Raw genomic sequence first — 144,179 nt, forward strand, 5'->3', positions numbered from 1 at the left:
CAGGGGAGATTTTGTAGCCTCGTCTGTTCTTTTGCATACCAGAATAACTTTATAAGACATTCTTGGTTTAGTATTTCAGGAAAGAAAATCATCTCTAGGCTCTGGCAAAATCCTTGCTTCGAATTGATCTTTGCAAAATGCAGGAAGTTGCCTAATTTAATTCTTCAGTATTGCAGAATACTGTCATTTTGTAAGTAAGTATAAATAATGTATGAACTCAAACTGTTAAAGACAGTGCAGTCTGAAGACTCGAGTGCCAGACTAGTACTTCTGCTAACTATTCACAACTTTCCTATGAATCTGCTGGGTGATGTTAAACAAGCTACCTTCCTGTTCTCCTACTTCCTTTGCATTAAAAAATAAAAACAGCATGAGATAACATCTACACACTTTGAGAAGAATTTTGAAGTCCCTGACTATTCGTTTCAAAATTAGCTTGACTAGAGCAGAAGAAAGGGGGACTAATTCTTTACCAAGACTTTACTGAACTTTATAAAAGTTGGCTATACATCTGGCCAAGCTTTATCACCTGTGCAGGTGTCAGACCTGCCCTCACAAGCACAGATGTTCTGAGTGATACAGGAAGAGCTCTATGAGCTCTGAAGGAACATCAAAGAGATGGTGTAGGAAGTTCCAGGTAAAATGCTGGAAATACAACTGGAACAGAAATGAAAGTAATTGAAGAGAACTCTTATCAGAATTTAATTTGAATGTGTCTTATATAGACTAGAATGTATACTTATAAAATTGTACCAGTATGAACACTTGGTAAACTATGCATGCCATTACATTTTAGTGTTGGATAATGACATTTCTGGGAACGTTCAAGGACCTTTAAAAAAAAGTTAGTAGAAATTTCAAAGTTATGAACTGTAATTGCAGGTCATCAGATACTATTGCTTCTATTTGCATAATAAAGCTCCAAATAAAATCTTTTATACAATAAACAAGTGTTACTTAAAAACTTGTCAAACTTCTAAAACCCTCTGGAGATTAATACTCATAAGTTTATAGATATGTTAAATTAATTTGTTTTAAGCTTGTATATTTTTACAGCAACATTGTTCTACAGTGTGGAACTATATCTCCAGCCACTGTTCCCAGTTAGTAGAGAACAATTATATTTAAGCTCAATTTCCTATGGCTTCATCATATGAGTTTTCAGTCCCCTCTAAGACAGCACTTTGAAATGGTCTTCTGAAATTAATTTTGCACAGTTTTTGAAGATTGACTTTCTCATTTTTTAAACACTTACTATCTGTCACGTAAAGAGTAGTTCAGGTGAGCTCTTATCAGTCCTTCCTGCAAAACCATTGATGATTTCACCAAGAAATATTTGCCTGGTAACTCTTCACATTACATTTCCCTTTTTCATGGCAGCTTTATAGTGACAACATAATATTAGTCAACCTTCTCTATCATATTCTATTGATGCATCCACAGTTACATATTTTTGGTTTTCAGGTTTCTGGGTTTAGGGTTAGGTTATTTCTTTTTGTTGCTATTTATTCACAGGTATTTGATCTTGCACATTATATTCTTAAATTTTATCTGTTTCACAGGTTTTTTCTACAACAAATATGTAGACAAGACTTTACTTAGTAGTGGAATATGTCCTGCTTGTTTATTTATAACATCTTCAAAGTTGGTCAGAAGATTTCTCAGGCTTTCAGTGAAAAAAATATGTATTTGGTCTTTAAGGGACAGACTGTGATACATGTTTCCTTGCAAACACTTTTGGAAACAGTGGTTTTATAAACCAAGTAGAATTCCAGAAATTCAGAATGCCAGGGGAAAAATAAAAGAACAACCACCAAAAACAAAACAAAATAAAACCTCCAAACAAACAAACAACAACAACAAAAACCAGAAACAAAACCCCCAGCCATTAATAAAACCCAACCAACCAACAAAAAAACCTCACAAAAAAAAAACAAATCCACAAACAAAAAAACCAAACCAAGACAAAACCTAAACCAAGCCACACATTCCACACACTTCGGTTCCAAGCAGCTAAGAATTCATGACATTTTCACTCTGAGACCAATGACAGTTTGTGTTCTGAAGAACTTGTGAGCAGCATTCAGAGCTGTAGAAATGTATAGATGTGTTCTAAAATGGAAAAAAGGTTTATTTTATGCTACTATATTTTAGATACATTTTCTGAGCATCCAAGAAATCACCATAATCCCCATGTAAAACAGGTATTACTTTGCATCCAATATACAATATCATTCACCCCTATCAGGAACCATCTAGAAAAGAGTATCTTGTTTCCACTTCTCCTTTCCTATACAGGAAAGAGGAATTAAAATCAGGCCCCATTTCCATTTTAAAATACTCTTGCAATATTCTATTAGCCTGTCCAGGCAATAGTTTACCTGATTCCATTTCACATGTTCATCTTTCTGACTTCTTCTGTATGTCATTTTGGGACATTCTAAGGAACATACATTGTTTCCACTATGCTTAAGCATTCTTGCACATAAAGTTCACGTTTACAATGAAAATCAGCATAACTACTGCATCTTCTATACACAAGTTAAAAGAACTTCTTTACACAAGTTAAGTGCGTTTCTGAATTTTCACAGTCACGCTTTGATTTCTTTGCTCATTATTTTTTAGCAATTCACAAAGCAGAGAGGAAATCTTAAGTGCTCTTCACATCATCACTTAGGCATTATGACTTCCTCAATTTCAAATTCAGCATATTATGCAAACATACAGCATAACTCAGAAAGAAAGTCTGCATCTTTGAGGGTGCTTCCATCCTTCCACATAAACTTTGAATTTCCATCAGTACATGAATGTAAAGTAATCAAAACTTTTTCCCAAAATATAAAAGGTTAAATAAAACAAACATGCGGTGAAAAATACCAAATATTTCCTAACTGGGATAACCAACTTGAAGTAGACGTGTTCTGATTAATAGAAATAAATTTGGCTTGCCATGGGAAGATTTTATCAATACCCATAGAAGAACATCCTTTCCTCTATTCCACAAAAGTGAGGTTCCTAAGGTATTTCAGTTCACTGGTCCTTCAAGAAGCAACCGTTGTTGTCTTGGGATTTATGTATTATAACCACTGAATTAGAAGAATAAAACTTTTTATGCTGTCCATGCCTTCCCTTTCTAACCTGGACATCAAAACTCCATTTTGATGCCTATAAAATCATCCACTAACAAAGCAGAAGGAATTTATTCTCCCATGATGGAGATTACTCTGAAAACTGGGTCACTGAACTATTGTTCCATATTTATACCTATTGAGAAGACCATGATAGAAAAATGTCAGGAAGAAGTTTGAGAAGAAAAGAGAGGGAGGTGAAAACCATGTTATTTGATTCCTAACTGACATTACTTCCATATTAAAAGATGCCACAAATGAGCTACTGTAGACTACCCAACAATATTCTTACCACATTCCATTGGAACTTAACAGGGAAAGTTCATGAGTCAATGAAGTTTCAGTGGTTTCCTGGAACACCATATTAAATGAAATGTATAGACCTGGCCACAACTAGCAGCAAGAGTAACTTGTGTGGGTTTCAAGACCCTCCATGGCTCTCATTTGGCAATAACAGTGAATAGTTGTTATCCTTATAGATTTGTGGTACTGTATTTATTAAATTAGGTAATTAACTGAGTACCATCATTATTGGAACATACATAGAGAAGGTCCCAATGGAAAATAACTACTTGAGTTTCAGTGATTATAGTGCTTCAAGTTGTTTTTAAGTGAATTTGCAGCCCTGAAGTTTTTGCCATGACCTTTTTCCCAGCTGTTATGGAATCAACAATTTTAAGCTTTGCAACAGAGAAATGCCTGCATTTTATGCCATCATAGAGCACGGATACATTTACCTCTAACCACATCTGCTGAAAAATCTGAATTAGAGTCCAGAGCTCATATGAAAAGCTCACAATTTTCTTAAACAGTAGTGGGGATTGATACATTTTGTGAAAATGTTTTTCCCGACAGACTGGGAGGTAAGCCATCAAATTGTTTAAGAAATTGCCAAAACAGGTAAATGCTGAGAAACATACTAGATTTACAAAGGTCCTGCATAAGCTGAAGTGGCTACATATGAACAAATGAATTTTAACACTAGGGACCTTGTTCTGGCAACTCCTGGATGTACCAGTGGCAGCATGTCTACATGTATATTCACTACTGTAAGCCCTAAAACCTACCTCAGAGAACAGTACTTGTTGTTTGCCATTTCTTTTACTGTTCCATTTCTGGGAAGACAGTAAGACAAAGGTGGAAAGTGTAGAAAATCTCACTCTAACAAATAAACAGAAAAATAAAGAAAGGATTTTCTTTATAGCAACAGGAGAAAATGTATGTGCATGCCTGCAGTTATCAGAATTGAAACACTTCTTTCAGCATCTAGGAGCACTTTAATCAGATCTTCAGCACAAAGCAACAGCAAGCATGGAAACAGTTCATGTTCTTCTTCAATGTGAAGATTTTTGCTACAGTCTTTTCTTGTCACATCAGCTGGTAAAAGGATTTGGGCTTTTAACTCAATAGGAATGCCATATGGGTCACAAGCTTTCATTTTCTCACTGCTTGAAATATCTTCATTCCAGTAAAGGAAGTTTCCTGGAGGCTATCATGAATAGAAACATGGACAGATTAGCCTCTCATATGCATAACCACACTTTGATAGAAATAGGACAAAGTGTGTGCATCTAAAGTGTGCTGAACAGACTTAAATCTGCATCTAGAACATTTAACATCGTTAGCAACTTCATTGTTGAAAAAACAAATTGCTAAACAAAATCAGAATAAACTTGTGAAAGGAAAAAAAATCCAGAATAGCAAATTATAGAAATAAGAATAAATTGAAATTATATCTTCAGATATGGTAAAAATTTTAACAATTTGTTTCTCACCTGTCAAAGAGAATGGAGACTTGCATGCACTGACAACATCATCCTTTTGGTGAGACTTATAGGAATGCTGCCGTGATACCCTACCACTAAGTGTCTCAGGAAAGGAGGCAGCTGCAAATTGATACATTAAATTCACCTGCCAAAGTGCTGATTTGGTATATAAAAATGTCAAGACCTTGCACTACAGCCAAACAAATTCACGCTAGATTGGTGACGTTTAAATTTCCAATTGTAAGTAATTGCAACATATTTTCCCATGCTTTTTATTTTTTTTCTTAAAATAGTAAACACGCACATGATTTGTAAAGGTTGTAAAACAGCTTAATAGACTATCCCAAATTTTTTCCCCAAATCATGTTCTTTGTAGAGTGATTTAGTGTGAGTTCTGGATTTGATTAGGTCAGAAAGGGTATTACCACTGGGTTAGATAAAATATGCATAAGTGAGCCCTTGGTTTGCACTACCTCCTTATACCAGACAGTCTCTGACAGAATCATTACTCCTTTCAATATTTTCTAGTCAGCCTCTGAGCTCTCCAGCAGAGGCAACCTTTAAAACAAAAAACAGTAGAGTAATGCAACAGCTGGTGCTTATCTCTGTCAGAACGGTTCTCTAGGCAGTGTTTCAGCACTGGTTTTTGCCTCTCTTTATAGAGAGAGTAGGCACCACCCCTGAACATGATGGGATTAAGGGGGACCTGGAGACCAGAGAATTCAGGTGCCACAGAAAATGTGACTCTACATGTGCAAAGAGAAAAATATTAGCTAGCAAGGCTGTGAAAGAGATTTAAATTATAAGAAAATAAAGCAAAGTGTGGCTAAATACAGGTCAGAATGAAGACAGAGTTGCCATATGTGAACATATGTTTTATTTTTAATTAAATAATGTAATGGCCTTTAGGAATTTCTAGTAAACTTTCTAAGGAAAAAAACCTCAAACAAATGAACAAGCCAACCAAACTAAAAAACAGACAATAAAAGGCCTCATAGTAAAGGGTATCCTGAGCAACCCTTGCAGAACAATGATGCTAATAATTTTCTTTGGGATTTTTTCTCCTCCAACCTGAGCACCTTTTTCTCCAGCATGTGGAAATGATATGTCAAAGGTCTAACAAATATTTGAAATGTTATTTGGGAAGGAGGAATACTGAAATGGAACATATATCCAGTTAAAAATTCTTACTGAAATAAAACTAACTGTTTTTAATTGTTATAGTTTTTTTTCATTATTATGACATCCACATCTTAGAGCTGGCAGAGCCCTGCAGATATTAAGTTCCATGTGAACAATAAAGATAAAGAGAGGACTGGGAATCTAGATATGTCAAGCATTGCTAATTGTTTTTTATCTTAAAATAAGCAGTATTCAAAAAAACAAAAGAGGGATGGGATAGGTTCTGTGTGTGTGTGTGTAGGTTTGTGCGTGTGTGTAAACATATTCAATCTCTGGTCACTGCTTCTACAAATCTAGAGCTGTAGCTCCTTATTCACCTAACCTGAACATATGGTAACCATAGCAAATGTAAAAATATAGAATGGATAATCCAAGTGAACCTTAGGATGGGTTTCCACCATAAAATCTAGACTGAAACCTAAGAAGCAAGAGACTCTTAAGGAAGTCAAAAGGTGTCACATGTGCTGTCAATAAACTGCTTTTTACTTACCAGCCAGTCTCAGGGGGTGATAGAGGTGAAAGGGTTTCAGAAAGAAGAACCATGAATAAGTGTATAGGCACAAAAAAAGAAAAAACAAAACGTATGGTGGAGCAAAGAAAATAAATCTACAGTTTAAAATAACTCCCAAAGAAAACAGACAGATGGAGAAAACTAAGAAAAACATAAATATGATCTTCAAGAAAAAAACAAACCTTTTTAAAGTGAAAGATATTTGTATGTTGGCTTGTTTTTTTTTAAAGTCAGGTTCAAGGCTGCCTGTTCTTTTCAGAAGGTTATTGTGGTTATAGTATGCCAATTTCCCTACCAAATGCTACCCAAATTAGTGACGCATTTAAGCTGAGTTACAAATTCAGGACTAGGATCAGACTAGGAACCCACTTATATCTGGGAGCTGGGAAGAGAGTCTAAATAAGAAAAATAGACATTATGAAAACTTTTATTAAGAAATGGCTGTGAAATTGTCTTTATAAATATTAAAAAAAAGGGTAGGCGTACTTCAAATTATTATATCATTTCAAATAGCTTTTACACGATTTTTAAATAGCAACACTATTTTACAAAAATTGACAAAGAAAATTCATGCTGAAGTTTTTTTTTATTTAATATTTAATGTATATTATTTAGAGGGGAAAAAACTATATAAATGGAGGAAGGAAATAGAGGAAAATGTAAGAAAGTTACCAAAGTCCAAAATATAGAGTCCAAATATAGAGTAAACTTCCAGAATGTAGATCTATGATGTTTCCAGCTTTGTGGACATAATGACTAAAATACAGCAATATATGATATGTAGTTTCTTATACATAAAATAATCTGCCATCTTTCTTCACTTTATTTTGCAATCATGGAGTGCACTTGTGGATACAATATTGCTGCTAGCAAGAATTTTTCTTTCTTCTTTCTAAGCCCATGAGATGCTTTTCTCTCTCACGAGGATATTTGCAGAAGTTCTGTAAACTATGAGCACCTGCGACCTTGTAGAACTATATTTATGGTACAGAAGAAAAGTATTTTGACAATGGATGCTTAGGATTTCTAGCCAATCACCCCAGGGGTGGCTGATCCTTTGTCCAATTAGACTATGAAGAAAAAAATCTATAAAAGAGTTTGTGAAATAATTAAATAAATCAATCTTGCTGCACAATTCCTGCCTGCTGGATCTTGTCTCCTCCCTGTGGCTGTGGGATACAGTAATAAGCACTCAGTCTTAAAGTTCCAAAAATTTGTTATGTCTAGTTATAACTGCTGTGAGACATAAAAGACTTTGAAAGTCACAGTCAGTCAGAAAACTGGCCACTGATGAAAGTATGTCTTAAAACTCTTTCTTGACAGTTTAGAAGGTTTGAGAAGAAATCAAGAGAATTAATGATTTTTAATTTTACCATACCTGTAAGTATCTGTCATTAGTAAAATATCTTACTTTATGATAGCATAGCCATATATTTAAAACAATATGTAGTGGTCAAACAATAATATAGAATATATAACTCTCATAGAGTTATACCTATAGCATGATCTATAAGTAATGCAAATTTTATATTGTGAACACTACATCAGGAAAGCTTTTTACAAAAAAAACATAAACTTACACTAGTTTCAAATACTGAGAAACAGTATGACAAAAATTATCTTTACCAGCATTTTAATTTTGGCTCCTTTTCACATCAGCAATTAAGTAATTACATTGATAAGTGTAGAAGACTACAGTAACACAAGAGCTGGAGTGGGAGGCAGGCCTCAATGGAGACTAATTAGCACCAACCCCTGAGACACCAGCACATTTTCAGCACCTCTAGTGCTTCTCTGCGACAAAACACAAACACTTTTTAGACTTCACTTTGATCTCATGGTCCCCCATCACTGTGGATGCAGACAGAGATATCTAGCTGCACTCCCACAGATGAGAAATGCTTTCAAAGAGAGGCATACATCCCACCCAGGCACAGACTGACGTCACCTCCTCCTTCCCTCAGCTTTATCCAGAGAGCTACAAGTTCAGAAGGGGCTGCCTCTCATGTTTAGCTGTCTAAAAGTCTGACATTCCGTCTAATATAGCAATACTTGACACAAGAGAGACGACATTGGAGGTCTCATTCACTCTTTTTCTCTCTCTCCCTTCCTTCCTGTTCTCTTGCTGGCACAGAAGGGAAGCTATTTGGCTGACATAACAGGCGTGTGTACTTCACCCTTACCACTTCCTCAAATTAACTGAACCCAAGACAGTAGAAATATTTCCAAATATGTTTCATACTATATATTCATTATGAGCCACAGTTTCTGACTGGGGCAATATTTCCAGGTGCCACACCATCCCACAGGATGTGAATACAATTTTCTTGGCAGTAGTCCTTATTTCTACTGTGTTACATTGTGTCTAGATATAGAATTAGATTCGTGTGGGTATGCATAAGACAAATACAAGAGGAATACAGCAACAGGGGAACAAAAATGTTTATATCTTTATCATAAAATATAGAATTACTGGTTATAAGTTCTACTACAGTCTCCTGAATGAAGTGCTGTGGCATCTGCTTTATCTTAAAGAGAGAGGAAAAACTATCAGATAGAATAGAATGACGAGTTAGCCTGACATCCAGTTGATTGCTCACCTGAGAAATGGTATTTGCAGGTATACAAAAAGCTACATATATATAATTTTTCTTTTATTTTTATTTTTTCTCCTAGTGTACTACTTTAAAACAATTCATTTTCTCTATATATTAGGACAGCGCTGAAACAACTACTTAATACCCTTGCAATCAGAAGTTTTGTTTTAAATTTTGTTTTAAAAATTTTACAAAATGAATTACATTAAAGGACAAAAATTTTGCTACAACTTCATTACTAAAAAAAAAATTTAAAAGGGAAGATAGTCACTAGGTGCCTTTATTGCACTGTGTATACACATAAGTTTGACTGGAACGATGATTATTTAATTTTTACAATATATATATTACAATATTTTATTGCAGGTGTTATAATGTGCCAGATACATAGAAAAGTATCAAAAAGTCATCAGAATGTCACAAACTCCAGGAAATGGCATGGGGGATAGGAGAGGAAAAAAAACCATGCACCAGAAAAAAAAAAGAAAAGAAAATATTTCAGTTTTTCGGTAAGGTGGAAGTCTTAAGGTGAGGATTAAAAGTTCAGATGATTCTCTGAAGAAAATGCTTATCTTTTGTTAATATAAATATGCATGGAACATGTCTCAAACTGAAGGGTGGCATACCTTATATACTGTACATCTGCATGCAAGTATAAATGAAGAATTATATGTGTATACATATATATGGAGAGAGAGAGAGAAATCAATAGATCTTCCTAATATTTATATTTTCTCACACTGAAGATTTTTTTCAGAACAGCATTTATAATTAATACTGTTTATAGCTACTAAATACATGCTTGTAACAGATAAAATGATAGTTTTAAAACAGTACTAGTGAAATGAAAAGGACAGACAGACTGATGAAATAAATAATTTTAAGTCTTACCCTATTATGTTCTTTCTATTTATATATTTTACCGTAAACACTGAAAGGTGTGTGGTAAGCTTCAAATGCTCACAACTATTTGCCTTTTCTTTTGGCCAGGCAGTAGTAGCAGTGCTGATGATAAAAGCTGGTATATCTAGTCTTGTTAGAGAGATTCTGTTTTCTTTGAAATAGGAACTTTCCAGGCACTGATACTTTAGACGCAAGCCGACATCTATTAGCAGATAGCACTGAGAAGCTGCAGGCTAGGTAGGAGCAGAGTAATGACTCCTGTGATTGGCACTGCTAATGACTTTTTCCCTGAGTTCTTGTTCTGGCTAGTATTTACTATTTTGCTCTGTCTTCTCTGGCCTTTTGCACATTACACTGTACCAGTGAACAAAAAAAAAGTTCGAATTGCAGGACACTACTTTTGATATGACAAATTTCTCTAAAATTGCTTTATGAATCCATGAAATTCCTGTTCCTAATAAGCCTGCCAACCACACAAAGAATGTCTTGGTGTTGGACTACAGGTAATACAGGAAGACTAAACTCCATAGGAAAACAAAGAACTTAATTATTTTTTCATTTGCTTTTAATAAGCAAGCACTTAGGTGAAATAAAAAGTCTAGAGATATTAGTACCTCTCTAGCAATAAAGGTACACAGTTAGTTTAAATTGTCCTTGAATATTACAGAGCTCCATCTGAAATTACTACAGCTATGTATATTGAAGGTGGAGTGTCATTTAAAGTGGCTCTTCATTTTATCTACTTCTAGCAATGCATAGGTGTTCAGTCTAATCTTGTTATCTAAGCAATTTGCAGAGTCAGTAGAAGTTAAACACTTATAGAGGGAGAGTCCTGTGTAGGTGCCTAAAAGGGGATAGGGATAAATTACCAGCTAGAGATGCCTCACTTTTTTGAATGACAAAAGCAAGAAATAAATTAAATGGCTTGATCAGATGCCAAATCTTAGACAACTAAAGTGAATCTCATACTGAATACCTACACTAAACAGGAAAAAATAAGTTGAAGAATCAATGTTGCTATGACCAAATTTCCTATAAGTTAGTGAGAGTATTTTCCTCTTCCACATCCTTAAAAGATGAAAATATGAACATCACTTTTATAATACTGTGCACCTTATGTTTCAGCCATTGCTTCTTATCACAATGATAAGGTTACATAGGGTGTCTGTTTTGAGAATTATCTTTTTTTTCTACTGAAAAAGTAGGATTTTTCCTTAGCTGTGCAAAGTCCTTTGTTATTCACTGATCTTACTCACACATTAGGCAGGAATTTGCAAAAGCCCAGCATTACATTTCAGAACTGCAGAGAGACACCTGCAGTCTCTGAAGATTTAAAGACTCTTTGAAAACATGGTCTGGTGACTCCTTTCCAGAGCCCACTGGGGTCACTGTAAATTTTTGCATGTACTTCAAAAGTCTCTGGATCAAATCACACCCATTCCACCTCTCATATACATAACTATGCTAATGTCAAAAAAAAGTTTTGTAATATCTGATTCAAAGGAAAATTTAAATTGACCACACAGAGATACCAATGCCCCCAGACCATCTGCTTTAACCGAGAATATATGAGATCCACCATGTTTCTATACTGAAACTGGCTTTGTTATTCCATGCTAGAAAGAAATGTATGTTTAACATTCTGCAGATGTCTATGCAATGCTTATCTGCAGCCAGAATGAATAATTCTAAAAGGCTGATGTTTGAACACATACTACAGCACAGCAGAATTAAAGGTGAAAGTTCAAGTGCTGCAATTTCAAACTATTGATCAATGGTAATTTTTGGCACCCTTGGGTTAGTGATGCTGGCATATGGCAAGCAAGCAAACCACGAAGGTTAAGCATGAATCATCAGTACAAATGTAGCTCACCTTCTTCAGTTTTCTTAGATTTAAAAAACTTTTGCTGTTAGGTGCTCTTTCTCCTGTGTGCTTCTGTGCACCGCAGCAAGGCATATCTTAGAGACCATGTCTTCTGAGCACATCAAATTAGAGAGAATGTTGAGAAAGAAGGCTGCTTGTCTGTTCTCTACTGATTTGTTGGATAACCCAAAAAATATTTATTTACATGTTTCCACTACAGTTTTATTACATCAGTGATGGCTCAAATTTTCTTCCATTTATCCTTACAATTTCAAAATTTTCATTAAAAGATCCCTTTATCCTACAGGTTTTTTGCTTATTTCACTAGAAGTTATGGAAAGAATACTGTTTCATTATCTGCTTGCTTACCAGACCTTGTTTAACTAAACATAATTTGTTTAATACTCATTGAACAAGGATATTAAGCATGTTATACTAAATGGTGCTGCTATGTCATTATTATTCAGCATTGATCTATTCACTAGGATGACATTTAGGAACACTCCTTTCTGCAAATTCCTATCTTTTTGAACAGCATATAAGATCTGGTTTGTGTTCATTTGTAAGAATTTCAAGCATAATTCTACTGTTTCCAAAAGCAAAAATATTAGGAGGAAAAAAATATTTTGCTTTCTTTCAGTACCTCTGCAGTGTTATTACAAGTGCTATTTTTATTCACTTTGTCCTCTAATGATCTATATATGTTGTGAGACAGTTGATCTGTATGAAGAACAGGTATACCGTCCATTTTGTAAGAACACAGCCTGTAAAAAAGTATTGCCAAAGCTATTAACAGTCCATAAGCTTTGTACTTAAGTTACACAGTTCCAGGAAAGTGATTTTCCAGACTTTCTCACCTGCAACTTTGTTTTATTTGGTTTACCTGTAACTGTAGTTTCTCTAAATGAGCAGGTGTCTATGGCTCATTTGTTTTACTTTTGTTTATCTTTGTATTGCAGAATTGTATAATCATAATATAATTTTTATGCAGATAGCAGTAGAAAGCAGTTATTTCATGTATAGTGAGATATTTATGACTCTTACATGATATTCTAGTGCAGAGAAAAATAGACCTGGATACCAGGAGCCTTAAGAAGGGGAGACACAGGATGGAGAACTGAGAAATGCAGACACAGGATGGTAAGAGATGGGCACAGTCTGGCACCAGAGACTACACAATTACAAACAACTCAGCCCTGGTCAATTAAAGAAATGCAGACCTGGAACTGCACAGAACTGCATTTAAGAGGTACAAGCAGAACACAAGACTGATGTCAAATATACTGGAAGTCACTACTCATAGCAAATCTGGGTGTAACCTGGAGCTTCAGATTAAAGAAGGAAGAGTAATGGGTGAAAGTGTGCAGACAAACATACATAAATGACCCCTAGTGAGTCCTAGAGGCAGGAAGGAACCACCAACAAGAACACCACATTCCTCCTGCTGATGAAAGACTCTGGATGCCAATGACTTACTTTAAAACCCCACAGCTAGAATTAAACCTTCAACCTCACACCCAGAGAAGGGTGAGCTCATCAGGAAAAGATTCAAAAACTAAATGTATGTATAAAAATTTGAAGTACATTATTAGTATTTCTTTATTCAATAACACTTCAGTCTGGACTAAGAATGATTAGATTCTGAAGATTTCCATTATATGAACAATAAATTATTTTAATTGTTTAAATATATATCAGGTGTGCTGCCTCTCCTATAAATTTGGAGCATAAAAGCTTGTGGCTAAACAATTCCCTGACTAAAGCTGAAGATATTATCTTACTACTTACCATTAACAAAAAAATACTAGGACATACGTACATCAGTTATATGATTTGGTTACTAGGAAGTTCATTTCACCTTGGATGAATCACCTCAGTGATTATTTGATCATTTTTTCACTTGTTTTACAATCACCACTCTTTAGAGAAAAGATATGCTGCCACAACATAAACATCCAAACCCAATTTGAGAGAAAAATATCTTTAAACATATACTGAGTGGCTTTTTTTCAGAGTTGCAAATGAAAACGGGAAGTTTTCATTTTACCTAAACAAGAGACATGTATAGCTTATAATTACAAAGTAACAGAAGTGAGTTTAATATGTGTCTAAGAGAACTTTTGAGCTGCAATTTGTATTTCATCTGGAAGTTTTAGGGCAGATTTGGGGGTTTTGTTCTGGTTCTTTTTTAAAGAATTTTATGTGACATCAGCAAAAGCAGTTATTGACTAAATAAACAAACAAATCCTGGGATAAAAAAACCCACTATGAATGGGAAATTAAAACAGGAATGTTTTTCCTTTACAAAGCTCCCCTAGGGAGTAGAGGGAGGGAGGGGAAAAAGGTAAGAAAAAAGGGAAAAGTAAGTCTCTTTTCAAGTACCAAAACAGATATGTCTTACACAGTTTTTGGATTTTAAATAAAATGTTACCAATGTTAGCAATAAGTGGGTTTTTACTGGATAAAAGTTACACTTCATGTAAGGGGGTAAGTGTGGATGTAGGAAAGTCAAAACCCAAATTTTAAAATTTTGCTAAGAACCAATGCATTCATCATAATTACATGACTGTTGAAGTATGTGCTATCTCAAGTGCAGTGCTTTAGTGTTCTTTTCTATATCACGATATTGGGATTTCTCATATGCATACTTTAATTCTGAATTTCCTTAATTCACAAGTTCTGTTTGAGTATAACCACCACAGCTCTGTGTATTTACCTAATGAATATGATGACATAGCACTGAGGTGGTACAGCTCTATTGGAAATACTAAAATAAAATATATTAAAAAAAGTACAAAAAATTTCAAAAAACTGAAAAGACTTTATCCTTTCCTTTACGGAATTCCAAAGAGATACACCTAACATAGCACATTCAATAACCTTTACCGTAGGCATATAGGAGAAGTAAATTGGAAGTTATTTTTAATCTCTGTGGAGCTATTTAGAATAATTTTCTCCCAGCTCTTGGGAGAAAGTTCCTAGCAATTTCGTTTTTCTGCTTTAACCCTTTTGCCTTTTGAAGGCAGAATTTACTTTTCTTTTTCCTTTCATTAAAATCTTTATCCCTCAGGGATTCAGCACCACAATTTTCCTGTCTTTGATTGCCTTCACTACAGAATTGTAAAACTCTTTAAGTAGAGGACATGGATAGAGGAAATTTCGTCTCTTCCTACATCACTACAGAAGTGTACAATGAGGATGACATTAAATCCGGAAGGGTCTTCTGCCAAAAGAGGGTCGCATCCTTGAAAGCTAGAGTCATATACACTTCCTCCCTTCTGCTGTCATTCAGTTACTTAATTCATGCAATGTAAAACAAAATCATCTGTGGCTGTTCCACTCCCGCAAGGCTAAATGTTAGCATATACTGGTAAAAAAAAAAAAAGTAAATTAAATAAAGAAAACAAGACATTAATCCCTACATGTCCCTACTGTGGACATATGTTCTAGCTCAAAATTGTGCCACTAAAGAAGATGTAGACAATTATGTGCAAGCAGCAGTTTAAGGATCTAGGTGGAATCCTCTTGTAGCTACCTTAACTGATGCAAGTTCATATCTCCTACTCTGCTGATTTTGGTTTGAGAATTCTACTTTTACACCTGGGTAACGACTTGAGGTCCTGCTCACTGCAACACATAAATCCTTAAATTTTTACACACAATGATACCTGAACAGAATTCTAGTTGCTTGAAACACTTTTTCAAAAACTTTACAATGCCGTAGCAGAATCATGAAAATAGTGGATAAGAGACCGACAAAAGCTAAAATTAACTGCTGCTTAGACTCAATTCATGAAAGTCTGCTTTCCTATTTTTCTTTGTGATCTTCCCCATAAATACAACGAAATAGATTAAACACATAAAGAGTTAGCAAAGATAACAGCAATCATGTCACATTGTATAGGATGACTGTTGAACCATATGTTTTATTGCAACTGATATAAAACCTCTTCTATTGTCCTGCAGTGAACCAAACAGTTTTGTCAAAAAAACCCATTTCCAGTGTTTTTCATCCTTTCACTACGAAACAGACTAAAGTCAACTCTCTCTTCCATCTCTGTACAAAGCAATCAATAGAGAGAGCACAGCTTCCACTCTTCCTACATATTTGGAAGCATATATATATCATAACTGTCAAATTCTTTGGAAATTAAAGCAGCCACTGAATAAGCACAGACTATAATCTGGAATATGTTCAACCCATTCCTCTTTAAAGCAACCTGGAAGATTGTGGTTTCAAAAGGGGAAAAAAAAAAAAGGAGAAAAAGAGAAAGACAGGGAGGAAAGAAAGAAAAAAAATCAGTATCCCTGTTTTTCTTTCCTGTGAACCAAAAGGTCCCTTAGGAGTACAATGGGAGTATTTTTGACTGCTGTACTTTACAATCATCCAGAAACTAAAGGTTTTATAATATAAGATGTCTGCCTAGCCTTAGTTGATGAATGGCTATAATTTTCCATTGGACATCCTGAATCATCCAACTTGCCACAGCAAGGAAGCTCTCTAACTCTGAATTGAAGCTATAATTCTAAAATGTAAGACTCCACTGTGGAAGGGTAACACATTGGTCACGAATCTTTGACATTGAAGCACCATTGAGGAAAAAACAAACAAACAAACAAACAAACCCCAAATGTTATCTATTTACAGAGAAAAGGATTCTGAGTGAGCTTAGTCATTTTAATGCTGAGCACAAAACCTTAACTGGGGTCCAAAAGAAGATTTACAAGAGGACAAAGTGGGACACAGTAGTAGGCAGTATCACAGATCTCAAATATAAAAGCATTATCAAGGATAGACAACCCTAAATAGGTCAGATATTTTGACCTATATTAATAACATGGAAGTAGGTTTCTTTGGCTTAAAACCCAGGTAAAAAAATTTCTACTCTTTTTCTTCCCTAGAAGTAAGAATTTGAAAGAAACTGGCTGAAATAAAGGGATCATTGGTTATTAAATTGATATCATCATAATTCTGACTTCTCAGGATGAAAAGGTAATTAATATTTCATGTATTAAACATTGTAAAACTCTAGCATCAGCAAAACAAAATAATGTGAAAAAATATCATTCCAATGTGAAACTTGTTTTAGAGATCACAGGGGGGCATACAGTTGTAACTTAGTAACGAGACTAATGTCTGACAGACAAGAATAATGGGAATATTTTGTAAGATGGTAAAGAAAGGTGAGGACTAGTGGTGCACTAAAGGTGACAAGTGCAAATGTGTAATCAACATAATCTTCTGAGAGAAGGGAAGTATGGTATAGTTAGGTCACTAGACTATGTTATTGAAGATCTGAGGTTTTTGCTGGAGCAAGCAAACTAAATCTTCTATGCCTTGACAGCTGCTGAAGGCCCTGTGGGTGTGAAATAGTCAGGACAAATACCAAAATTTTCAGTGCTTTAGTTCCTACCTCTACAGTAAAAAATGCTGCTTCCGTTACCTCTTCTCGAAGCTCTCAGTGGCCTGTGACCACGTCTGTCTCTGAGATTCATGCTCATGTTTGTCACTGGATGGACCTACAAACAAGAATGTGGCAGCCACATCCCTTAGCCTGGTCAGAAGCCTTCAGTTCACGGGGCAGTGGGCTGGGCTCCAGCAGAATTGTTCTGAGCCAGAGCAGTTGGAGATATTTCCTATGAAATTGAATGGGAAATCCTAAGTCCACTCAAATCAGTGACAGGGATGCTATCACATGGGTTGAACCAGGATTTCACTATTCATGTGTAGCAACCTCAAACATTTTCCATCAATTTAAGAATCTTGAAATCCACACAGCATTAATAAAGAATAAAACAATCCTGATTTAAGTGGATGAGTTATTTTTCCCAAGTATTAGGACAGTAGTCTTTTTTGACTACCAGCCAGCTGGTCAGCTTTATTGATTCACAAAATAAATGCCATCTTCAGCTTGGTGAGTAGTGAATGCCCCAAGATCCTGGCAAGTGAGTCACATTTGGCAGAATTTCATACTCACTTGTCAAGCCCAAATCAGGGAAGTGAGAAACCAAACACCAAGCCTGCTTTTTCCCAAGTACCAACCAGACTTTCAGAAGACATAAGGTGTTATTATAAATTATGAGCCCTTATCTAGCATGTTCAAAATACAGTTGCAACTAGAGATATGTGGTTGGACTGGCAAATACTCATTCAGTTTCCATTTGAGGGCAGTAAGAAAACCCTATTTTCCTAATTGTCAATAAACTCATGGCCAACTCTATAAATAAGCTCCAAATGGATTTTGTGGGATGATTCGATTTCCATTAGATTCTGTCTTCAAGTATTAGTGATGTCCGATTTCCTTACTTTTACTTCCAGCAAATGGCATCTGCTAAGAAACATAGACTTGTGTGAATGCTGCACTTTAAATGAAAAATTAACTGAAGGTGAAACCCTAACAGCAGTTTTCAGCTTTTAGGTGACATTCAGAGCTGCATTCCAGCAAGGATCATTTTAGCTTCACTGCTGTAACAAGGACTAAACCTGTTTCCTGAAAGTAGCACTACAAAGCATTTTTAATAATAACTTGACCCTTTATCTTCTGTAAATTTACCAGGGTGTAATTGGATTAGCCTAGAAAAGCCCAAGCACTATTCCTGTCTATTGGAAAGATAGAGGATTAAAAAACAGACTAACAATTCTCAAAGTGGATCTGTGCAATTTCTGCTGCAACCCATAAAGCATAATAAGTGATTATTTAAGGAAAGAAGAGCATTGAAAATCTACACGGAAGACACACTAAAAATGATCTTCAACATTGTCTTCTATTAATTGCATTTAAAAAAATTGTTATATTAAATGGAGAAAAGGTATTTCCATCACCTTTAATTACATGTCTTTAACTTCAAAGATGATATGCAGTATACAATCTAACTTATTACAAAATAAAACCAGTATGTGCAATATTGAGCAGTTTCTCATTATATACTGGTTTACATGTAAAAAATTAAAATATGGATTCTGAAATATGTTAAACTTCCAGTGAAGTACTTTAATGGCTTAATTACCATAACTACAGAAGATCCCTGCATGCATTACTGTCAAGCTAATTTATTTGTATATTTTATATTAGGCAAATCCAGAACAAATAGTTAGCATGTTCAAGATCCAGACACAGTATTTTCACATCTCTTGTGGATTACCATTTGGATAAAACTGTGGTTTTACACTGAAAGAGGTTATGCAAAAATTTGAATAATACTTTCACCTTATGTTTCAGGTTGAACAGAACAGCATGATTACCTTTTACCTCTCATGTCTGAAAATAATGCTGCGAAGAACATCTATAAATTATTCTCTTTCTTTTTTTTTTTTTTTTTTTTTTTGTTTCCACTATAAACAGCATTATTTGGTGCATTTCAATGGTAACATAGATCCTACACAAATGCGGTTCCAGAGCCTTAATAGCTTGAATTCCTGAAATGGGTAATGGTATCGCAAGGAAGAAATATCAGCAATAAGTCAGATCAGTCTCCCCTGGTTGGAAACAGTTTACATATATCAAAGGATATAGAAACTGAAGAAAGTCTGAGGAGTTTTCACTGACTACTTATTTGTACATAGGTATGTACACAAACACATATGGAAATTTTCTGACAGAAAAACTGTTTTTCTGTTTATGAAGCTTAGGTTTTGCTTAATTTAGGAAAAAAATCAATTGCTGTGTCCAAAATATTTCATTCAGAGTTTTAAATTAATCAATTCATTGTATATGAGTAGGGGATGAAGATCATATTAAAGAAAATTTAAATTCAGTTCCATCTTTCATATATTTGCACTTTTATGAGAGAACTGGATCTCAGTAGGTGGGTTAAGTCCGTGTTCAAATATTTACACTAAAATTTGTACCAAAGATTCTGTAATCACTGTTGTTTTGTTTGTTTGTTCTCAAGAAAGGAAATGGCAAAAACATAGATAATTTGAAAGTGGCTTTGTACATAGCAGTGTAAGATATTTTGTGCTTGCTAAGGTGCATGAAACAGAATATGAGCCCTTCATTCTTGCTATTTAGATCAATTTTTATATATCTGTTTTCTGTGGGAAGCAGAAGAAAAAGGAACGTGGAATACATTTTCAACAAATTTCTCTATCTTGAGACAGTCAAAGTGCTGAAACAAAAAGTGAAGCAAGGAAATAAACCAGAAAATCTATAGAATTATGAAAAAAAAAATATGATTGTCACTGGCAAGACCTATTTAAGTACTCTAAAAGCTGAAAGTAACTATTTTCATTCTGAAAATTAGGCAAGTTAACATAGTTAGCTGTCAAAATGATACATTTTGCACAACAGTCTAAATTTTGAAGTTCAGAAGACACATGGTACTTCTATTGTTTATGTGCATAAGGATATCTCCCAGTCATAGAATAGAAACTTCTAAAGTGCAGACAGAATCTGACATATGACTATTAAAGACTTGAATAATTCAAGGCAAATTATTAATTTTCTCTGTTTTCTTCTCTATCTCGAGTTCTTTTACTCAGAGTTTGAATTGAGACGCAGGAGATAGAGAATTCTGGTTCGGACTTAGTTGTTTATTATATCTTATCAGTAACACAGCTGCACAGAGTGTGCCTCTTTGTTGGCAGGGTGGAAAATGGCTATGAGTTTTAATTTTCAAAGCTTTTTAAAGTCTAAACTAACCAATTATGAGATATGTTTTTACTTACAACCCAATTACTAACTTTCCATGTTCTGCAGTGCGGAACTTTTGACCCAGTGACAGAGCATTCAGATTTGTGAAGAAGAAGGAGAAAGAAGAAGACAAAAATCCACACCCAAAATCCTGCATGTTGTAACCTATTCCTACCTATATGTTCTAAACCTAATTTTCTACATTTCTACATATTTCAACCAGTGACGTAACTTTTAATTACAGAGCAACAACCTCAGTGCTATCACACAATTTAGGAAGCTTTTCCAAGGGTTTTGGATTGAATACAGTGTACTTCTGAGGATCACTGCCTCTCAGCACTGAAAGGCTGAAATTCTCAGAACCCAGAGTTCCAACAGGAAATTAATATTTTAAGCCTAACATTGGAAAGATAAGGTTTGTGTTAGACATATGATCAAATATTTCATCATATCTTATAAAGTACATTTCAGTAGGTTGGGATCAAGCTGCCACACAGGTGCTTGGAGGACAGCATTCACAGGTATAATTTTCAGTTATGAAACTCTATCTCTTGAAATTCGATGTAGATAGCAAGAAACTCAACTCCTCCAGTGGCCAGGTAAGAAATGTATAGTCATTTAGGTTTGTGGTTTTGAGTTTTATTTTGGTTGGTTGGTTGGGTTTTGTTTTTATAGGATTTTGGGGGTTTTTAATTGCCATCTCTTTTACATATATTTCTAGGTCTTAGTTTTTTCCTGTACAAGGTGTGTATGTGTTTTATGTAGTAAGATCTCAGAGTCACAGAATTTTTAAATTTTTTTCCTTTTTTTTCTCAGTGCTAAGGTATGATGCATGTCGCATATGCAGAAACTAGATGAACATAACTGGATCAAAACATGAGTCACTGCATCAATAGCTTGCTTCCAGGCATTACAGCAGTATCTTGGAAATTTAATTGCATTCAATCAACCCTACCAACAGTCAAAACATATTTTCAGTCTAAACTGTGTTACTGTGATACTGCACAGTTACAAGAGTCTTGAAGACAGACTAAAAATGAGAAATTTGAAGACTGCTTTTTTATATTTTATTGACAAGTCTACAGCAGTCTATACAAAAACCTGTTATGCCCTGTGTTGTGTGCACAAAAACAAACCCTGCCATACTTATCTGTGACATTCCAGATTCATGCTGCTGTAGCATGAGAACAATATTTGACTCTTTAAGGAGCCAGAGTAGGGCAGATGATCTTATTTCAGAATAAGTTACCCTACTTACAGTTTTTTCATACTTACACATAGTGGTTTTTAACCTGCTCTTTGTTTTGGGTCTGCCCAAGGCAGAGACAGTTTTCCCCCCAGCGGCCCTCGCAGCGCTTTGCATGGGTGGCTTGCAAGGCGCTGGTAACACACCAGGAGCTCTGGCTACAGCTGGGCAGCGCTGGCATGGGATCAGCCCTGTCTCTCCAGTGTTCCCTGCTCACCAGTAGGAGGGGGTGGTCAGAATCCTGGGAGGGGACATAACCAGGTAAACTGAGCCAAAATGACCAAAGGGATACTCCATATTATACGATGTCTGCTCAGGTATAAAGGTAAGAGAAAGGAGGAGGAAAGGGGGCTGCAATCATTATTTACAACTTTTACCTTCTGGAGTAACCACTTGTTGTAAAGTCAAGCTTCCCAGCAAGTGGCCGGACATCACTTGCTGATGGGAAGTATAGAATAAATCTTTTGACTTTTTTCCTTTGCTTTTGCTTCACTTTTGCTTTTGTAAGCTGCCTTTATTTACATCTGCAAGGGTTTTTTTCCATCTCATTTTCTCACACCCCACCCTGCATCCTGCTGAGGGAAGTGATAGAATGGACATCTGGCATCTAGCCAAGGTTAACCCACCACAGTCTTAAAAATCTGTTAACATTTGATAACAATGGGATCTTCCCAGTTGCAAATTCTATCTCACAAGCTTTTGAAGATACTACTTCCTGTTAGTGAAAGCAATGAAACCTTAAATACATTCAGCTGAGGATATTTCTTACTGTTATCTGTTAAATGTTTACTTTTGTTTCAATGCAATTTGAGTAAAATTGTAAAGATTCACTGTAGCTGAAGTGAAATGATCAATATTTTTAGCCTTAAAAAGAAATTCAAAATCTCACTGTCCTAGCTAACGGTAAAAAGACAAGTTTATAGAAAAATAAAATTAGATACAAAACAAATTCTGAAAAATATTTTTGCAAAGAAAATTCCAAAACCAAGTCTAATAATTTATTTTTATATCAAACCTGACTTTTGTGTGAATATGTTTTAATCAAGTTGGCAAAAAGATATTGTGAAATCAAATGAATGCTTAATTTCAGAGGTTATACCTAAGTGATAATCATAGAGAATGTCAAGATTTTCTGCGTATATATTCAAAGCTTCAAGGACCATGGGACTGAAAAATGAGACCAATAAAATCTAGATAAAAATAAAAACTTCATGGGGTAAAAAGAACTCCTTTCTCAGTGTTTTTTTGGAGGATAATATACTCACTAGGTAGTAATGTGCATCTATCAGCATGCTGATCTATCTATGTGCTGATACCTATCAGCATTTTTTCACAAAGAATGAAGTAAGAGAATGATTAAATTGTTAATGCACAAAAGTATTTAATGCATATAAATGTTTAATTTTCATATTGATACATTAATAATATAATATAAGTGTAATAATACTACTATATTAATTATTTCTTTAAAATTATTTCTTTAGCTGTTTTACTGGTTGACCCTACTGTTTACTATGAAAAGGTTAATTGTTACAGATGTAGCTCTCTTCTACTTAGTCCTGGATTCTCTCTTCCTCTCTCTTGCAACAAAATGTTTTGATATATCAAATTGTATCTTACAAACAGATTTAATAATCTGATCAAAACATATTCCCAATTTAAACTCATGATAGCAGAGCACTGTGCATACATGATCAGCTGTATTCCTCACTATTTAGTCTGTGAGTGCATATACCTATCATATTGACATAACTATTCACAGTCAACGGCTGTGAATATGCAAGCAACACTAAACTGAATAATTTAGATTTCAGTTTTCTGAAATACAGAGAAAAAAAAGATGTGAAAACTTAAAATCATAGGATAATAGGAGCAGACATCTGATAGAATATCTGTTCTATAAATTAGATGCTATATGGTATGATAAAAATTTGGGATTTTCTGTTTCCACATCATATTGGAAAATTTATGGTATTTACAGTGATGAGGTATTTCCATTTATTTTTATTATGTGCCTATTCCTTAGTGCTATTCATTTTTCAGTGTAAATTAGACTAAACTACATAGCTCCCTAGGTTATACTAGGCATCAGAAACCTAGTCATGAAAAATCCATTTGCAATGCATTGAACTCTGCAGTAGAAATTGTATGCTGTCGTCACATTCTTTCTCAGCTGCTCTGTTAGCACAGCACAGAGAAGAAAAATTTATTTTAAAGCTTTTATTTCAGTTTTAGATGTCTTTCCTTTAAATTCAGAAGACTTTCTGCAGACCTGAGAGTGGTAGAAACCAAGCGTGGCCCAGCTTCAGGATCTAGTGCCAATAAATATCAGTGATACACTGGTGGCCACACTGGCCAGTGTTGTCTTACAAGAGGGAATGTCCTTGTTAATAGTGGGATGGATCAAACTGAGAACATGAGAAATTCCTATGTGGAATACAGGAAAAGTAAAAAGAAAATGCATGTAAAAGAGCAAAAGAAAATGTATGAAGAGCAGAAGAGGGCCTTTTGTACAGTCTTCAAGTTTTTTTTTTTCTAAATTATCACAGCAAACTCCATTTGTAAAAGTATCATGGTGCTACATATATGACTACATGAGTACTGAAGCCCTTATCCTTTGGAAATATCAGCTGAAAGACCACTCCATGTAGGCTAGCCAATATTGAAATTAAGTTGATGTAAATTTTTGTTTGTTCACATCACAGAATCAGAACACAGTTCAGGATATTTGGTGATCTCTGATCCAAGAACAACCAAGAAAAGATAGCAGGCAGCAATCAAGGGCTGTAATATCACACAGACCTGTCACAAGCTTGGATGGTCCTTGTCTCTGCTATCTATGACACAGATTACTGCTGTTTCACCATTGCTTTTGGGAGACTACACTCACTCAAGTGTAACTTAGGAACAAACTCTGTAGCTTTCCTTTTGAAGCCAGTAGGGTTTCTTGGGTTTTGCACATTACCTTTCCTGAAAAATCACTTTTTTATAAATGATCCTATTACTTTAAGAGTCTCCATTTACAGTCTGAATTTTCATTTTGTCAGTTATCCCATCCCATTTCAATGGTGAAATTTGTGGGCCTCACAGCTATTTTAATGTGATGCCTTTCATGCCATAATTGATGCTTTCAGAGGAATCTCAAACCCTCAACAGACATCAGCTAAAATGTTAAGAGTGCCTCAAAGTCCCTCTGGTACTATATTTTATAACTATGAAAGAAATGTCATTATTGTAAATTCTCAGCCTTTGTCTGAAAATCTTGTAGCAGTTCCCTTGAGCATCAGTTCAGTTAATTAATTCAAACAATTTCCCCTCTAATCTTTAAAACATTTTCATATTTAAGACAATAAATGGAACACTTAAGGGGCCCATTCGTTGTTGGTCATTAATATGCCATGGAATTAAAGGAATTATCGCTGGCCTTCGGTGACATGAATAATTTTCATATGGTTTGGACCCATACAAGGTTAAAATTATGACCTCTCAATGCTCTGAGCAAATGAATATAATGAAATCCTTTGAATAGAACTTGCTACTCCTTTGCCTTTCTTGGAACCTAATTTGATACTTGACCACATGATTTATGCCAATTTTGGAATAATATTATTTAATGATAACTTTAAAATTAGCAATTAATTTAGCAATGGATTGATTACATTTCTCTTGAACCAGTTCATAAGGTTAATGCAATAGGAGTCTGATGGGTCTGATCACATTGACAGTAATTGGTTATTATGTTACATGTTAAGATAAGGAGTCAGCAGTTGAGAATCTCCATGGGATTTGCAGGAGACAGAGCTGTATGTTTGCAAACCTCTTTTCCTCCCTTCAAACACTTGTTTTAAATTCATAACAGAATTATTTTTGACCTTCAGGGTGATGTTTCATAAGGCTTATTTCTAATGTACAATACCAGATTATAACAATGCAGCAAAATAATTCTCTCATAGGAAGATCAACAAAGCCACTACATTTCCCTTAGTGTTTGAATGAAGTATTTCAGTGCAACTGTCAAAACATGCTGTCACCATAGAAAACTATCAGTTTCTTGACACTATCTGATGTTCAGTTTAAAAAGCTTCTACTAAAGTCCAAAATATATATTAATAACTTTTGTCATTATTTAATAGAAATTTTTTCTCTGATTTTGAATTTTATTATTCATAGTTCTAAAATCATGAATAAATAACTTGTGACCAATAAGTTGCACTGATCCACTTCTATCAAAGTCTAAACTAAAGGAAACAGGATGAATTAAGTATTTGTGTGCTTATTATCTCATTTATGAATAACATACCTATTGATAATTTTATGTTAAGTGACAGAACATAGTTTAACCTATGTTTTCCAGATTACAAAATATTGAGAGGATAATAGATAAGGATAATACAGTTGAATCAAATATATTAACCAAGACTCTTTTCATTTAGTTTCCATTTGAAGCGAAATCATTAGAAAGCTTTTACAGTTTATGAATTGATTTACCACACTCATTGAGATTTTTAGGGAACTCTAACAGCTTACAAGTATGCATGAAAGAAAACTGTATGCAGAGTACACATTCATATCTTTATTGTTATATGAGTCTAATTTATCACATCTAAACTTTTATAATTCCAAAGAAAAAATTAAGAATTCCACTTTCAAATTTTTGAAATACTCAACATAACCTGTTCGAGTTATTGCAAGATGGAAAAATATGGAAATCCTGGTTCAAAGACTGTGGAAATTAAAAGATATTTCTGAAAAAGAATGACACCAAATACATGGTCATGAGGGACAAGCCACTAAGAAAAGTCCGCAGTCAGGTCAACAGAAATTAAGGGAAAGGATATATGAGAATATTACATGTCATATATCTCAAAGTACATCTTCTGAAGGTCATGTTTTCATGAATTAGATTAGGCACTGTCAATTACTTCTGTTTCTGAGGCATAGCATCAGTCACATTCTGTTAGACAATGTGCCACAAAATGACTTGACATGATGCACAGGAATACACAGCACTTCAACCAGGAAATTTAGAAAGAGTATTTGAGCATTTTCCACTTGTCTGAGTGACCAAACACCTAAACATGTCTGCCAGTCCTTACTTAAGGTTGGTCTCAAGTCTTCCAATGTTGAGAGTACAGGAAATTTGGCCTGATTTTTACTGTCAGAGATATGTGAGGAAAGTTTTATGCTATCTGCTTTGGAAGAGTGTTTTTCTGTAAGCCACAGCCAGGCCCCATTCTACTAGCATCCAATTGCACCACAAAATTGCAAATATATTTAATATTAGTGGCTTAGGTACCTATTTGGATTTTTTCCCTTCTCCTTTTCTATTGAAGTTCTTCTGTAACTGAATACTGAGTACTGGTGAGCACGTGTAGAAGTGTGTAGGGGAATTTTAACTTCCCTGGAATAGATATTGCATCATAGTTGAAGGCAAAAGCCACAGTTCAATTCTTCCAGAAATATTCCCAAGAGGATCTGAACTTCACTGCTTGCTTCTACCTGGCATAAAATGAACAAATGTAATATTGCTGTGAAACACTGAGGAAGAAGAAATCATTCATCATGAAAAAATTCAAACTGGAATGGGATCACGTACCAATTTAAAGTACATTTCTCAGGCATGTATTTCGAATCATAAACAAAAAAGATGACTTGCTTATCCTGAACATGACTTATTACCCAAGAAGAAATGCAAATTAAGAAGTTCTATTATATAATATATATAGTTCATAAACTATATAGACAAATTTTCGTACTATTTTTATCACTAAAACCAATGAGAAAAATATTTAAGCACTTTAAAGAAATTAACCACTATTTGAAGTAAAATTACACTCATATTTTGACACTTATTTATTGATGTCTGACAGCATGACAAGACACTTCCAGTCTCTTGATTTCATGTTTGAAAATCCTAGCAGCACTGAGCAAAAAGAAAACAGATTAAAAGGGCTGTCTTAAGGAAAAAAGAGGCTTCAATAACCTACCTTAAAGTATGCTATTGCTTTTCCTTAGATCAGGATTTTATTCTAAGAGCATAGATCTCTCACTATGCTCCAGAATATTAATACTCTTGTGAAAGTAAATGTATTCTCATCCTTAGATCTTGTAATCCCTACAGTATTACATTTTATTTCCTGGCTTATGGCACATGCTTTTCTGTAAAGGCATAAAGTAGAATTTGCAACCTCAGATGATATTTGCTGATCCAGAGGGTTGCAGCCAAAATATGGCAAAAAAGGGAACGACTGCTTCTTCTCAGCAGTATTTCAAAGGAATCTGCCATCATTAACTCTCTGAGACAACAGATAACTGATAATCACAAATATTTTCCTTTCTCTTCCTCTGCCTCTCCTCTTATCTACTGGATATTAATTTTGGGGAATTTTAAAACTGTAGGATTTCTAAGACCGATGTGAATGTTAGTGTCCCTGAGTTATCCTAGACTTTCAAATGACACTGAATGTAGAAAATCTGGGCTAAATACCATAAAAATACCAAAATGACCAGACTATTAATCAGAAGACATCCTTTCAAAGGGAGAGTCAAAATCCTTATTAAAGGATCATTTATTTTGCACTGGACAATATGCACAAGAATACAGAAAAAATTCTGAGCTGGGATAATAGAGGCCCTATTGTAGTGCTCTCAACTCAAGTACCAATACATCAATGATGAACAAATTCCGCCAATTTTTAAAAGGATAAATTGCATCTTCAGAGCTACTCCCAGGATGTATTTGAGGTTATATATTTTCATGCTGTAAATTAGAGTCAATACATTCGGGCAATCCATTAGCTTTTTATCTATTTTTTTTCATTAGTGTATGAAGAGAACCATCAACTTTTGTACTCACCAACCCAGTTTCTTTCACTCTGTTTTGTTTGCTGTCTTTACCAGTTCCTGTGAAGCTTTCTGCATAACAAGCACTCAGTCATACACAATCTTCCTGTATTCCCATGACATTTCAAAATTAACCTTCTGCAAGACCCTTGTCTAATTTTAAAGAAGATTGTCAGCTTCTGTTGAGGTAAAATGGAGAAGAGTAAAATGCATGTTTATTCACCTATATTGAAAACCAACGCCATAATTCCATAGGAAGACATAACAGACAGCAAACTGATAGGGATAAGAGAAATAGGAGGAACTTATGCACTGAAGTGCTGTTTCAGCTCATCAGGAGATATATGGCTCAGCCTGGCTAAGTGTTTAGCCATGGACACCAGAAGCAGCTATCTGTCCTACAGCAGTTGAAATGTTAGGTCAGTAATGCTGCTATAACATCAGTCAGTAGAGCACAGAGGAGATGAGAAAAAGGCAAGATCACTTCTGAAGAGAAGATCAGAGTCATCAAAGGGATTTTGGCTCTGAAATCAAATGCAGTCCTCACCTGTCTTGCCTGTATGACCCCATAACTGCATAGCTGTCCTTTCTCCAGTTCCTTTTTAACTGTGCTCCAACAAAGCAAGCTGTTCTATAGCTGAGTACTCATACAGGTGAGAGATGAGGCCACTTCAAATCTTTTGGATTGACCCTGTTTGGAGCAGTGGGCTGAAACCGTCTTCTGCTTTCCTAGAGAACCAGACAGCTACTGGGATGCCCAGGATATCCCTGGATTAATTTTCTGTTTCTTTACTGTTAATTTTCTGGGTTTTATTTAAATTTTTTTTAAAAAGTAATTGAAATGGGAGTGAAGCCAGACTCATATGTTTACACTAGCCACCCTTGTCCCTGTCACTGTGATTTTTGAATGACACAGAAAGCTTTATGATATCTTTCAAGTAGAAAAGCAAGCTATGTTGTGACATAACTGTGAATAAAAACCTGAGATACATACTTTATTACTGTCTAATTACTAATTCTGTTTGAAGAAATCCTCTTGTGGGCTTTTTATTAGTTAGTGTTGCTTCGCAAGGGAACCCACATTGCTTTTCAGTGAAAACCCCCACTGTGCCTCATGTTATTATTACTTTGTCAACAGTACCAAAGATTTCTTGCATAATACAAACAAAGGAGGAAGGAACTATTATTTACAATCCACAACTCTGAATGTGCTTTTACAGGACAATAGAAAAGTAATTTTTGGCCTGAGGTCTTTCTTCCATAAGTGTCAACCTCTACTGTCCAACTGAGGAGATTTTGTTTCTAGCAATAGTTCCAAACATCTTTTTACAGTGAAACTGTTTACTCAAGTTATTTGTAAGAAATTGAGCATTTCTCCTTTAGTAAGCATGTGCACTCTCTCATGGTCTCCATTTATGTTTTATTACTTTGACTATTGTTGAATAGTTCTTTAATTTGCCCAGTATTCCTGATAGTAACTAGCAAATACCCAGGTCTAAATGATAAAGGAGAAAGAATACTTGTCCTCATACTTGAAACTTCAGCAACACTCTCCCTTTTTCTTCTGCATCTCGCTGATACTTAATTTCTGGCATTTCATCAATTTCCTACTTATTATTAAGTGTTTGCTTCATGCATAGATTTTGCTATCACAAAAAAAAAACAAAACCTCTATACAGGAGCTTTGCACCTGGATTACAGCTATTTTTTCAACATTAGAATCATAACTAATATTATTTAATACCATTGCTAGTTTTCTTTACTATACTTCTACTTCAGTGTGCTTTAGCATCTAAAGTCTCTAAGCACAATACCTGTTTACCAAATTACCTACATGCTCATTTACATTGTGTGCTAGATACTGCATTCATACTTTCTTTTCACTTGTATTGCCCCTAGCACAAAAGGGCTTTTTTGATCTAGAAATGGTTTTTAGTCATATCAGGGATTTTTGTGTGTCCTTCACTCACATTGCAAATATTTTCTTTCAGACATCCAGCAGTATTACTGTGATATTATTTTGCTAATATGCAGTATATTATTCCATTTCCTTAATCTAAGACTCAGATATCTAGCTGCAATGAAGTCACTAAAGTTACTTAGTTCCCTCATTCCTTCACGTCCTTCCTTTAAAGATTCATCTTGTGGTCAATTTTCTCCTGATTCCACTGTGCACTTTTTAAATTTGTTTCACCACTTTTTTTATAGAACAAAATGGGGCTTGTGAATATCAAAGTTTAATTACGGTATATTTATTTCTTTGTTCTTTTTCCTATCTCTTTGTTTTGACATTTTACTGCCTTACATAATTTTCCACCTCTGTATTATTTTATGTAGTGGTTCATTGTATCTCTCTGCTAGGACTTTCCCTTTAGAGAAAAGATTCCTCTCAGACATCTCTACAATGTCATTAGGATTCTTTTGTCTTAGTGATTACATCTGCCATTCCAGATTCTGTAGCTTTTCTTACAATATAGAAAGCACTTTACATTAATTCTTGTGTTTTCTTCTGCATCCATAAATAGAAAATACATATACACTTCTTATGAAACTGTCTTGCATTTTTCAATAGCAAACTTAAATCGCTCCAGTGTTTTTCTGCATATTAGAAAGTGAGTAGGATAACAGTTTGGCAAGTCAAGATCTCCTGTAGTTTTAATCTACAACTCACTGTTAGATCATGTAGACATTATTCATGGAACAAAACTTGAAGGGGACTCCTGCTTGTCTGGATGCATATCTTGATGGAGAAGTTGTGGGTTGCCATTAAGATATTCATATCCCACCATATATCTCTGCAAGAGATTCAATTCTCTAATCCCTAACTATAACATTAAGTAGCTTAGTCACAGAAATACACAGAAAAACATGAATTTTTTACCATCCCACCTACTGGAATATACTGTCCGCAGTAAATTCCCCCCTTCACTTCCCATTGACCAGCATTTATGGATTTCTCTTCAGGCTGCACTATTTTGTGAATTCCCCTTTCAGAGAAATACCTCCTTTAAGGCACCCTGAAGGTACTTTTTGCAGAAAAGCACATTGCAGTCCAACATCACAACACTTCTGGGAATTTACCCCTCAATCACTCTTCTTGATGTACTGGATGATGAGCCATGCCATAATTTCTATCCAGGCACAAACTCTCTGGAAGAGAGAAAAGGCTAAAATTATCCTTCCTGTAGAGAATATTATGAACATGCATGTCAGAGGGTCACATTTCATAGAATATTCTCATTATCTGTACTACGCAAACCCACTGTATCTGTATAACACTGAAGCAAAACAGTGTGAGTTCTTAAGGAGATAAGTGATGTCAAACTTTATCCTTCCCTTGAGAAAATAAATAACACTACTTCTTTGTTTGCCTAAGGTAATTTTGGATAAACCAGAGAAATGAAGAGAAGGATTGGAGAATTTAGTGATAAAGGAATGCAAAATGCTTACTACTTTTTTATTTATTAATATTATTGTTGTTATTGTTATTTATTATTGCTTTCATCCATTTATTTATTTATTTAAAATTATTTGGCTGAACATTTATATTTTATGATAGTATGGTTCAGTCTTCAAAGAAGCATTTTTACTTGCTGATTCCTCTAAGGCTACTCATTTATTCAAGTTAAAATGAGAACAGCTCAAAATATTTCTATCATCTAAGTAACTGCAAAAGGAGTTTGCACTTTCAAAAGGATTAACGACCAGTTCTCCAGTAATATTTATTTACTTTTCTTCAGGGAGTCTTTAAAATTGACCGTTCTCTCATAAAACAAAATAATAGATATGAGAAATAACAAGCTTTATGGTGGCATGAAAACAATGCATTCAACATTCTGTGAACATATTTGTTTCTTGCAGTGTTGTAATTCCATCAATTTACTTTTTAACAGGGAACAGGATCCATTAGATTTGGAGGAAAAGGGGGAAAATGGAGGGCGAATGATCACTACCGGAGTATGTCTGTACTTGTGAATCAGGCTGCATAATATACATTTGTAAATATAATTTTAGATACAGTTCTATTACACGTAAAGAGCCTCTGACATAGCTGAGAGAAGAGCTCAGGATTACATGGGAAATGTAGCTCTCGGCAAAATACAAAGTGAAATGCTAACAGCACGTAGAGTAAGGTGAGATAACTCTGGTCTGAGATACATGCTGCAATTTAATTTATGTGATGATTCATCTTTAAAGAATAAGGGTGATGGCCAGCTCTAGAACCTCAGTCTTTACAGTAACTATAAATCAGTGTATGTACAGAGATACTGACACACTTCCTTTGATGCTCAACTGAAAATAAATTTAATATCCTATATATGGCAAAGCAGAACACCAGTAGAGATTGGCTTTTTACCTAGAACTGTTGCAAGGGAAGTCTGTCATCTATAATGAAACTATTGTATTGAAAATCAAGCACTGAAGACTTCTGGATAAGTGGATCTGAAGAGTACTTTGAAGTGATTTGAGAGGACAGTGTCACATTTTTATGGTTTAACCATTCTCTACATGTGCAATTGTAATACAGTTAAATTTCTTCTACCATCCTGATCAAATTAAATGGCAGAAAACTATTTCAGCTGGTGGGGGGGTCCGTGGCTCTGACCCAGGAAGAGGTGACTGGTCCGGAGAGATGGTCCCGGAAGGGATCGCCTTCCCGAGGCCCAGTGTCTTCCTCTCAGCTGCTGGCAAAGGAGGGCCCTTGCAGAGGCTATCAGCTCTTTAGTGATTGTCAGCTCGTGATTTCAGCTCAGCTCTGCAGGGCATCCTCCAGGCCAAACCAGACCAGAGAGAGACGAGAGGCCCGTGTGGCTGGTTCCGCACAGAGGTAGCTTTATTGTTGGTTCCCTCCGGCGAAGGGGAAAATCCAGGGACGAGCTCTCCCCCTCCCACAGAGCTAGGTGGCTTTTATAGGGATACAGGGGATCAGCGGGGGACCAATGGGTTACAGAGGGTCTGGGACAGACCAATGGGTTACAGAGGGTCTGGGACGGACCAATGGGTTACAGAAAGATCTGCATAGTGTCTCTCAAAGGATTGTGGGTCCACTTTTCCTCGCCGTGACCCAAGAAGCGGCTGCCCCTTTCAGGGAGTCCTGCTGGGCGATTGCAAAATCTCTTGTCTCAGCAGGGATCCCTCCAGGGCAAGGGCTGGGCATATCCCACAGAAAACCATGGTCTATATCTGTTTTTCTGAGGACCAGGAACAAGTAACTATTTTGCACTTATTTTTCAACTTTAAAGAACTGACTCAATCATGATAGATTACTTCAGCCATCAAAATTCTCTAAATTTTTCAGACTTTCTGTCTTAAACCAAGAATTTGGTTTAAGTGTGATGTCCTACTCAATACCAGATAAGAAATAAGATTAAAATTTTATTTGTGAAAGTCTAGTGTGGAGACACAAGTTTTTTGTATAGCACCAGCATACGGGTATAAAAATGTGCAGAACTGTATTTTTATAAGTGCACTGGGTACAAATTACTGCATTTTTGAAACTATAGATAGGACAGTTGCCCATTATCCTGCCCTGGCCATTATGCTACTACACCAGCTCCTGCTATATGTCTTCTCCTTCCTACCCCACCATGGTCTGAGATCTGCCGCTTTCCCACCCCATTCATGCAGCCCTGTGGAGTGGTTGGGGATCTGGGGCTACTGCAACCACCACCACCAGCTCCGAGTCCAGGATGGGTGCCCTGGTCCCGTGTCCACCCCTGCTGGACTGCCCTCAGTCCATCACAACAGGCCTCTGTAGCACAAGGCACAGACCCTCAGCACTCGGGTATGGCAGCCAGCCCTCATGAATTAGAGTCTGGAGTACAAGTCTGATGAGGAGCTCCTGAGGGTGCTGGGGAGGTATAGTCTGGAGAAATGAAGGCTAAGGAGAGATCTTCTTGCTCTCTACAACTGACTGGAGATTGTGGCAAGGTGGGGGTCAGTTTCTTCTCCAAGGCAACTAGCAGTAGAACAAGGCAAAATGGCCTCAATTCTTACAAGGGGAGGTTCAGGTTGGATATTTAAAATAATTTTTAATCTCTTTCCAGTCTCTGCTAAATAGTCTTGTTATGCATCTAGGTTACAAGTCTTTTCCACAGATAATCTGCAGAGGATTTCTTAATACTTGCATTTGTCAGCCAGATGCCAGCTAGTCACTAGATTCTAAGGAAATTTGCTATTGCTGGTAAATCAGTTATCAAATCCTCTTGAGACTTTTGAGCAGAATCCACCCAAAAATATTTAGCTTTTATTATGTTATTTTTGGCAGTCACCTCAGTTTCAGAAAGTTTCTTCTGTAAAGCTCTCAATAAGAATATCTCTGGTAAGGGAACATACATCATACCCAAGGTACCTTTCGAGTAACTACCACCAGTAAGCCAAGGAAATTCATTCTGAAATGTTTCCTTGCACCACAGTGCATAGTACCATGGAAATATTTCCCTGAAGAAAATGGGTACAGCTCCTACATTATGGAACATATTCTTAGAAATATCCCTCTGAAACACCAGAAATAATTGCTCACATTATAAAATGCACAAATCTAGACATTTTAGGTAATTAACATCTGGGAAAAAAAGGCAATGGTGTCAGTGTTTTTTTTCCACTAAAAAAGTAGTTCAATTGAAGCTTCACAGAAGAATCTAAAGTAAAAATATTGGAAGCTGTTTTCATAAACAATTCCTGAATTTAAGTCATAAAGATGGAAATTCAAAATCTTTTTTACATTTATCAAAAAACCTTAAAGGAAGCTAAAGTTAAGATTTCCACACCAGGTTGCTTATAAACCTATGGAGAAAGGTTTTCATGTAAAAGCTGCCAAAGACTTGTGAATTTACCTGTTATTCTGTAATTCTGAGTGTAGTTACGGTTCAATATTTATACTAATTGTAAGTTTGGCTCCAAGTATATAAATTATTCTTCTTCATAAACTTGGTCCTTCTTTTCTGCATATATGTTATAATTGCCTGTCAAGGATATTTTATAGTAAAATAAAGAATACATGCTTCTCCTTATAAGTACCACTTATACTGACTACAAAAGAGTAAAGGCCAATCATAAAACATTCACTCTAAAATATCTGGGATCTGAGTTCCAACTGTCAGAAGTGAAATCAAAAGCAATTCACACATCTTAAATGCTGGACCCAAAAACCTTTACCTCTGCAATTCACAGAAGTCAATAATGTTAGAAAGTTCTCATCAGAGTACATCAGAATGAGTAAAGGTTCACATTCTGCCCTGCATAAGAAGGTGATTGTCCCCTCTTAAGAAATATGAGTGACCCACTTAATTAATCCCGGTTGTACCATGAGGAAGTGGTGATGTTATATACTAGCAAAACATTTATGTTCAGGTCAGGGTCAAGACCCGACAGCTTTGCACTTAATAATATATCTCTGTCCAGATTTTGCTGAGCACAAAAGATAAAGATCTCTATTGCTCCAGCTGAGCGGGTACTTCCCTATGGTAAGAAAGGCAGAGGAGTTTTCTGTGCAATGGCAAAAATATGTCTTCAGCACAAAGTGGCTGAAGTGTGTGATTCCAGCACAGATAACATTCAATTTCAGATTCAGGTTATGAGAATCCCCCCTTTTCACTAAATTATCCAAGAGGAAATATGAGCCTGATTGCATAATCATAATTCAGTTAATTAATGAAGAAAATGTTTACTCAGTCTTTTTTAAAATTTATTTTTATGTTCGTAAGGTGAAGGCATTTTCTGCCCCTGAGCTTTGTACATTGCTACTGTAGCTCATTCTTCTGAAGCTTTCCTAAGCATAGACTATGCTTCTTGTTAGTGTTAACTTCCTGTGATAACAAGAAAAAAATAATATATAGACTAGAGGTGGAGAACAAGTGGTATCAGTAAAAAAGAGTAATATATGCTGGAATGAATATAACATTTACATTCCTCACAATCGTATGAAGCACTCAAGGGTATCATGCTGCTTATGCTTTAGGACACAATGAATCTTTTAAGCTCACTACTGAAAGAGGTTTACAATAAACTGTCCCAGTCAAGCTGGCACATGTTGTGCTTCTAGAGTGAAAAGCAACTTTTAGTGCACCAAATCTGCTGTGTAGTCTCATGAATCCAGTCAAAATATAATACCGAGATTAATTATCCAAACATGTTTTTTCAGTTGTGGTCTAAAATGCTTTCAAAACTTTGCAGAATTTAATGCATTAAGAAGGTCGCGACATGAAATTGCTTCCTAAAACAAAACTGATATAAACAAATTTTTTTCCTTAAGAATTCCTGTGTTTAAACTGTTTATATTTCTGTCTCCAAAGAGAAAGAGAGTTGCAGAGAATCCAAATCAGCAGTGTTTAAAAATATGATTCCCTCTTAGGCACCTGCATTCCCATTGAAATCAATGTGTGGTGTCACAAATGACACAATCATCTGTAAAGCTTATCAACTTGCTCATTTTGCTTAAACAAAATGAATGTTCATTTCTAGTCCTCTTAAATTCTCACTCCTAAATGTGCTTCTCAATTAGAAGGACCTAGTGAGCAAGAAACAAGTAAAAGCAATCAAAGAAAAATGATTGAACCCCATTCCTTTCTTATGCTTCCAATTTCCCATACCTCAAAGAGCCATTTCCCAAGTACATATGTACCAAAGCTTTCATATATGTCCTGGAAAATCTGTCATCACTTGCACTCAAAGAATCATAAGATTACAAAAATTTTGGTTATGAAACCCATGCAAATTCAAAAAGGGAAACACATACGTTTCTCTCTACATAAAAATTTTACATTTTAAACACTCCAAAGAGAACCCTGCAGCATAAGAGTACATCTAATGAAAAAAAAGAAAAAAACCCTACCTAAACCAACCAACCAACCAAAACCAAAAAAAAACCCAACCACACCCCAAAAAAACAACAAAACCCCAACTGGGAAAAAGCCTAATATCAACTGGAAAAAATTTTCCAGATGACTGATGGTGAGGTGTCCTGTGTGCCAAAACTCTGTCCCCTACAAAGCTGCTCCCTGTGCTAAATAGCTGCTATTGTTGGTTTCTTTCAGTTACTTTCCCCAAAAGTGAGTTTCAGCCAGCAGCAAGGAAAAATGTCTATAATTTTTTTTATGAAGCTGATAGCATCTTTAGTACAATTGTACACAGCAGCTGGGGACGAGTGATGCTTTGCCAAGTGCATCTCATGATGTCGTTTCCCTTTTTTTGTGCTGCATTGTTTCCTTTCCATTCTCTCTGCAATAAAAGAGAAAAGAAAAATCACCAAAGTTGAATAGAGAAAACTTGTTCTCATTTTTTGCTTATGCAGCAAGAGAGAATGAGTCCACCACTGAGAAGAGATAGCTGCAGACACAGCCTTCATTAGAAGAGCCTTTTTAGGAAGAATGACGACAGATGACACAAACTTTTTAATACCAAGCCAGGTGAGGATGGTCAGGAGATTATGGCACTGCAATAGACTTCACAGGAAACTATATGCAATAGCAGACTGCAGCCATGACCAGTTTGCTGTCACTTTAGGATATAAATTTCATGAAGTCAAAAACTGAAATAATTTGGTTGTTGATACAGCCAGAAGAGAGGCTCAGGACCAGCTTTTGAACCATCAGTTTTGTCCCTAATATTGTTCTCTTAGCAAAAGCAAGCAATAAATTAAAAATAATAATGAAATAATCCAACCCGCTTTACCTTAAATTTGCTAAAATAGGCTACGTGCATTCATGTTTTTAAAAAGCAAGTTAAGAAGCTTCAGTGAACAGACCACAAAATAGCAATACTACAGTATTTCCTCAAACCAAAAGATGCTTCTGCAAATGTACACTAAGGCACTATGAGCACAAAAGAAATTTAAAGTTCCTTCCTAATAGAATGAATGTATGCTATCTCCATCTTGTTTCAAATCCAAAAAGGACAGATAGGCCTAGAAGTAGTAGAAAAGATAAAATTTGAAACTAAGACATCTTCTAAAATTTCTTTATTTTCTTAATAAAGTTAATACACAGCCCAAGCTCCTGTACTTGACTTTCCATGATACTTGAATTTCTATCTGACCCAGGATTAAACTTGCAATTTTGTATGCCAAATATTTTAAGAAGCATCACTAGAAACGTGTGTTTTGTACTTACAAGAAGCATTGGTTTTGTACTCTGCTCTGTCCAAGAAACTCAGTGGTTAAGAAAATATCTCTTATTCCCTCAGGTTTTAAAGCCACAAAATTTCTTCCTTTGTTTGAGAAAAATTGAATTCATCTTCGCCTTTCAGAGGCTTGTACTATTTACTTCAGCAAGTACGGAAATGATTAGCAAGTATATAAATATTTGTAAGGATGTCTGAGTCCATGCAGGCAGCCAGAAAAGCCACAAAACCACAGCTGAAATGCAAAGAATAAATATATTTAATTACCTCACTAATTGGAGGATCCTGAGACAATACCTGTGCAGAGAAACCCAAATGGGAACACCGGAACTCTCAGACTCAGTAATTTCTTCTCAGGAGCTGTTACAGAGCTGTGTTTTGGATTCAAAATAAGAATGGAATTGATAACACACTGATGTTTCAATTTTTTGCTGAGTTGTGTTTATCCTAAATCAAGAACTTTTTTCTTGTCTCATGCTCTGCCAGTGAGGAGGTACACAATGGAAACTGGGAGAGAGCACAGCTGCAACAGGTGACCCGAACAGACCAAAGGGTTATTCCACACCATAGAAGGTCATGGTCAGTATATAAACTGGGGAGAGCTACCCACAAAGGGCAGCTGATCTGGGTTCAGGAAGGCAGGTCTGGCATCAGTCAGTGGATGGTGAGCAATTCCATTGAGCATCACTGGGTTTTTCCTTTTTCATTTTCATCATTTTATAATTTGCCATTATTGTTGTATTTTACTTTATTTTCAATCATTAAACTATTCTTATCTCAACTTTGATTCCTCTCCCCATTCCATCAGGGTAGGAGGGGAAGAGAGGGTATGGTGAAGGGAGATAAGCTTAAAACAATGACATACCTTGTCATGCAGGGAAACTAAAATTGAGTGGGGTATACCTCTGTAGAGCAAGCAAGTGGAAGACTGGAAGTGGGGGTTTTTCATGTCTGTTCTCTTTAGCACTAATACATGTGTGTATTCACCCAGGTGTGCACAGATACATAGAAAAAGTGTCCTAGTGGTATTCTGATATCATGCAAGTAGATCATTTCACGTTTCACTGGAGACAGAAGAGGGACGTACTAAAAAAACTTTCCATCACACAGAGATTTTCTTTTTTAGTGCGTCAGAAGTACATAGTCATTTTCATGTATTGAGTATTTAAAGTAAGTGATAAAATTATTTCCTTAGGCATACTCAGAAAATATAATCATGATTACACACAAAAGAATGTGATCTTCTATTGACCTCCCATGCGCTTCCCAAGAGGAGCATATTTAATTATTTGAAGGAACCATTATATAGAAATCCTGTGGTTGTACTTAAACATGATTTCCCTTTAAAATACTCTATATTAGTTGTCTTCAAGGTGAGTTCTGACATTCTTCTTTTGTATAATTTTCAGAAATCTAGTACATTTGTTCCAAAAACATGTTAATATCTTTAACCGAAGTCTTCTTCACAGTGTGCTAAATTTCCGCTAAAGCTTTGGGAAGTGTTCAAGTCAAGACATATCTATTTCAGGGAAATATAGCAAGAATATATTCAAACAGGAAACAACAGCTAGCCTAGGAGAAAATTGATTTTTAATGTCCATAATTCATGGACAGAAACTGTGTTATGCAGCGACTGCAGGAAAGGCTTGCATGGATGTTAAATCACTGTAATAGTTGCACATACTGCTGTTCCAAGGGATATAAAAGGTGGTGCTTTAAAATATAGCTTCCTCCTGTTGCAACTCTGTAGTCTAAACAGCTGCCACTTTGACATCCACATTCACTCTCCTTCATGGGCCTCTAAAGATGATGGTAGAATGATCAATGGTCACTATCTCTAAGTATGAAAATGGTGGCTAACAAAGGCTGACCAGTGCCTCCTAGAATATTGGCATATCTACTTGAACAAAATGGAAAATCTGATGTTTCCCACATTATACTCAAAAACTGCCACTTTGTGATATTTGTGAGCCTTACATGAACATAAAGTTATCCAAGCATATTTTCATTCACAGCTTCATATTAAAGATATCTTCAAATTAATTTAGATGTATAGGCAGTAATGAACATTTGATACACTACCTCTGGTTTGCTGCAGTAGTAAAGGGAGGGATACAGAACATTTAGATCATTAGAGCACAAGTCAGTTCTTTCATTTTGGGAATATTCTAGAATTAGCAAATAAATATCATTAAAATAATGTTGTTTTGTTTACGTAGGCTTCATCAAATGCCTCACTATGTGTAAAGTTTAAGAGGTGGATAAGAGACTGTCTCTCTAAATCAGAAGCTATTTGAAGTTTGCCAGGTAATTAACAAAGAAGGGGTGAGGAAACATTCAGTGTTTGAACTTTAACTGGAATGAAATTTGTCATCCACACAATGAGGGATATTTTTCATATTCAAATTCAACCCCTCTATACTCATGCCAGAAGTTTTCCTAAGTATGTACACATGTGGGTTCATGAGACTAGATTAGGGAGGAGAGGGATGAAACAACTGTATCATCTTCAGTAAATCACAATTATTAATTATATATCTCACTAGATTTGAAATTATTCCATAGTTTTCAGTGCTTTTTCTTTTTCTGCTATGAATTAAAACAATTTAATCATAAATTGATAAAATTTCACCTTCTTCACAAGGACAAAAGTAGCTCTAGTATTAAATTCTTAGATAAAAATACTGAATCATGATTAAAAAGTAATTGGTGACTGCAGACATTCCCAGAACACACCAGTCATCAGCAAGTTTGTGTTTCCACAAGCATAACAGTCTTCTATGGTTTTGTAGAATACAATTATATTAATATGGTCAGTATTTTCATAGCACAGAGAAATATTTTCTATAACACTTGTAAATGATACATCTTCATACTGCCTGAAAAATAACCACCATAAATGTTGATGCCCCTTCTATCTCTGAATGCCCATCATCAGTGGTACAGTTGCCAGTACCATGGGCCAAGGCTCCCAGGCTGGTAGATGACAGACTGTAATGCAACTGGTTGGACAAAACACTGTCCCTTTCCCTTCCCTCAGAGCACATTTCAAACACATCACACCATCACTTTTACCATTTTCTACAATTTGAAATGGACACTAAGATCCTTTCTTACAGTATTCTATTGGTAGGATCCCACTGTTAAGTATGATAAAAATAAGCCATGCGAAATAGAAACCTGAACCCTCTCTATACTATCTTGACTAATTGTTCTCTTTTCAACTTCCCCATTTGGTAAAGACAGAGCACCTAGCCATTATCTCCTGGGCTTTTTTCCTATTAATATTCATTTCAAGATATTTTTACTTGGGCAGGAAAACAAATGTGCATAGTGTCATGGTAGTTAATAGCCCTATAAAATAGTCTTATTATTAATAGTGATAATAGAAATTTTTTTTTTTTAGAAAATCATGGTCCTCCAAGTGTTTCCAGTAGCAGGGAAAAGGAAAGCTTAGCCACAGTATTGACCAGGCAGTGATGGCAGCCATAAGTCCAGCATAAGTCAGAAGCAGTGATAATATCTCCAGGGGAATGCACTATCCTGTGAAAGTGGGTACAGTTGCACACAGAGTTACAGGATGGATATTGTCATATTAGCAAAACTGCAGCCATCTGCTCCTGAGTCCTCGTTCTTGTGCCAGCCTAAGTGCCAGAGTTGGGGAGCCTGGGTTATAACAGCAGCAGTTTGAGGAGGACTTTCTATCAGGACTTGCTGGGAGACCTATACCAGGTGCAGTGCTCACTGCTCCTGTAGAAGAGCATCCCTTCGTATACACCCTGAAGCTCTTTTTGATGCAAGAACACTTTGCATTTAATACTTATATTTTAAAATATTACTTAAGTTAAATACTTAAGTAACACAATAACCACTTTCTTCAATGTCCCTTTAGACTAGAGATTTTTTTTTTAATTGAATAAAAGAGTCTAATTTTTAAATTCACCTTTTACCCCCCTTCCTTGAAAAAAAATCCTTAAATCCCCTAATAAATCACTTGCTGTTGCAAAAGCTCCAGCTTTTGCCTGTGACTTGATTGTTCCTGTTCTCATTTTGGAATTTTTTTTTCTTTCTTTGCTTAATGGAGGATGGAAGACTTAATTATTTGAATTAAATTTTATATTCAAGCCTGATATAATTTTATCACTGTCACAGGAGCTCAGGCTAATGTTTAAAGGACTCCTTATAGCCTTATTATGTATTGAATTGTTAAACACATCAATATTTGCACACATCCGTCTCCTTTGAAGAAAAGGAATGCTGCAGGCCTTCCTTCTCACAGTTTATTCACTGTTACAAAAATTGCTGTTTTGGCATGTCAATTTATATTTTCTCTGCAGAATGAGAAATATGAAAATCCAAGATTGTGGTCTGAAATTATGTCATAAGACCATCTGCTATTTGATAACAATTCCTTAATGTTTGGTCTCATACCTTCCCAGCTTTTCATACCTCCCTTCTCTGGCTCAGTACCCATTTCTAACTACATGACAAGCGACCTCCAGATCCAGTACATCTTGATCTTTCAAGCAGAATGAGATTGCTTGGAGAAACATCATTCTCTCAACTACCAACACTCCTGCTTGATTAAAAAGTAGGAAATGTTAGGCATCATAACAGGTTTCCTGTCACTTTTGACTTTTTTCTCCTTTAGCCTGAAATTCAGAACTCTACTTTTGAACTCTGCTGCATATCCACGGTCACTACCAACACTGGATTTTGGCAGCCATTATCCACACTCCACTGACAGTATAGTGATCTTCACCTCTTCTACTGTGACAACTGCTTTATGGAGTCCAGGAATGGTTCCTCATCACTGAAGTTCTCACTGGGTTTCTTTGCTGTGTTTACTGTTTGATTTCTCATGGACCGAATGACAAAATGGCTGTGCAGCACTCAGCTGTAGCTGGTTTATTAAAATGTTGGAGCACTATTATATTCATTTTCCCACCCTGCAGCATCAGGAAGACTCTTTCTTTCAGCATTGTCACTCTATTCCTCTCCATTCCTGCTGTGCCTTTTCTCTATATTCTCTGATCAGTTGATACTTAGTCCATGACTCGATGATTATCTTACACCATCTCCTGGCACTTTATTTTCACAGAGATTAGAAATACTTTTATAAAAACACAGTTGAAGAAAAGAACTCCTTTCTTTGCAAAAACAGAGACAAAAAATCCTTCATTGCTATTATACAGACAGGCTGACACTGTTAGAAAACATTTGAGTTTCAACAGATCTCAAAATAAAATGTATTGTTGTGAAACTTTGCGACAATATTGTAATTATAAAGGCATGTTAGATTTTACTAAGGTGCAATATGCTTCCAAAAAATAATCTCTATCTGTTTTGCATTCACCAATAGAGTTTGCTGAGTATGTTGCTCCTGATGAGCATGACATGTTGGCAAGAGCTGCATCAAGAACACTGTGAGGTATCTACATCCCTAAAGCACACCTGATCGGAGTTCCCCTGTGCCAATGGCACTGCCAACATTGACAAGAATTCATAAGGCACAGCAAAAATCAGGCTTTAGGGAATGCATACACTTACATATGCTAACTTTGTGTCCAAAAAGACTACAGCAAATATACAGTAAGTTTGTATTTATTGGACAAACAGTCTAATGAACAAATTGACTTATGAAGTTACTTATATTGTTATTTTAAAGGGTTAAGAGAACAATTGCTACATATCCACATAGTATTCACTGATGAAATACAGATTCTCATTAATTCATTTAGGAAATATATATAATATTCATCTAAATATTTTATAGTTAAAATTAGATGGTAAATTCTTAAAAGCTTTACTTTTACTTTAAACAGTTACTTGTGACTACCTAGAAATATAAGGCAATGTTCATTACACTAGTTATATAAATCAGTGATTTATAAATTCCAAACATCTTAATATTCACATTTCTTTCCTAGAGTTTTTAATACCTAATATCATAAGTATCTGAAAAATTACTTTTTGCTTACGTAGATGGTAAGGTCTGTTCCCTGAGGATCTAAAGCTGAATTATTCAGTGCTCTCTGACAACACTCAAGACAAATTAAATAAAATCAAAATGAATCCTGATGACTTTCCCCTTATATTCACACTTTGAAATAATAAGCCCTGACAAAAAGGGCATTATCATCTCATATGGCCCAATTAGGGAAACTAAAGGCTTGAGGCTGTATTATTTGCTATGGCAATTTCATATTGAACTACACTGGAATGATCTGCCTGAAGTCTGGCTATATTCCCAGCCTTAAAATTTATGCACAGGGTTTTGATAGTCTGAGAAAAAAAGGACTTTGGTGGAAAAAAAAAAAAAAAGGTGTTCCAGAAATAGTTAAAAATAGTTAATTGCTAAATTGTGGATCAGAGCTGTCACATTTAGCACATAGAATAATGGGACACACAATGTACCCTATTTTCTTACAAGTTTAGTGACAGATCTGGTATAAGGAAGTCCAGGCCTTCCCAAGGTGACAGCTAGCCAGTAATCACCTGGGATTAAATTAGAAATATTTTTGGTTTACCCATTTTTATTCTGATGTTATCTACAATACTTTTTTTAAATCTTTATCTGTACTGGAACTTTATCCAGCTCATTACTTATAAAAAATTTCAAATTTTAAATGGGATAAGTGAAAAATAATGGTTTAGTGTTTCATATCTTATCTGTAGAAAGATATCTGTTACTGGCATTAATTGATCAAAACATAATACTGCAAGGCTTTGACAACAACGTGCTTGTCTCCATAACAGTTCATCAAATACTTGAATGTCAAGTCTTTTGACTGATCTAGTGTTTTCTAAATATTTATCAGTAGAAACCATAAGGTGAGAGACACATCTAACTTTCTCTTTTTATGCTTTAGACAATTTGAATGAAGGCATAACTATTGGTCCTTTTATGAAATATTTTTTTCCATACCTTTAAAATAATAGATGAAAAAGATGAACATTTTCTCATGTCACTCTATTCACCTACTTTACCATTTGTAGTAAAATGTAAAAATAACTTTAATTTTAGAGAATTTGCAATAAAAAGTGAATCTAAACTGGCATTATAAATCCTTATCACAAAAATATCAGATATTCTGATAATGTACATGACACAGATGAATCCTGTAAGTCAGACAGAAAACTTGAAACAATGAAGTGCACTTGGTGTTGTTTTGGATATTATACCTAAAAGGGTAAAAGAAATGTTGCCTTTAATAGTGATTCTTTTTTTTCTTATGTGTTTCTATCTTAAAACCTTCATCTTGTTGAATGCTGACAGCAGATTCTATTATTTGTCACTTATCCTCATACAGCATCTTCATGATATTAAGTAACATATAAAATCATAAGTACACTTTCCTCCACAGAGTCTACAACATAGAAAGGCAAGACAAAAATGAAGAATGAAAATAAAGGATGCATCACAAATGCAGCAGAAAGAATAAAAAAAATTCTTATTCAAATACCTTACAGTCCAGATATGTCCAAGAACTAACACTAAATTTGCTCCATTTCATCTCTAACATATAAGATTACAGAGGCTACCATTTTTCTGGAATTCTGAGTCAAATTTCTATGTATCTGCAGTAAACTAATTGTCAGCATGGAACTAAAATACTCTTAAAACTGCTATCTGCATCAATAAGGAACCCAGTAGGCTAATAAGAAATTTGCATTCTGTGATTTGTGTTTAGTCCTCACTAAAACTCTAAAATGGAGAACAGTCACAAATTTCTCTTGATATGATCAGTTTATAGCATTTTATATCTCATACCATAACTTCAACACTGAGAGCAGTAAAAGACAGCTGTTTAAGGAACTAAAGCCATCTGATATGGAGAAATAGCTAAAATAAACACTTATTTAATAAGTTTGAGTGTTAAAATAGTTAATGAAATCAAACTAAAATAATTGTATAAAGTTAGTTTGAGTTTATAAATAAAGTTGCTCTTTTATTTTTCCTTAAGCAACAATAGTAAATGTTCTAAATGTATCAAGTTAGAAGCTGAGGACTCAAGCTACTCAAGGATAGCTCAGCCTTAATAAAAAGATATATGTGCCTGATGGCATTTTTTGTCTTTCCAGGACATATTTTAGATGGAAAAAAACCTATTAACCAATGCATGTTGAAATCAGGAAAAACTAATTTATAAATTGTTCCTTAGATTGTCTGAATCACTGTGAAGACAAAAAGGAGACATCATTTATTTCCCCCTTCACTATTACACCTTAACATTTTAATTCACCATTAGTATTCTACAGACTTTTGTGTCTATTAACTGTAGCACTGAGTAGTGCTAGTAATAGCACTAGCAGAAATGGCAACCTTCTAGTCCTGTTCACATACTAAGATTTTAATGGTTTGCACTTTATATACACAATGTCAGATGACTCTTGTGCCTTACATCTACATCTGCTAGACAGTCCTATGTCAATTGAGCTGTAAGGAACCAGATATTCTCCAGGCTGATCACACTTAATATGTGAATAATATTACAAACACATCTTCAGTGCACATTTAAGAATTCATTCTGTTTGTGTTTTAAAATGCTCTTCTGCTTCTATTGTACTGCTCTAACTTAGCAACAGGCTGAGGAGAATATCACAAGATTGTCCCTCCACCTCCCACTGGCTTACCACTAAGCACCATTCTGCATAGTGCAAACTCTACAGCCAAACCTCATGCTTTGAAAAATAGACACACCTTGCCAAGCTTTGTCTTTGTTCAATAAGTGATTTGCATAAAAAAACATAGCAGTAAACTCTGAATTTGGCCTCTGTTACTGAACGTTGCCAGCAATGAAATAAATTGATGGGTGAACACCTGTCATACTTAAAAAATGCATGGTCAAAGTCTACATAAGACATCCTAACATTGTTCACTCTAAAGATCCCAAAAACAGAAGACCTGGGAAAGTGGAGAAGGCTGCTTAGAATACAAATTTAATGAAAAATGTAGACAAAAATTGCTTTAAAATAATAACCTCACAGATTGCCTGTAGCCATCTTCATCATCTTATGAGACCCATAAAGGGCAACCTTTGTTTAATAGCAACATCTGACATTTATTGCTATGCCTCAGATAGACAGTGTCCCTTTCAATTTATGAAGTCATAAGAGCACCATATCTCTTTTTGGGAAAACAATGTATGGTAACTGAGTTTGTTTTTCAAATATCAAAACAATGTTTAAGCCACATCCAAGCAGCTGCACAGCAACTGTCACAGGGGATTTTCATGTAACAAAAATACTTTTTCATATAACATATTTGAATTTGACAAGAATAAAGTACTGTCTGCAAAATAAATCCAAATGATAAAAGAATGTAATCGAAGTTTTCATAAAGGCCAAAACCCAATTGCTGTATTGATTCTACTGGTGCTTTATGGAGTCAGTTTTATCTAAGCCATGGAACTCCAGATGGACTCTCATCAGATAGTTCTTTACATGGGATTCCATCAGAGAATTGTTTCAAAGCGATATTTCATCTAATGTTTCAATACAATATTGAAAGTGTCACACATTCAAAAGTTATAAGCAGGCTTACAACTGCCTTAAAAGTCATAAGATTTTATAAAATAGTAACTCTTGTGTTTGATTTACTCTAGGATTTCTGCATTCTTAGGGTTTATTGATATATTCTTTTCAATATTTCCAGGGAAGGAATTTTTCTCTAAATTAATTTATATTTCAAGGGTTCTAAATAGTCTCTTTCTTACATTAAACAAAAACCAAAAACCAATCAAGAATTATATATTAACTTTACATTTAATGTATCAAATAGTGTTTAGCTTTTCAGTTAAAATTTAAAAAAAAACATCAGCAGAAGTGTGGATCCAAAACATTACCCTCTCTCCTGTCTAACATGTACACACCACAGTCCTGGACAGTCTGGATGCTGGATTCCAGGCATGTGATACTTTAAGGAAAGAAACAGCTCTGTCATTATAGAGTGTTTCCTTCTCTTCTTCCTTGAAAAGGTCAGTAATGACAGGTTGTCCTCCAATTGCATAGTCTATTTCCCCTCTTGACCTTTTCAGAGGCAGAATCCATGCAAAACTTCTGAAATACCATGTAAGCTTGAAGAAAGGGTTAGAATAGGTTTGGAAGAGAGTGCTGGTTATCAAAGTCTTTCAAATGAAACATCATTGTGAAACAAAGGCTATTATAAAAACCTTTACAATGAAGTTTACTCTCTTTTAATCCACAGTGGATTTCCTTTTAAATGTTTGAGTCAGATTCTCAATGTGTGTAAGTCATCATAGAACCAGTTAGAGAAGCAAGATTTATTTCAATTTTCCTTTTATTTTTTGTTATATATAATTATTTTGTACAAGTAGACATTTTTAACATTGATTTTTAATGAATGTTAATTATAGGAGGGGAAGCAAGAACACCTCAAAAGGAAGGAAATGGCATATCAGCATATGATTTAACATAAGTAGTGTTAATGAGTAGAAAATAAAAAGTACAAATTAAATCTCAGAGGGGAGTTCTGAAGTTACTGTAACTTTAGACTTTGTCCAAAGGCAAGTAGACCTCCTGAGAATATTTACAAATAACTAAAGGGATCAGAAGTATGGAGAGAGAACTTTTAATTTTAGAGAGCAAAAATGTGCACAGGTTAATCTTTTTTCATCAAAGTCTAAGTTTGCCCTATTGCTTGTAATGTATTCATTAGCAGAGAAGCCAGAAAAGGGTAGACACAGATGAAAAGGAAAAGAATCAAAATGTAATGTAAGGTTGCTACACAGAAACAGAGAACCCTGCCTGTATTATTATGCACATCACATGGCTTGTAAAGGCAAATATTCTTTTTTTTTCCCCTCATGTAAACAGGGACAGAGCAAGGAGCCCTGATTTCCTGTTTAACTCCTGCCCTTTTTATTAATTACAGAGTGGATTTTTTTTTCTGTGTGGCAGGCAGGGTGGAGAGAGAAGTATTCCTAATTTGTAAAGGGATAATAGAATTTAAATCCACTCCAGTGGAGAATATCACCCTCTGCTTCGATAATGTCCTATTTTGGCAAAGACAGCTAGCTATTAGCACCCCAGACAATATGTCATTTGTATGATGGACTTGGCTTCTTTAATAAACTGGAAGGTACATGTTTGGCTAACAATATACAGATTAACTTTATAAAAATATAATTTAAAATAGTGTCATTGAGCCAGAAAAAAGAAGTCAAATTTAACTGCCAGTGGATGCAACTGAACTATCTAAATGTCAGCAACTGTTCAAAACAACATGATTAGTGCATCAAGATTGCATATAAATTATTTCAATATGAATGCAAAACTGATGAGATTATAGACACTCCTAAAGGCAAGGCAGGAATGAAGAAGGCATTGATAAAAAGCTGCAAAGCATTTTTTAAAAATTTCTTATTCCCCAAAAATAAAACAAAGGAAGGAATTAATGAGAACATTAAGACAGGCAGATCTAAAGAAACTTTTTTTTTGTTTCTGCATCCCCAGTTATGGTATAAAGAGGAGAAACATGAACCATAAATTATTGGTCATTTAGAACAACACTTACCAAATGCTACCAAATGCTTCCTATTTTCACCACTGACAACATTGATTTCATTGTTACATAGGCCTATAACTTGCAAAAATTTTCAACTCTTTTAATTTCTTGGAAGACTTCTAGCACAGGAGCTAGTGGCACTCATTGACAGAGCTATAAACTAGCTTGGAAGGGAGTAAGGGACAAAACCAGGCTCACTAGTGATGAGCAAGGTGATGCTGTGCCAAAACTTGAGGCAACAAGGACTAATAGAATCCCTCAATATGCTTCAGGAGGTGTTGGCTACAAATTACCTCACCTGAAATGTTTTTACATTAATGCACACAGCATGAGGAAAAAAACAAGAGGAGCTCGAGGCTTTGGCCAAGTCCCAGAGATCTGACATCAGTGGTGTAAGTGAAAGCTGGTGGGATGAGTCCTGTGACTGGAGTGCGCTGATGAATGGTTACAGGCTCTCCAGGAGGTCAGGCAGGAGAGAAGAGAGGGAGAGGTGGCACTGTGAGTAATAGAAGTGTTAGAATGTATGGAGCTCACAGTTGACAATGGCACACTTGAGAGCCTCTGGATAAAGAATCAAGGGGCAAACAAATAGTGCTGATAGCATCATAGGAGTCTGCTATTGACTTCCTAGCTAGGATAATGACACTAAATGATTCTTTGAGGAATTAAGAGATGTTTCCAAGTCAACTGCCCTTGTCCTTATGGGGGACTTCAACTTGCCAGAAATTAGCTGAGGGCATCACACAGCTGGTACAACCCAGGACAGAAGATTTCTAAGAAACCTGGATGACAACCTTATGGAACAAGTCCTAAGGGAGCTGACTTAGAATTATTCCCACTTTGATCTACTTGTCAACAGAGAGGATCTCATGAGCGGAGTGAAGATTGGTCACTGTCTTGACTACAGCAACCATGAAGCAATTGAGTTTAAATCTCTGTTAACTGGAGGAAGAGTGCCAGCAAAACCTCATCTCTGGGCAGGAGGAGGGAAGACTTCAGGCTTCTTAGGAAACTACTCAGTAAGGTCCTCTGGGAAAATCTTTTTTCAAGTGCTAGGGTCAATCAGCGGTGGTCACTTCTTAAATACCACCTCCCAAGGGCACAGGAGCAATGTCAGAAGTCAAGCAGGCAAGGCAGAATGCCAGCTTGGATGAAGAGGATTCTTTTTTGGAAATAAGGAAAAAAAGGAAGGTGTACGCTCAGTGGAAACAAAGTCAGGTGACATGGGAAGAATACAGAGATGCTGCTTGCCACTGCAGGGAGAAAATTCGTGCAGCCAAGACTCAGCTGGAGTTGAAGCTGGCCAGGATTGTAAAAAGAATTTTTTTAAAAAATATTGATGGCAATAGGCAGTTGGCCTATTACAGGCTGAGGATGGTAACATCACAAACAAAGAGTTGCAGTTCTCCAGCCTGTTCTCAGCTCCATAATAGGAGAGTTATTTCTTAGCAAGTCATCCCTTGGTGAGTCTGAGATGCTTACTTTAAGCTGAAACTATTTATTCTTAATGAGAATAAAGGGCTAGTCTAAAAGTTTAAACTTACAAATTTCAGGTGCCTACATTCAGGTAAATAACTCCCACTGTAATTAATTTTTCTCATGTTTGCAGTGGGCCATGATATCTAGATCAGACAAAATCCTAAGTCTCTTATCTCTCTGGAGAGGAAGTTACAGGAGCAATGTGAAATCTTACTGTGCTCAAAGGGAGCTTGGCTCCTCAGAGTGACCTGAAGGATCAAATCTAAGACCATACACCACTTTTAAGCAGAAAAAAGGTTTGTCAGGCTATTTGAATTCTATATTATATGGATATTGAAAAGCCTTCTGCATTACAGAGACCTCACAACTTTTTGAAACAGCATGTTTATCCTTCATTTTAGTACAAAGAAAATACAAGACAACTTCTATTTATTTTTGTGTGGTTGTTTTTCATTATTTAGCATCGTTGGTACATGGATCTTGATAGTCTGAATATAAATAAGAAGTAAAATCACCAGATGTCTGCAGACACTTATCATATGAAAGTTTATTACATACATTTATAACCTTCCAGTTGTCTCTGCTAAGGAAACAATGCATACTGCCTCAGATTATACTTATTTGTATTCTATAAATTTCTAAAGTATTTTATCTAATTCTTTTTGCAATATAATACTTTTATATTTATTTGTCATGGTCTAGGAATGGTCTTTCCTAATTTAGTGCTCCTACTGAAACTGCACCAGCACTTGCTTCCCCCTCCCACTCCAGCTGGAAGCACAAAAGGCAAAGATCACCGGTTGAGACAAGAACAATTTACTGGAAACAGCAAAGAGATAAGAAAATGAACAGTAGTAGCAACAATATTAATAACAAAAGTGTACAAAGAGAGGGTGATTTACATGAAAAATGCTCACCAAGCCTGGTACAATAAAAAACATCAATGGACAGACCCTCCTGCCACACATTCCCCTGGCCAGAAAGGATCATTGTTTTTTGTCAGAAGTAAGAGTCTTTTTTCCCCACCCTTGGCAATGACATAAAATGGTATTGAATAACACAACGTTTTTGCCATGCACCCTCCCTCTGTTCTTGGCCAGAATCAGGACATTAATACAATATTAGTTTATTATATACTTTAATAATTTTACTGCACAGAGATTTCTTCATTTATTCTACTATTGATAGCTATATAATAATTCTCTGCATGTCATTTATACAGCTTTGTGACAGATCAGGAGGTAAGGGGATATAGGGACAAATGGCAATAGTGAGGGAAAGCAGATAGTGATAAATTCATCTTATATAGATCTCTTAATCATGATTAAATATTCAGAGCCTCTGCCACTTTCTGTGTATCATCTGTCCTATACAGCTCAAAAATTAATCTCATATGCAACTAGAGAATACTCCAATAGTAATTGTTTTTGTTTTTTCTCTTCAGCATTGCTGACATTTTGTGTTGGATGAAAAAGTCTGCTGAGAAATAATGTTGTAACTGTTTGGATAGCATAATAAAAAAGTTTTGCCTTCAATTAACAACTAGAATTTTAGTTTGCTTTCTTGGCCTTACAGTCTCTGATAGGTTTAGTTTTATCTGCTAGTGGTAGCTGTGCTGTGCTTGTAACCAGATAGACAGCAGCACACTAGGAATCAAGTCACTTGGGTGATACAAAGAAAATATGATAACCCTGAAGACAATGGCAGTGCTGCCACAGCACAGTGCTCTCCCTTTCTGAAGGGAAACAAAGCACTGCTCCATAGATGCAGAGAGCACTGCAGTGGGACTCTGCATCTGTCAGTATTCACTTCTCATTTCATGCTAGAATTAGTTTAGAAAGAAAATAACAAGGCATGAGGCAAGATAGCTCATTTTACTAGCCTATGCTAGGTGTTATTTTCTTTTCAGTTGTTTGGTAGATAAAAGACTAATATTTTGATTCCACAGTGGCTCAGAAAAACCATAGAGATTATAAGGAACAGGTTATTCCAAAAAGCAGTTTAATAATTAAACACTAGTTACTGTTTAAGTCCCATCTCATGGAATAGATTTGACATGTTTTCATAAAATTTCAGATAAATAGACATCATCAGGAAAATGTCACAGAATACTTGCTTTTTAGATGACAATTTACTCTCCCACCTCAAAAAAAGTTGTCTGACATATTTTGTTAAAAAAGGTACCATGGTGGAAAAAAATATTCTTTAATTAGTACAATAAATAGAATACTGGCTTCCCTGTGCAATGCAATCAAAGAATGTGGAAAATGCTCATCATAGTTTGACAACTCTTTTTCTTTTAAATGAAATTATTTGCCATTAGAAACATTAGGCAGAAGCTTAGGACATTTTATAGTGACTATCAGTTCTTGTCAGACAATTTTATATTGCAGGGTGAATGAGGGGATAAAAGCTTCCAGGCATACCAACATTATGGAAAATGTGGGAAAAAATTGGACCGCCTGTAACAGAGAGCCAATTAAAGTTAGCCATTGTTCTATGCATACTGTCACACACACTCATTGCTTACGGCACGCTCCTGTTTACACTTTTGTTTCAAAAACTAATTTATATTTAAGTGACACCCTCTTTCTGCTTCTTCTTAGCCATGAAAGCACTAAAGAAAACCTACAAGAGCCAGAAGGGCAAACTTACTGAGTGACGCTTCAGCCTGAGAGCGGGATTTGTTTCAAAATCACAGTTCCAAAAGAAAAGCCAAGTTGATAAAGGCTAACCCTCTTCTGTGTCCCAGAACTCTTTATTTCTGATGCATGGAGAAAATTATCTTAAAATCCTTCCCAGGAGAGGCAGATAGTGTCTTGGAGAAGCTGGAAACACCTCATCCTCCCACTCACAGCTAAGTTGCCAAGACTCTTTAGTGAGCAGGGCACTGTACTGTTTCCTCACTTGCACCCTCTGGATCACATTCTGAAGAGCAATTCATTTCTTCCTTTGCCAGGGGCAGCCAAAGAATCCAAAGGGGAACCCATACCCTGTGCAAGGTGGTGGGGCTGCCAGATGGGTATCCTGCAACTTGAGGGGAGCTTAAAAGGAGAAGTTAACTCTGGAGTGACCTGACTTTCCCATGACCCAATACCAACTACCAATGGCCAGATCCCAGAATTGATCTTCATTCCTTTGGTACCCACCAAATCCATTCTGTCATTCCCCTCACCAGCAGGGAAGTATAGAAAAAATATAAGGCTGGTTGGTCAAGATAAGGACAGGGAGAGATTACTCACCAATTACCATCGTAGGAAAAACAGACTCAATTTGGGGAAGTTAGTTTGTTTTGTTACTAATCAAATCAGAGCGGGATATTTAGAGATAAACCTAAATCTTAAAACACCTGCCCCACTTCTCCGTTCTTCCTGGGCTCAACTTCACAGAAGTAAATTGTTAAAAAAATGTGCAACACTGTGAGCATTACTCTAAACTAACCCTTTTTCTCCCCTCTTCTTCCTTTCTTCCTCTCTTTCTCTCACATTTTTACTCTTTTTCTCCTCTCTCTCTCTCCTTTCCTTTTGTTTTCTTCTCCCTCCTTTCAGTCTTTCCATCTATCCTTCTACTGCCACTGCCAGAGATTGTAGCAAAGGATTCAAGAATCTAGCGCTAAGGTACAAGAAAAAAACATTAAGTTATGGTAACATTCTCTCTCCCTCTTACATTTATATATTATAATTTAGTTTTTCATCACAGGATCATATAATATGTGGTTGCCTTACATATGAATTTACAAAAGCAATAGTAAAAGACAGATATGTACAATACAAATGTCAATGTTTTCATAACCTAGTTGGTGGTGGATGAAATAAATCAGCATAATACTCTTTTACATGTTCAGCATAGGAGAAATTCTGTTCACAATTGAGAAGCTTGTGATTGACAGTGGAAAATGTTTTGAGTCATCTCTTAATAAATATGGGTACAAAATTCAGAAGAGGTCTGGCTTCAGAAAATTTAGTTATCTGGATTTTGTTAATTAAAGGTGTAGTACTAACTTTGTCTTCAGCTCAATCCTAGTACACATATATAGGCAGAATTAGAATTAACATGTAGGGAAAATGGGATTGAACAGTGGAAAAAAGTAGATTAAAGGAAACTTCAATTCTCACAGGAGACAGGAAAATGATAACCTGAGGAAAGACTGCAGTTTACTCTGGAAGATGTATAGTATGTCAGTTCATCACTGTAAATCAAGAGAGACTAGAGGGTGGTTTTGTGTAAAAATAACTATTTGCTATTGAAACTTGAGAAAGAACTGGAATACCAGTAAAACTATTATGTTCTGCAACCTTCATATTACTAAAAAAGACGACTTTTTTTCCTAGAAAAAATACTAAGCTTCTCTTTTAAAATTATGGAAAAGGAAGGGCAGTGGTCTTTTGATTCACCTTTGCAGATAGGTATCTATCCTCAAATTCTCATTTTGCCCAGCCAACTCAGCGGAGTTTCTTCAGCTAAAGATGCCTTTAAAGATAGAAAAGGAACTTGGCAAAGCACATGAAGTGCATAGAGACCAAGAGTAGTAGAGTGGACAGGACTCCTAACATAATTTCACTGACTCCATATAGATTCCCTCTAAAAGTAATTATAGAGTGACCTTTGGCAGTCTTGTACTAAGAAGCAGATACCAAGCTTGTAAAATCATAAGAAAATGAAGGGAAAACTTCATGGCAGTGGCATGTCAGAAATGGTTAAAACTGAAGCAATCTCTTTTGCTTCATTACTGGTTTCAGTCTCCCACTCAAATATGTGGCATAACCAGAACTGAAGGGATTTCCATGACAGTAGCTAAGCATTACATTTCAGAACAGGGTCCCATTTTTATTTATACTTTCATATTTCTGCCTCTGAAGGATGCAGAGAAATACCTGTAAATGTGAACTGTATAACTGTATAATTTGTGTTGTCTTGAGAGTCTAAAACCCACAAAGACTGAAACACTGCCCCATTCATGTTAAGTCCTAAAGTTTTTGCAACCCAATGAAGAAAGTATCTACATAAGGGATAAGGGATCCCACACACCATGCTGTCTTAATTTCACTGTGCTAGTTTTGCACCGGACTAAGGAACATTTTCATCTGGACCATTTTATATAGTCTTTCAAGAGGTAGAAATCTCTAGGAGGATTGAAAGTGTATCAAGAATTTAGCAAAATATTCAATTAATATCTACAGAATGGTTTCACTCAAATCAAAAGGCTATTAAAAATGTAGTGCACACTTAAGCACTTTTGCTTAAATGGGACAGAAAGTAAGCTTATATCTTGGAGATAAGCTCTGAGACACTTTGATTCCTTAACTGGTGCATTTGGAGAAGTAGGATGTTTAAGAAGCGGCAGGCTCATTTAACTTTTCTTTGGAAACAAGAAAAACATACAGCTTACTATTTATATGGTAAAAAATTTAAAACTAATTTTATCTCTGCATCCACAGAAAATTTACAAGCAGTACTGAGGGACCAGTGATTGCACCAGTATTTAGTGCACTATTATTGTTCAAATACAAATCAGGTGTACTCCACTGTTTGAGAAAATGTAAGATAGGAAGAAATAATATTTTTTAGATAATCTTTAACAGGCTTGCTAAAAGACTGCATATCTTTCCATTCCTATTGCAAGTACACCTACCCTTAGCCCAAACTGTTAATACAAGATGTAGCATTTTAATAATGGAAGTAGCTGCATATTCTGGTTGATTATGAAAGAATGTCTGACCTCAGATAAAAATTTAAAAATAATGTTCATATATCAAGATAATTGATATCATATATCAAGATAAATGATATCATATGTCATTGCTCTTTATTTAGGGCTTAGTTTAGTTAATATTCACTCTATTTATTTGTATGCAAGATATAAAATAAAATCACAATTTAATGCACTAATGTAGTTGTATCACAATGGGTGGCAAGCAGCTTGTGGAGATTAAATAACATGCTTTATGCAGCAAGGCTTGGTTTAATTTGTTTGACAGCTGAGGTTTTGTACTCGTAATTGCAGATATTGCAAGTGAAGTCAACAATGTTGTGCTGCAATCCATGTACATGAGACTCAAATCTGATGTGCAGCTTCAAGTCCTTTGGATTCTGAAGATCATATTGGCTTTTTAATCTTCATAAATAAGATTACATTTGGATACAGTAATTAAGAGTTAATGCTACAGAAACAATCACATGCACTTCCTTGAATGGGTTCTTCTCTTTCATTTGGACAATTTTTATTAATATGGATTTGTGCCCAAGTTTAAGCCTGCATGATCTAGTCCCAATAAAATTGTTACAATTGATCTCATCAAAATAAGCAAAAAAAAAAATTATTAATTGAATTATGCAGAAAGTCACTATAGAGGTAGTCTTCCTTAAAAGACTTAAAAGAATTTTTTTACTTGTTGCAGCTGTGTTAGAAATTAATCTTAGGTTACAGGCAAACAATTGCCAATGGTTGAGCTTTCAGTGGGATAAAAAAGGAATGCAGTGAGTTAAATGATGATTCTCATATCATCAAGAACTTAATAATTTATTCTCATAGGAAGCTACTCCAGACAGAATCCCAGACACAAATTTACAGGCATACAGTATGTGTGCTGAGGATCCTAGAAGAAAAAAAAAAGGAGGTAGTAAGCTAAAGTGACAGTGGGGGCACACAATGGAAAACAGATCTGTAGCTATTCCATAGAAAGTTATGAAAGTTCCAGGAAGCAGAAGCTACAAACCTGAGGTGTTTTTTTAGAAGTTTCATTAAAAAGCTGATCACTAAAAACTTGCTCCTTTTCTCAGGTGCCTATTCTTTTAAAACTTAAATTTCTTGAAGATCCCTGCTTGAAAATCACCAATCAGTTGAGGAAGGCAGGCAGGGACATAGTTATTCCTTTAAAAATTACCACTGTCATGGAACAAACATTGTTTTGTTTAATGAAAAAGCAGCTGCAAGGAATACCACTACATAGTGCCCCATTCAGAAGTTAGATAGCATGTAGCTTTAGCTTTTTGTGTTAGTCATAGCATCTGACATCCCAACTGTCTTTTCAGTTCATTAGGCATAAAGAAGATATTAGGAACGTGTCTCTCCCCATCAGCATAGCACTAGTGATAGGAACAGTCAGCTCTAAATGTTTGCTTGTCGCCTGAGCCCAGATATACCCCTGCTGAGAAGAATTTGTGATTCTATTCTTGCTGTATTAGATCAGTAGACATGGCTCATTCACAGTGAAAAACACAAATATTGTAAGGCACAAAATACAGAACATGAACTGGGAAGATTCTTCAGTTGCAAAGAATGAAAGGAAAAAGGAATCAGCAATTAGGTCTTTGGTGGAAGTTAGGAAAACACTGCTGAATTCCTTCCTTTACATGTTCAAAAGTACACTTCCAGATACTCAGGAACTCTATAGACACTCAAGAATACATTCCCCTTTATGGGTAATGTTGATTCATTAAAGATCAGTTATCCTATTTTATGCCTTAAAGGCAGGTGAGATGACTACCTGTAAGAATTTAAAGACTTTTACAATAAGCTATGAAATTTCAATACAAGTAAGAGCAGCTTAAGTTGGGATGGTAAGTAATGCATCAATGCCTAAAACAGATGCTTAAAAATGGATGTGATTCTTCAATATAGACAGTCCAAAATGCTTTAACTCTTCTCAGGCTGCTGAGAGAACACAAAAAAAGGTAGTTGATCATAGAAAGTTCTGTTTAACTATCCTTTGGAGAAAAATATGTAAGAATAATGAAACAAAAAGCTTTTGGATTTTTAGGTATCTCAGTCTGCTCTCAGTAAACAGCGTCCCACAAAAGCAAGTGTCAGAACTACTGAAGAGATTTTGTTCCCCTGAGACTCCTTGAACATAGATGAAGATCCTTTTTGAGTTATATTTTATTGCAATATTCAAGAGCCCGTGACTTAATAAATAGACAGCTATAGTGGGCTGTACTTACAAAAGACCCGTCTGCAGTAAAATTGTGAAATTAGACTAGGAAAACAATAGATCCCGTACATGCCTTGCTAAATCACAACACATGTATTTTGTTTTAATTAGTCTTACTCTCTTGCTGCTGGAATTTTACAGATTGCCATGGCTGACTGAGCTGGAAAGAACCCTCTGAGGGCAAAGCTTTCATTTTTGTTTAGAATTTTCCACTCAAGAATAAGCCTTGAGACAGAAGCTTAGTACAAAGAGACAGAGAGGGGACATAACAGATGAGAAACTTTTTAGGGTTGCTTTATTTTAGTTAAACACTTACTAATTTGCTTCTTTCTTTTTTTTTTTTTTTCTTGAATGTTTGATACAAAATACTGGCTTCTTCCCTGGTTACAAAGTTCAACATTTTTAGTCTTCTTTTCTGTGCCTTTGACATAACTGTCAGTTGCTTCTTTGCCTTGCTGAAGACAAGGCAGCATCCAAGAGTGCTCTCACAAAGTGAAAGCGCACATCTCACTTTTACAAATTTTTTTACAGGCAGACTGCAAACAATCTGCCTAGGCAGCCACCAGCTTTTGGGTGAGCCCAGCAGGCTCCCTCTGGCTCTGGAGCCTGTTGTTGGTGTAGATGCCCAGCCTCAACTTGGTACAACCCTTCAGTTGCTCTAAGACTGTGCTGTGACTGGAGTTTCACAAATCTTGTAGGATACTGATGTCAGATACCTTCAGCACACATTTCATTGTGCAAGGGCCAGTATAAATGCTAACACATCAATATGAGTTAGAGCAAGGTGGCTGCAAAAACTCTATCACACTCAAAATCCTACCTCAACAGTGATCATAATTGGATAATTAGCAGAAAAAATAGATTATACACAGTTTTTATACCAAGAAATTATTAGGAAAATAAGTTATAGAATTGTTATTTCTGTATCAGCAGGACAGAACGTCCTTGAAAGTGTGCATTTTTTACCTTACTATACTTCCTTCTACAGCTTATTATATATTAATCTCATCTAGAGAACAAATTGTTTTTCTGGAAATTAAATGAAATTATAGCTAACCTGTGAAGCACTGCAACAATACCAATTAGTCACCTTTTTTATCTTCACTAGGAAACAAGAAAAAACTTAATGAATGCCTATCTCCTAAAAATTGTGATTTCTACAGCAATTTCATTGTTATGAACAGTAGATATCTCAAAGTTAAGTACCTAGTCTAAGTAAGGCATCTAAACTCTTTTTTATATAACATAGCTTACTATGTTATTAATCATCTTACGACAATCCCTTTGTTCTCTTTTTCTTCTGTTTGACATTAAACTTATTCCTATTCTTATTCACCTCACCAGAGTCAACACCTCTGCCTGTATGCTGATTCTATCTTCAACGTGCCTATTCCTTGTATTACACTAATGTCAAATTATTCTGACATGGTGACCTGTTAATGCAATGATTCAATCTTATTTCCTTGGAAAAGAAAGTGTTTGTTAATGGTCTTGAAGTAGAATCAATTTTGCATAGTTAAATGAGGAAAGAAAAGTGCACCACAGACAGTTAGTTACAAGACTTTAAAAGGAAGTTGCCAATGACAGTAAGTTATAAAGGTAGGCATAAACAGTTTTTGTAATATATTTTCCTTCTGTTGCATCAAATTTACAAATAGCTGTTTGGAGGAATCCTAGATCCCATTGAGGCTTGTGAGAATATCTGTTCTGGAAGGCGAAATAGCCAGGAGCTAGAGAATTTTCAATGGGGAAACAAAAAGACTGAAGTCACTCTGAAAAGTGAAAAAATGGTGTGAACTATTCTTATAGACGGAAAGCATTTCCCAAGGGCTGCCATGGGACACTGGCACTCCAAGAGAATGGTGAATATGAAAACATTCATGCTTCACCTGTTTCCCTTTAGCAGTCAGCCCTTGCAGTGTGGCTTTGGACTGTGGATGAGCAGGATGTGTTCTGTGACCGTCTTAATAGACACCGATAGAAATATTGGTGACTGTGGCTTGCTGCTTGCTCCCATTTTTTTCATGCTAAGAAATGCTTTAAAAATCCTGGGTATATACACCCTTTAGCTCTTCACTTTATAAAGTAAAGTCTTTATAAAAAGTCTTTTTATAGGAAATAATTTGGTATCACTGAGAGGAGGGGAAAGAACTAAACTTTCAATTAAAGTCTCAATCAAACTTTACTGTTTTTGAAGTCATCTAAATTGATTCTTTTATAGTACAGGGCTTTGATGCCATTTTAAATAACTTCATAGAAGAGTGAATTTGAAAAAAGAATCATGATCAGTGTAGCTGAATGCACCTAAGGCATTAGCTGCACTGAGTAAGGATATTCAATGAGTTTTAACAGACCAGAAACCCTACACTGTCTTCCAAGTATTTGCACTTTTAAAAATCTCTCTTGCAATTTTAGGAAGCTGTGGTTTCAGGTCAGATCTCACTATATTACCCTGGTTTATGTTATGTAAGCACAGCTAATGGATGAAAATTCAGCAATTTACCTGTGTGCTTCTCAACTCTGAAAGATTTGTTAACCAGTTAAACAATGCCATAATCTGCATATGTCAAAACACACAGAATGTGCCATCATTCGGTGCCTGGATGCAAAATGTTAAGGTCTATGGGAGGAATTTCCATATTTCAGAGGATTGTGAAAGAGAAGTCACAGCATTTTGATGTTTATCCTCTCAGAACATGGAAACTGTGCAACAATATCTTTCTCTTTTTAGTGAGAAAGACTTCAAAGTTAAGAAATATATGTCTTCCTCATCCCCCCTGTCTTTGAAGGAGTGGCCATTTTTCTGGGGCTTTACTCTCAGTCCATCAAATTTCAGTAGCTGCTTGGAGAGCAGCAAACTATACCACAGACATTCCTGCAAATGGGAAATTTCCTTCTTTGCATAATTTCTGAAGCTTATCTTCTCCCCTTTGAGCTCTCACCTCAAGACCTTTTTCCTGGCCGGTTTACCAAGTGTCCTGCTAGCTGTCTAATACAAGCAGCTACAATAAAAAAATCTAGCAATCTTTTGTTAAAGGAGGAGTGGGAGTTGATGTTGAGCAGCTATTTTTCTCCAGGGCCTGGCAATGCAAAATGCTTAAATGAGACTTGAGGAGGAGGAATTCAAATGATGTTGGTGTGCAAGAATATGCCCAATTAAAATTACAGTATTTGTAGCTTTTTTTCCTACTGTATTTAAGTACAGCAGAACTCCCCCTATCATAAAAAAATCTCACATCAAAAACCCAAAAATTAGAGAATAAATCTAGATTATTGTTACTGTTTTATAGCTTGAAACACACTGTTTTAGTTGTCCGTAATGAGACAGGTGTTTAAGATGTCAAAATTTCCATAAAAGAACCTACAACTGTACCAAGGAAGTCCCTATTAATATTATATCTCATATACAGCTTTACATCCAGACAGCCTAGTGCAACGATATTCACCAGGAGCTCTGAAAGTCAAGTCAAACTTATAAAAATTATAAAATAGTGAAGATCCAAAGTAATTTTTTTTTCATTCAGGAAGCCAAAATGTTCTTTAAAAGCAAGCTTTACTAGAGTAAATGCTTTAAATACAGAGTGTTTGGTTAAAAAATGTAGAAAAAAATCATTTCGGGTAAGTATATCTGAATAAAAAAACTCTATCAAATCTAAAGCAAATTATAATGAAAATGAATCACAGGTTTATTATAAAAAAACATTTTCTGAAGAGGCTTTTCCACCTCATAAATAAATACAACAAAAGAGGGGTTGTTTTGCAAAATGCTGAATTACAGCATTTTAATCTTTCTCCAAGAAAATTTGATTAAAAAAAAAAAAATCTGACCTTTGTTGTAGGAGATTTTAAATGAGTTAATACAATAACTATTATTTTCCCCTCATTTGAACACACAGCTGCTACTAGAGAAATACATTGCAGCACAAAACATAGTATTTATTGGCATTTGAGCACTCTAGCAATAAAAAACACTGCTTGGAACAGAAATGCAGAATAACTCAATAGATCATAATTTAAATTATTTTATAAATTGATACTGCCCTAAAAGTATCCACTTCATTGAAAGACATGGGATATTATTTAATTGGTTAGAGGACAGTGCTAATGACACCAAGGGTGAGGGTTCAATCCCCATCCAGGCCATTCAGTTAAGACTTGGACTTGACTTTGTTTGTCCCTCCCAACTCAGAATATTCTGTCATTATGGTTAGAGACTTGAAATGTAGAGTAAGAAGCTGTATAACAGTATTCTATTCCTTGGTAGAAAGGGACATTAATTCAGGAGGGGTAGCCAAGTACATTGATCTTTGCTGCCATCCAGAAATGAAATGTCATGTAGAGCAACTTCGTCATTTCTATTCCAATATACTGGCTATTCTGTCGTGCTGCCTTTTAGATGTTACAAGGGAAATCCTTGGTGATCTCCATTAAAATTTGGATTGTTATAGATCTCACAAATACTTCATTGTGATGAATTTCCATTTTTCTATTGCATGATGACAATCGATGGATAACTATATAAGAGGCTCATGGCAGTAATCTCTGTTTGGATTGAAAATATTTTTTGTTTATATCATAGAAGGCTCAATCCTGCAAACTTACAGAATTCCACTCAGCATCATCAGGACTTCCAGAAACACTGGAACATTAAAATATGTGTCCTAAATTTTATAATATAATCTAGTTTCCACTCATATAATATGGTTTCATAATATAATATGTTTTTCACTCATCCAGAATCTACTGAAGTTTCCTAGAGATATTTTAATAGTGCCTGCTAAAAACATGCTAAAGAATGCGTGCCAGTTATGGCTGTGATAAGAGTGGTACATTGGGTAGACCCACCTATACTTTTCCAACTTCCTGCAAAAACCTGCTGCAGGTGAAAAAGGTTAAGGATAACATAGAAGGTGATATGAAAAATAATAATACTTAGTGGGTGGGATTCATTCCCCCTAGTTTCAGCTGTCTATGCCAAGTTAGTACCTAATACCCTCTGAATGAACAAAACATAAATGTTTAAAGCACATTGAATCACCCTCTGAAGTTATTTTCTTTATCAAATATAGAAGGAACTTCTATCAATAGTTTTCAATAAATAGCTAACTTCTGGAGGATGGGATACTGAATTTTACATTTCATCTATTAAAAAGGAATTTAAAAAATGACCTCAGGCATCTGTACGTGCCTTCCAGTGACTATGTTCAAAACATTTCCTGTTATTTCCTTGCACTGACACATATCTGGACAGACTTCCAGATTTTATCATAAGAACCTGGATAATCCTCACTGTCCTCCTTTTTCATAGTCTGACACAGAGGAACTTCCACCCACTTGCTGTAACAATCAGAAACTTAGCAACCAAACCTGGCAAGGATGCAATTTTATGAAACTATATTCTGGTTTTGTGTGTGCAGGTATATCTGAGCATCTGCCTGCCTCCTACACATGTATGCTCAAAAACTTTTAAATGTTTCCATCCACTGAAAGCAGAATTTCAAAGATATTAAATTTCATTAAATTATTTGAAAGTGTGTGTTTCTTATTAGCATGTGCACTGATGAACATGTTGCAGTCTGAGCTCACTTTTTATGAAATACTCGACAAAACTTAGGAATGGTTCAGTCAGAACAAATGTCCTTAAGGAACAGAGATACTGGCTTCAAACTGGATGGGACAGGTTCCCAGCTGAAGAGGACATGACTAATATATTTCCCAAAATTCTTCTTCATAGGAAATGAGCCAATTGAATTAATGATTTTCCAGTAACATTTTCCATTCCTATTACTATATTGTTTAAGTCCTCCATAGCGTGTGGTTAGCTATGTGGTTTACTTCAGATAAAATGAATAATGGGTCCTAACAACATGATCAGTTTAACAGCTGGCAACTGCAATGTTATCTTATTGATCAAGGTGGAAGAAATAAAGCAGAAGAAGGGATGAAGGAACTGGTCAATTTGGATACTTGAGTCCCTTTGTGGATGGGCATTTTTCAGCTTTCTAATCACACACCAAAGCTGCTGTTTGTGCAATCAGAATCCCAAGAGAAAGACAAAGAGAAGCAGTGCAACAGGTAAAGTAATGTTTGTCTTTCAGCTATGCCATATAAACAAAGAATATTTCTCTTCCATTATTTCAATATAGAGGAAAAGTAATAAATTGCAATTAAACACACAAACACCAATTCTGTAATAAAATAAGATAAATAAATACCAAAAACCAGAGGGAATCCCAGTCACTGGGATATCACAAGCCAAGAAGGACAATTTTTTTCAGTCTACCATTAGATGCAAATTATTCCTCAAGTCCTGATAGGGAGATAATGATCCAAAATAAAGTCCTAACAGTACATACAGATTGGGTGTTCCTGTAGTTTTCTATATGCACTGCTTTAGGTGCTCCTAAGAGAAATCTCCTATAATACTTTATAGAATTGAAAGTCGGAAAGATCCTTGCAGAAATCATTTAAGGTCTAGATTTTAATAGAAAAAGTTTTCTACCTCTCTCTTTTTTTGTTTTTAATAATAAAAGTTAACGATATGTAATTTTTCTGCTACAGAAACACCTGGAAGTTAATTTTTTTGGTTCTGTAGTAAGGTACAGTTCTGCTAAATTAAATGAGATTCATGCCATAAAGGACTAGGAAATTCTGCATAACTCACTGCACAGTTATCAGGTGTTTCTGACCTAGGTGATACGTTGTTGGATGACAGCCAGACCTGTGATGCAGGTAAGATACAGTTTCTTTTTAAAAAGGACATATAAAAATTATTATACAGTACAGGAAAAAACATTTCTAGGTACCATGCTAGTTAATAAGTATGCAGAGAAGTCAACCATTCTTCAAGAATATGGCCTTTAGTAGTATAGCTGTGCAAAGCAGCTTGAATTAGGTGGTCAGGAGGATTGCTTTTTGTCTGTTTGCATATGTGAATTTGATGAGCCTGCAAGCTTCTTACAGGGAAGAGCGAGAGAGGAGAAAAATGGAATGAACCCCTGTGTCTTGCTTTAGAAGAAAAATGTGAAAGTGAAATACTATTCTCACTTGGTGTTGAATCAGCTGAAATATATTAATAGAGAATTATATCCAATGTTTAGTATTCTATCTTCATGAGTTTTCTGGTTATTTTTTATGCAACCTGACTATTGTGTTACAAAAGTCTTCAAAATAATCCTTACAGAGATTGCAAGGACAAGCAGAAATCTCTTTTTTTAACCAAGTTTGTTAGGTATGTACTTAAGTTCTTGTGTAAGTGCTCTAAAGAACAGGTTTCCACTTCCCTGCATGCTTACTGCTGAGCATATCATAAAACTTTTGGGGTTCGATTCACCACACATGACTAGAGCTTTTTAATAGTGATGTAAAATCGAAAAGCAAATGACATATGATCCATCTATGTCTTCAGACAGGTTCCTAAGCTAGTCCTAACACCAGTTTGGAGTAGCTGTTTTAGCTAATACCACCCTGGGATATAACTGTACAATATTCTATTGTATGAATTAAAGCTTCTAAAAGATGTAGTAAACCAGAAAATGCTTGGGTACCACCTGTGCTGTACCAAACATTAGTTTGTCTTACATTATTGTCTAAGAAGCAGAAAATATTTTTTACTTAATTTCATCATAAATTAGGCACATGCAATTATTAAGATGCAGTTAAATATGCATGGCGTCCCTCTGAATGTTTTCTTTTCAAACCTCAAGTGCTTTTTTTCCCTCCAGGATGCCCAGTTAGAAGGATCAATATGTTCCCACCCAGTGGGAAAGCCATTTGTCTGTTCCCTCACAGACAAAACAGTGCCAGATGTAAGTAGCTGAGCTTCTCATGGTGGAAGTCTTCTTCCATTTTTGCCCCATATCCAAAGTTCTTAAGCAAGGAAAAGAAAGAGCTGTGTACCTATATAAAAAAAATCTGTCTTTCCCAAAGCAACCAGTAGGTCCTACCTTGTTCTTGATCAAATAGCAGTTCAAAAGTGCAGTGATGCCAGCTAAATTCTGTCTGAAGATCCTGACAAATGGAAGATAGTTTCTTCCTCATGCTACATGATGAGTGTGATAACCAGCACTACTACATGTAAGACAGGCACCTGCTTCCTAGACACAAAGCTGGAGCATCCCTCCGAATTGTGACAAAGCTGATTCAGGTGTCCTGCTGTTCAGATAGGGATGTGTCCGGCCTGCACAGCTGTTTGCAGCTTTTTTGGGAAAAAAAGGGGTTTGATGAAACGGGAGTACTATAAGAAATTTGGCTAGAGCATTAATACACTATTTCTTTTTAACCTGAGATTGTAAATTCTACCCCTCTCCATAATAATTTCCAATGAAGGTGACTTGTTCAAAGTCATATATTGGCTCTGGGTCCACATGGGAAAGATAAATTCATATAAAATTATATAAAGTAACTAAAAAATCATACAGGAAACAAAATTAGCTTTTCTGACTTCCCTGTTCTTAAAATGTAAGTTACAAGATTTAACAGAACTGAATGATAGCCTATGTAAAATGAATAAATTAATAAATAATTCTATACCTAATACATATAAGACTATACATGTAAATTATATTTATGTATGCATGTAATCTATGAGAACTAAATACTATTTTAGAAAAATATTAAAAGAAGATAAAACAGATGTTGAATTATGCAGTAGTTGAGAGAATTATGGAGGCTAGTTACTATTAAATGCAATGAGATAATCTCCAGAGGTTCCATGCTTTGGAGGAAAGCTGAAGGAAACATAATAATGTTGGGTAGAAATATCTGTCAGAGAGGCCTTTTGTATGATCTTTAACCCTAAACAATAGAAAGATTTTTGATTCTACAATATCTTATGCTGATATTTGGTAGACAGGGTTCTGCTGATAGAATACTAATTAAAAAAAATGATTGTGCTCATGCATTATGTTCTCATCATGTGCTGAAAATATGACATCAAAAGCTCATGAATTGGTACATGTTTTATGGTGAGAAAAAGTAATTCTTAGTGAAATAAGTAAAAGGGGTTTCTTCCACATCCATATTGATCGCACTTTTTTTGATTGAGTTTTTATTGATTTGCTGTATTTTCTGTGTTAGTTTTAGTGTTGCTTCTCTAATGTTTGTTGGATTAGTGGATCAAGAAAAAAAATCTCACCAGAGTGTATGGGCTTTTGAATAAATGTCTGCCAACTTTTGTGTAATCTCAGACTTCTCCCTTGTTTGTTACAAAAAGGGTTAATTTGAATTACTTTAGGCACTTCAAACATGCAGAGCTCTTCTAACAAAACAAAGTCTGTTCTCTATATTGCCATCCATGCAGGTATTTTTATATGAAAGGATACATTTTCAAAGCACTGCAAGGGAGGTATGTGCTAAAATCTGTTCATGTATAACAGGATTTGTGCTAATACTGCCTACGCAGTACTTTGAAACCATACCCCTCCCTGGTTTTGATAGTTTATCACCATGGAAGGACTGTGACTTGAAAGAAGCTGACATTTGTTGAACAGTAAACTCACTAACTCACTAAGAAAACAAAACTAAAATTAAATTGGTAAGTCTAAAATAAAATGGACACTGTAATGATAATTCTTAATATTATTTTTTTAAACTTAGGTCAGTGCCTCTTATATCAAGATCACAGTAGCTTAAAAGGATTTTCCTCTTCTATAACCTCCTTTGCACATGTAACAAATCAGCTTGCTGAAATTTGTTCTGGAAAATGATACAGATTCTTAGTGTATGGGAAGCAAGGTAGTGGTATTGAATTTGATAAAGCTACAAGAATTTGAGAGAATTTGAGATTTGGTCCAAAGCCTTAAAAGCATTTACTTTCATAACTGTTCAGATATAGAAAAAGATCTGGATTTAGCACATACTATATAACAGAGCAAAGAAGTTCCTCCAAAGTTCTTTCTAGTTTCTTATATGCCATACTGTTAAAATTTTAAAATTGTAAGATTACAGAAGAGAAACTATATATGTACATATACTTGAATGCATGTCTCATCTATAAAATCTATAAATATGGTATTGCGCAGATTACCCTAACTTAATTTTATCAGTGATGGGTTCTACATTCTGACTCATCAAGGGCACCAAAAGTCACCCGTGTCTTAGGAAAAGATGCCATGATTCCTTCCATATGGCAGTTTCTAAGAAGAGCTGGGATTCTGCTCTGCAGTTCAGACTGGAAGCTGGGTGGAGAAACCTTGTCACGCTTAAAGTAGAAGCTCAATCAGCTTTTTGATTTTTTTGTTCAGAGAAAGATGTCCAGGTTTTGTGTAAATGCCAATTACATGAGCAAGCAGGTTCTTGAATACTAACTACTCTTATATTCCTTTGAATGTGAGGCAGACTTCACACAAGAGTCTTCCATTTGTAATAGTGTAAAAGCAAAGGTGAGAATTAAATGGTCAGGGAGTGGTACTGAGCAACACATCCACTGTCGCCACCAGTCTTCATCCTTTGGTATATATGCTACTGTCCATTCAAAGACATGCAGGTGAAAAAAAATCAGTGTAACAACAACACAACTAAATCCTATGCAGAAATATCACCATAGAAGTCACATCAGATGGCTGTCTGGAACACAGTGCTAAAAATAATGTGTATTTTATAGCTTTTAACTCATCTATGCAATAGAAAATGAAAAGTATTTTGAAATAAAAAAAGTACTGACACAATAACAGCAGATTTTCATCATAAGAAACAGAAATTCGTTTATCACATCCAACACATCACCATAACTTGTGGCATCCAACACTTTTTATTCATGTTCAACAATGACTACCAGTTACCTGAGGGAATTATTAAAATGTTTCTTCTCATGAAATCTAAGGGAGAAAAAAACCAAGTACCTGCTTTAAAACCTTTGTTGTTGTTAAGGTAATAAAGCATTTCTACTCAGATCAATTGTAAAAGTACAAAAAAAAACCTGTCAAGCCTGTATTTCCCTTTTGGACAAAAGCTCAACAAGCGTTAGACTCTGTTTCTATATGTACCCTTTTTCTGAGAATGTGGTTGGTATTTTTACCTTCATTGTTACCTGTGGGCTTTACAGGGTTTGCACTACGGGCTGCAGGGGAATCCCTGATTCAGCTCCTGGAGCACCTCCTCCCTCTCCTGCTTTACTGGCTTTGGTGTCTGCAGAGCTGTTCCTCTCACATATTCTCACTCCTCTCTCCAGCTGAAATTGCTGCTGCACAGAAGTTTTTACCCTGCCTAAACACTTTATCTCAAGTGCTACCACTGCCACTGATGGGGTTGGCCTTGGCCAGTTGTACACTAGCCTGAGTTCTGCACCCAGCCTGTAAGACATTATAACTATGCCACTGCTTTGATCATTACCTGGTGAACCCCCATGCCTGAATACTTCAGGGCAGGTCCCCTGATCATTCAATCCTACCCAGAGCACAGCATAACCTCACTCAGGCTGTGCAACCTGCCTACACTCCCAAAAAGTTAAGGAAATGAGCTGAGAAAGCAGCACATGTGATGCTCAGCCTGTGGAAGTGTTCCTGTGGCCAACAGATCAGACAGAGGTGTACCCTCATCCTTCTCAGTACCCTGAGAAAATAACTCACAGATCCAAAAGATTAGTTCTAAGTAGGTAGAGTGAATCTACCTGTATTCAGTCATCGTTGTATCTCCCCAGGTTGTCCAATTTTGTCATTACCAGGCTGTGTCATTACATGAAAGGAACATTTAAATAACAGTAAGTAGAACATTTGTGAATATGAAAACCAGAGGCATGGGTTTAAAGATTAATTATTAAGAAATTATGAGTTTACACCAAGATCAGAGTTATTTCACTTAACTAATTTTTAGATTTCTAGGTATCTAGTATAAATTTGAAACCCCCTTATACTCAGTAAGGGATACAGGCACACAGTAAGAATATTCACCTGTCTTAAATACCTGTTTTAGAATATGATTATAACTTAAATTAGAATCTAAATTCTAGAGGTTTAAAATGTAGTTGGTTAAACCAGATCTAAGATCAACAGAAACTCCCTAGGAAACATGGACTTGTACCATATTTAAGCCATGGTCATAAATTTATGCTTGCTTCACCCTGAAACCTAAGAAATTATTTGATTTCAAATCAGAATGAAAGCAGTTTGATTTTTATAATCGATTTTGGAATTCTGTAGATTCTTATGAATATTACACATGACATCTGTAATTAAGGCCACCTTCAAATTCTCCAAGAAAAATCTTAGAATCATTTTGAAAGCCTCATTTCTGGACTTGACAGATTAATTTATTTATTTGTGTCAAGTCCTTTATTCACTTTTTAATGAAGTAAAACCTCATTTAGATGATGCATTTAAGCATCAAGCTTACTGACATGAATATCAATATTTCCTTCAATACGATTAGTTAAACTAGATTAAGTTACATTGAAGTCGTGTCAATTTTATCATGCCCCTATAGATCATACTATCAGTGTTGTCAAAAGTTTTCAATCTTGCCTCTTTTTATTAAACTATAGAATAAAAAGGAGATTGCATTATTAAAGGCCAGTGATCTTCATTTGTGTGTCCCACTCCTACAATGTATTAACAGTGCATGAGGCTCTGCTGCTCTGAGAGGAAAGCAAAGCCACACACCAGACTCACACAGTAACATGCTCTACAGCAGCCAAAACAGCATGCTGAGATTTTTGTTGTGTTTCCCACTGTATGATTAAGCCACTCTTCCCATTGGATGTAACCTAATCACCCAACAAAACTGAAAAAAGGGTCATGGAAACAGATGGGAGGCTTTCAAAGCTTCCTGGCTTCTGACCACAAACTTTCTTGTTTTCTGCTTTAAATTCAAACACTTCTCATTTTCATTAAACTCATCTTCTGGAATTTTAAGGATGGAAAAGAAAATACATAAATGTGGTGGTGCATGGCCCCCTGGCCCTTTCTCAGGTCTGCTCTACAATTCCAGAATCTCCTGATAAGCCTTGACTGAGCCAGCTGAGTGTGAAGTGGCCCTTGACCACACCAGTTGAGCCATGAGTTGAGTCTGATCACACTAGGAGCTCTTGCATGGCAGAGGTGGGATCAACCAGAAACATCAGCTGCCCAACCAAGGAAACAAACAATTATCTTTTGTACCCATGCTAAACCATTTACCTGAATCATAGCTTGAGTGGAGTGGCATCATTGGTAGCTGTAGCTTCTGTGGAACAGTGCCATTGTTACTGCATTTTGGGAAAAAGGTGCAGTAGTTATTGGCTTGGATTATGGCCAGGATGGAAACTTACTGGTGACCAAAATCAACCATCCTGTGACCTTACAAACAGCAGTGCTAAGTAAGGCCCTTTTCATTCTTCTGGACCACAGCAGGCTGCACCAGCACCTCTCTCTCACTCGGACACCTCTCAGAGCTCCCAGACCCCCAAGTTTGCAGTACTGGAAGTATCATACTGATGACGAGACCTAGGCTGATAACCCCTTTCACACAATTCTTCAAGGTGCAATTCTTGCCCGTTGAGAAACACAAAAGGATTTCATGTAAGTATTTCACTGAACCTGATTGGAACTTTTGATAGGTACCTTTACACACATAGAAATATGTGCACACATTGTTTTACCTCTGTGTGTGTGAATTGATTATGGTATGAATGGTAGTATCTCAAATCTATAGTTAAATAATTCTTGTAATTGTAGTGAATCCTATCAAATCACTTTGTAAACAGTAAATTATTCAATAATTGAGTTCTGATAAACCATTTTGCACCCTTATCTTTGCATCCATATCCTTTGCACCCTTACCCCTTTTTGCATTCCCAGCTTCCATGCAAAACATACCAAATTAATTCAAATTGGGTCTTACTTTGTATGTTTAATTTGTGTAGTAAACAATAGAGTGAGGCTTTCCATCTAACTGTAAAGTTGTACTTTCACAAATTCACATGAAACCCTACTTTTGCTAACACATTTGACAGTGGTTTTTAGGGGACCAAACCACTCATCTGTGATAGTAGACTGGCAATGTGCAATGAAGATATACATACATAAGGGAGGCAAAATCAACAGATATCTAAACTGCATCAAGCTCCTGTGGTTTTTTACATCATCTTGGGTGTCTCAGAGTCTGTGCCCATTATATAACTCTTTGTTTCCAGCCAGGACTGGAGTTTCTCTCTTAGGAGGATAGGCTGGGAGAGTTGGACCAGTTCAGTCTTGAGAGGAGGCAACTGAGAGCAGACTCCACCAATGTCTGTATCTGAAGGGTATGTTTCAAGAGGATGGAGCCAGGCTCTTCTCAGCAGTGTCAAGCAATAAGACAAGAGGCAACAGGCAGAAAATGATGCACAGGAAGTTCCATCTGAACATGAGGAAGAACTTCTTTAATGTATATGTGACCATGCACTGGAACAGACTATCCAGAGAGGGTGTGGAGCTTTCCTCACTGGAGATATTCAAGAATTGTCTGAGTGCAATCCTGTGCAATGAGCTATAGGATGGCGCTGCCTGAGCAGGGAGGTTGGACCAGGTGACCCACTGTGGTCCCTTCCAACCTTATACTTTCTACAATTCTGTGATTCTGTAAAAGCACAGACACAACTTTTTTTGCACAACAATAGTAAACGAAGTAAACACACATAAGGAGATAGAAAAAGAATGTTATGGTTTCTACTGCTCTGCATCTTGAAACAAAATATTATTTCTATTTAAATTTTAATATTAAATTTAGACCCTTATTAGAAGGAATAAGAAACTCTCCTTCAAATTTAGTTCACTCAAATTAACCTTGGGAATGGGAAAAGAAACACACTAGAACACTAAAAAACTTCCACATAAATTTGGTGAAGACTGCAGAAATAAAGTTCTCAGAACACCCAGTTCTATATGTATTTGTTCACTTTTACAGATATCCGAAACATCTTTCTTTCTATCCTAGACGTGCATATTATCACAATGAATTCTTTTGGAAATTAATAGCTAGACACTTTCACAGTAGCTCTGACATATTCCAAGTTTTCTAATTCACCCAACAGTTTCAAACAACACTACTGCTAGGCCAAATATATTTAATCGCATATTTTAAGCTTATGTTGAAAAATCTTAATAAATATAAGGGACTGTACACTTCCTTCCTTCCATCATCAGCTAACATAGTACAGAGAAGTTTCCATTTATACCTTTAAAAGGACGAAATTTAATAGAAGGATTTTATCAATTCTCATTGAAACTAACAGGACTCAGGTCAATCAGACTTTTTTATATTTAGATCTGCACAGCTGTATTTTATAAGGCATTATAATTGAATTGAAGAAAATGTTTGACCAACATAGATAATAGCAAAGAAGAAAAAAACCCCAGCAGCTCAGACAAGTGAGGTGACAACCAGAAGACACAATAAGACATGGAGAAATGATGAAGAGAAAGGCATCTTGATTTTTACTGCTTTGATTTGTGCATTGTTTAGAGCAGCAAAAAGCAAAGAGCTAAGCAGTGAAGCACGCAGCAGCAAGCAGTGAAAGCAGTGAAGACAAGCATCAATTTACTGTGGTTTATCTTGCTGACTAATAAAAAGAACAACTAATTTGATTTGGAATTTGCACTGAAACTCTTGAGTGGACTTCTCATTTTCAATGTACTGCAATCTTCTTTAAAAAGAATAGTGTTTGGTTTTTAGATCAATGTATTTTTTCATTTCACTGGAAAGAATAAACTGAACTTCAATTCCAGTTGGCCTCAGAGAGGAAAACTAGAAGAGCATGTTGCTAATTAGAAGCTAGAAATGACACACAGATCCGTTTAATACATTAGTTCAACTCATACCTGTTTTAAACAGGGATTTCATAAATATAATGATTTAAACTTCTTGAAGAATAAGCCTAAAAGGAAAGAATCTTCTTTTCTAAACTGCCTCCCCAGAACCAAAATAGAATAAAAGTTAATGCAGTTATCCTCTGGGCAGCTTTGCTGCCAAGCTTTATGGTTTGTGATCATAAAACATCTCAGTAAACTGAATTTTAAGTAGCTGAATTTTAGTCAAGAATTTTTTATCCCACTTAGGAATTGGCTCATAGTGACGGATTTATTCCCCTTGTGAGCTCTGACATTGTCAGAGAGGATAGGTATTTTGCTTTCTGCTGATCTGCGTTTGAATATAAAAAGAAAAAGTATTTACTAAAAACGATTGTCTGAGTCACTTAAGATATATAGTCTTGAGTGCTGGAATTTTCTCTGGTTTTCTCTCTAAATAAAAACAATTGGAGAGCTGCTCTGGTCCCAACAAGTCCATAAAATTCCTGGCAAAAATAAAGCTTAGGAAAGGGAGGGGGAAAGCATTCTTGTTCTATTTTGGATGAAAAAAATGAAAATTCAAGGCAGAGATTTTAAATATCCCCTTTTTTTTTCCCACTAAAAGGAAAATCTCAGTCTTTTCTTACACTGTTCTCTCTCTTTTTTTTTTTCCTAAGGCTGAAAATAATACTTACAGAAACTACTGTGTTATGGTTTCCTTCCTTATAAAAGCTCCACCAAAGATGCAAATTAACTTTTGTGTAAATATATCTTTAAAATAGGGAGAAAAGTCTTAAATTAAATAGAGGGAATATTTATGAATATACCTCTTAGGGCTTCCAATTTAGCACCTTGGGTTTGGTCCAAAGACCTCAGAAGTCTGTTGAAATTTACTAGATGGGGAGTAATTTATTTATTTATTGTCAAAGGCTAAGCCTGAACAAAGAGTCAGTACAAATAGCAACTCTAACCAGCACCAAATATAGATTTCAGGTATATTATATCTTCACTCACCATATCTGAGGGTAACTAGTCATAAAAGTGACTTGTGGTAATGTTTTGCAATGGAGGAATCTGAATGCTGCACTGAGTATAATGAGCTTCATGTCAGTTCTCACAAGGCTTGACTTTCTGTGTTGGGTTAACCTTGTCTGGTTCCCACCAAGCTACTCTATCACTCCCATCCCCAGCAGCATGGGGCACAGGGGAGAGGAAATAAGATGGGAAAAAAAACCCTCATGGCCTAAGATAAAGGCAGTTTAATAAAATAAAAGCAAATGTTGTCCATGAAAGCAAAGAAAATATTTTTTATTCTGTACTTCCTATCAGCAGGCAGGCAATGCCCAGCCACTTCCTACAAAGCTGGGCTTCAGTCTGTGGTTGCTTTGGATAGCAAACACTGTAATAACAAATGCTTTCTCTTCCTCCTCCTTTCCCTCAGCTTTTATGGTTGAGCAGATGTTATATTCTGTGGAATATTCCTTTGGTCAGTTTGGTTCAGTTATCCTGGCTGTGTTCCCTCCAGGATCACCCCCAAGCTACTGGTGATGTGTGAATGTTGGAGAGATAGGGCTGATTCTGTGCCAGTGCTCCTCAGATGTACCCAAAACACTGGTTACCAGCACCTTTCTAGCCACCAGCGCAAAGCTCAGCACTGTGAGGGCTGCTACAGGGAGAAAACTCCATCTCAGACAGACTCAATACACTTTCAGGTAAGAAATAACTCCTTTGGCACAGGCCTATGGCAGCTGGCAGGAGGCAAGTGACTCTTTGTGAAGACAGAGGAAAACCTCAAAAACGCAGACACAATTAAAGCACAGTGTGGAGTGAATCTACACACAACCCGAGAAAAATACAACTAATGGCATTGAACTGAATGTTATCTTCTCTTTAATGTGTTCACTGTTCTCTTCTTTCCTTTCTTTTTTTTTTTTCTTCACTTTAATTGATTGGGTTGTGCAGTGCTATGAGCAAGCTCTAATTTAAAACAGATTTCCTACACAGCAAGGTCAAACTTTGCCTCACTGATAACTGTGAAGCAAGCTTGGCTGGGAGCCCTCAGTCATGGTGGGGTTTTTATTATTGTGTAACAGGATATCGAGAAAGAAAACTGAGAATCAGAAAAGAAACTTCTGAGAAGCAAAACTATTGGGATTGTCAGGACTGATACATTTTACTGTCTGCATCTTTGTTTTGTGACATGTTCTGTATGTATATAGACTTAGATGGACCTAAGTATTCTTTTACTCGCATATTTTTCAATTTACACATGCACAGCTATCCAAATATATTTGGAAACAGAAGAAATATACATGTCCCTTTGCACACTTATGTAAAGCTATAACGTGGACATTTTTACACATAGGAGAGAGTGGAAAATCCTAATATTCTACTATCATATCTCACTTTGTCTCCAGGCAAAGCAGCACAATTTTTTAGCATTTCGACAAAAATATGTGCCTGAATGTGTTCTGACCTCTGTCCACATATACATATGCATACATGTATGTGCATAACAATTTCCCCAAACTGTTGTATTAAAATTATCATTCTACATTCCAAGACTGGAAAAAGACCAATCATCTATTGTCTATTTTATATTCTGCCTCATATTCAATTCAACAGTTCATCAATTAATTTTGTGGGAAGCAATTATAGCATTCTACTGTTCCAGCCCCAGCCCCAGTCTTTTACATTGAGTATTGCCTTTACTGCCAGAAGGAAAAGTTTAATATTACAAAGTCATCATTCTTGCTGAGTGATAGATATAAAAAAATTGATGTTAAAAGATGTGGTATCTAGAGATTTTACTGAAACAAAATCCTAAGGTGTGCAATAAATTATTTCTATGCGAAATTGTGAGAACACCTTTGGCAAACTCTAATTTTGTCTTTCAGAGTCACAGGCATGACTCCAACACATACTTTCAGGAATATTCAGAACATTTTTCAGAAACAAACAAAAAAGCCCTCAAAAACCAAACCAAAGAAAAACCTCAAAATAAATAGGTTTGTATCCAAGAAATGAGCCACAGAGAAGAGCTAAACTTGTAACAGCATTACTTAGAGTTTGGCTAGACAGGGTACAGGTAGATACTCTTCACTGAAAGAACCTTATATGGGAAAATATTAACTACTAGAAACCAAAATATCTTTAAAAAACATAAATAGCAGGAGCACAGAAAGCATAAACAACAGAAGATCACTGAGACTGCACTTTCAATCAAAGGGGCTTCAGATCCAGAACAATTCTGGCTAGGTGCTCTGATACTCACCATTTCTAGATCACCCTACTCTTAATTATTCTGTCTAGGACTTTGAAAGTGGAAAGAGTTTCTCCTAACTTTTCCTGCTGGAGAATTATACAGATAATAATCATTATGACAGGCACCAGAATATCAATTTTTCCTACTGTAATGTTATATCTTCCAGGTTACTCTTTTTTTCTTGAGGTGAAAGAAGGTGCAGAAAGTCACTTAGTATCTTTTTGTCTGATTGTTCCCAATACTTATTTTTCTTTCTGTTCAGAATTCACTTTTCTCTCCCTTTTCTCTCCAGCCCACATACTGTCAGTAAATTAAAGCAAACACCCTTAGTTATTTGGCATAAATGCTATTTCTACAAAATCTGTGATCATTTTACTTAACAGACACTTCAAAATCTGTGTTGTGAATAAGTCCAAACCATGACCTTCTTCTCAGGTGTTTTGAGCATTTGTGAAAATTCACAGAAATCTCAGATGAGGAGTGTCTGTCAAGATTTCTTATATTTTAACATCAGATTTTTAAAAGGCTTGGTATTTCAGCTACTTTGGCTTTCTGGGGTGTTCAGAGGGCCATTAGAAAAAACCAAATCCCCAAAGGAGAAAAGCCTGAAAAATGGCAGGTGTGCTTTACACTGGAAAGTGTTCTTGAACATTGACACATCAGTTTTTTCCAGATTCACTTCCCATATTTGCTGAGAGAGAATCATAAGCCTGAAACTTATGCCTTCACTCATTCTTCTCCACACTCAAAACCATCTAAAGAGAAGCCCACCACTGCAGTGTGGTTGAAGTCTTCAAGATTAAAAAAAGGCATAGGTGTTCCCAAATGGAATGAAGGCTGAAAGGTGTCTCCAGTAAATGAATGCCTGGACTCTAATGACAAGATGAAAACATGCATACCTGTGTGACTTAGTGGTGTCACCTAAAAGTTCTTTCCCTTTTGAAAAGGGCAAGTGGCAGACAAGAGGAGGCTATAAAAATCGCTATCATGGAGATGAGTAAAAGTTCCCTCTACAGGATGATATTTATTTCTTTTGAGGTGGACTTACAATTACTTTATGTAACAGTTACTGGATAAGTCTTCATCAGTGTGTAAGAAGTCAGATACCTTTCTGCCTTCTACAGGTCCTTTTTATGAGCTTTCATCTTTATCAACACTTCATAGAATTCATTTCAATTAGCAATGAACCTCTCTCACACTTCCTTTTGGCACATATAGAATGAAAATTACTGGTGTATAATAGAAATAGCTATTCAAAGTCAGTGTTTGTTCAAAAGTTAAGAAAAATTAATATTGGTAGAAAATACAGAAATCTATACTACTTTTTCTTTCACCTATATGTACAGAACTCAGTGATCTTAAGTTTCTTTCCTACACCTACAATAAAATACTCAGACCTACTAAGCCCATAGAATCAGCTTTTCTGAGAGTCATAAAAAAATGTAGAAAACAGTCCATGTGACATAATTAATGTCTTGGAGCCTGGTGAAAAGGGATCATTTGTAGACTAAATGGAAGCATAAGAGCTTGAGGAGAGCGAAGGTGTTGGTATTATGATGATTCTCTGTTAAATTTGAGTGTAATGGGTCCTAGGAAGTGGGGAGTAAGTTAAAATAGCTGTGAAAGTGGTTTAATTGATGTCAAGGTCTGTGCAAAGTTGCTTTAAAGACATTTCAATTCCGACTCCTGTTCTTGAGACCAGTACAGGATTAGCAAAAAAAATTATGAGCTCTGTGGTTTCAACCCAAATAAACTAAAAAAGAAACAAAAAGAAAAACAAAAAACCAATTTTTTTTTAAATGATCACAAATAGTTAAATCCTCTTCTCTCATACCAGGACATAAATTCATCCCTTAGGCCTTTTTGGGCAGTAGCTTATTGAGTCTGAAATCACAGTGGCTGTGGATAAAGATTTGGCAGTGAGCTTATTACAAACAACTTTGTATTCAAGTCCTTCATTTGGATTTCTCAAACCCAATAACTGAACACCCTGGGCTACAGACAGTTACTGCCCTGTTTCAATCAGCAAGAAAAGGCATATACAAAAAAATAAAAGTTTTTTTATCTGTCCACATGGAACCAAAAAAAAGGAAAAGCAAAACATCAGGACATACACCCCAGTGGGATTTAGTGGACTACTAAACTACTAAATAAAAAACAAAACAAAAGCAAAAACAAAGAAAACAACCAAAAAAAAAAAAAACCTATATAAGAGACTACAGATATTTCTCTTTTTTCAAACTATGGAAATATTAAGTCTTATTGGATCTCAGTTGAAGCTAAGTTCCAAGAGCCACAAAAGCAATGGTAGCAACAGGTGCAGGACATTCAAAGGGATGACAGCCATTCCTCTGGAAAATATACACTTTAACATGAGTAACAATTGTAATCGCACTGATTGGTTTTTGTTTGGTTTTTTTTCTTGTCTAGAAAATATTTTATGACCCTAAGAGGGTTTGTGTTTAGAAAAATACAAAAACAATTTTTCTTTGCCTATCCATTTTCTGTGACTATTCAAACAAAGAGGAACATCTCAAAAGAGTGTTTCAGGTTGTTACAAATTATTCAGAGAAAATACAGTGCAGATGATTAAGAATTAATATTGCTTCTGGAAACCTAAGGGAGTAGTATCATTGTACTGGGTCTCTAGAAGCAATTATAGTTTTGTTTCTTGTGTCTGGTTGTCCATGTCTCCCATGTGGTGTGGTGTCAGTATGTTCTTATTCCATCACAACCCTTGGGAGGGAGGTAGGGTGGCAGAGAGTCGAATTCCAGGATGTTTCATTTATGTGGATTTAAGAATAAATTACAAATCTCAAAAAAGTAGGAAGATACAACAGAAAATACCATCAGACTAGGAAGTCCTTATAGCTTTAATGAAACTGTGGCTTAATTTGACAGCAAAGGAGAGAGGGAAGGAAAAGAGAGGGATCTTTCCACTGAAATCCACTTTCCTTGCCTCATCACTACTGGCATGGAGATGGTATGATCAGTGTCATATTATGCATACAAAGAAAAGTAGATACCTAACTGAACTACTGTGATTAATTGCCTGATTCTGAAATTGAATTACAATGAAGCACATTTTATTACATACATTTATGCTGCTCTGCACCTTTTCTGCATTTTACAACAATTCTTAAATTAAATTACAATTTTTTTACAAGTACATAGGTTACATGACTCAATATAGTACTTGCAGCATGTAAGTTACAATAACAAACAAATTATGGTGATAATCAAGGAAAATAAATTTATCATACAGTGATTTAAAGTATATCACAGCAGAAGAACAGCATATTAAAGTCATTAACGAAATTAAACATAAAACTTGTAATTTTTCCGTATTCCATTTGTTATTCAAACAAAAAATTTCACTAACTTCAGTGTTCTGACTGAGTGACAAGAGTTGCATTAATGAAAAGTTAAAATGTTTAGGTTTACTTTCAAGATCTATCACGGTATCAGTCACTGAAAATTAGAAGTGACAATGAGTTTCTTATTAAGAGAATCACATTAGTTCAAGACAGATAACAGGCACAAGGGTTTTAATTCTGTGTGTTAGCATGATTCTTCAAAGTATTTCTGGTAATTTTAATGAATCACATGTTATCAAGTTCAAGCAGTATATTCATCTTTGCAGTGTTAGTATATTTACTAGACAGAGTCAGTTCCATTCAGCTTAATAATTGGTATCTGAATGCATTAGTGAAAAGGAATAAAATACTTTTTAAGATCTTATATGCATCAACTTGCACTTGTAATGCTTCAGTTAAATTACACAAATCTCTTGCCTCAGTTACTTCGAGCACATTCTATTCCCATTAATTTCACTCCTAGTATATTATAGCCCCATCTACTCTCTACATACATCCAAGTATTTCATAATGTCATATTTGTATTTGAATCCTGAAGTTCTAGTCATTCTGTGAAAAAGATCAAACTCAAATTACACAATAAATAATGTCAAACTTTTGGCATATCTAGACCTTGGTCTAGTTGAGCACAGGCTGACTCAATGTTAGTTTTTCTCTTAGAGCAAGAGCTGGCACTCTGTGCCAGCATCAGTCAGCCCTGGCCATAAATGGAACTTATTGCATCAAGCATTGTACAAAATGAGAATTCAAAATAGTTGGGTGCTGAACAAGTTGCTACCTTCCCTTTCTGCTAGGTAGATTTTGCAGTCTTAGAGTCAAATATGTAAATGTGTAATTTTATAAAAGAGAGCAATTTATTTTTGAAAGCCTCGACATTTAACGAAGCAGGAGTCAGTGATAAACTGCTCACAAGGCCTGCCAGCAGGCAACTTCACGCACTGTAAGCAATTTACTACAGAGTGATTAATACTTATCACAAGGGAAAAATAATATGTCATCCTTTCTTGCTAAGAACATAAAAGAAGCTGCTAAGGTCACCAGGAGCAGCACTGTGGACATGGCCACAGCAGCTACAGCTACACTGAGAGATGCTCAGGTCAGGAATGGGACATGATGATTCAAAATACTAGATAAAAAGTAATGCTCAAAGGCCATGTGGGTGTTAGCAAGAGCAAATGAATAGTCAGACTTTAAATATGAAGTTCATATTGATTAGAATGCAAATGTCAGTTGGAATTAGACTGCATGAGAAATGTTTTATGTCTCTGTTACGAAAATGATGTCTTAAGAAGTCATTCAAATGCTTGCCTGGGCACTCTCTGAATTGAGTACGGGATCCCTTGTTTCTGGGGTGACTCCCTAAGTCTCAGTAGCTGAGATAGCTTTTGGGAGACTGATAAAAAAACACTTGATACACATTTGCATTGTTTTAGACCAAGCACCAAGTGAAATGCAGCAATGAAATGCCCTTGCTAGCTCACCTTCCAGCTCATGCAGAGAAATGGAATCCCTCAGCCAACAATATTTCCTTCCATTCTTTACTTCAGTCAGTGATAATTATACATATCTCCTCATAATAATATCTAAACTATCTTGCAATCTTTACATTATTAACCTTGCTAACAAATGGTCCCCCCCTTTTTAACAGGTGAGCAAACTGAAGACTAGATTATAGTAAATATTTGACTGCTTTAAAAAGGGATAGGTATTAGGGGTGGGGATATATGTGGCAACTTGAAGGTCAAGAAGAAATCTTTGGCGAAGCAGGAAATTATTCAAAGCCCACAAATATTAATTCTAGAATGCATTTCCTTTTCTGTTGCATTCTGAAAGGAAAATTCTGCCACATTATCTGAACAAGCAACCTGCTGTACCACTACGAGTTACCTTAAATTAAGGCTGCTATTTGTGTTGTCACTGGCTGCACAGAATAAAGACAAATCCTATTATCAAACTCAATTCCAGCCCTATATGAATATAAAACTTGAAGAGTATTTTCTAGGCATATCAATGCTTTTGTCTGACATCTAATAGGTTCATATTATCTTCATTTCTCAGTTGTAATTAAGTGTAATGATTGCATATTTATTTTTATTTACAAAGGCAGTTGCTTGTACAATAAAATTTGATTTAATCGATTGAAGACTCATTTAATGGACTTTTGAGGACCGAATGCATGTAAACAGTGCTCTAATCAGACATCAAAACATGCATAAATCAAAGTAATTAAATCAATGTAACACTAAGAAAATTGTGAACCAAACAGATATTTTTAAAAATAAGCAATAAAAGATATGATTTAAGATCTCAGTTAAGAGAACAGCTGCAATACTGATAGCTGTATCCACTGTTACTCTCACTAAATAGCTGTCCCTCATCAGAGCCCTGGTCAAGGTATTACAATTAGGAACCAAACACAATACTTTCCCTATAAAATTTCTTCAATATAAAGTGGAGAAGACCATGGAGGAATCCAGAAATAGCTGCCATGGTGGAAAATTATAATGTAGTTCTATGTTCAGAATATTATGGCCATAAATATTTCCTACATCTTACACATGACACAAAGAGAAGTAGTCAAAAGTTCAGACTTTCAACTAGGGCAGCCAGTGTAAAGTTTGAAAATCTTCCTCAATGTATGCTTGATTATAGTGCTTTGTGAAAATAAATCTCCAAGTACGCAATTAAATTGAATATTAATTCTCTCATTCTTTTTTGACAGAAGAGTATTTCACCTCTCGCATACATCCTCACAAAAGACAGAAGGGAAAAAATATGCCTTTCTCATAGGCATTTATCTGCTCTTCTTACAAGGTAGCTACTTGGTTTGTGCCTGCTGGGGTTTGTTTGCATGAACTCTGCATCCAGGTGGCTCCAGGCATGGCCAGTGTCTGGAACCAAGGCCAGCTGCATGTGTAACCAGCTTAAGTGCCCATTGATGGATTCACAATCTAAAAAACTCAAGACACAGCTGTCAGAAATAGACCACTATGATGGGTTCTCTCACCTGACACTTATAGCAGCCGATTGTTCACAGCACAGTTTCAATTGTACTGTGACATCTCCATATGGAGAGCAGGTAACAAGAGCTTTCTGCTGGTTATGTGGACAGGACACACAGCTATTTGTCCAGATGATAAAAATCTGATACAAATAAGCAGTCATCACTACAACTGAAAATAATCTGATCCCCAAGCTGTGTCCTTTTTCCTCTTGTGATCCTTTCTCTCAGTTTCTGTCACAAAAGAGAGGGAAACCACAGTCTGATCAGGACAGGATTTATCACTTCTAGCTTTAGGTATGTAATAGCTGAGGCAAATTTAGAAGCTTCCTTGGCTGTATGGTACCTTCTACAGTCAGTGGAAACAAGCATCTACTGAGCCTACTTAGTTCACATAAGGTTAACTGGATTTAATCCTTCATCAGCTAATGAAAAAGATGAGAAAACACCTGTTACCTGACAAAGGGTACAATGGGTACAAATAGAGTCTTATTTCCTATCCTAATTCATTCCAAGAACCACCCATGTGGGAGTATAAAAACTGGTGTGTGTTTGCAAACTAGTGAATGGCATCCAAGAATGCATTTTCAGGACTGCATCCCTAGACAACAGTGCTTTTACCACTGATGATTCTTTTGACCTTATCCCCATAAAAATGTTTCCACCCAGGTTCATTCCTATGCAGTTTTGTCAATCCTACCCTGATGTATCCTTCCTCCAGTGTTGGCTCCTATGTTCCACAGTCTTTGCTGATAATCTCCTCCTGCTTAATGTATTTGTCCATTCCCCTGTTCCCAACAGCTTCTCTCCCCCTTTGTCTCTGGAAAAAGAGCTTCCTCAGAACCTTCACTCCTAAACTGTGCATTCCCAACCCTCCTTAGGGATGTATACCACTCATCCTTTTTCACTTTGGATGGCAACACTGTACGGAAGATGCTCCTTTACTTGCTCCAAATGTGTCTACCTCCTTTTCACATGAAACTTCTCACATCCTTTCCCTCTCAGTCAGCATCCAATCCTTTCTCTTTTCTGTACTGTTTTTTCACTTCTTGCTGATTTTTTCCATAAACATAAGTGAGGTTTCAACAAGTCTGTACAATACAACTCTCATTTGATATGAGATTCGATTTCACAAACAGTTAAGCAATCTACCAGTTCATAGTAGTAAACCTAAGTTAAAATTCTCTTTTCGAATAAACTGACATGGATTGGTTGCTTTCAAACCTGAGAATTTAGGCCTTTATCAGGTTAAAAATGAAAGCTTAACAGATGGCTTGTTGGAACCTATCTTACTCAAGACAGAATGTTAGTATATTGTGATGAATCTTTAATATAGGCCGGAAGATTCCTGGAAATTTTTGCATCTATTTGCCAAAATAACCTCAGGTCTTTTTGCATTTTTAATTTTTTTACTCAATGCACACCAAAAAATACAGATTATCTGAGTTTTTCAAAAGTTAAAATAGCAGAAAAACACCTTTTAGCAAGCAACTTCTCTTACTAACAGTAAAACATGGAGGGATTCTGCACCTGAAACCACTTAATGCATTTATGGAAGCAATAAAATAGCTTCAGGTGTTTCTCGAGGAATGAGTTTTAAAACTGGTGGGAAGAAGATCCATCAAAAATAAATCAAAGCTTGTTTTGCTTGTGCCGCAAGAAGTGTGTGTAATAGAAAGTTATTAAGACCAAAGCCACTTGCCGCATTGCCTCAGAACACTGTCCAATTGCCAAAGCATTCTCCAATCAATCAACCGTCAGCCTCATTTCTCCTTGCCAGCACTGACAGGTCACCATCTGACTGTAGATTATGAGATAAAAGGGAGCTAGTTGCTTTGTTTCCTTCTTTATTAAATTATTTGCAACACTCTGTTCTGTCTTCAAGACAGGTGTGAGCTGATAAGGAAAACCTGCAATTTCTGGAAAATTATTTCAAAACCTAGATCAAAATATAGTCTGATGTCTAGGCAAGGTGTTAATTAAAAATGTATAAAAATATAATGGGTTTTGAATCATCAGGTATGTAATAGATGAAATAATAATATTCAGCATTAGGAGAAATCTCATTCTTAAAATACCTACAGCTATTTCTGTTCCTTTTTTGGAAACTACATATCAATTTTTTTTGTTGTTTACTTCTTTCCCAAATTCACTAAAGATTGCTTCTTTTTCCCTCTTATTTACAAATGTACTACACTGTTTGACCCTGAGATTAACTCAGTTGGTTAGAGCATGGTGTTAATAACTCCAAGGCTGTTGTGCGTTCATTCCCCATACGGGCCATTCTAATCCTGAAACACCAGGAATATAAGGATTTTCAGAATAACTGGTGTAATTTATCTTTTGTAGTACAAATCTGAAATCATACCACAAAAAAGAACATAGAAAAATAAATGTCCAGGTTAAAGTGACTTCATTTTATCACCTCTTCCTTCACCTAATAGTCCTGTGGCCATACCTGCTGTGGTCTTCCAGTTAGCAGGTGCACAAGAAGCTTGGAGGGAGCATAGCAAGGACAGCTGACCTGAAATGGCTAAAGGGATATTCCATACCACACAATGTCATATTCAGTGGGCAGTTAGCCAGGAATCGCTGATCTCTGCTTGGGAATGGGCTGGGTGTCGCTCATCAGGTGATGAACAACGGTGTTGTTCATCTTGAGTTTTGTTCCTCTAGCTCTCTTTTTCATTACAAGTATTATTATCAGTATTATTAGTATTATATTATATTTTATTAAAAATATTAAACCATTCTTATCTCAACCCATGAGTTTTACTTTCTCTTCTGATTCTCTTCCTCACTGGGGTGGGGACCAGGGGCAAGTGAGCGAGTGGTTGCATGGTGCTTGGCTGCCAGCAGGGGTTAAACCATGACACCTGTTAATTTCCATCAAATATAGCTGTAACTCTGCCAAAGGTCTTCCACTTGCTCATCAAGGAAATGTTTATGAACACAAAGACCCACAGCCCCTTTGTTCTGCTGGACACCCTAGGCACCAGAAATAGGTTTAATTGTTAAGGCACCATTAAGAGTTTGTCCTAGATCTCTATTTTACATACAAATGTGCTTTTCAGTACTTCTCTTTTTCCAGAGCTAGAATTGAACAGCGTTTCATGTAACTAAGTTGAAAGTAATTTCTAACTGCAATCTTTGCTTTCAAAGTTTTATTAAACTTTTTTTGTCTTTTCAAGGTTGTATTTATTTTATTCATTTTGAATGTCGTCTGGTGAAATATCTCACTGGGTGCATGAAGAAGCATTTGAATTCATAGAAAATTTCATGCATGCTGCAAACTCCTTACAGGAAAAAATACGAGAAAATTAGGAGAAAAAGAATCCTAGTTTATCAGCAAAGTGTTGTGATGAACGTGGTTCCACTCATGCACAATATATGCACAGGAGTGTTCTGATAAATCAGTAATATTGAGACTCTGTGGGAGTCTTTGAAACACAGAGAGGATGCTTGTTAGAGGATTCTCACTGTCTCTATTTGAAATGCATATTTGAAATCAGAAGTTCATTTCAGCTACTCAGCAGATCCTTATTTAGCACGGACCTGCCATCTTGGGCTTAGTGTGTCAGGGTGCATCAGTGTGTTCAGAAAAGTGATTTGTTGTGGCAGCATGAACATCTAATTATGTGCATAGTTTACAGTTTTTCAACAGGAAAGAGCCCAAACAAGTGAAAAACTGAAACGAGACTTATTTCTTGTTACCAGCATTTGCTTACATGCTGTTTTGTCTTTAAATTACATTCTTTTCCATCCTTCTCTCCTCCTGCCTTATCAAAGCTATATTACATTACAAAGTCATCCTTAGCTGGATAGTTAGCTAGATAGATAGCTTAGTTTTTAAATGCATCTCCATGCCTCCTTCCCACATAACATCATACTAATCATATTTCTTATGTATGTTGGCTGTCAGTCATTTTCAGTATCTACAATGCTATTAGTTTCACAGACATTAAACTTAAAGGAGAACTATTATTAAATCAAGCCATTACAGTATATAAAACACCGGGTTTAAATTGCCTTTAACCTTTGGTTATTTCCTCAATTATACAATTTCTAGTTTAACTCCAGCCTTTCCAGATTTCCAGTCGCTGCTTCCCTTGCACAGGCAGGTGCTCAGCCATTTCCAGGAGAGCAGGGCCCCATCACATGTAATGATTACTCAGGAAGAAAAACAGCATCACTCCAAATGTCTCCACCTTCCTCCTCCTTTCCTCTATTTCATGTGCTGAGCATGATATTATATGATCTGGAACATACCTTTCGTCACTTGGGGTCACCTGTCCCAGCTGTGTCCCCTCCCAAGCCCCAGTCTTGTCCCCAGCATGGCAGTATGAAAAGCAGACAAGACCTAGACTCTGTGTAAGCTCCTCTCAGCAATAACAAAAACATATCAGTATTATGAACCCCGTGTTCAGCACAAATTCAAAACTTAACCCCATATTAACCACTGTGAAGAAAATTCACTCTGCCCTGAGGCAAAACCAGCACAGTTCTGAAGACAGAATTATTAATTCCCATATAGCCTCTTACAGCTGTCCTCACTGAAGTAGCTCACAAATGTGAATTCATTTATCTTCATAGTACTCATGTAAGATAAGTGATTATTAATATCTCCATTTTATAGGGAAGGGGGAAAAATTTAAGACAAAAGTTTTCACTTATTCTGCCCAGTTTGAGATATTTGTTATTCTTTTTCACACTGTGCAGAATATTTACAAAGCCCAGCTCTCAGTTATTTCAGTTGCTGCTATGAATGCTCAGCAGTTAGTAGATCCAAGTGGAGGATGCTAAGCTGAGGACACAGCTAATGCCTAAACATACAATTAGTGCCTGACTTTGTAGAGTTTGATTCAAGCAACTTATCCATAGTAACTCTCACAGCAGCAGGACAGAAATGAATTCTACTTATGAGCAACCAATTGCCTTAACTCTCCCATTTCTTCCTACAGTTCCCTTCCCACTTAATATTTAGTTTTCAGTAATAGAAACAAAAGTGCAAGTAATGCAAAATGAGATATTCTGTTTCTTTCCTTTTTTTTTTTAAGGCATCCAGTAATGTTTTCTTAAAGTAGGATACCTCTGCATACTTGTAAGAAAGCTCAAACCAAAGCTGGGAGAGATGCAGCCCTGGTTCAGATGCTGCAGAGCATCCTCATACTACTCCTGGACTGTATGAACAACCGCTTAGCTCCTCAGCCCTGTGTACCCTTTGGGAAAACCAAAGCAAAACCACAGGTATATTCATCTGTAGGATACACTGAATGAGCCCAACATTCTCCAGATATGTCATGCCAACTTATTCTCAGAGTAGCTGCTGCACACCTTGCATACGTGAATTGTAGGTCCGATGTCTTCAGAGTAGATTGGACTACAGCTACATGTATATTGTGACATCTACCCAGCAACTAGAGAAGAGATGGCTGAGAGGAGATCTCATCAATTTCTAGAAGTATCTGAAGGAAGGGTGTGAAAAGGGTGGAGCCAGGCTTGTCCCAGTGGTGTGCAGCAATAGGACAAGAGGGATAGACAGAAAATGATGCACAGAAAGTTCCACCTGAATATGAAGCATTTAGTTATTGTGCAGAATTTACCAGAGAGTTTGTGGCGTCTCCCTCACTGGAGACACTCAAGAACTGTCTGGACACAGTCCTGTGCCATGTGCTATAGGATGACCCTGCTTGAGCAGGGAGGTTGGACCAGATGTCTCATTGTGTTCCCTTTCAACCTTGCCCATTATGTGACTCTGTGAACTTGTTCTGTCTGGAGACACCACCTTAACTCTAGGGCCACCACCTGAAATGATGCTGTCTGAATTTCTGGCCTATTCACCAATTCTACTCAGATCTATGGTACCAGTTTGTCATTTCAACTCCCAGGCTATCCTTGCCTGAAGTCTACACAGGGAATAATGGGTCATGAATAGAAGAAAACAAGCAGAATACATGCTTTTAATGGCAGTTTCATTCAGAGTTTAGAGGACAGGCTTCTTAACATTTATTGTGTTGATGTTAAAGAAAACATCTCATTGAAAATTGATGACAAAGAAAATAACATTTTGTAGGAAAGATCAGAAACATATATCAAAAGTTAGGATTACAAAAACACCCATCTAAACATCCACCCGAAATTAACTTAGACACTTAGATCAAAGGGATTTAATTTTCAAATCTGTAGACTGAGCAGAAACATCAAATGTATTCCAAGAGAATGTTCATCAGCTCTAATTCATAGGCAACTATTAAAAACGTAAGTAAATACGAAAATATGTTGCAGCTTTTATACCAGGTTTTGAAAAAAGGCTAACTTACCAGAAGGCCATTAATGTTGATTCTCTAGAGCAAGAAACTATCTGTGGTTAGACAGATGCAGGTGATAAAAGAGAAATCATGAACATACAGGATTAAAGCATTATAGAGAAATTCAGAAGTAATACAAACACTAGTTTTTTTTGCACTTACTTTAACTTCCATTTGAGATAACCCATTCACACTGAACAGATGACTAATGGAATCTAAGATAGTAAAAATTATCCACTAATCCCAATGTAAATTTAGACTTTCACACACATCTTTGTTAGAGATATGAGAACAGACATTCAATTGTAATGAACTTAGATATTTTATATCCTGCCTTCAGCTCATATATAGCTGAATTAAAAATAACTCAGAATGGTTATCAAAAGAAATAAAAATACTATTTTTTCCTATTGGTTTTGTGATGATTTAAATGTTCTGCTACTTTCCACACAGTACAACTGAAACAGAGAATGATGCAGGAAGAAATCTAAGGTGTTCTCTTAGATTAAGGTGTTCTCTTTGATTCAAGGATCAGCAGTCTTCCTGAGATAGTGTCAGATTGTACTTTGTTTCAACAAGAAATATTTTATTTTCCCCAAGAAATGAACAAGTTAACTCTGCCATTAGCCAGAAAATTCTGTTGCTCAGAGGGAAAACTTGCCATGGGGTGATCAGTAGAACCTCAGTTCTGTTACAGAGAACTGTCCTCATTAGAATAAATTCAAAATTTTGTGGGATGCAGAAACTACTTCCTGTTGAGGACACCTCATCAAAAGTCTCATGGTGCGTGGCATCTCCTATGTGAGATCCCGTCATCCTGGTACAAGGGTTGTATGCCCTGCACTTGTGCTTCCAGCCTAGCTTCTTCTTTTCCATACAGCTTCAGTTGTATCCAAAAAAATTCATAGTAGATACTTGTCAGGTATTTCCTTAAGACTCAAAAGTGGTGGAGATCTCATCATTTATTTGGATTATATACCTAGAGGTTTTATTCTTAAAATAGGAAAGTTATTTTAGGAAACTTTTCTTCAACACAACCTGCTGATTATTACTGTTTCTCCAATGACACAGCATATAATTTTTAAAAATGTAAATAAAGATAATTGCAAAGCGAAATAAAAAAACACCATCATTTAAAAACTGCCAGAACAGGATTTTTCAAAGCAACTCATGTATTTCTAATGTTTTCTCTTCTTAAAAAATTAACATTCAGGCTTAAACAACTGAAGCATGTGAAGTATTCAACCTCAACAAACAAACCAGCATGTTACAGCTGATTGTGGCTCCACTTAAACTCCCCTGACTCATTTTTCCCCTCAGCATGCCTTAAGATATCTCCACACAGGCAACTCGGGTTCATTCTACCCATAGTGAGCACCAGTTCCAAACTGTGTAGTCACGTGAGGATGGTGCTGTGCTCATACTAATGTGCTCAACATCCCAGGGGAATGCATTAGCTCAGATAATCATTACCTTAACACAGATGTATGGTGCTTGGTCACAGCTGATCAGGTCTGGCAGCTCTAAGTGTGGGCAGAGTTATTTGTATCTGCTTGTAGGTCTGTTTAAAGATATCCCAATTTGCATCAAGGCTGTCTTTTTCAGATAGCAGAGAGGGTTTTTAAAAGTCCAAGTGAGAATGGGAAATATGTTTGTGAAACTGAGATACTATATATTAGCAAAACCATGTATAGTACTTGACAATTGTAAGTATAGTAGTGCTTATGTAGAACTAGAGATATCAAGAGGTATAAAGTGATAAGGATGAAAGAGAATGAAGTTTCTCTCTAGATCTTATTAATGTATAGGTATCAAGATTCTCATAAATATCTTCAACAGACTGCTGTAAAGTTCAGTCGGAGGTTAGGATAGCAAGCAGACTTTGCAGTGTGAAGGTGAAATAGCTAAAATTGGTTTACAGAACAGCTAATCCTCCACTGATATTTCTGAAATTCTTTGTAACTCTCTTTGTCACTTTCTGGTACCCAGTAAGTTCAGCCTTGTCCTTTATATGCTGATTGATTCTTGAACTCATAATCCATTTTCCATCTTTAGCTCTTTATTTTTTCACACAGCCTATCCAGGGCACCTAGGAACTTCTCCATCAGTGTAATGCACACTCCCATCATGCAGCCAGCCATAGCAGTGTGACAGTATTGCCTTTAATCAAAATTGACTGTATCCAGAAGTTTAAGTTGAGCAGGAATTCTGAAAACAGTTATAACAAAATTCTTTCAAATCTCCTGTAACATTGGGCATTGATTTGGATACAAATGTCTTGCCTTATTTAAGCATCTTAAAGAGTAATACCAAGTGGATAAGGATGTCACTTGATACTGCTAGTTGCCTTTGAAGGACCCTTGCTGCTGAGGGACTTTACTGAAGACGTCACAAATTCCTTTATTACAATGAATTTTACCTTGGTGTTTATTAATTGACTTGTAAAAAAAATATTTATTTTTAAACAAGGTTACCAGTGTATTCCCTAAGGAAAGATACCAGTTAAGACTGCAGTGTTATCTCAGATTAATTTTACTTAAATGCTGAACTCTGAGTATCAATTCCATGGTCAGTCTCAGGGTAGCCTTTGGACAGGGAAAAGTTAAGGCTCAGACACTCTAATCCCTAGGGAAAAGATTGAACATACAGAAGATACGTATGTATAAGCATTTTCCTTTTGCACTTTTCTCCACTGATAGTATTTTCCCTAATGATAAGGCCAGCAGAAGCAGAAAGGAAAAGTAAATAAATACACAATTATGGACTATTTCAAGCTATAGTATGTAATATGCAGTGTAATAACATTATGGAAAATACAGAATCACAGAATACTCTGAGTTGGAAGGGACCCACAGGGATCATCGAGTCCAGGTCTTGAGTAAATGGCCCATATGGGGATTAAACCCACAACCATGCTCTAACCAGCTGAGCTAATTTGACATCATACATATCTAGTTACATGGTTTAGCTTGCTTTCCCAAATTCTTTCTTTAAGAAATGGCCTAAACACATGTTCTACCATCTATTTATACATCTGCTGTGAAAGCATTAATCAGAGACTGCAACTTTGCTGCTCTGCCAAGCATTTTAAAATTCATAGCATTTAATCCCTGGGCGTTGTTTTCAGCCTGCTCAACTTTTTCTGCTTCTAATTGGCAGATACCTGGGCAGTGGCTTTGCTTATCTGTTACTAACTCCTTCTATCTAGGGTCACGTGACATAAATGGTTTGAAAATGCACACTGATTAAACCCTCAAACATCAGTCCTGATTTTTCTTCTCTACTTTAACGAGTAGCTGGTGAGTCATTTCTCTTGAGAGTTGAAGGGGATCTGCAATATCTGCCCAGTTTACCATTTTACTTGCATTTTTCTAATTATTTTTTCTCTGCCACAAAATGTGGGATGTCCAAGCCCTCACTGAGAGGCTTGTCATTCAAGTCTCTCAATGAGATTAGTGGTAAGAAAATATGTAGAGATCCTTACCAAACTCCTCTATTCAATAATAAACCATTCAGTAATGAGGCTTCTCTAAATTTTAGTGTCCAAAGACAGATCACCATCACTCAAACTGCCATCTTTCTTTTTGTTTCTGAGGATTTCAAGCCATTTACATCTGCAGTCAGTCAACCTGAAAACTACAAATGGGGCTTTATGATGATAGCAAAGTCTGCAGGATACCACCCCCATACACACACTCACTCACATACAAAAAACATGACAATTTTTTGTATTTTCAACTGGAGAGACAAAAGATCTTCCTGTGAAGTGTTGAGCTGTTCTCTTTCATGACTTTCACCCGTTGTTTGTAGAAATTGAAACAAGAAATAAAAATGGAGAGGCTTGAAGAATAGTGCTAAACTGTGGATTTGTGTCAAGGAGTAGGTACTCATCCCTTCTTGCACCCAAGAAAAATTCAGTCCTCTCACTTTATTGCCCACCATTTCAAGGCTCATCACACTACATGACTTGATGGTCTGCATGAGAGGGGAATGAAATAAAATGAAGAAAAACAAAAAGTTACAAGGGGTGGAAACATCTCCAAGCCAGAGGTAAAGTGGCAGTCTAAGAAAGACATTCTTAATTGTGGTAAAAAGGCACACACTTGAGGGTCGCAGACTCAGGATGAAATGCACATCAGCACATGTACTAGCCCCTGCTGTGGAACCAGCAGGATGTCAGTCTCATGCATTATTGCCTCTGTCTACACTTCCTACCACCTCATTCCATTATTCAGTCTGTGCAGGGTTTAGACAGCTCTGCAGCTGCTTTGGCAGTAGCAATCCTAGCAATGGGAGAGAGCGGCTGGTACGCAGCGTCTATGAACCTCACACCTCCTGTGTAGCACAGTGCAATGTAAGCAGGAGCTTGCTGCCAAAAGAAAAGTACAGCAGATAGGAATATTAACTCTTATCAAGGGGTGTCATTGCCAAAAAAGGAGTTTACTAGTTTATGCTACATTTAATTGGTTCATGTGGAGCATGCTACTGACTCTTAGAGCACACCAATAAATACCTTACTCCTAAAATTTTAACACGGAAGATACTTACAGAATACATTCTTTTGTACATGCACACACATACACACATGCATGCACCTTGTATTTAATCACTGCATCTCAAGAGCAAGATCAGAAAAATTTATAATGAATACGAGTTCAAAATATCTATGAAATTTTTATTGTTTTTTTCTTGTTTTATTGCTTTTTCCATCCACTGCTCATATTACAAAAACACCAGTACATAATTAAAATAAATAATAATAATTTTAAAAAGGGAGCATGACAGAACACATTTACACATTATGCTACTCTAAATCAGTAAGTGTGGAATGTTTAGTCACCAGAAATTTCTTATTTTGCAAGGGCACAGGAATGTGGGGCTGTACTTTTTTTTTGACCCTAAACCCTGCTTAGCCTGGGGAAGAAGTTTATCTTGACCAGAAGCCCATGAGAATTTTATATATATATATATATACTGTTTATATAAATATATGTCTTATGCTCTAAAAGTCTTATAAATGATGTAACATCCCTGGAATGGAGAATACTTCACAAGTTTTTTTTATTGCCATGTGGACACAAGCTTCCTCCCCATCCTGTGAGTGCAGGGCACACCACCAAATTTTCTCTGGTTAAGCCTAGGACATCAGGATTAAGATTTCAAGGCAGTAGAAGAATATAGGAAAAGAAAGGATGGATAAACGTGTAAGATTATCCTAAACTGACCATAGTACATTCCTTGAATTCACTGGTCTGTTTGTAACTCCCTTGAATGCGTTTGTTGGTGACTGGTTGCTGCACTGAGGTGAATTTAAAAGGAATTGGCAGAGTACAGTCACAGATTCACATCATGATGCAGCTCTGCACCAATAAACTGTCAAAGGATTTTACTTATGTTAGCAATATAAAAAATCTTTATGAAAACACAAAAAATTGCACCACATTTCTTAAAGGCCTGTATATTATGCACAAGCTCATTTTATGTTATTAAGTGCTAATTTATAATGAAAGAGAATACAAAACAATCTTTACAAAATCTGTACTTGGTAGATTAACTACTTCAGCCAAGATACTTACATAGAGTTCTAAACTCTCTAAGATTTTTGAATTACTTTCTTACATCTTTTATTCTACTACTCCAAGTGCAGGGCAGCTGCACCCTGTTAATGACAAAGAAAGTAGCAAGTATCTTGAGACATTGTAAAATAATTTATTTGTTTCCTCAGAGAAACAATTCTCAAAGAAGTATCAAATTACTTATTTCTGTTCATGGTCAGTGTAAATAGGCGGATTTGGCAGCCGTTGAAAATTGTTTGCTGACCACCCTCCAATATATAGCCAGTGTCCCTGGCTGACCAACAGAGCAGCCACACATCAGACCATGAGGAAAGGTTCAGGAGAGCAATGAGTGAGGACAGAAGCATAAGTCAGCTATAGCAACCATTTCTTTCTCAGGTTGAGGTTATTTTATGGTCTACATTGAATCGTTTCTGAAATTTGGAAGAGTTGTTGGAAAAGCAAGGGGGAAATTCTGGCAACCTGACTAGTTTCAGGAAAAGAGTACTACTTTTTCTGTCTTCTGTATGTGCTGGTCAGGAACTTTTAGATGAGTAATTAAAAAGAAATATTTCTGGATTTCAGAAGGAAAAGGCTGTAGAAGATGTCTAAAGACAACTTTACCAGAGAGTCTAAAAAATTGAAATTTCTGTTTAGAAGTAAGAAGATGTGCCACCACAGAAGAGGTAATAGTAATTTGCACAGGAATGAGAGTCTTCACTGTGCAATATTTGGACTGTGTCTTTGAACCTGAATCTTCATTCTGAGAGCTGAAGATGGGATCATATTTATGCTTTTGACCATAAATTTCAGCCTGGTTTTGGCTGAAACAATGAAAGATTCTTTTAAAATATCAAGAGGATATTTTCTAACAGAGAAAGATCAAGAATCTGATTACTCTTTAGGATCCAGTCCTAAAGAACATTTCTATTTTTTTTTCAAAATGAACAAAGATCTAAACCCTTGCCATTCCTCATCAAACAAGTCTCATGTTCTGGTCATCTTTATAAAACAGAACACAGACAAGCTATACAGAAAAAGAAACACTTGAGAAAGTTTCATAACTTTCCTTCATCTATGCATACATTATTTTTCATTGCCTCCATACACATGGAGAAAGATATAAAACATTCATATAAGGTTTTAGTTTAGTCACATGATGCAGCCAGTTCACAAGGACTTCCCTATTTAATATAATGTAGATTTAATCTGACTGTTAGAAATCTACCCTGTTTAAAACAAGGTTCAGGGCAATAACTCCTGTTTCATACATTTTCCTTCACTTATTCATTCTCTAATGAATTGTGTTTCTCATCTGGAAAGACAGAACAACTTTTACTCACCAAGCAATGCATGTGAAATAATACTAGAGACAGCCTAGCTGTAATGAATAACACTATATCCAACTGTAATTCCCAGATGAAAAGTTAATTCAATATTGTACCAGGTTCAGCAGATTGAAATTCTGCCTGTTCTGAATTATTCCACACACATTTTTATGAGACATACAGTGATATTTCTGTGTTCAGGTTGATATATATGACACTTCTTGGAAAAAGAATTGCTACTGCCACTAATATCCCTTGCTGGTTTACACATTGGCTTAAGCACTGATCAACACACTTTTAAAATCCCTAGTAAAAAAAATCAGATTTTCTGTGTTCCAGTCATGTCTACCTATTAAGTTTTGCTTAATAAGTTTTTGAACTTATATAAATTCATATACATATCTGGAGTACATTATCAATAGCAACTATATTGCATTGTGAAGAGACTATGCATAAACTGGATGATGGCTAAAGCTTCAAATGTTAGTTCTCTGACAGAAGCAGGTCACCTCAGTCTGTAAACTGCCTTGAAAACTGACCCACAGAACTGCTACCCAATACAAATTCAGACATCTCAGCACAACCAAAGATATTTTCCTGTATTATTTTCAGAGTATACAGATCATGGGTGTCAAACATTCAGTGTCTTACTGGAGAAAATCCATCTGAGGCCTGGTGCTTTCAAATTTATGCAATTGAGATTTTCCGATTACTTACACATTTTATATGGGCATATTTTTTCAAAACTTGCTCAGAATGACCCTACTTGCTGCTTCTTTGCTCTTGTTTGACAGACTACATTTATCCTGACACAATGGGTGTGCAACGGCATTCATTCACAAAGTTTAGACAAGTTAGAACAAACTTAGTCACTGCCTCTGTCTTGCCAGGGAAGCTCTTTCCCAGGGGAACCACAGCAAGCAGACATGCCATAGTATCACCCAGAGCATGGTTAAAGGGCTCTGGTAACAACTGAAGGTATTATTTTAGGGTTTCAAAACATGTTAAAGTCATTAATCCCTCTAAGACTAAGGAATGAAAAGAGTTATCATTATATATATATATATATGTATGTATTTGAGAAACTGGAAAACCAGGAATATGATTCTATATTTGTTTACAAGTAGCAAAGTTTTGTACCTGGTAAACTGAGCTGTAGTGTCTCCGTGCTGGTGACAGCTACTTCACAATAATTTGAAAATGTATCACATCACACTGGATTTTTGATATATATTATGTTGTTCTATAAACTACAGTATCGGAAATAACTATCTGGGTTCACTTTTATCAGTATCTCTGTATTTGATGTTTTACATGGTTTGGCAGACAATGCTACAGAATTCTTTGCTTATTCTGAAGACCATGTTTTATAAAAAAAAGGAAAGCAAAAACATTGAGCTGAAAGGAATGAATGAGACAAGATCACCTAAATATGGTAACATTAATAAAGTACACTGATGTACAGTCCAGGATGCCAGCTAAAACTCTTGGAAAAAAAGAATACTTCCAAATGTGTGGTGATGCCATGTCAGAGCCTGATCCAAAGAGATGGGACCATCACAGCTATTCACAATTTATTACTTGAAAAATTAAACAGGGCATCAGTCTCAGAGGCTATAGATTTAGTAACAAGTCGCCATAATGAAGACAGTCACGAATTTCAAAGTTACATGGCAATTTATACCTTTTTGGTCCAATAAGCAGTTAACATGAAACTTTATTTTGACTTTATAACCTATCACCTTTGGTATTTTTTACTGCATTGCATCTATTTCTCAACCAATAACTTGCTAGCTCACATACTCACATATACTTCTATTATAACATCTAAATTCTTAACTTAAACTATAAAATCACATTAATATACTTAAAAACCCTTCACCATATCATCCAATACATATTCTTACTTATAACTATAGAAACACAGGTTTATAATTTTTCTGCTTAAGGTCTGTATACCTTTATCATTACATCAACCCAAGCTCTTTCCAGGGCTGTAAATTAAACTCATTAGTGTCTGTGGAAGTTTCTACTCCTCTGTTTCCCACAGTGCCAGGCTATCCTATTCACACAACAAAATCATTTTTGCTTTTCATTCTTTATATGAATGCATTTGAAGAAATTTCCTACTTATAAAACTGAACGAATTATGTTATTGGCTTGATAAGTATATGCAGGCTCGACTCCTGCAGCAGTTCAGTTACATCAACCATCTCATCTCTGGAAGTAGACATGGCATTTAAAAAAAAAAAAAAGAAAGAAATAGACTGGAAAATTATTGTTCATCTTTGCTCAGGAAGTAGTTTTTAAGTTAGTGTCCTAGCAGAATTAGTGCATTAGTCCAATAGAACAGCCATCTCTAGCTGTCAGCTTTACTGAACAGACCTCAATTAAATATCATAACAAAGGAGACTTTCTGTTGTCTTACTCCTAGGAAGGCAGAATGCCTGTTGTTCTCACTGTCTCTGCAAAGACTGGGAGTGGTGCAGCATCTGATTAGGTTACCTGAATATCTCCAAAAACTCAGCTTTGGAAAGGCTGGAAAATAATGTAGCCTTTGTAGAAAATTAATGCAGTGAGAAAACAAAAGACGAACATAAATGACAGTATATTGAATCCAAAAATGAATAGGTTCAGATAAAGTGACAGCATATAAAAGTATCCATTTATGGAAAGGCTGAAGCCAAAAAATTTAATTAATTGAAAAGCAAATTATGGAATTAGAAAACGCAACAGAGAGAGACAAGTTATGCATGCTGACTTTAGATTGAAATGCCTTAAGCTCTCCCAGCATAATTTAGAATGTATTGGCTAAAATGTGCTCTGCTTTCAGCTGCTTAAAATTATCCAAAATTGTGATCTGGTATAATGTTTGCCAGAATTAGAAGTACAAAACTAAGAAATGTTACATCAGTTCTGAGAGGAAAGGAATGAAAATAAGCTTCACTGAAATTCCACAGATACTTGTCTTGCTTGATGCACACAGCACTACTTCCTTTTTGTAAAGAAGGAGTATTACACGTAGTGTGAAAGTGAACACTCAGAAATAATATTTTTATATAGTAGCTCTTCTGGGAAGTGAAAATCTATTTCAAAAGGGATAGCAGAATGTTGCTAGAAAGTGTGGGATGTCAAGAAAAGTTGCAAATTTTCCCTGCGGGTGACTGTAAATTGTACTCAACTGAAGTATGGATTCAATTAGTATTTAAGATTTCATCTTCTGTTCCCTTCACAGCACTTGCTACATTTCAGAAACAAGTTTTTAAAGATTTTGCTGAGTTTTTATTATTTTTTATTATTTTTATTAGATCCCCATTTCAGTAAATATTAACTTTAGCAATTTTTCCTAATATTCTTTCTCTGTGTATAATCTGACTGCTTTACATCGTTTGATGTTTGTGGTGCAACAAGCACCAACATATTATAGAACTTGAGGAGAGCTCTACTCCCATTCCACATCTCATTTCTTGTAGTGAAGTTGACTGGAAAGCATATAGGACAGGATGTTGTGGAAGTGATTGTGTTCAGGAAAACCGCAGGCGTCAAGCTCAAATTGTCAAGATCTAAAAAAATACAAGAAAAGAGGGATCCAGAGAAAAGAAAACCCAAAGAAACATGTATGCTCACCATAGATATGGAATATAGGGTATCATTATTCTTTAAGGAAACAGTGTGAATAATTTGTGCTGCATAAGTATGTACATTTTGGAAAGGTAAAAGGACAGGTTATATAAATACAAATTACATTCATTTCATTCTGCATCATAAATGATGGCATCAGAGATGTCAAAAGAAAGACCATTAGTTTTCTTGACTGGTGGATGAACTGAAACAACTCTCTCCTTTTTCTTTCTTCAGTACTGATAGTAACAAATCCTAATAACATTAGGACTTTGATGAACCACTAAGATTTCAATTCCTACTATGCATATTCACATTAAATGGTACTTTAGTCTGTGCAGAGCTGAACAGTTATTGGAAAAATTTGCAGAATAAATGCAGAGATAATATAGATTATTACACTTACCTTTAATAAGTGTTTTGAATGTATTTTAAGGGCTTTTTTTTAATAAAAAAGTTGTAAACAAGGGAAAAAGCAAAATATGGAAATCGGGCTGGGAAGATTTATGGGGTAAGGCTTTGTTCAACAAGAAAATTGGAGAGACTGAATCTTGTCTTGAAAACTAAGTCAGGTTAAATGATGTACAATAAAATATTGCATTATATATGTGGGTCAATAATTTAATAATATATATTGTCTACAAGTGCATTTTAACAAGGAAGGAAATGTTTATAAGGAGAAATAATAAATATTATTAGACCATGTATGTTAGTTAGAGAAAAAGAATAAAAAATCTTTCAGACTGAACTCCTTTGAATAAACCATCTTGTGTAGCACATGAAATGTACACATACACACACACATACATACACATCTCCAAGCATCATGTCTACTGTTCTCAGCACTTTTCTGTCTTTTGCAACACATAAACTTCCACAAGATGAAATATGATAGCTGTTGTATAAATAAAAGGAGCTCTGAATTTGGGTGAAAGAGCATACTTTCATCTCCTAAATTGAGCACAGGGAAGGACTTCCAATAATTCACAGTGGATGATATCACCTGAGTTCTACTGTGGTAGTGTCCTGAAGGTGAAAAATAATGTGCTTTGACTTCATCTACCAAAAAAATATATAAAAATCAGTCCAACCTTGTTCTATAGGCACTTCTTATGTCAAGCAGCACCTGTGATTTCCATCGAGAACAGTCCAAAAATAAAAACAATAACAATTTAAAAACAAAATCCCAACAACTGTGGAGCCACTTCACAGCATAATATCACACTTTCAGGCATTCATTTTTCTGGCTTCTATTTCACTGATGTACCCAGAAGTCTCAGAAAATTGCTTGCTAACAAGGTTAGTGTCTTAAACTAAACTAAACACTTCCTGCAATAGTCTAGGAGGTACAAAAACAACACACTCATCCTTCTGGACTTAGTTTTGAAGTAGTAGCGTGACTTCCACCTAGGATATGCCAAAATGAGGATGCATTTCCAGACAACAAAGTCAATCACTGAAAAAAATGATACAATAAAAGCAAAACACACAATAGAATCTGGAACTTTTTTAAAAAAAATGTATTTTTGGGACATCACTGAAGAGCAGAAATTCTTGTTTATCTAATCAAGTAAAAATAATGTATTGTCATTACCATGACTTAGGGTGGAGTCAGTGAGAGAAAAAACTACTGGACCTAGAACAGGAAATGGTACCTGGAATTCCTGGAGGTGTTTTTACAGACCTGAGTGTACCTAGAGAAGTGTTGAGGATCCTGATGAAGGAATTATTTCTCCATCTCTAGAATTTTTTCTAAAGTACATTAACCTTTTGTTACCAAGTATCTGTCTTTATTGCAAATCTGAATATTAGAAATTTTGTGATGTATTTTGTTTTCCTTTGGTTTCAAACAATACACAAATCACCAACATGAGAAAAGTGAGAAATGCTGCCTCCTTTAAAAACACAGAAGACAAAGCTTTTTAGCAGGGTCAACAATCTGCCAGTTATCTGTTGATAAAAGGGAACTTCCTTTGTGGAATTCTATTAACCCCTTTACCAACCCACCAATAATGTCTTTCTCTAGAAATCTGGTTCTATTTATTTATGGTCTGCAGAGTGTATTTCTTCTCCACCAATTAAATAGAACAGCTCTGGCAGGTTAACCATATATATGAAATTTCAATAAGTTGTCATAAAGAATGTATTTGATGCTCAAATTAAAATATGCTTTGCAATGTAAAAGCAAGCACATTAAATAAAAAAGTGTATTTTAAATGCTCTTTCACATTTGTAGATACATAACAATTTACACATAGTGAAAATACAAGGCTAGTTTTGCACATAATGTAGGAAGACTTACCTGCTTAAATTTCTCTTTAGTTTTTTGAATGATCGCCTCATTAAAATATACAAAGTATGATTCACCACAAATCCCATTTTTTTACTACTGAAGCTTCAAATATATTTATCTAAATATAGTTAATAGATCTAGTAAATACTTTTTGTCTTTTGAGTTTGAGAGTTGGTTTCTTTTGCAAATATTGAATTTAAGGTCTATTTAATGGTCTGGAAGGGATACTGAGCAAGTTCACAGGCTATACGAAACTGAGAGGAGATGTTGACTCCCCTGAAGTCAGGGAGGCCCCACAAAGAGACCTCAACAAGTGAGAGGGCTGAGTGATCACCAGCTGTGTGAAGTTCATCAAGAGAAAATGCTGGGTTTTGCACCTGGGGTAGGGCAGCCCTGAATGTAGGTACAGGCTGGGTAATGAGGTGCTGGAAAGCAGAGCCATGGAAAGGGACCTGTTGTCGTGGTCGACGGAAAGTTGAATATGAGTCACCAGTACCCTGGCAGCCAGGAGGGCCACCCTTGTGCTGGGGTGCAGCAGGCACAGCATCGCCAGCCAGGGAAAGGAGGGGATGGTTCCGCTCTGCTCTGCACTGGGGCGGCCTCACCTCGAGTGCTGTGTGCAGTTTTGGGAGCCACAATATAACAAAACATATTAAACTCTTAGTGTGTCCAAAGGAGGGCAGCAAAGATGGTGAAGGGCCTTGAGGCAAAGCCATGTGAGGAGCAGCTGAGGTCATTTGGACTGTTAAGCCTGGGGTCAACAAGACTGAGGGGAGACCTCATTGCAGTCTGCAACTTCCTCATGAGGGGAAGATGAGGGACAGACACTGATCTCTGCTCTGTGGGGACCAGTGACAGGACAGAGAGAATGGCCTGAAGTTGTGTCAGGGGTGGTGTAGGTAGGATATTAGAAAAAGATTCTTTGCCCAGAAGGTGGTTGGGCACTGGAACAGTCTCCCCATGGAAGTGGTCACAGCACCAAGCCTGGTGGAGTTCAAGCATTTGGACAATACTCTTGGGTACATGGTGCAACTTGTGGGCATGGCTCTGTGCAGGGCAAGGATTTGGACTCAAAAATGCTTTAGGATGCCTTCCAACTCAGCTCATCCTGTGATTCTGTGATTCTGTGATTCTGTAAAAAAACAAATCTTATTTTTGTTTTGAAATTGGAAAAAAATGTATACTTAAAAAGAATATTTGCATGTAACTGTAAGAGACCTGAACAGAGTTGGGGAGAATTCATTCCTAACTTTGCTACTGTTCATTCCAGTAGGGCAAAGCACTTCACGGACTTAAGTTCAACAAAGTTTTAAAGAGTAAGTCAGTCTCACCTAGTCTTGAGCATCTGGACTGGTTTTGACTGGGATAGAACTAAATTTATCTGTAGTAGCTTGTACGGGGCTGTGTTCTGGGTTTGTGCTGAGAACAGTGTTGGTAACACACAGGGATGTTTTTGCTACTGACACAGAGTCAAGGCCTTTCCTGTCTCTCACCCTACCCCAGCATGAGTGGGCTGAGGGTACACAAGAGGCTGGGAGGGAATACAGCCAGGATTGCTGACCCCAGGTAACTCAAGAGATATTCCTGACCAAATGGCATCATGCTCAGTATATAAAGCTGAAGGGAAGAGGGAGAAACTGGGGGAGTGATGGTGTTTGTCTTCCCAGCGGCCATCATGAAGGATGGAGCCCTACTTTCCTGGGGATGGCTGAACACCAGCCTGCCCATGGGAAGCGGTGAATGAATTCCTTGTTTTGCTTTTGCTTATGTGTGCAGATTTTGCTTTACCTATCAAACTGTCTCTCTCTCAACCCATGAGTTTTCTCACCCCTATCCCACTAGGGCAAAGTGAGCAAGTGGCTGTGTGGGACTTAGTTGTTGTCTAGGGTTAAACCATGACACCATCCAAAGTCCAAAAGCTAAGCCCAATGTCTTTTATACCCCAATAATCAATGGGAGACAGAGAACCATCCATATGGTATCTATTCCTGTTACAATAAGGCACATTACACCTCCTAATAAGGTATCCTTTGTTTTGCCAGAAGGACCATCTACCTGTTTTGAGGTAAATCAAGAGTAACACCTGGCTGAATATATACCCATCAGACCAGCCTGACTCTCTGTATCCAGAAAATGAGGCTATTGGATCTGCTCAGTCTCTTTAGCCTTTTAATAAATAAAGGATGTACCCTGCAAAAGAATAGTTCCTCTCCATTTCTCTAGGAATGGGCACTGTCTATCTATCTGTCTTTGTTAGCAATGGGATTCACATTATTGTGGGAGTTTGTATTTAACACAGGTAAACTAAACTGGAAAATTTTCACCTGACACATTTTGCCAATTAAAGACGAAAACACGTTGTTCTTTTGGTTAAATGATGGAATCAATAGAGAAATTATCTGGTGTAATGGTAAAAAGAAAGTCAATTATTAATGTGCAAATATGATACTCTACAGCAAAATTTAAAAATTAAAAATGCAACAGAATGCAACAGAAATGATGGAATCTTAATTAAGGCTGGTAATTTTTTTGTCTTTATAATATAAAAAGCTAATAAAATATTGATGATAATTTATTAGAGGAGATTGCTATTAACTAAAAAAAAAAAGAAAATTCCATTCTCTCTGCACGATTTATTTTGCCTGTAATTTTGTCAGGTTTGACAGGAAGAATGTGCATTGGGTCATATTTACTTGAGATTCACATGAAGACCAAAAACCCTTCCCAGTAATGAGCCAAAAGGATGACATTACTTTCAAATTCTATTGTGACTGTTTGGCTTTCCTTTAGAAGCCCATCTATACCCCAGCCCAGCAAACTAGTCTGGTGAGGTCCATGAGGACTAAACATGTGCCACATGTTTGAAAACAGGTACTCTTACTTTAGTGAATTAACACAGTTGTGTCACTGAACTTCCACAAAACAGGTGGTAACAGTATTGTTCAGAGCTGATCTCTGCTTAGCTTGCTATATTTCTGCAAAGCTAACTTTCTTATTCATAAGAAATATGAATTATATAATGGTAGAGAGAAGGAAAGGAATAAGGAAAGGAAACTTCAATAAAACCTGAAATGTAATTATCATAGTAATTTTTTACCTATTTCATCCCAGGCAGACATACAAAATGGACATTAAAGTGAAAATTTGGGTAGTAGAAATCTTGATAGCTAGTAATTTGGAAGATGTTTTATTTCACAATATTTTAAAAATACCTCAATCATGATGCATATGCTTATGATTCAGAGGTAACCACAACTCAAGGTAGATGGTCTATACTTAGTAAAGCTAATTTCAGAGGACCATGAAAAATACCAACTTTTAAACTATGGATGGAGTAAGTACAGTGTCCATGACACTTTCAATGTCTTCCTGACTAAATTGTTGCTCAAGTAATGTGCTGTGTGAAAAGTGTTTTTAGATATCTGTATATTTTTAAAATAATCTCTTGAAGCACTCTGTCATGTTACCCAGCTAAAGTGTCAATACATTTGATATCAATATATATTTGGCTCCAGATCACCCTCTTTTTCTCCCTCTTCACACATCCACCCTTGTCCTTGTTTAATTTACTGGAAAGCAGTAAGCATCAACAGGTGCTTTACCCAACACTTCAGATATAGTGAATCATACCCTGAGAATGCCAGTCTATACTAGACTAGAAAACATCTCAACAACTGCTCTAAATCACTGGCCCTGATTCAGGGCAGTGCAATTCCACCCTCCAACCCTACTGATTTTATCAGCCTCTGAAAGGAAGTCACAGTGCACCTGATTAATGTGCTTAAACTCAATAGTCTTAGTAAACCTTATCACATGGTGTGTGAGATGCTAATAAATCTTTACTGAGTAGTGCACTCCCTGTTACACATATTTACTGTATTACCACAAAAATATATGACATTTATGCCATCAGTATCTTGAGGATACCACATAATGATTTGATAACCATCCAACCATTCATACAGTACTGCAAATAGTCATGGTAAGTTCAAATCTCTGGAGGAAAAAACATGTAATAATCAAACCCGCATACAGCTCATGGCTTTACCTGACTACAGTTGAACCTCTTGTGTAATATAGCTGTCAAGGTTCTCAGCTTGGAAAATCATTCCCATTTCTCAGTGCACCTAAATGCATGTGCTTGTCTTCAAGCACATATTCTATACTGCACAGTGCCTCAAGCATCTTAGCCCACCTAAAGATAAGGCCCCTACATTTGCAATTCTCTAGTCTGACTACAGCTGATGTGGCAGTATTTTCCCACTTTTGTTCTCATGCTGGTTTTCTCATGTTATTCTCATGGCCTTGCACCTGCCAACTCCAATGTTGTAATTATGGCAGATTCTCATGATAAGCTACTTCCACTGGCATGAGGAACATCTCCCCTATCCCCTCCCCTCTCCCTGGTTTTGTAACTTTTAGTTTATGCTGCAGGAACACAGCATTAGTGAGTAACATTACAGATAATTGTCATAAACCACTGACAAGCATTACCCAACAACATGCAGGCCCAAAACTCAGCAAACCAATTTGTGTGTAACACTTGTACCTAATTAAGCATGCTCCCATCAGTGCTAAGAGCATAATAAAGGGAAAAAAACAACAAGCTTTTCTGTGTCCTGAGGAAAACCATACAGTACCAGGGAAAAAGCCTGTCTGGAAAAATCATCATGTTTATCACTGCCTGCTACACCATTGCACTGAAAAAGACATGTGAGAGAGGACTATGATCTTCTGGGGACCACGCCACTTAATTTACCAGTTAGCCACCTGGGAAAAAAATTCTCTCTTCTCTCTTTTAATTTTATTTTCCTCCCCTTTTCTCTCACTCATATGGATTCCTTCCTCCCTCCCTTACTCCAAGTAAATTTAAAGTCAGTTTATGCCATCATCTGTGGACCTCACAAATAAAACTTTATGCACATATGTCATCATCCTTTCAACAGCACTCAAATGTTGATTAAACATGAGAATCTAAAGATGTCCTAAACAGGGGTAAATTAAACACCTTTAGATGCTTTCTGAACTTAAAATGAAAATGTGATGCAAATCTCATGAGCAACAGACTTAGTGATCCAAATAATCCCAAAGATGGCACCACAGGGGGTATTTTACATAAATAAGCCATAAAGGAGACACATGAAGAGACAGTGGTGGATAAGGTTACAAACTAAGTGTTACAAAGTCAGTCCATGCAAAGAACAGCAAAGACTGACACGTTTTGAATTATTTGAGTGCTTCCTTGTCTCTACTGCTTTCAGAAACTGCCAGTGTATGAGTACTGGTAAGTCATAAGGTCATGAATTATGTGAATAGGTGGAAAATATGATTATTTGATTCTCTGAACACGAAATTCCATCCAAAAACTCCTATTATACTATTTCAGATAGGTGAATTTAGGTGTATTACTCAGTCTCTATAGGTCCTGAATGGAGGGCAACACTCACCATCTTAAAGAGTGGTCTGCAGATGTACATGAGCATAAGAAAGCACTAAAACAAACAACGGGGAAGGGATGAGTCACCAAATAAGATACTTAAATTTGCATGTCCATAGGTGAGCTAAGTGTTTTCAATTGCCATGGTAGTTGCTAGAGATTTAGCCAGTAGAGAGAGCAGAGCAGGAAGAATGTGAATAAACTCAATGTAAAAGTTGATGTCTATTAGCTAGCCAGGTGAATAAATCCCTAGGTTCCACTGCCTGTATTAACTGTTGACTAGAAAGGAAGTTTACACAACACAGACATCTACAGTTAGCAGTCTTAAACCGAATTCTGTCCCTCCTGCCTCCTCAGGTTGCATATAGCAAGAAACAATAAGTACGAAACATAATAAGTAGTGTTTTATTAAGTATGGCCATATATACTTTAAGATCCAAACTTACAGCATTGTAGTGCTGGTCTAAAAGATATTTCAGGAAAAAAACCCAAGAAAATATACTCAGAAAAATTATAACCTCAGCCTTAAACCAGATGAAGAATGAGTACATGCATTTCCACACACATCAACTCATTTTAAAAGCTCCCTGACAATAGGGCCATGAGAAATGATAGGGTATCTTCTTACATATTTTCCATGAGAGGATATATTTTTGCCTTTAAATACATATGTAAATAACTGGTGATAACACAGAAAAAAAGTCCTTTTCTTCCAAGATCATTACGCAAAGATATTTAAAGCCAAATGCTTATAAAAATCCAAAATGGACAAACAACCCATTTGGCACAGCCTCCTGGAGCCTCAAATTTCTATGATAAACAGAATATGATTTTCTCTTAACTTTGGTACATCACTAAGCATCATTGAGAAATATCCATGTGAGGAAGAGGGTAGGATTTGATTGTGAGCTAGAATTGTTTCTGAAGCAGTGCAAGCCATGATTTGTCCTTCTCTATATTTGTGCTTGAGCTGGTTTTAACATTTATTTAGTTTTATCCATTATCGACAGTTTTTGTTGGCAATAAGTAGTTTTCACAGCAGATCAGGCTGAAGAACTTAACCTCTTAACACCTGAAAGATGAAATATAAGGGCATCCACAGAAAGGCCTTAAACTGCTTGAACTCTAGCAGTATAAGCTTTTCCCAAGGCATATTTCCACTTTGGAATAGGACTAAGTAAGATTTTTTTTTTCTTTTTCAAAGGGAAATGATCCTTTTTCATGCCAATAAACAAGAAGTGTTTTGCACAGGGGACTGTTACTTTGGTAATCAGATTGCTTTCCTCAGTTGTTAATGACGCATTTTAAAATTTCTCTACAAAGTACACCTAGTAAGAAAACTATGTATTGTGCCAACTGAAAAAATGCTCTGAGGCACAGCTTTCCATTGCATTTCTCTGCATGGAGATCTGTAAACTGCTGATCAAGAACTCCCAATTTGTCACTTGATAGGAAGTGCTTGGGATTCTTGATAGGAGATTGCAGGATTCAACCTCCAAAACTTTGTGTCTCTTGTCTGTGTGTCACAGCAGCTATTGAGTTACTGAGTGTGTCTCCAGTTTGCCAAGAGTTTGTAACAGTTCCTAAGATGCTTCTCACATTAGCATACCAAAAATACTGCTATTTGGTAATATACATGGTGTTTGCCCATGGTAATGAGCTCACTGCTTGCATGCAAAATTAAGTTTTAATTTATTTTAGACCTCTTCTGTTACATCTTGGTAATCCAAGGAAGCATAAAACAAAAAGTAAAAAGAGAGAAAAGTACTAGAGAACTTTCAAAATGCCCTTCATGTTTAAATGCTAGTATAGGTTTTCTTCTGCACTCAAGAGAGCTCATTTCTGTGTAGTATCAACATATTTAAAAGTAAAATTAATTACAACTAAGAGTGTGAGAATAAAGAATGAAATTCATGGTAAAGCTCTTTCTCCCAAGTCAGTATTGAGAGACACTAAGGAAGCTCCAATCTACAGACTATGCTGCATAGACCTAAAATTTTAAGAAATTACTTTCGCTTGCAGGTCCCAAATAACACTTACTAGAAATAAGTACAGCTGTGGAAGAGTGAATTATTTCTTGAATACCAGTTTGTCATTAAAATAAGTGTAGTGATAAAATTTAAGGAAGAGTAAACTAGAACCTGTATGTTAGTCTAAATTTAGAAAACACTACATGAAAACTTAAAACATTAAATAATAGAATTCATCTTTTCAGAGAGGTTAATAAAGGCATAACTTACTAGGGGAAATTCTGTAGGTATTAAAGAAAAAATTCATTTCCTTCTCTTCAAAATAAACTAGTCTGTAGTAATTTCCAAGGAACCTATCTCACTTCCTTTATTTCAGATAAGAAACACAGGTAACCCCATAGGCCACTACTAGCAAAAACCAACCATACTGCCCTCTCAACCTTTATGCTTCTTTCCCTTCTTTTAATGGGAATCAGAACACCAGCTGTTGACATTTTGGAGAGGGAAGACTACATGAAGCAACATGTAAGAAGAGAGGGTTCAACCTCCCATCAGTAAACGATATAGAATTTTTTCTAGAGTGCTTGTTGTGGAAAATTATTTGAGAGAAGGTAAGCAAAACAAACCTTTTAATTTAAACACACTCTTCAGCCAAGCTTTTTAAGCCAGGAGAGTATTTCCTCTGCTATGATCAGCTAAGCTACTAAAACTACACATAATCAGAATATTCAAAAACAATTCAACTCAGCTGTTTTTAGAACTTGTGATCTATAATTTCATTATTGCTTTTTCTTCTTTATATGCTTATTGTGCTAAAAACAAGGCTTTACACCAGTTCTTAGAGATTCTCACCTTTGAAACTAAGAAGCGAATATATCCTGAACATTCATTTTACACTAAAAAACTTTATCTTGATTTGCTGAAAGGGGCATATAAAATTTAATTTCAATATTTATTCAAAAGGATATTTTAGCAATATTATAGGCAAAATAACTTTGTATAAGAACAGTTTAGATAAACATTATTAAACCCAAGTTAGCCAACTCTTCCTAACGTGTTTTATTACAACTCTCTTATCTTTCCAACCTCCTAACAGTCAAAGGGAAGTTTCCCAGCTTCTCTGCCCAACCATTTAATTCTGCTTCACCTTAAACACTTGAATTCAGTAAAATATGGTCTCTAGAGCCAACTATGATGGATCTTAGCTTTGATGATTAAATAGAAAGCAGCCACAGAAAATAAAAGGAATAAAGAGAAAGACTGTGTTACTAGAAGGTGCTGTCAGCAAGGATGACATTAAATAAATGATTACAGAGGTTCAGTTCACCTGGGCCTGGATCAAAAACAAAACCTACTGGTGTATGACTCATCAGTTTGCCAAATGAGAGCAGATGCCAGGCTCCAGGAAGTCAGCAGGATCAAATGCTTCAGTGCAAAGAACAGAAACCTGGCAGTAATGAAATATAGGCTAAATTCACCTTTTAAAAATATATTTTTAATAATTGTTAATCTGATTATTTACTGTGTATTGATACTGTGGATTAATTTAGTAATATTGAGCCTTTAAATTTACATTTCATCAATTAATGTTCAGGAGTCCTACAGGTTTTAACATCTTGCCACTTCACAAACCTACTGGCAGGTTTTAAGAATAAAACCTAATAGATTATTACAATTAATAGTATAGAAGTTTCTCATAGAAAAAAACTTCATCAAAAACCTAGTTCAAAACTCTAGTGTGACTTCATTCACTTTCTACATGGGTTTTTTTCTGAGGACACAATTAAGGGACAGTCCTCTGGTTATAATGAGAATCTGATCAACATTAATTAAAAATGCTTGGAAAGTACTTCTCTGAACCGCAGGTGGCTCCTATCTCATCTAAGTTTAGCAGACGAAAAATTAGCTCCTTAATTTAAGCCTGTTACCTTTGATCCCCATAGAGTAAATGCAGAGGTGCACATGACTGAAGGGAATTGCTCCATTCTAAGAAAGCTGTAGAAGGGTAGGAACCAGCTGTAGATTATGACATCTAAATTCAGGTGACAGCAGATATACTAGATGTCCAAGCACCCATTAAACTGGATAATTATGGTCCTATTATCTGCAACCTCAAAGCCATTTTAAAACACCATTATGCAAAAAAAAAAAAAAGAAAAAAAAAAAGTTTGTTGTTAAATTCTGTTTAGATGCCCAATTTTATCTCTATCTTCTAATGAAGAAGGAAAATTTTAAATACTTTCTTTAAAAAGCTGTGTAGCCTAATCTGGATATGGAAGCAATATTACTCATTAATCATAGCCCTGTAGTTATTTCATAGGCTGGTAGATATTGTGTGGCACTGTTCCAGGGAAAAATGAAAATTGATTTCTGCCATCATTTCTTTTCAATTTGACTCCAGTTCTGGATTTCCTATTTTCACAGTGCTTGATTTGGAGATTATTAGAATAACTCTGTAATATTTTTATGCCTTAGTCACTTATACATAGTTGACCTTTGAACCCTTTGAAGTCTCTTTTATTTGAAAATAAGAGCCACACATGAATAGACATATCATGTAATGAATAAATAAAACATATCTATAAAACTAATTCTCTTGCAGATAGATCCATTCCTACTTCCACAGCAAGCCAGTGTGATTTAGTGTAAGTTCAATTGAACCACTGCTCTGCCTTCATGTCACATGGATTTAGTGAAATAGATAAGATACGGTCTCAATTCAGCAATTTACAAGAATTTTTTTCACCATTCATTATTCTGGTGAGTTCTTATTTTTCAGTAATGTTTCTGGCCCCTGAAACCATGTAGCAGCATCCCCATTAGCTGGGAGTTTATTTTCCATATAATATCTCTGGTATATCCAACAGATTGGACATCAGGTCCTTGTGCCATACCACTTTCAACCTAAGCAAAAAATACTCTGTAGCAAAATACTTTGGAATGAATCTGCTTTGACAGTCATTAGCTGTCTAGTCAGGACACTTTCCACACATTCACTGTTGGAAAAGAAGTTTTCATAACTATAACAACTATAATCCATGACTCAATGTAATACTAATAAAATGTTTTAGTTATTCATTGCCGTTTAAAAATGTCCATGTGGGTTTGTCGGTACCACTTTTGAAATGTAACAAATTAATATCCTTACTTTGTCTTAATTTGAGGACAGATGGTGTGAAGAGGGCTGAGTGATCCACAGTGCTGTCCCTCAGCTGGTCAAGACTTATTTACAGTACAGGAACCATCCTCTGATGGCTGATTATCTGCTTCATTTAGTGAAAGTAAAATTAACCTCTGGTTTCTGTGCTGGTGACTCAGCAGGTAGTGCACCAATAATGCAAAAAGTAATACCAGAAAGACATTGGTCTTCAACCCTAACAAGGCCCATTAAAGAGCCAAATTGCTTTATTAGACCCAAGAGATAGAAGCAATCATTTCAGTCTACTAACTGGAAATAATAAAGTCTGAGGGGGGAAAAAGAGAAGAAAATGATTTTTCTTTCCATGGTTGATTAAAAAAAAAAAAAGCATTTTAGATGAATTTTAAAAAAAACCCTCATAATTCTGCAATTATGTTCATTGGAAGCAGATCTGTGTATTGAAATTGAAAAATTAAGAAAGATAAAAAGCTTTTATGCATTGTTTCAACTACTGTGCCTTTGCTTCTTGGTTGCATTACCTGGTACAGAATATTATGCACAGTGTATCTCTAACAAGAGTAGTCTTAGTTAAACAGCTTGATGTTAAGTACACCTGATGCATGATTCTTTATGCTGGTTAATAACACGACAGCAGTAATAATCCACCCGGAAAAGCAAATTAAATGCTTTCAAAAATGTAACCTTTTTTGAAAGGTTCTTCTAATGATAGCATTTATGAGCTCACAATGAGCACAGAGGAAAGCTAATGATGAGCAATATGAACCCAGTTTAATTGTATGTTCTGAGAACTACCTCACTGTCAAGGGCCATCTGTCAATAGGCGGGAAGGACAGGCTATTTGAAATCAAATTTACATTATACTTCTGCAAGAAAAGCTTCTCTGGTAGCTCCTTTCACAGTGTATTTTGTTTCATCACATGACATGCTTACTGCATCTGAAAATATCCTCTTTAAGCAATGTGATGTATCAGAAGTGTTAAATAGAAAACTACCTTTTTTTCTATGTTGAACATATACAAAGTGCTTTAAGTGAAAATATTGATTACCCATGGGTAGTTTTTGAGAGCGAATATCAAGCAAGAGCAGGTATCAAGAATGATAGCCACTCATGTTGAGAAAAGCAAGTGCTGAGGTACACACCAGATGGGAGATTAAACAGAGAATTCAAAAGATTTTCCTGAAATATTGAAAAAGTGTATATATGGAGCACACTGAAGAATCCTTGTTACAGACATATCCTGGTGGTGTTTGTTCAAAAGCCTCAACTCATTCTACAGATGTTTTTCCAATCCCTCTTGGTCTTTGAAAGCAGAAGTATTTTCATGAATTGAGATTATTTTCTAAAGGAAAAATTAATATTTTTATCACACATTTGACTCTGCTGGTATGTTAAATTCGCTGTCATTTTTTCCTGAACATATTGTGATGTATTTAATTCCACCAAACAAAGACCACAGAGCAAGAATCAGGACAGTTAAACTAGGATAGCACCCAATGCTTCTATACAGTAAAGCATTACTGAAAGCTGGAATCACCTTTCAAGTTATAAACAGCTGCAAGGAAAATTAAAGGTGAAAAGCACATGCTTTTTCTTTATGCCAGGATGTTTTCCATTTTTATTCCTTTTCCTCTGAGACTTCTTGCCCAACTAAAAAAAAAACAAAACCTACAGTAGTCTTTTCTTGATTGATTTGATCAAAGATCCAGGACTGCTCAAGGAAATTTGCTGAGCAATATGTTTTCAGTGTCTGAACAGGGTTATGAAAATTTACCATGCCTTCAGAACAAGGTTATATAGAAAGGATCTCTAGCATAGCTTATAAATAATACTCAGTTTCTTTGTACCTCAGACAAACTGACCTGGGTTGAAAGACACATCAGAGTCTAGAAAGGGATTGTCTCCAACATAGTATTTATCTTATTCCTCTCCTGCCTTGCTCCTTACAATGCAGGCTATTTTAACCATCCATGTAAACTACTGTCTCATATGACTGAAAGTGAACAATGCAGTTGTTCTATCAGGAGATCAAAGACTCAAAATGTGATTACAGGTCTGAGATATCAGGCTAATTGTGGGACTGTGCTAGACTCAGGAGAGCTCTACATCTTGAGAAGAGTGTGTTTGGGAAGAATACTTTGACCACCTGTATCCTCATGGAAAACAAGTATATAATTCATATTTTGTGGAGGAAAGACAAGGTACATAACTATTACATGTACCTAAACTTTTCCTGGAAGCTGAAAACTGCCATGTTACATTTAACTCAATCTCTAATATTCATCCCACTTTCCACATTTCTATCATGTCATCTTACCAAGTCATCCTGATTTTGTTGCCTCCTTTGGAATTTCTCCACGTAAAGTTTGTCGTGTCCTGAGATCTTGCAAATCAAGAGATGATAATTTGTATATCTTGTGTACCATACCATGCCAACCTTCCTCACTCTTGTCTCCCTCTTGTCCCAGTCCTTCCCAGTTAACAGATCACCTTCTCCAAATTTTCTTTAGCAGTTTCCTGTCTGTCCAGCTATCATCTTTTTCTACATAAATCAGTCCTCTTTTACTTGCTGTACTTTCAGTTTTCTTCTCAATCAGATCTTTTGGTGGATCACACTGTTCCTATTTAAGAACTTCATTAACCCTGTCTCTATAGGATAGGAGTCAGTGTTGGGATCATCTTCCCTGATGCTAACCCCTACATTTGATCATATTTATCTGTCATAGCAATGCATGAGGGAGACAATACACTGATGAATGCATCGGACTGTAACAAAAACAATGAGCAGCATTTACCAGGTTGCAGATTCAAGTCACATTCTGAAAGTTACATGCAAAACTCCTGCTCTCAGTCAGACTGCAGATTCCTTTCTGGCTTTGAGCTTCACATTCCCTCCAGCTAAGAGCAGGAAAGAAATTAAGTCTCAATAATGATTACACATCAGCTTCTCATGGGAGCCCCAAGAGGAAAATCTGTCATTTCACTTCAACCTTTACTGTAGCAATATTGACAAAGTGTCCCTATGCCACTAGCTCAGAGCACTGGATATATGCATATCTTCACCAAGTGTGTGAACAGGAGTGATCCTCATTCACTGCCACTTCTTTAATGACTGTATTCTGTGACTGAGCAATCTAATGACAGTTTTGTCCAATATTTAGACTGAATTATACTTTTACCCTAGCACGAGAAAAGTTTGTTCCTAAACTTCTCCATTTCCTAATGACAAAATGGCTTTCTACAGTGCTGAATTTTTAACTTTATAAAGAACTAATGAAGAATGCTCAAATTCCTGTAACAGTAAATATCATCTGTACTGATGCAGTTTGTTTAAACTAAAACAAACTTGTTTTGTGAAGTTCATTCCCATACATCTTTTTTCTACTATTCCAGGAGACTGATGATCTTCTCCTGCAATTTTTTGTGTTTTTATTTTTTAAGCATATGTGATATCTGGAAGGCTAAATAGTATGTGATTCTGTCTCCTAGAATCTCTTGCAGCAAGAAACTTACTTAAAATGTCTAACATTCATTGTTTGTCAAAGCAAACTTACTCTAATTGGCTCAGCTTCTTAAAGTGGTCTCTCTGGAATATTTTTAAGGTCACAAGAAGCCATTCCTTCCAGGAACTGGTTCTTTTAGTCTTTTTAATTTTTTTTCCCTAAGATATCTAGGATAAATACATAGTATTTCATGTCTACATGTGTCTACAATAAGCACCTGAATCTCCCAAAAAAATCTCCATCAAATACTCTTTGAGTTTATTTATTTATTTACTAGCATTTCAACAATCACAGATTACAAATTTTCTTTGCAATTTAGCATAAGACAGTTGCTGCAACAACAGCTTCCAGATCATCTGAAGCAATAGCTCAGAAATATAGATTGTCAATTTTTTTGCTCACAAATTTATTGAGAACAGAGTCACTTTTCCAATATTTAGCATTTAATTGAGATACATTTCTTATTCCTTAGTCTTTTACTCTTCCAACAGTTACTAATTACATAAGCCGTCTTGGAAGTCATTATGACTCAGCAGCTATGTTTCACTTAAAACCCATAGAACAGAAGAGCCATATTATGTATAGTATGTATATTATACATAATATCACTTCTCAAGATGAAGAAAATGTGTAGTAATGTACTTATTGGGTAGTTCTCTTATGTAAAATAAATTAAATTCCTGCATTTTAAAATTAACCCAATTCTTCTGCAGGTCTAAAGTTTCTTTTTAGACAATTTGGTGAACTGCACATCAGGATCTGGGGAAAACAAGGTTTTCAGTTGAGAAGCAGAAATAAAACAAATTCATGCTTTTAAAATGAAATATAAACATGTCAAATCCAAAGATGTAGAGTACCCCAGATATATATGAGGAACATCATTCACATTTAGCAGAGTGGAAATTAGTTTTTTAATGTCAAACACTATCTAATACTAAATGCATACAAACTGTGGGGGGAAAAAAGAAATCTAAATCGTATATAGCTTCCCACCAAGCTCACTTGTCTATAGGGCTACAGAGTCAAACACTATTTCTCTCCTAGAGGCATGGTTTTGTATACCACCATGTCCACCTTAAAAGGATGGTGTGTATTCTAGCAATTAGAACTTTCACTGGGCTATCGGAGGTAGGCAACCATTAGCCCCATTGAGAATTACTGGAAACCTGGAAATCATCTCCCTAGTAAGGATCTACTATCCATAAATTGATCTCCTCGAGCTTTTGGGTAGGTTCTGGGAAACAAATGAGGTCTAATACTTGAGCATCAAATGTCCTTAGGAAGCAAATGTATGTCTAAGGACTAGAAAGAGGGTTTCCAAAATGAAAGCAGCGTTTAAGTCACAACCGGAAGCAGAAATATGGAAAGTAAGCATGCAGTTTTTGCATGAAATCCCAGCAATTCACAATGTCAAGGGCAAGCTTATCTGGAGAGTTCCTCAACACTAATCCCTAAATTATGCTTTCACCAACTTTTAGATCACTACATTTTCATTCTTACACTGGTTCCTTTTACATATACTTTGCCCCTCTTCAGTATATTTTGTACAGATTTTGCAAGGTGAGCCATACATTCTGTCTCTTCTGGGGCTTCTCTCTTGCATGCTCAAACAAGAACAGGCATAACTTTTGCATATTCAGCTCCCAAGTAGCACCTACTCTTCACTGAAAGAGTTCAGTTGACAGGGAGTAACTTTTCTGTCCTATTTTCTTATTATTTTTATGTTTATTAAAGTGCATACAGAAATGCTGCAGTTCATTTCATACTGACATTCCCAGTCCACAGTTACTCATACCACCATGACAAGTGCATAAATCATTTACTCTCAATCACTGCTCTCCATACACACTACCATGAATATTTGCCATTTTTCTTCAAACTTGTTATTCACCACAGGTCAAAATTAGTGTGTGGCAACAAGGACTTAAATTGGAATAATTATCAGTAGATGTTTTCTGCATGATTTTGCTCATTAAAGTAATTTAAATGGTGATGATGTGACTTTTTCTGGTTCAAGAATCATATCCATGGATTAGGCAGTTATATTCCTATTTTTTTAAACAAGCAACTTCAGACAAAAAAGATGCTAAGAATGCTACAAAATGGAGTTGCTTTCTCCTTTCAGGTTTTCAGTAGTAAAGCACACACAGCATAACATTGCTTTATCTTGTGCAGTTTATGGCACACAAGTTCTATCACAAAATATTTTGCTGTGATTATCATGTGAATATCAGCAAGCAGACAGGTCAAGTTCTCAGAGAAACTGTGGGGGAGCCATGTTTGTTCTAAAAGGATTGAGAACTGCCAATGTAGAAGAAAAATAATAAGACAGTTAAGAAAAATTATTCTAGATATCACTTGGGGATCTCTAAGTGCTTAAGTGATGACCTGCCAGCAAGCTCTAATGAGGAGGGAGAGTTACTTTGGCAGTGACTTAGCCAAAGGGAAAAGCTGATTCCCCAGTGATAAGAGCGAGCCGGTTTGGAATCCTTTTTATAGGGGAGATAAGGAGAGCTGAAGAGCTGGCCTTAGATGTTGTATGAACTACAGGTTCCACTGAAGGTGGCAAACAGTGGATACCAATGTATATTAGTGTCTGCCACTGTTGAATTCATAAATTATGATCTCATAAGAAACGTGTTTTCTTGACTATTTTATCTGCATTGGTAGAGACAGAATATATTTTATATGTGTAAAACAACATGAAGAAAAGGTTCTGCTGAGTTCAGCTGACACTGGTGTATGTGGGACAGCTGCAGCAAAACAGAGAATGCCAAATGTGCATTAGCCCTGTACAATATGGAGACACAATTATTAGAACAGCTAAGAAAAATGAAGTCAAAGTCAAATCAATGTCTCTGCCTTACTGTTATGATTCACTTAAACCTGCCAAATAAAAAAAAACACTTCAGAAGAAAACTCAGCAAAATTCTGACCTTTTAAAACACCAAGGAATTTCATCTGAATTCTTAGAAAATATGAAAATGTGGCTAGAATAACTCATACCATGAAAGCTAAACTATAATGACTAAGGATGATGACAGCCTTAATCCTTATGGAGAGTTGGTGTTTTGGGTAGTATTAAGCACCCGTAAGTCCCATTGAAATCATCAGGAGCTGTGCCTGTTCCTGTGATGTATGAGAATATTTCTACTGTTAAAAAAATATCAGATTAGGTGCTCATATATCAAAATCAAATTTTGTCCCACTGAAGTCTGCAAAACAAATACGCACTCACAGTGTTTTTTCCCTGGGTTTTTGCTATTTCTGCCCACTGAGCTATGAAACAGAAAGACCAAATTCATTTGAAATACAAGTCTAGCAAGGGAAAGGGGCCTTATGGGGGAAGAAGACAAAGCTGTAGGAAACATCCCTTAATTTCATTTTTTTAAATCCTGTTATCCTTAAAGTGTTATGTGGAAAATAAAAGGTAAAAAGACCCATACAAAATTGATATTCAAGAGACTAGGATTTTACAGCTGAAGACTTCAAAAAATAATCTTAGTACATTCTAGAACTGTTGGAATTTTGAAGCTAGTAAATATTGAACATTTTTTAAACTTAGTATTATAATATCAGTGTTAAAATATGCAAACAAGATGGGAACTCAAAGGAGTTGGGTACCAGCAGTCCATATTTCACATTATAATTTGCAGGATGTAATCCTAAAATCATATGAGAAGTAGTTTTAGGTGTACTGCTATTAATTTACTTATATTTTATTATAAATCTGAAAAGGAAAGAGAAGGAATAGGACAACATATTTTCTGTATCTCCAACAGTTTTACTAAAATCACAGTTAAACAAAAACTGTAATGAGATGTAAAAAAATATTACTGCATATATCTAAACTATGGTCAAACAGTAACCCTTATTTAATTTTACTCCCATTCAGCCTTGAATCCTCTGTGTGACATTAATGACTTTAACAAAATTAAATCAAAGACAGGTATGATGACAAAAAAGGTAAAAAATCTCTTCAAATTGATTGTCATTAAACATCAGAAGTAAGCAGCTACCTATTTCTGTGTCAGTGGGTGAATAGCAGCAAATTGCTCTTCTTTTCTAAAGTCAAGAAACCTTCACATTTCACACTAACATGAATTACCCAGGCATCCACTGAGACAAGTAATCAAGTCACAAAAAAATTTCATATACAGCCTGTGTATTATTAAAAATATAAACATAAGCTGGAAAAATACTACAGCATGAGCTTGGTAAAGTTCAATGCATATGAATGTAAGTGGCATTTTCATCTGGTTCCTGAAAATATTTAAAATTATATCCATGGCATTAGCAGCAATAATTTCTTCTTTTTTAACTCCTTACTGCTTCTCAGAAAGTGTGATACTTTAGCATCACAGACAGCATCTAACTGCAGTTCTAGAGACATACAACTTCAGCATCTACATTGACAAATAGATTCACATTTTTATATTAGACCAGAATAAATTTATATATTTTGTAGTTATTTTTTCACTGATAATTTTCCTTAAGCATCTACAGATTCATTAGGTAAAGGTTGAAAAGCAATGAAATAAAATGTAACCAAAAACATTGAGATCCCAGGGAGAAATCTTCCTTTTTCTTCTATGTCTACTAGAAACAGATTTTCAAATCCTGGAGACGATTCCACCATGAAATAGGGCTATTCATGATTATAACACTTCCCACTCTCAAAGATCCATCCCAAACTCCACAGTATTTGGTAAACTCCCATTTTTATGTTTACATGTGAAAATTTCAGTTTTATTTAGAAAAAGAGTTCTTCACAATTTTAGGGAACAGGGTGAAAAATAAAGCCGAGAAAAGAGAGGGCAAGTATTGTTTGTTCATGTCTCACACCTGGAAGAACCTAACTTGCTCAGGCTTAGCATTAAAAATATTGTTATGAATCACCCTATTGATGTACCAAACCCCACTAATAGGTGACAGATTTACAGGAATATACTGCAAAGCAGAACTGGAATACTTTACTGGAAATTTCTTGAGTAGTTTATGAATCAGAATAAAGTCCATTTCATTTTCCCTTTGCTTTCTAGATAAGATCAAAACTCTTGAATCATATCTTATAGATCAGCAGCTAAGGTCTCTGTTTAAACCAAGGAATTGAACTTCCCCAGGAACAGTCACAACCTTGCTGTGGAAGAGTCATTGTCATTGTTGGTAAACTCAAAAAAAAAAAAAAGAAATAGAGTGTACAAACTGTGTACCATTCTCTATTGTGAATAGTTCCTGGAATGTCTGAAGTCCCACACTGTGCCCATCATGGTGGGATCATTTGGGAGAGTGCCTGACACCAGGAGCCAAAAGAAGTCTAGCAACCATTCTCACAGCTCAGCAGCACAGATGACTGCACTCTAGTAGACTTTGCTTAATCTGCTAAAATAGCCCTAAGGAAGGAGCCCAGCAGAATGCTTCATTCATTGCTGCATAACTTTGAGCCTCTGCATAACAAGAAAATCAGCTACAGCTTTTTTATTCTGATTATATTTACATACAGACAGACCCATTTTTACCAGTCTTACTTTCAATATGGAACATGGTTAAGGGATAAATAGCAGAGATATTTCAACAGTGCAACTTTACAGATATATGGGTATACAGATATATCATAAATTAGAAAAATGTGTTTTAAGTTCCCTACTGCCGATGCTTTGAAAGTGTGATGGCTGTAAAATGTCCTACCCCAGGACTACCACACAATGGATCTCCCACAGAGGCACAAAAGGTGAGAGTAAACTGTTGGTGAATTCAGGTTTCACTGATTTTTATGCATCAGACACTGTGATGCTGCAAGTGAACACACACAATACTCCTCATACAGCTGAGGCCTCCCATAACGGGAGCAGGTGAGCACTCCACTTTAATGGATTTATTTTGAAATACTTTTACTCTCTTTGTGGGAAACCTGAAGATATGAAAATGAAAATGGTTTTCAAAGGCTAGCTTGCCTAGTGTGACACCAAAATTTCAACTCAAAGCTCAAAACCATTATACATGCTTTAATTATTTTTTTCTCCACATAATAATTGCCCAGTTCCTGCCTGCCAAGTGCATGCAGATACCTGTACAAATATGTACAAAAAAAAAAATTCAATTGTTGCAAATAACAAAGGAACATTTTTTTGTTTTTCCAGAAAGAATTTCTTCACAGGAAAGGTTGTCAGACACTGTAATGGGCTTTCCAGGGAGGTGGTGGAGTCACCATCTCTAGGTGACTAGTCATAAGGAATGACTGGACGTGTCAATTACTGGTCTGGTCTAGTTGACAAGGTGGTGATCAGTCACAGGTTGGACTCAAAAGTCTTGGAGGCCTTTTTCAACCTAAATGACCCTGTGATACTGTGAAATACTACAGAGTTCAAAAACTGGAAAAAAGAGATTGATCATTAATGTTTCACATCTAATTCAGATAGTAAATTTGTCAATGAGGTGGTGAAAAACTTTTTAGCTTAAAAGAATAATATAGAATATATGAAATAACACTTTAAGAACACAAATTTTAGAGAACAGGTTTTATTTTGACTGGGTTTCACAACTAATTTAAACTGTGTAATTGAAAAAAAAAAGAATTTTCATGCCTTTCATGGAGAAAATTGTGATTGTTTATTTTTCAGTCACAATTAATTTGGAAATTACTTTTGATCATGGATATCAAAATTATTAGCTAGACAACCCAAGAAACTTTACTCTTATTTTACATTGTAAATTGCACTACATAACACAATATGGTACATCTTCTGAAAACATAAATAAATTGCACAATGTACAAATGAGAAAAATTCAGGGCAATGAAACCACATTTGAGAGCTATTCAGTCATAAGTCTGTAAACTCATTCTTTATTCTGATCATTTTATCTGAAGTAACAGTGTTATTCTGTATACATGAAAGAAAGCACTAAGTCAAATTTTACTCCTCCTCTTAAACTGTATCAACACAAACTTACTCAATTGTAGTCACTGTCTGGAGCCAAATTGGTATCCAAATATCATAAAGAACAATACTATTCAAAAGTAGAGTGGGCATTATAAATTATTATAAATTATACACCATGCAAAGAAAAAAAGGATTGCAAGGTCTTGCACTTTGCTTGCTAGTCGTAGTAATGCTATTACACTTTCTTACCCAAGATGTAATCTCTGGAAATATATGTTGTCTCCAGCCCTTACCTTCTTAAGACCACCTCGAATTGACAGAAATAAGAAAAATAAGATCTAGAAAGGGAGGAGAACTTTTTCCCTCTAATCTAAAATTCTCCCCTCTGCTTAATTTTCTCTAACATTTTAGAAGAGAGGCATGACCTGTACCAGGCAACTAACTGAAAGGGAATGTAGGGAATATCTTAAATGTACAACTATATTCCTTCTCTTTAGTGAATATGAAACCAAATTTAATGTCACATAAGATAAGGAAAGTCATCTCTGCTCCCAGTCTTCTCCAGTCTCTCTGTATTGCAACTCACATGCTAATTGTTGGAAGTCAGCAGTATTGAAGATAAAATCAAGTGTCAAAAGTACATCTTTTTTTGTGTTATTCCTGGTCAGGGATATTAGTGTGCAGTTCTTGTGAAGGCTTGTAGAGGATTTCCTTTGGCATGAAAATCAACTCACTGAGTATGGCTGTTCTCCAGAGCACAAAAGAGGACTGAGAAAGAGTTTTTTGGAGAAAGATGGAACAAAGCTTTTTTTCTGCATAATGTGTCTCACTTGTAAAGTCTCAATGAGACATCCCTTTTATTTTCAGCCTTGCAATTAGTTGCTGCATTTCACAGCTGTAACAGTCCTTACTGATAGTGATACGCAGTGGATAGTTCATCACCAGAATGATGATTCTTCCTTTTTGCCCCTGGCACTAGGCTGAGCACCCAGTTGTGAAACACAAACACAATTCTGGGTGGTTCTGGACTAGGATCCTGGTGTGCATCATGGTGTGCATAAACAAGGAAGTCCCTTTCATTTTTTTCTTTTTTTTCCCTTCTTCTCTCATAGGTATCACCGAATCCACTTCCCTGAGCTAGGTCATGGTTAAGTTCCTCCATTTAATGAAGCAATTTTTATCTGAATGCCCTTGCTATGAACCATCATAGCTGCTACCTGGCACTGAAAAGTTGGATAAGGGAAAGTATAAATGTGAGCTTTGCTCTTGTAACAGACTGAGTGGTTCAGTACAGGAAATTTTGGCTGGTCTGAGACTTTAGTCATCCTATTTTTGATATTCAAAGCTGCTATATGCTATACAATTGAAATGAAAAAAAGCAATAGCCAACAGTTTGCAACATTTTCATTGCTCATCTTATTGCTGTTGTTCTTCCTTTTTTAGCTAGTAATCAGCTGTCCAACAGGTCTGCTGTTACTGAGCTCACTGGAGTTTGTATTGCAAGAGATGGCAAGGAATTGCAAAGGCTAACCCTGAAAAACATAAGTAAATGCCTGCTATGCTGTGAAAATACTGAAGCTAACAGTATTTGTTTACCTATGCTACAAAACTATAAAAAATCACAGTTTAAATATGCTACAAATATGTGAATCACCTACATGCTAATAATTAAACAAGTCACATTTACATAGGAATACATATTTCAGAGGTGTTTGCAAATGAGATTTTAATGATGAAAGAAACTGTAATTAAATCATTTTAATAAAAATGTGGAAGACAGTTGCATATTATTTTCTTCACTGAGGTTAAAATAACTCAGACTCCATTAAGAAGTGAACGAGGACTGATGCACAGTGGGAGTAAGCCTGGGCATGTAACTGCACTTTCTGTGGAACCAAAAAATGCTAACAGAATTGGTACTGAAAAGCAAGAGCAAGCTTTGAAACCTGAATGAAAAGATTATTTACATTCTCAATGCTTAGAAAGAAACCATATTAATTGAAGGTAAACTTTACATCTTAAGAAACACAAATAAATAATATCACAAAAGCAAGGCTTGGGCTTTTTGAAACAGATATTTAACATTATTTATTCCTATTCCTATCTTTTCTGACATTTTGGAAGTGTTCTTCTGTTTAATTTTACCATAATCTCAATCCTTTTTCTTAAAAAGAAGAGCAAACAGAAACATTTCTCCATGCACTGATTATTTTCTGAAGCTTTAAATAACAGAACAGCATTTTCTAAAAAAAGAAAAACAAAAAAAAAAACCACCCCAACAACTAATCAAAGAAACACCAAAAAAGTCAACAAAAATACCCCACCAAATCCAAACAAACCAACAGAACCAAATGCAGATCAATTGTCTCTTCAGCATTCTAGCACCCTATACAGCCTCACATAATACTGAGAAAGAAAAAAAAAATCAATTTCAAATTTGTAGCCTTATCTTTTAGCTCAGGAATGAAAATATTGATTAAAGCTAAATTGTTTAGACAAATTTTTACTAGAAGGCTAAATCATTTCTGAATAGAGAAATTCTGAAGTACTACTGAAATCAGCTTTATATTCTTTCAGTGTCATACAAATAGTAAAAATACAGCTTACAAACACACACAATGATTCACAGCAGTCCTAAAATAAATGGCTTATGATCATGATAGATGGATTTCAAATAGAAGGGAAAAGGCATTCCCTAAAATGTATAAAAATATCTATGCAATTTATAAGCCTCATGAGGATATACCTACAGCTGGTTTTAGCTGGCAAGACTGGTCTCTGCAGAGTCCTTTATTCACTGGAGAGGGGAAGACATGCAGAGAGCGATTGAAAACTTCTACAATTAATCTCCAACTCTGAATTTCTCTGCAAAATCATATTTCTCTCTATTAACTATAAAAGAGCCTGGTGGCTATGCATGGTTTTGCAGGCACTGTCCAAGCCCCAAGAAGGCAGTCTCTTAAGGGTTATTCTCCCAAGTGTTCAAGGGCATTAGTAACAAAAATCATCCTGACTGACAGTAGGTACTGTAGAAAGTGTCTCTCTTTTACTATAAATATTTAAGCTTTGAAAGAGTTAATTTCAAAGCAACAAAACCCTGAGAATTCCCACATGGAACTGCTAGGATTACTGAGTGGTTTAAGAAGCGACCATGCAGATCTCTGGTAAAATAACTAATCAAATAAATAAGTATGGGAATATGAACTACATGAAGATCATCATTTCCTCAATAAAAAAATGTTTAGCCTGAGGAAAGTTTGTGATATTTCAGTGTAAAAATTTACTCATAAAGAAAAAAGTGAGAAGGATGCTTAACATCCTTTCTAGTCTGTTACTGATGAGAGAGATTTAGACAAATGGTTTTGCTTGCTAGCCCAAGCTCCTGACCTTCAATCTTCTACCTTGTTTGTCCTAAGATTAAATACTCAAGCTTCAGCTCTTCCATGAATTAGAGCTTTTTCTGCAAATCTTCAAACTAAAAATTCCCTTGCTGATTCAGAGGCAAATAGAAAGAAAACATTCAATATGAAAAAGAAAAATAATAAAGTAATCAAAGTAACAGCAAAAACTGTCTGTATTTTCTTGATTTCTTTTTCTGGTTTACTAAATAAATATTCTTCCATCATTGAACTAAAACAAATTTTAAAAAGCTACCATGTCCAAGGATATTTCAGAAGCAGAAATGTAGTTCTCTGCAGGGAGCTTGCTTCATGAACCACATCAATCACCTAAAGGTATATGCTTTTAATTGCAACAAGCTCTTGGAAAGGACTGAGAGGTTGTCTTGCTGCACAAATAAATTTCACATCAGGAAAGCCTCAAGCACAGATAAAATAGAAACTGCAAACATCTGTACCTTACAGACATTAGGGACAGCTTTCAAAAATTTCAGGTAAGATGAGCATCAGAACCAGGATTCTCCTATTAGTATTCCTAGCAGCATTCTCAGTCCAAGAATGCTCACACTCCTCATGCTACAAAACAGGAAGGACTGCAGTTTATTCCACAGCAAAGAATTCTAATAAATGGTTCTGAATAAATCCTCCCAGGGCTACACTGATTTCTGTGACTGCAAACAAATTAAGTGAAAATTGTTGTGAATGTAGGGCAATCATCTGAGCTGGTTTTGTTTTGAAAATAGTTTTGGTAGTAGAAAAGAGAAGCTGTGAAGAAGCACCCCTTGCTTAAGGGAGTACTGTTAAGACTACTTCTGAAATTGTAGGTGGCATCAAATGGCCTATTTTGCTACTTTTGAAAAAGAAAAGCTTGGTTGAAATAACAAAGTAGCAACAAAGTCAAAATAGCAACATTGTAAAGAGCTAAATAGGACTAGATGCTGAGCTTTTGCTGTAACCTCACATGAGCAAATTTGCAGTCCTTGAGTTCCTTCAAACAAAAGAACTCGTTGATCCTAAGAAATATCACAGAAACATGCAGGGGGGAAAACAAAGCAAAGCTGGGAGAAGAGACTGACCTACTAGCTCCTTTAAGTCATAGAAGAGAAACTTACCTTTTGGAAGTATTCCTGTGATAGCAATTGCCCCATAGATGTTTCTAAGCACTTGGTGCCGGAGTACACAGGGAAAGAGGGAAGTTTGGTATGCCCAGACCATTACAGGATCATAGTCATCTGTCTCAGATGTGATGATATTAGCTCAGGCTTTAGCTTAGGTGCAGATTTTCTCATTCTTTAACTTTGGTGATGGATCCAGACTTCTGAAGGGCGCCTCATTTTCTAGAAGCAGTGGAGATGCCTGGAGATGATCCCATTCACCTGCCTTTTTGAGGCTAACCTAAACCAGCCATCCAAGCCCTCCTTACAGTCAGGGAGAGGGAGTGGGAGAAGCAACTGTCCCACACAAACTGTCTGTAATATAAGCACAGAGTTAATTGCCTCCAGGGGGCTTAATTATATAACCCTGGACTATAGAGAGAGTCTGGATTTCTGCCCTGAGCTGAAATAATGATTCTCAAGGAAAACAGGCTCACAGAGGCCAGAGTGATTCCATAAACAGACATTTCAGGGAAGTAAGTTATTTCAACATAGACATGGAATAAAAATAAGCAGAAGTTTTTAAATCGCAGACAAGATAGCAACACAGCACTCTACACAGCTGGAAAATAAATTAAAATAAAAAACCAAAACCAAACAAACAAAACAAAAAGCAAACAAACTTTAAAAAAAAAAAAAAAAAAAAAAAAAAAAAAAGAAAGCACAACTCTGTTTTGCTAGAAATGCAATTCTTTTCAGGTAAAGGATATTGTCATAGAAAAATGTTCAGCAGTTTGCCTTAATTTAGACATGGCTTGGACATCATCTTGTCCTTCCTCTTTCTAACAGATATGTAAAGCAGCCCAGCATACTGAACCATAAGAAAATGTCTTTGTTAGGGCTTGTCTGTATCAGATGACACCAATCACTGACTTTCTCTCTATTGATTTATTCTTCTCATTCCCAAGGGATGATTGTTGTATTCCTTAAGGCAAAATAATAACAAGACGATAATAAATAATTACAGGCACTGTAGATAGATTAACAGCTACCAGTCAATAAAGAAGGTAGATGTTAATACTTTTCTCTGTTGTGTTTGAATTGTCTATGTAAAAAACATAGCTGCTGTAGTTATACAGATATATAAAATAGGAAAAGATGACAGCATTGACAAAAATGTGACAATTGAAATCCAATTGCTTGTATCTGATGGGCTCTTTAAAGCTTCATTTATGAAAAGAGCAACAACTGTTCAGCTATATACATTAAAAACTCCAAAGCAAAAGAGAAATTCTCTGTTGTTGTAATCTGGAAGAAAAGACATTGAGAGGTAAAGTGAAGTCCTGAGTTTCTCATTCTACAGTTTTGCTTCAGCAGATGAATCTTCCCCAAAGGAGTCAAAATCTTCCCAGTGAATATGTTGGGGATTATCTTCGTTATAAATATGATAATGCCCTACATTTATCCTTAAAACATATATTCCTTACACCCCTTTTACTGCACTAAACTTGATTAAATCCAGGAATGACCTCTATTGTCAGAAGCCCGCTTTTGATATTCTGGAATAGTAAACTGGATGTAATTAATTCCTCACTCTTGACTGCATTCTTGCTAATATTGTCCAATCTGTGTGGATCAGCCACCTCTGCCATTCTAAGACACTGCATATTAGAAAGGGCTTTGCCTGCTAAAAACAAGAGAAGAAAGTCAGTATGAACTTCTGCAAATGTAGTAAAATAAAAGACTTTTGAAATATCAGATAGCTTTATTTAAATGCATTGTTGGTTTGGATACTTCTGACAGCTCTTTAGTGATCTGTATTGCCACTGATCCATAGGTTAACTCATAGAAATTCAGTGAGTGCAATATTGTTCTCTGTAAGAAAATAAAGAATCTAGGAAGAGGTAGGAAGAGAGGAATCTCTAGGAAGAGAGCTCTATGACTATTCCTTTTGGCTAGTAGTATTTCAAAATGCTACAATACATAAGGAATCAGCACAATTTTTTTCTGGTTTAATGAAGAAACAATACCTCAAGTCATTATATTTTTTGCTTTATGATGAATTTATGGGAAACTAAATGTGTGTCTAAAACACTCAAATTTTTGTCTTATTTTGTTAAATTACTCTGTGTTCACCTGAAATTGATATATACAGATTTTCTGGCAACAAAAGAAGCAGGAAAAATCTTGAACTGCATAAGAAAATTCTTTAAGAATTAATCAATAATTTCTTCCACAATTAGTCTTCTCCTTGGAATAACAACCTCATAAGAAATACTCAGTGTCATCTGAGAAGGTATGAAATACAGAAGTACAACATAGTCCCAGGATACAGTCCTATTATCTTCAATAATTAATATTCATTACCCTCCATCATTCTGTAATCTTCAGCCATCTTAGATTAAAAATCATCTTTTATTTTAATCAAAATCAATTTTAACTATATATTTTATCACAGAACAAGGAAAAAAACCCTTGAAATTAAAAGAATCTTATTAGAAGTCCCAGCATAAAGTTCTTTAAAGTTTGCTGCAAGAGATTTAATCTACCTTTTATAACCAAGTCTGCAAAGATGCTTATCAGAATCAGTTTCAACCCAGCTAATTTTAATGTGTGAAGTTTGCAAGACGTTTAATTTTAACACAAGGAAGAAACCATTAGAGATACGAGTTTCACAAGCTCATTTGTATGAGAGGTACCCTGATCCAGGCAAATAAGAATCTGAAATACCTGGTCTCCAAGAATTAACATGGGATCCTTCTTTTGTAGTATTATATATGTGTACTGATTAGAAAATAAATAACTGTAAAACAGATTAATACTACATTCTAAAAATCAAAATCAGACATCCACTAAACCTTTCAAAACTTGTCTTTAAAGAGGTATGAGCTACACTGTAGTTAATACATAAGGAATCAGTATATTGTGGGTTTAAAAAAGTTACTCATCTGCCAAAATGTGAAAGGATAATAGTTTTCACAATGAATGAGCATTAATCGGTTTTATAGGTCACCAGCAAATATTAAAATAAAAAAGTTGAGACCAAACCAGTCATAGGATTAACTGCTCACTACCCTAAACAGCACTCAATGTGTTCTGTCTCTCTTCTCTCTGCACAGGTAGCTCTGATCAGCACGCTGTCACTGCAGTTTATTGGTTGTATACTCTTTCCTTGTGACACTAGGGAACAAAACCAAAACTATTTTTGCTGCCTGTGTTCCAAGGTATCCATGACACTTCAATGCACTAAGGGTGTTTGCAGCACTGTCATTTTATAGGACCGACATGGATTTTGTCCTTAACTTGAATGGGGGATAGAAGAGAGACAATAATATGCTTTTTGATCACAGAACTTGTAAACTCTTTTAAGGTTTGAAGGTCTTTGTTTGGCTGACAGCTTTCTCCCAACCCTTTAATATAAATTGATGGATTATGCTAAAGCTTGACATTGTTATTTCAACCTGAGAAATTAAAGATAGGGAATAACAAGAAACTACATTAAAAAATAATTATTAAGGATCTCTATAGAGAATAAATCTGTTAAAGAGGTCACGGAACTCTCTAAAAGTTGGTATCTCAAATAGACTGTTAGATACCACAAAAGAACTAGGAGATTAAAACATTTAATCATTAAAGTGAACAGACTAGCTCAGATCCAATAAATTGGGTAGTGGTATGCTTGTTTACAGAAGATGGAATCCAGAGGATAGACATCGTCATTATTTCTTCAGAGAGCTGAGATGTTGTGGGACAGGCATAGCAAAGTTGATTTGGGCTTTAATCCCATCTTTGATGCAGTGACTAATGCAGACAATTGGTTTTTAACAATTGGTATATTACAACTGCTGGAAGGCACTTGCTTCATCATATTCTGTAATTCTTCAGAAGCAAATCCTAAAGCTGAGATCAGGCTTGGCACTCCTTGAAGGCCTGAAAGCAGCTCCCTTAGGACTGATTGAACCAAGAGTATTGTTTTTCTACAGTATTTCCATCCCCCTGAAGGTTCACATCAGTCTGCCTTGGCTCCTGAGGCATTCATCTCATCAATTATCTAGGACAGGAGGGGGGGGCAGGGGGAAAGGAGGAAAAAACCTGTGTTTTTTCAGTGTTATGAAGATTTGGTCATATGGCTTTCCATTGGGTCATCATATTTCTGTCATTTCCTGCTATCATTTTTAAGCACTGTGCTAGTTTCCATCATAACTAAATTTCTGTTTATATTCACAAATGGTAATCAAAAGGAAGTACATGGGACAGGTCTTGTAGCATCTATGTGCATATATATATATAAAAATATATACGTACAAACACACAGAAACCTATTTTACATCTATACATTCACTGTCTCGAGTTGTTTATTTAGTTAGCTCAGTAGCTCTTGGGTGTTTCGGATGACTTTTTCCTCTGAGCATGATCTATCAATTTTGGCATAATGAACTCCTGCAAAGGTCAAATTTAAAGGATAAATGCTGCAGGAAATGATGACTCTACAATAATCCTGTTATCCTCCTACAACTCTAATTTCATTTTATTGAGTTGAACAGTGTAAGGGTAAAAGGGTAACTACTTTCTCTCTGCTAACACCCATATACACAAGTCCCCTGAACATGGTATTATGTTTAATCACTGCTGTAAATGTATTAGTAATAAAGATCTATTACAAAAATATTTTTTATCTGGTTTTTATTTGTTCATGGTGGGTTTTTTAATTTTACAAATATCAGCAAAATATGTTGAAGAATTATTTACTTAGTTCTTTGTGTTTTGGGGGGGTGAGGGAGGCTAAGAGGGAATACTGTAAATGGAAGGCAAACTGCATTGTGAATGACACTGTTTTTGTGGCTGTTACCAACTGTTCATACTGCCAGTGGATAGATATTCTGCTAAATATTTGCATATATAGGATGGAACAAAGTTTCCAGATAACATTTTCAAAAAAATTCTTAGCATCTGCCTAACCCTGCTCCGTTTAAAACTTGCAGAAACCCATTCCTGCAAACAGACTGAGGTTTGCTTGGTTTTCTTTTTTTTTTTTTTTTAATTTGATAGTTCTACTAATTCATTATAACTTGTTTGTGTACTGTAACAATTCTCTGGTTGAATTATCCATACTTTCTGTTCCATTAATGCTAAAATAATTTCCTGGATAAAAGTGTAGCACACACAGGGCATCAGAAAGCCCTGTCTTTACTAGAATGGTCAAGGAGGAAAACAAGGCTTCACTGTTCTCCTGCTAGATGAGCCCTTTAGTCTTTCCACAACATAATTATGTCAGCAAATGCATTCCGTAGCTTGCCATATTCAAGCCAACATGTACATTACTTTATCCTAAGGTAGGAGCAACATGTGAGCTGTTTAAGAAACACATCCCCTGCTTTGCAGGTCTCTTTCTGAGCTATGCTTGTTATCAAAGAACAATTTAGCAGGTATCTATTTATAAACCTACTAATTAGTTAAAAGCAATACTGTGTGCAGTAATGCGAGCATAGACATACTCAGAAGTTACTTTAAGAAAGTCCATTTGAATATCTGTATATAAGAAGCTTTAAGTTTTACTTTTGTGCATCTCCAAGGTGGCCAAACAAAATTTCAGGAGGGGCTGCAGAAACCAAATACAGAATAGGCACAAATATAAATTCAATTAATTTGTTAAAATGATCAACATATGCTTAATAAATAAGTATAATCATTTTCAAACTTTTAATCATACCAAATAAATGGATATTTGGGTGTCCTGTGGGCACTGCTACAATAAGTAATTTAGCCCAGACTAAAGTCTGATCAGAAAATGTAGGAATTTTTTAAAAGTTCCCTAGCTAGAAAGACTTAGGAGGTATTGGATGTGTTCAAAAGTGCTACTGGAGTTGCATTCTCCCACTGGAAAACTCCGCAGTGACTGTAGACAAGAGAGACCACGAAGAAAATAAAAGCAATTTCATTACATTGTCTCAGCTTGCTCCAAAACATGCAAAGCTCCTCTGTAAAGGACCCATTTCAATGGCTGTGGCTATTAACTCTTACCTTTTATGCTTTCATTTGGTGTGAATCTCAGCTGAGATTTTTTCCTTTCTCTGGCAGTTTGTTGCAATAGATTGAAGAGATGAGTTTACTTGCATATTGGAAACAGAGAAACTTGAAAACACATGAAAAATCGCATTGACAAGGTAGGAATTCACTGCTTCTGATGTGGTGAAATGAAATTCTTGCCCCATTCACCTAATGTGTCTGCATAGGCAATAGATTCCCACACAGAGCCTGGAGTGATATTTGTTTAAAACTAGCTTTCATCCCTCCATAAACAATATAAATGTCAGCTTCTCATAATCTCCCTTGCACACTTTTGACCTGGCAAAAACATTGTGCAAGCAAAAACGGCTCACAAAAATTTTGAACTAGAGTTCGCCCCTAAGACCTCAAAAAGGTCTTTCACTTTCTGAGTACTAATCAAGAGCTACAGAGCCCAGAAAGAGCAACATGTGGTTTATTAACAGAGCAATAGGGATAGAACAATATACCAGCTAGACAATCATTGCCTAACAAAAAGTACATCTGCCATCAAAGCACGCTGCTAAAAAGTCACCCTTAGTTTTAAAAAATTTGATCTATTGCATGCAACCCAGCTTCCCCCTGCCCCCCAACACACACCATTATCAACCTTCTCATAACCTATGATGTGTACTGATTCGAACTCATTGAAATATGCATCAAGACAAGTTCTTGGGAAGCAAAAACTCAAGAAATGAGAATAGTGAAAGAAACTGTGGCCTTCTGTAGAATCACAGAAGCGTAAGGGGTCAAAGGGACCTTAAAATCACCTAGTTCTTACCCCCTGCCACAGGCAGGGACACTTTCCACTAGACCAGGTTGCTCAAAGCCCCATCCAACCTGGCTTTGAACAGTTCCAGGGTAGGGGAAGCCACAGCCTCTCTGGGCAACCTGCACCAGTGCCTCACCACTCTCACAGAAAAGAATTTATTTGTAACATCCAATCTACTTTCTTTCATCTTAAAACCAATCCCCCTTGTCCTATCACTACATGTCCTTTTAAACAGACATGAGAACCTACATTTCAGGAGTGATAAAAAGATAGCATCTAGCTAGTACACAAGAAGACCCATGCTGCGTTTTATTACATGAACAACTGAAGCAATGTATTTGGATCCTTGGCACAGGGTAGAGCTCAAAGAGAAAGCTCCTGGACAGGATGATAGTCAGCATTTGAGGGGTGTTAACAAGAGTCCTCTCTGCAGCTTCCTTGTGGAGGCACCCTCAGCCAGTCAGGCAAGACTCCCCAGAACACAGATGCTGGCAACTTTTATGCATCCAGTATATCAGACATACATATACTTTATACGTGACCAGCTACCTAGCTGAACAAAGTTTCTGTATTTTTCTCTGCCCAAGCACTAACTGGCTACACTTCAGGTTTTAGGAGCAGTTAAGCAAGTTAGAAACCCTTTTCCATAGGCATTAAAAGATTACATGAGTTCATATTATTGGGTTATACCAAGTTATATAAATTCACACTCGTATTAATGTAAGCTTGACTGCCCAGAGGAGTCAAGGCTGGACACACTACATAGCACTGAGGACAGATTTTTCAGACAAAATCCTTTTTCTCACACTATCCTTCCCACTTGGGAAAAGCTCTCCCTAAACTTACATAAGTCGTCTCAGTACTATCCTTTAAGTCCCTTCTTAAAAATCCCTTTTGCTCACAACCTATGAAAATCTTGACCACAGATTTATAGGAATCTGATAATTTGTGTGAAAATAGACTATTCTCTTGTTCTCTGCCCACACTGGATGCAATGCAGACTTTAAAGGGCCTCTGAACAATCTTCTAAAATATGCTGATGGCCATAATTCACACAATTTTAGGTGACATAGAACACAGTAGAAGAGATAATGCAAAGAAAATATTGGGCTATTTGTTAAAGATGACAAAGATCTTCTTTAAATGTCCCAATCGTCATTGGCAAAATAAGATTAAAAAAACAGAGAAGGTACATAATAAGAAACTGGTGTAGAATAGAGTAGTTTTAATTCACCATGAGCTGAGGAAATAAGGAAATCCTGAACTACTAGTGTGTGTGTAATCTCTCCCTTGCATGAATAGATATCACATTTTGTAACTCTGAACTTCCTTATTGTTTATCACGCTAAGAAAACATTCTAAATTCACCTTATAAGGAAACAATTGCTAACTAGAAGTTAAATATGCATGCCAGTAGTCACAGAAAGGAGTTCTCCTTTATGTCCTACAGTAGAGACTAGACTGCCTAGAGGTGGAGACTTTCTGCAGCATATTCACAAGGAAGAAAAAAAGAGAGAGAGAGAGACTTGCTTAACTTTACTTAGAAGGAAATTGCTGATGGAAAACTTTTATCTGTAGAAAGAACTGAAAAGCACAGTGCAATGTCATTTTTTTTAAGAACAGGGTTCAGTTTAATGTTCAGTCTTTTGGCAGCACTGCCGCCAATTGGATAAAATATTTAATGGCACTGTATTCTGAACTATATATTTTTGACAATGTATTTCATGCCTTGTATGTCACGGAAGTTATGATATTGGAGTGAATAATGAAACAGTAACTCAGCATTCTTCATGCTGTTGCATTCAGATTTGCTATTTTTCATTGATGTACCACTAGCTAAATCGAGCCTTGATAATCTATAACCATTTCTTACTTTGTAGGAATTATATTAAGATATAAGAACGTCTTAACCTTCTGTCATTTTCTATGTAATATTAAAATTATATTAATATTGGAATCTTTGGTATCCATTGCAGGAAATAAAATTGTAAAGAGCATGTACAAATCTGTGCTACAAAAATTTGATTTGAGAGCTTTAACTTTCATACCAATGTTATCTGTTCACAAAACAATTCATCCAGGAAGAAAGAATAGTTAAAAAAAAAAGCTTTCAAAATATTTATTATAGGAGCATGATAATTTTCAAAAGCAAATATATTGCAGAAATACATACCTTTTTGTATGACTTATATGAGAACATAAGGGGTTTGGAGGATTTCAATACCATATGATTTAAAAATATAAAAGGAAAAGTTTGAAAGGAAAGGAAGTTACTAAAGGGAAAAAAATGTAAATTCAAGGGAAAAAGTGCTGCCCTGTTTTTGCAAAGCATTCTGATAGTAAAGAGGACTATAGATGGGTTTTGTACTGTTTGTTAAGGTCAAATTACCTGCAGCCATCTATATCTTCATATTGAGACATTCTGTGCTGCATTGGCATCCTTTCAGAATGTTTTAAGGTATGTCATAATCACAGAGAAAGGCAGGACAGTAGGAACAGTTTGTAGGAGACTTTCAGATAGATTGTTCAGGAACATCTAGGAATGAAAAGAAAGCACCTGGATGTATGAATGCCTTGGATAAATCCCTAGGAGTTCCTCCTGAAATTACTAGCTGGATAAGTCCAAGGGGGCATATGGATATGTACACGGAATATGTGTCTAGGATGCTAATTCCTCTTATTTAGGGGAGTAACACATTTCACTTTTAAGTGAAAGTCAGGCAGGTCATGTGTGGCAAGTAAGAGAGAGGCTAGTTAAATATTCATTTCAGTCAGCACGGGTACCATTTATCTAGCAGACTTACAGAGCTATAGAAACCAGGATAGTGATTCAAATATTTGAAAACAGGTGTTGTCAACCAGGAAAATATTTTTCTCATAATTCACCCTTCCCATAATTCACCCTTTTCCTACTTAATTTTACCTCAAATTTTTCCAGGTTCCCACTATACCAAGGTGCATTTCTGGTGAGGCACACATTGGTCAGGCATCCAGGAAACCAGCACTTCAGCTAAAGCTTAAGGAACATCTAAACACATGCTCTTGGTGAGCAGACACCAAGATGAGCTGAGACCACACATGTGATGAGGACCCATGACATGCTAGAAGAGGTGAGCTCTACAAGCAGAGGATGGCTGCCTGAGCCCATGGGTGCCTCTCTCTGCACAGGATGGGCTGCAGCTTACTGCAGTGCTGCACCACATCAGCCCAGAGTTTGCATTGTCTTCATCCATAGTTTTTCCTTCTCATCCTTGGCAACCTCCCCAACCATCAGTAAACACACACTGCCCCAAAGGCTCACAGAATAATGCTGCTTATGGTAGACCAGGGTGAACTGCAAAATGCTCCATAATCAGTGTTGTAGCAACAGGAAAAATGATGAGTTTTGTCACCGAGTATGTAACACAGTTTTAAGCATAATACCTATGCTGGAAAAAAAAGACCCAAAACAAACAACAACCAAATTCTACATTGTTGAATTAAGTGAGATATATTTAAGAAAAATATGAGAAAAGATAATTAATTAGGTGGTGATAAGAGGAAAGGGTAAATGTCATTAAAACAAATAATGTAATTGCATTTTAAAGGAGAAATAATACCTCTCCCATGTTAACAAAGTAATAAAACTTTAACTTCAAAAATGTCTTTGTCATATTTCTTTTGAGTACTGGATAAACCAAATTCCATTTCTTTTTCCCAGTATTTAACACCCTGATAAGCTTTTTGCTGACTTCATCGTATGCAACCACTGAGTGATTATGGCTAATTGTGAAGAACAAATACAAACACTAAGGGAGAAAGGTGGAAAATTTCTGTGATCAGCTGCCCTAGGTACATAATTGATCAAGTGACAGCTGACATAGATCCAAAGTTGTTGGTCTGTTAAGACAAAATCACTAACAGATATTATATCTCCCTGTAAATTAAAGAGACTCTTTTGCATGGTAAGATATTTATCAGTTGTAAAATAATGACAGCTTGGGTAAACTCTTGGTATGTGATGCATTCTGATGCTAAAGCCATGATAGTAATCATGGGCATGATGGATTCCACAGAGAGACATAAAGAAATATTAGTTTCCATGATATCAACACTAAAGTTAGAAATGCACACATCCTGACACTTTATAATAATATAGTTTATTATAATTTGGGGTTTACAATTTTAAAATAGATTTTCAAAGGATAGATGTTCAATGGATTCCCAGAGAAAAAAAAAAAAAAGAAGGAAATAACAGCTTCATGACAGGTGTTTCATATAAAATACTCAAAAAGTAGAACCAAGAAATCACTTTTGAAAATCTGCAAGATTGTAAACAGAAAGATTTCAGAAAGATAATGTCAAAGTGGGGGAAAAGCATTTGAGAACACATTTTACTGTATTAATCTTTAGTTTTATAATTTTTACTTTTAATCTCCTTCATGTTTCCTATTGGAGGAATTAAAGTCGTATTGTTGGTGCAAAAATGTTTTTAAAAAGACATTAAGTGACTCTAAAATTCTACATTTATCATACAAACATTTGTTTGCCACATTATGGAAAGGCTATTTTATTGAGCAAAATATCCTTTTCTGACATGCTTCATCACTTTAATGGCTTCTTATTTTCACATGGTGTGAATGTATATCCATTTCATTATATATATAACCTGAACAACTTCTGTTGCATGAAGAATTATTTTGAGGTTAATGCAAGACTATGTGATAGTTTGTTCTTGAAAAAAAATTAAACCAAATTGTTGGGTAACATGAGGACTAAGTGAGTAATACCTTGTGATGTGCCCTTGGATCTCAGTAGTTAAGGTTAATAATCCCTCCAAATAATGGAATGTAAGATGATCATTTTGCTAAGAAAAAAATAGGTAGTAGATAAATAGGATTTCTACTTCAGCAACCCACCGAGGACACATGCAGCTTAACTTCTGAGTGGAAAATATGGATTACAAAAAGTTATGTTCAAAGACCCCGTAATGATATGTTTAAATATGTTATTCCTACATTGCACCTTCATATTCTTCATAACCACTGCATTATACTTGGACTCCTGTAGGGCTGCAGAAGACAGTGGCTTTCATTGTGACAAGTCATAAATACTCTCCTGCTGTGCAATGCTTTACGGGGTTGACGGTAATTGTGTGAAGCTTAAAAACACATTGGTAACATGACCTCCAGATTCTATGAGCTCGACGCAGACAGAAAAAGAACAAGTTAAGTAGGAATGATCCAAAATTTATTTACATTTTATAAAAGACAACAAAAAACTTTTAGACATTTAACAGATTTATATCTGTTGTGGTCTTATGAAAAGTCATTTACACCATTTAAAAAATAATCATGCTTTCTGGGTTTCTGTTTCTTTCTATCCTTGTTGCAGATCATGGGTTTATTCCTGTTTGGCCTCATCACCTGAATTCTGCCCAACATGAGTATATCATGCTTTATTTCAACTAGTGAAAGAGACCATTTTAAAAAAAGAAATAGACTTTAAAATTGAAATATGAGTGGAATACATTTGTTTGAACTGCACTGAGTGGGAACCATAAGGGTTTTTACTTTCCCAGGGCTGTGGATTACAAGCAGATCATACTTGTTGGACACACACTAATTTTTAAGCATCTCTGTATTAGAGACTGCCCAATCCAGAGGTTGGCAGGACCCAGAAAGTGCCCCTGACCTAGCCATGAAGATGTGTGGCAGTGGCAGTGCCCTATCCTTAGGTCCAGGCGGTGTCAAGGCCAAACCCCACATGCACACATGCGACTGTGTGCACAAGCACACTATAAAAACACAACTGGATGCACAGACTGACAGAGACACAATAAAGCATAAAGTCAAACACAAAGAACACACACACAAACATGAACAGTGTGAAAGGCTCAGCCCCAGCCCTTCTCTAGAGCTGATGAGATCAAAATCTGTTAGTGGAATCTACACACATTAGGGTTCTTGCCAGAAGCTGGTCCTGGACACTCAATCTGTCCAGCAGCAGTCTCCAAGACCTTTCTGACTTCCTCAGGCTCTCAAGCCTCTGAAATTCATGGTCCTACTTCATTTGCAGGTTATCAGACTTCTTTATCAGATATCTTAATCTATCACCAACCTGTCCAGGTTGAATTTCTGTAACATCCACATATATTTAATTTTTTTTTTAATTTAAAAAAATGGATTTACTAAGAATATAAGACAGTTTGCAGTGATAAAGCACAGGACTTAGTCAGACAAATGTATTGGCAACCACTGTTTATTTTCAACAGGCCTTTACCCATTCTCCTTTCTTTACCACACTTGTTCCTCCCCAATACAATCAAGCCCCACCTTTTCCTTTCCTTTCCTTTTCTTTTTGTCCTTTCACTAAACATCCCATTATAAAAGTGTCACATCATCCCAAAATTCCCAAATTTAAAGCACGTGATAATAAAAGTAACAGAATCCCAAAATTCTTTTCCCCCTGCATTCATCGCAGTTCCTGTACCCGGTATTCTGCAAGGTAGTCAAAAGTGGGGGTTCCTTGGGCTAACTTGTCTTGGTGAGTTTCTCATGAGGTCCAGGGACTCATCACTTCCCATAGAAAGTGCTGGGAGTGCCAGGTCAGGATACTCCTTTAGCAATTCTTAGCTTCTTGAGGTCCCTCTACCTGCCACAGCTCCCCTGGTCTCCAAGAATCCTTTTGTTTATGGGCATTAGTCTTTAATCATATAATCTAATACTCTGAGCTCTCAGTCTAGAGCAGATGAATGTCAAAAAACTTCAGGACCCTGTGTTGCAAGTGCAAGTAAAGACAAACTAACTTGGAAAATTTTTGCCTGAAGTTATAAAACTTGGCAATGTTTCACTGTCTGCAATGACTTCATAAGATCGAGCTGCAAAGCCACGTCAGAAACAAAAGGCCACTGGTAATCTCCAGAGACTTTCTGGCCCACCCAAGATACAGGAGAGAAAAAATATAACCTTCTTGAAAGAATTCCTACTCAGCCTTTGCTAGCACTGCCTGAATACTTTCACCAATAAACCAGTATGTCTGGGGAAAAAGGTAGGGAGAGGAAAAGCAGACCATGCTTCAGATATGTCATTGCTCCTTTCAGGGTATCTAACAAACCAGGCTGTGGGTATTCCCTCAGTTTTTGACTGTCAGAGGCTGCTGGCTCTGAAAGTTGAATTATGCTGTCACTATTACAGTCTCTTACAGCTCAACACCAAGGATGAGTCTTCACTACATAAAAAGTAAGTATAAGAATTTTTCATTGCAAATTTGTTTACACACATTTCTTTTACCAACACAGAAACCTAGGGAGGGATAGGGAATTGCAATTCCACTCTGAAGTAAACTGAATAAGGTCAGCCCAGCAAGGTGGCTTGACTGCTGCTGCTATCATATAGGTATTTCACGATAAAAATACAAGTACTCAGTCTTCATCTGAATCTTTCAATGTATTGTCAGGTAGCAATGCTGTCATTTATAAAAGGCACATCTTTTTTATAGGCAGCAACAAACCAGCCCCCAAGTGCCACCCACAGTATGCAAGTCCAAATGAACAACAGGAACAACAGAAGATTCTAAGCTGACAGTTTTGCGCTTTTTTTTTCTTTTGCAGAGGCCTGTGCTAAATAACTTCTCATACAACACACATTGGGAAAAAATATCACAGATAACATATGGTAGTCTTCCAGAACAAAAACGTCAAATGAAGTACACTGGAGATGAACA

At 36.0% G+C, this 144,179-nt stretch overlaps 1 long non-coding RNA gene across 1 annotated transcript; it reads right to left on the reverse strand.

Moving 5' to 3' along the window:
- Nucleotides 1-25,216: 25,216 nt before the first annotated feature.
- LOC138104635 (uncharacterized) lies at nucleotides 25,217-50,549 on the reverse strand. Its single transcript, XR_011148180.1, has 4 exons — nucleotides 50,332-50,549; nucleotides 31,676-31,823; nucleotides 28,687-28,852; nucleotides 25,217-27,329 (listed from the first exon to the last, which is right to left on the reverse strand). It is a non-coding gene; the product is annotated as an uncharacterized lncRNA (long non-coding RNA).
- Nucleotides 50,550-144,179: the final 93,630 nt, after the last annotated feature.

Source organism: Aphelocoma coerulescens, chromosome 1A (genome assembly GCF_041296385.1).
Source record: "Aphelocoma coerulescens isolate FSJ_1873_10779 chromosome 1A, UR_Acoe_1.0, whole genome shotgun sequence".
Lineage (NCBI taxonomy): Eukaryota > Metazoa > Chordata > Aves > Passeriformes > Corvidae > Aphelocoma > Aphelocoma coerulescens.